Source organism: Ostrea edulis, chromosome 5 (assembly GCF_947568905.1).
Source record: "Ostrea edulis chromosome 5, xbOstEdul1.1, whole genome shotgun sequence".
In the NCBI taxonomy this organism is placed as follows: domain Eukaryota; kingdom Metazoa; phylum Mollusca; class Bivalvia; order Ostreida; family Ostreidae; genus Ostrea; species Ostrea edulis.
The window spans coordinates 82000440-82132939 of record NC_079168.1 but is presented as its reverse complement, the minus strand read 5'-3'; the positions used below and the strand labels follow the sequence as shown (position 1 = coordinate 82132939).

The 132500-nt window shown below is 35.8% G+C and overlaps 9 protein-coding genes and 1 long non-coding RNA gene across 17 annotated transcripts in view; 4 read left to right on the top strand and 6 right to left on the bottom strand.

The window, feature by feature from the left end:
* Nucleotides 1-8823, bottom strand: part of LOC125650085 (uncharacterized) — a 33264-nt gene extending 24441 nt beyond the window's left edge. For 2 of the 5 annotated variants that reach the window (XM_048878041.2, XM_048878042.2), the window contains exons 1-2: nucleotides 8628-8823; nucleotides 7899-8046 (exon numbers count right to left, since the gene is read on the bottom strand). The gene's annotated coding sequence lies outside the window, so the exon portion shown is untranslated. The remainder of the gene's footprint in view (nucleotides 1-7898; nucleotides 8047-8627) is intronic. The other 3 variants (XR_008803324.1, XM_056166471.1, XM_056166472.1) reach the window with 3 other exon arrangements.
* Nucleotides 8824-13043: 4220 nt separating this feature from the next.
* LOC125652008 (uncharacterized) lies at nucleotides 13044-16393 on the top strand. Its single transcript, XM_048880875.2, has 2 exons — nucleotides 13044-13272; nucleotides 13772-16393. The coding sequence occupies exons 1-2, from the start codon at nucleotides 13245-13247 to the stop codon at nucleotides 15976-15978; spliced, it is 2235 nt and encodes a 744-aa protein (XP_048736832.2). The 5' UTR covers nucleotides 13044-13244; the 3' UTR covers nucleotides 15979-16393.
* A 10663-nt stretch (nucleotides 16394-27056) lies between these two features.
* LOC125649846 (uncharacterized) lies at nucleotides 27057-62970 on the bottom strand. Its single transcript, XM_056166180.1, has 16 exons — nucleotides 62846-62970; nucleotides 58564-58664; nucleotides 57961-58068; nucleotides 50246-50288; nucleotides 49441-49516; nucleotides 49281-49325; nucleotides 46518-46697; nucleotides 46314-46401; nucleotides 44277-44429; nucleotides 44030-44127; nucleotides 42581-42777; nucleotides 37344-42456; nucleotides 33787-33793; nucleotides 33096-33437; nucleotides 31346-31492; nucleotides 27057-28137 (listed from the first exon to the last, which is right to left on the bottom strand). Exons 2-16 carry the CDS (start codon nucleotides 58660-58662, stop codon nucleotides 28078-28080), a joined length of 6756 nt encoding a protein of 2251 aa, XP_056022155.1. The 5' UTR covers nucleotides 58663-58664; nucleotides 62846-62970; the 3' UTR covers nucleotides 27057-28077.
* Nucleotides 62971-69642: 6672 nt separating this feature from the next.
* On the bottom strand, nucleotides 69643-75809 carry LOC125652474 (uncharacterized). Of its 3 annotated transcripts, XM_056166470.1 has the most exons (4): nucleotides 75604-75619; nucleotides 73979-74095; nucleotides 72103-72198; nucleotides 69643-71842 (listed from the first exon to the last, which is right to left on the bottom strand). In XM_056166470.1, the coding sequence occupies exon 4, from the start codon at nucleotides 71836-71838 to the stop codon at nucleotides 70777-70779; it is 1062 nt and encodes a 353-aa protein (XP_056022445.1). In that variant the 5' UTR covers nucleotides 71839-71842; nucleotides 72103-72198; nucleotides 73979-74095; nucleotides 75604-75619; the 3' UTR covers nucleotides 69643-70776. The 3 variants fall into 3 exon arrangements, with proteins under 3 accessions (XP_056022445.1, XP_048737651.2, XP_048737653.2); XM_048881694.2 differs by lacking the exons at nucleotides 73979-74095; nucleotides 75604-75619 and adding an exon at nucleotides 75752-75809; XM_048881696.2 differs by lacking the exon at nucleotides 73979-74095 and having other exon boundaries at nucleotides 75604-75759.
* A 194-nt stretch (nucleotides 75810-76003) lies between these two features.
* Nucleotides 76004-82682, top strand: LOC125651545 (ARL14 effector protein-like). Its single transcript, XM_048880195.2, has 3 exons — nucleotides 76004-76177; nucleotides 79914-80029; nucleotides 82013-82682. Exons 1-3 carry the CDS (start codon nucleotides 76043-76045, stop codon nucleotides 82242-82244), a joined length of 483 nt encoding a protein of 160 aa, XP_048736152.1. The 5' UTR covers nucleotides 76004-76042; the 3' UTR covers nucleotides 82245-82682.
* On the bottom strand, nucleotides 82594-89465 carry LOC125651546 (uncharacterized). The gene is made up of 3 exons (XR_007361278.2): nucleotides 89324-89465; nucleotides 88807-88995; nucleotides 82594-85096 (listed from the first exon to the last, which is right to left on the bottom strand). It is a non-coding gene; the product is annotated as an uncharacterized LOC125651546 (long non-coding RNA).
* Nucleotides 89466-89592: 127 nt separating this feature from the next.
* LOC125651544 (acanthoscurrin-2-like) lies at nucleotides 89593-93173 on the top strand. 2 transcript variants are annotated; one of them, XM_048880194.2, is made up of 5 exons: nucleotides 89669-89865; nucleotides 90445-90524; nucleotides 91654-91738; nucleotides 92272-92707; nucleotides 93077-93173. In XM_048880194.2, exons 3-5 carry the CDS (start codon nucleotides 91654-91656, stop codon nucleotides 93081-93083), a joined length of 528 nt encoding a protein of 175 aa, XP_048736151.2. In that variant the 5' UTR covers nucleotides 89669-89865; nucleotides 90445-90524; the 3' UTR covers nucleotides 93084-93173. The 2 variants fall into 2 exon arrangements, with proteins under 2 accessions (XP_048736150.2, XP_048736151.2); XM_048880193.2 differs by lacking the exon at nucleotides 90445-90524 and having other exon boundaries at nucleotides 89593-89865.
* Nucleotides 93174-104820: 11647 nt separating this feature from the next.
* On the top strand, nucleotides 104821-120549 carry LOC125651446 (solute carrier family 22 member 4-like). Its single transcript, XM_048880034.2, has 12 exons — nucleotides 104821-104974; nucleotides 105224-105318; nucleotides 108139-108288; nucleotides 109031-109186; nucleotides 109741-109971; nucleotides 111924-112120; nucleotides 112281-112547; nucleotides 113687-113821; nucleotides 114752-114837; nucleotides 114989-115109; nucleotides 116133-116205; nucleotides 116491-120549. The coding sequence occupies exons 3-12, from the start codon at nucleotides 108139-108141 to the stop codon at nucleotides 116665-116667; spliced, it is 1593 nt and encodes a 530-aa protein (XP_048735991.2). The 5' UTR covers nucleotides 104821-104974; nucleotides 105224-105318; the 3' UTR covers nucleotides 116668-120549.
* A 3834-nt stretch (nucleotides 120550-124383) lies between these two features.
* Nucleotides 124384-131649, bottom strand: LOC125651795 (uncharacterized). Its single transcript, XM_048880571.2, has 3 exons — nucleotides 130967-131649; nucleotides 126958-127104; nucleotides 124384-126329 (listed from the first exon to the last, which is right to left on the bottom strand). Exons 1-3 carry the CDS (start codon nucleotides 131184-131186, stop codon nucleotides 125830-125832), a joined length of 867 nt encoding a protein of 288 aa, XP_048736528.2. The 5' UTR covers nucleotides 131187-131649; the 3' UTR covers nucleotides 124384-125829.
* A 213-nt stretch (nucleotides 131650-131862) lies between these two features.
* LOC125651797 (uncharacterized) overlaps nucleotides 131863-132500 on the bottom strand; it is a 9844-nt gene continuing 9206 nt past the window's right edge. Inside the window, exon 3 of the mRNA XM_048880576.2 lies at nucleotides 131863-132451. Within this exon, the coding sequence (XP_048736533.2) occupies nucleotides 132036-132451 (416 nt within the window). The 3' untranslated portion in view covers nucleotides 131863-132035. The remainder of the gene's footprint in view (nucleotides 132452-132500) is intronic.

Here is a 132500-nt window from a genome sequence, read left to right as displayed (position 1 = left end):
ATATTATCAAAAAATAATATCCGCCCGCGTGTTCAAAAATATCCGTAAATATTTTTTTTTAGTTTTTACAACAAGCGCACAAATAACCTTGATGTATATGCTGACAAATGACAGAAGCGCGGGCTCTCGAGAAATTTCCTAACAGTGTAATACGGTTAAGTTATTCATGATGTCTATCTTAATATGTACGATACTTCATAACACTGGGTTGGAAGTTGTTCCTTATGCTGGAATCGAACTGGAAGCCGATGAAACTTTTGAAGCGCTATTCGATGCCACTATTTAGAGAACATTGCATTGATAGCGTATGATTGATTGTTTGATTAGCCTGAAGTCTCTCTTGAGAATATTTCACTCACATGAAGATGTTACCATTGCCGGTGAAGGGCTGCAAAATTTAGGCATATGCTCAGCGCTTATGGCACTGAGGGATCTTTATCGTGCCACACCTGCTGTGACAAGGATATCAGTTTTTGCAGTCCTATCTGAAGGACCGCCCCATTTATTCGCCTCTTACAACAAGCAAGGGGTACAGTGATAGATGACTATTTTAAACCGGACCGACAGTTAATGACAAATTCACAAAAGGTTTGGTGATGTCATATCAAAATTCAAGAAAATGCTCAAAGCGATGCAATGGATATTGCATTTGCAATGAATGTCAAAACTGGATGTTTCCCTAGCAATATGCATATCTCTGAATCGAAAGTTTGTAGAAATGAAACTTAAATAAAATTCTTCAAAAAGACCTTATCAGTTAATGTTGCAAAGTACATGTATTAGGTATAAAGAAAATAAGTCTTTGAAACCTGAAATACTTCTTATTTATTGTAAACTATATCAACAAAGTTGAAAAATATTAAGTTTATGTGGTAAACAAATGATATCTGATGATTTTAGATCTTTATTTTTAGGCGCCCACTTTTTAAAATCACACTTAATTCAATTAAAAATATTTATATTTCTTGTATTCGCTCGCCTCATAATTTTTATCTCCAAAATTAAAAATAATATTTGTAAAATAATTTCGCCCTCTCGCCTCACTTTTTTTGTATGAAAATCCGAAGAACTATTTTACAAATTGGTGTGGCCTCACTCTAAAGAATTTGTTATCTAATATTTTTAAAATACATGTTTTGTTATTTGTGCACACAAAATAATGTTAATGATTTATTAAAAATAAAACAACGATAAATATTAAAAATGTTTTTTTGGGTTTTTTTCTCCCTACCAACCCTAAATTTTATTTTTAAAATCCGTAAACCAATAAATTAAAAAAACTGTGGCCTAAATAACAATGCTTTAAATTTGTGTGGTTTTTTCCCCAATGTTACAATATAGTAGTGTTAAATCTAAAGCAAACTAGCATGGTGCCACGCCATACCCTTTTTGGCTGGCGCCATGCCCTTTTTAATACTTCTCATTACCAGCTCGTTAGAGTTATCGCGCTTTGATGACTCTTGTGCGTCACTGGTAAGAAAATGCACAAGTCTCGCGAGCAAGTGCGAGATTAATGGGACATAAACAAAACGTTCATAGCACCCACCCACCCTTTAAGACTTAAAATACATGTTGTATTTTAAAATAAAATGATTATTGGTCAAACTGCATTTTTCAGATATTCTAACACTATTTTATTAAAGATGTTACATGTTTTTTAAACTCCACCACACCTATTTTAAACATTCCAAATAACGATCGATGTTCTCTGTCCTAAGTCCATCAATATTTTGTAAATTTCAAAATAGCTTCGATGCAGTTTGGAAACGCATTAGTTGTGTTAATTAGTGTTATAAGCGTCTAAAAAAATGCAGTTTGGAATATATATAACTTGTTCTAAAATATGGGAATTGAGGGGAAGGGGGGGGGGGGTGTACATGTACGATTACAAAGTCCATGCCATATGAACCTGTCCTAATTGTATGATAAATTAGAATGTCTTCATAGTCTGAAAGAATAACTTTAAAATAATATTAATTACAAGAAAAGTTCTTGTGTTGTTAGTGCATATAGGTTTTTCCCTTCACAGTTCTTCTTGCGATTGATGCTTTAAAAAAATATCGGTCAGATTTGGCAAATTTAGTACCATCTCTCCCTCACATAGTTTAATAAGTTCGTCTGTTTTCTTGTAAGAATAATCAATTCCTAAATTTGACTTTACAATTTTAATCAGTGTTGTGGTTTGCAGTCGGTTATAATATGTATTCGATACCATAATTTATATTACGTATGCTTAAGTAATGTGTTTACATTATGTTGTCCCGGTAGCACGACTTTACGCGCCTTTAATTTGAAGAGTTCCACTAATGGAAATGATAAGTATTGCACCATGCCCTTTTTTCCCTATAAATTTTTAAAAAATATTTGTTAATATAAACAATTGTTCTTTATTTCACATGGTTGATTAAAAAGTTTAAAATCAAGGCAGCAGGTATTAACTTTTAAAGAGGTTAAATGATTATTCTATTACTATCATAGTATGATAGTAATATAAGTGCCCAGAAATTGTCTTGCCGCGACGAAGAGTGCCCTTTTGAACATGATATGTGTGCCCTCTCTAGATCCTAGATTTAACACTATGCCAATTCGATGAGGTCTATGTCATCTTGTTTTGGCATAGACCCATTGTCTATACCAAGTTTTAAACCAATTTCGAACACTGTGGCGACATACAGAAAGAAGTCGCAAGGGTGGGAATACATAATTTTCTAAGAAAAGGAGAGTCAGAAGTTGTTTACAAAGCAATCACACTCTGCAAACTGTGAAAGTTAAAGGATTGCGATAGCTCTGTAGTAGAGAGTTTTCTTTGTGACTGGGAGGTCGTGAATTCGAGCCCCACTCAAACCTGAGACATAAACATAGGTGTAATTGCTCCTTCGCCTGGCATTTAGTTGTGAGAGACACAGGACTTTTGGATATGAAACTGACGTCCCATGTTGCAGCAGGCGTTGGCATGTTAAAGAATTCTTAATGCTACGACCGTAAGCGCCATGCATATGTCTAGATTTGCAGTACCTCACCTACAGTTAGTTTATCATTAAAGGTTTGTGAGAGCTTATGTTACCTGTTGCATTGTACATAATGTTGACCTGAAATGAATATTACTTATTGATTGTTGTTTTGTTGAAGAAAGTGCATTAGAAATTGATGTTTGTATTTGTACTAAAAAAATAAATACTTCAGGGTCCACATTATTCTTGAAATCATTTAGCTGCAGAACTGAAGCTATCTGAAAAAATATTTTGACATAACAGAGAGCTACAGAGCCACCCCTTATAAAAACCTTCGATTTACGGCGCACAAAAAGCTGCGCACGGTTGAGGCCTTATATCGTTGTATTCTTGAGTTACTGTCTCATAAATTTGATATCAAAAAATTCTTAACATATTTTCCTACTATACTTGTGTCTAAACATACCTTCGAATATTCATTAAAGCCCCACACGACCTGAGAACTCCCAGCTTCAAATGATTTCGTTTGTTGATGTAGCCATGTTAGGTAGCCGGTCAATTCGAATCCTGGTTAATTTCCATACTTGCACAATAACGTCTAGATGTGAACTAATATCCCCACAAATACTTTAGCTAAATATTTTAAATAATATATCATCCCAGTGCCTTTAAATAATAATTATTCAAATAGCTAAACTCACGGCAATGCGGCTTTCATTAGTCTGGTGCGGTCTCCATCCCTGCCACACGAGTGTTAAGGACCTTTAGAAAAACTTTATTTTTTTTTAATTTCTATAAATTATTCTTATTGATAATAAATGAAGAGCGAATACATAACATGTAACGAATTTTATGAATATATACTAACAACAACAGGGTACGAACTGACCCGGCTACCTAACATGGCTACGTCAACAAACGAAATCATTTGAAGCTGTGAGTTTTTAGGTCGTGTGGGGCTTTAATGAATATTTGAAGGTATGTTTAGACACAAGTATAGTAGGAAAATATGTTAAGAATTTTTTGATATTAAATTTATGAGACAGTAACTCAAGAATACAACGATATAAGGCCTCAACCGTGCGCAGCTCTTTGTGCGCCGTAAATCGAAGGTTTTTATAAGGGGTGGCTCTGTAGCTCTCCGTTATGTCAAAATATTTTTTCAGAGAGCTACAGTTTTGCAGCTAGAAATCATTAAGTTATTTTGTTTATCACTCAAAATAAGTCCCATAGGAATCGGATCCGGATTAGAATAGGTCCTCAGTACCCCTTACTTGTCGTAAAAGGCGACTAAATGGGGCGGTCCTTCGTATGAGACCGCAAAAACCAAGGCCCTGTGTCGCAGCAGGTGTGGCACGAAAAAGATCCTTCAATCCCTCCCTGCTCAAAGGCAGTAAGAGCCGAGCATAAATTTTGCAGCCCTACACCAGTAATGGTTATGTCTCCATTTGAATGAAAAATTCTCGAGAGGGACGTTAAACAATATAAAATTAATCAATCAATCAAAATAAAACTGAACCCCCCCCCCCCCCAAAAAAAACCCAAAGTTTTGTTTCCAGATCCAAACCGAAAAATCTGAACCATGACAGCCCTATCAGTCAATATTACCACAAGAATTCTCTGCATTACACTGTGTAAATATGTAATTCCATAGGACAATGTCACAGGATGCTGAGAAATTGCTGAATCACTGATTCTACACACACACAGGGAGGCCACATGAGGCTACACTTAACCTCGTACTGATTCTATACACACACAGAGAGGCCACATGAGGCTACACTTAACCTCGTACTGATTCTACACACACACAGAGAGGCCACATGAGGCTACACTTAACCTCATACTGATTCTATACACACACAGAGAGGCCACATGAGGCTACACTTAACCTCATACTGATTCTATACACACACAGAGAGGCCACATGAGGCTACACTTAACCTCGTACTGATTCTACACACACACAGAGAGGCCACATGAGGCTACACTTAACCTCATACTGATTCTACACACACACAGAGAGGCCACATGAGGCTACACTTAACCTCATACTGATTCTATACACACACACAGAGAGGCCACATGAGGCTACACTTAACCTCGTACTGATTCTACACACACACAGAGAGGCCACATGAGGCTACACTTAACCTCGTACTGATTCTACACACACACAGAGAGGCCACATGAGGCTACACTTAACCTCATACTGATTCTACACACACACAGAGAGGCCACATGAGGCTACACTTAACCTCATACTGATTCTACACACACACAGAGAGGCCACAGATGCACTGAACTTTTCTGCTGTTCCCAACAACTTTGTGTCAACAGAGGAGTCAAGAAAATTCCATTATGATGGAGTAATATACACAGAACAATTAATACTTATTTGTTAGAACTAAGGATAATGTTTATATATGTACACTATATTAAAACATATCCATGTAATCTGTGCTCTTTCACTATACATAAATTATCTATAATTACATGATAGGTAAATAGAAACTTGAACTTTGTTTTATTTTATATTGCAACTTGCAACAAGTTAGTGATATAAAGATATGATATTATGAAGATGCTAGTAGCAATCTGAATTGGCCGGACACCCTCTCCTCTTTCAATGTATTCCTACCTCACCCCCATTCAAGTTTTTTTCTATCAATTTATATAATTTCATACAAAAATGGCATGCTTTGAATAATCGAGAGTTTTGGTTTTTTTTAACTATTTCATGAAAATAAACATTATAATATTCAAAATTTGAATTTTATTCTTAAAATGGAACAACAGTTTTGGCATTCAAAAATATTCAGGGATCGAAATTAACTTTTTTCTCTACTTGCAAATTTTAGCTAGTGGATTATTTTCCAACTAGCAAAATTGAGCTTTTGTTAGCATTTTTCAATCGGCTGCTTTTTTTACAGGAATTTAAGAAAACAAGCATGCCTCTATATCAAGATATATGAACATTGAGAGTTTTTTATTTACCATTTAATGAATTATCTAACAATATATCATTGGTGCATGGTGAGGGTCATAGGGTACATTTGTGCAGCGTTCTCGCTGTCCAGAGATCTATCTTGAAGAGCGTCATCATCAATTCAAAATATATATTCAAAACATTTGGGGATTTTATTCTTTAAAAAATCTAGCTGAAAAAAGTCTAAGTGTTTGATTAAAAGATCTATACAATACAGCAGGACAGCGTCCACAGTGATGATACTTACACTTTTGTGTTGAGCAAACGCGGATGAGATCAACATGATTGTTATTTAAATCAGATGTCTCTGAGGCGCCCGAAGAACGCTTTCAAGAAGTACTCTGTCATCACTGACTGAGATGACCAAGACCTTAGTTATTCATTCTATCCACATTTACTTTTTCAATACGTTTATATTCATTCTGTAAAGTGTTTCTATGCACAAGGTTATATTATTGTAAACTTCAAACTGACAAAGTACAACCAATAAACCAAGGAAATCCGGAAAAAGATCGGGTTTTTTTCACTCACAAAAATTTGCGACCACTTGTGATTTGGCACTCGCAATTTCAATTTTTATCTCACATTTAACGAGTCTTTCCCCTTAATACCATTGCCTGAATATTCATAATAATTGAAAGTCAGCGTAGTCAGCAGAATATTATACAGCATGACGTCTATTTGAATTGCTTAGGAAGTACATGTCAAATGAAATTTATGTTCATATGTACCACTCATAAAATACAAATAATTGGTGTACAAAGAAATTATTAAACTATTATAGGAAATTATACATAATGTGGTAATCTGGAAGTGATATAAATATACAAAATAATAAAATAAAAGTGACTCAATACTTTTTGAATGTATTTTCTGTATGGATTTCTAATTTGACAAAGTCTAGATTTTAAATGTATGGTCCTGTAACCTAGATTTGAAGAAACTTTATTATTATACCTCAGTATGAGAATTCTATGCAACGCGTAATCTGATTGGTCTAGACAGTCACGTGCCAGAAAAGACAAAACTTCATATCTCCCTCTCAAACATCATATCTCCCTATCATATTTCCCCTTGGGCAGCTTCGTGAATTTTCCATAAATTTAACGTCAAAGTAGACGAAGTATATTATGACGTCACAATAAGTCCGAGTCATTCTACTTTCATAGTTCGTAAGGCACAAAATATGCGGGTCTCTGATATCGACTGATTTTGGTTGATATAAAAACATGCAAGTAAATCAGCATTCAAGGAGAATGGAAATACAAAAACTGGTTATCATATCAGTGTTTCGCTGCATGTACCTTCTATATATACGTTGACGGCGCGATGTTACCGTTAGGGCAATCTCAGCTACATACATGTACGATGTATAGATGAGCGGACTCCAATATCAAACACAATTTTGTTGTCTTGCTTTGTTTCGGTATAATAAACAATTTATTGCATGAATGTTCGGGAGATATGAAGATTTATTCACCCAAGAAAAATCATATTCCCCGAGGGCGTTGCCCTCGGGGAATATGATTTTTCTTGGGTGAATAAATCTTCATGTCTCCCTCACTATCATGCAATAAATGTATAATATTCACCACACAAGAATGTTTATTGTCTTGGAAGCTTGCAGCCTTGTTGTTCTTGAGAAGAAAAAAAAATAGCACGAGTTTCTGATAAAAACATGCCGAATTTCGCAAATCATAGTCTCGGTTGAATAACGTATTGACAGCGATACATGCAGTAACACCACAGGGCCATTGAACTTGAACTAAATTGATGAATATTGGCCAAGTTGGGTTTGCAAAACTTTTGCGAACTTGTGAGTAAATTTGCACACCCATCAAGTGCCAATATTTTAAAAGATCTATCAATTCTTTATTATATAGATGAACTAATATAATTTACATTCTTCTGTTGATAATTTATTCACTTATAAAGCATTATTGGCTACCAGAGCTTACCAAGCTAGAACTGGTCCGTGGCGTTTGTGACAGTATTGTTTACAACAAACCACACAATAACATTAACCTGTCGTTGGAATGTTTTGGTGTGAGTCCTAGCATTGGATGGAGAGTTGGCATTCAATGATCGCACGCAAAAATTCGATCTCTGGAATAAAAATTTGGGAACAATCATTGTAATATTCAAAAATTCATTTAATTTTTGTGTTGCAAGTGTGTTGAAATTTGCTGCTACTTTTTATGTGACATCTACTTTTGTTTGTTAGTGTTTTATTCTCTTCTCAATCTTAAGCCTTCTAGATCTGTATATTCTTGCATGAAATGTTTTATTTTTTTTTTATTTTTTTTGGTTAATCTGCGATATGTATGTGTATATATCTATAAGCATGCTATATGTCTTAAATTGTCTTTGATATACGTGATAGTCGGTTAAAAAGCTCTACAATAGCTAGTGCTTACTTGTTCAATGTATAGTTCCAACTTTAAAATAAATTTAAGTACACTGTACTTAAATTTATTTACTAAGTTAAAAATTATGCCTTTCTATTACACTATACTGGCTATTGAAGTGATACGATAATATACATATACTATTCCATTCATATTTCACATATCTGTGACACGATATAACCTCCATTAAAACACAAAGTGACACTTACATCAAACTTGTTTTAAAATGATCACCATCTTGTCAACTTTTTCTACTAAGGGCGGAAGACAAGATCTCACCTTATTGACAATGGCTACCATCTCAGATGATCATGACAAATTCCGGAACGAAGTTCCACCCGTGATTCATCGACCTTTAGAGCTCAAATAAATAGATACCCTTCAACTTATGTTCCAAAATTCGATTGTGGAAAATTCCGCATTGAAGTCGAAAACGGAAGTGAACAGACAGACCAGAAGCAGCCTTGGGTAATTCTAGGAACTCGACGACCTGATATCGCAGGGGGGAAATAAGGGGGGGGGGGGGGGGCATCGTTCATTATCACGTTATCAAGCAATGTTTCGCAGCCAGGGATAGGGTAATTGATAAATGGGATTGTAATTAGCTGTATTTGAATACATATTTATAAAATAATTGGATGTAACTTTCAATTACAATTAAAAATACATTTCAAAAAAGTCAAGTATTTTCAATTACATTCTTAATTCAAATTACATGATGGGATGAAAGCCTCTGATATTAATGTTAGACTGTTTCACTGTTTGTGCAATAATGTGGTGTCTCATTATGTCTATATATACTTGATGCACAGCATGGCCACAGTGCCCAGGGCTATCGGCGACAGTCTAATTTTGTTAAGATGTGAACCCCTTTCATATCCGAGAACAAAGGCACAAGTAGAAAAAATACCTGAGTAAGAGTTCACTTCATTCAGATATTGAATGTTAAGCAAAATACTCAAAAGCTTAAGGATGTACTCTACATCGTCATAATGGCTGACTTCTTTTAAAACATGAATGAAAATATGAGTATCAGCAATATTTGTCTATTAATTTCAAGAATTCTCGCCTAGTTGAGTAGCTCAGTAGGTTAACATATCGACTGCTGAACTGTAGATCACTTGTTCGAGTCCAGCAGGGGTTTTAAATTTTTCTCAGATTGCTTTCTACTAAAAATGCATTTTTTGACTAAATAAAGTAAATTTTAAAGTTTTCAATTTCAAAATAATGTTGTACATATCGTCCACTTTTCATCGATATCAAATTTCTCTGGTGTAGCATACATCCTTAATTAAGGACGAATCAAAGCAGACTTCGCGCTCAAGTATTCCGGGACATTTTGAAATAAACTTTAATAATGACTTATTAACAAGTATGAAGCGCCAAATTAACATAAATTCTAATGATTGACTATTCGAAGATATCATTAATTCAGTTGTTGCATGCAATAACTGAATTAATTCGCGCATCAATATTCAATTTATGAGAGCTATAAATTGATTTGATCAACGCATCAATTAAATTGATGAGAACATTAATTCAATGATGCGCGCATCAATGTGATGGAATTATTGCTCACAAAATTTGACTTGGAGCTCGGTATAAATGATTTGATGATCTCTTTAGTTATTTAAAGAGCTTTTGGGAAAGGAATTGTGGATATGTTGAATTGGAGACATCTCTGATTATACAATTGTTCTCTCTAAAAGAATTTTTGCGCGGATCAATCAAATTGATTGTATCATTAATTCATTTAAAGAAAGTAACAATTCATTTAATGTGTAGCATTGATTGAATTGATGCGTTCACTGTTCTCTTCATTTGAATTGTAGCGCGCATTAATTCAATTGTTGATATCGTCAATTCATTTATTTCCGAGTTGTCCAATAGTTATTTCCCTTTGTTGAACTCTTTACGCATGGTGAGGCGCAAAATTGTTTTCTTATTCATGCGAAGGGTATACAAATACGTATCACTGCGTTTATATATTGCCTTAAGTAAAGGATGATTACCAAACATCATGCAACCACCCGAATTGAAGGGACACACACATTTTGTAGGTTTATGAGTATTTGATAATGAAATAGCTCAAACAAAAATTGATAATCACCATCTTTCTTTGATAAAAGTATCACTTTAGTAAAAGAGGAAATAAATAATAATTTTATATTTAATTTGATGCCTTAATTCAAACAAATTATTCTTGATAGGATCAGTTTAATGTATACCAACAGCTGATATAAACAAAATTTACGCTTTCAGTACTTTTTTTCTTAATTACATAGCTAGTCTATACTGTATATGTATTTACATTCTGTACCCACCAAAGCTATCAACAGAATACTGAACGTACCTCCATCACAAAAGAGCTGATATCTTGGAATTAGCATATTATAGTGCGCATCAATTTAACAGAATAAAAATAATTAAGATATCTTCAATTATTTGAGTTTATGTTAATTTGGCGCTCTATAAAAAAGATACTCAACAAGTCACTGTTTCCTTCTAGAGCTTGGTCAACAAATTGAAATGGTCTTATTGGTGCGCGTGCTAACCGATCTACAAATGGTAAGCATATATGATATTCCCTTCTCTATGTTACATGCAGTCACAATGTGATGAATGCAACGTGTTTTCCAGAGGAATTCAAGTGTAGCAGTATTGGGTTTACTGATTTATTTAATTAACAAATCATTTTCAAGTAAAAAGTATTTGAACTGCCATTATATTTCATATGTCAGCTCAACATATTCCTGTGAACTCGAAAATAAACGTCACAGAGTCGTCCACATCTGCTTCATATATCAATATTTTATTGCATATATAAACGTTAACGGCAAATTAACAACTCAATTTTATGACAACCGGATCGGATTACTTCAACTTCACTATCGTCAATCTCCCCTATCCATGCACAGATACAGCAATATCCCAACATCACCTGTATATGGTTGTCATGTCTCTCTGACAGTTCTGAAACCGGGGCAGACTACTGATAGATAGGTTGATGTTACAAAGGGTTTAACAGTCTCGTTTAAAGTCAGCATTCTGTTGTCGTTATATAATGACTTAAGGGGGTACTCTTCATCGTCATAATGGCTGACTTCTTTTTAAAACATGAATGAAAATAAAAATATCAGCAATATTTGCCTATATTCATTTGAAAAATCATCGCCTATAACTCGGAGAGTTAGCACGTCGACTGCTGGACTGTAGATTGTGGGTTCGAGTCCAGCAGGGGTTACAAATTTGAAAGTTTTTAATTTCAAAGTATCGTTGTGCATATCCTCCACTTTTCAGCCATATCAAATTTCTCTGGTGTTTGTAAATGCAACCTATCACTTGGTCGAATACTCTCTGTCGTATTGTTTGACCGTTCTTTATATCTGAATTTGATTTAAAATTACTCTATTTGCCTTATCAAGATATAGGTGGGTGTGACAAGTCAATAAGGATGCTTATTCCTCTTAGGAGCCTGACTCTGGTGTTTCCTGGGGTCCGTGTTTGCCCTACTCTCAATTTTGTAATCTTTATGGAATTTGAGCATTCAATGTCTGCTCTTCGCTATCTTCACTTATTCATAGAAATGCGGTTTATAGCCACCCAGGTAGAACAGACACAGCCCGCCACAATGGCCGCTCTGATCATTGATTACTGTCTTAGGTCATTAAACTTCCAAAGTTTCCATGGACTTTATGATTGATTGATTGTATATCTTGTTTAACGTCTCTCGAGAGAATTGTTCACTCATAATAATAGAGACGTCACCAAGACCGGTGAAAGGCTTCAAATTTAGGCATATCCTCGGGGCTTACAGCCATTAAGCAGCGAGGGTTCTTTAGCATGTCACACCTACTGTGGCACGGGACATCCGTTCCGAGGACCCGTGACATTCACACCTGATGCCGAGCGTTCGGTGATGGAACTGTCACTACCTGTTTGAACGACCTAGGTCTGTCGCGGTCGGGATTCGTACCACGACCTTCCGTATGCGGGGCGAACGCTCTACATCTAGACCACCGTGGCGGTTTCCATGGACTTTAGTATTACTAGCTTGTGTTTTATTGGTTAGTTACTTTCTCTGGATGGATTTTGACAATTAATGTCTAGTTTACCTCTAGAGAAGTTGTGTCAATAATTGACTGGCGGCTGTAACTGATCTCAGTGGATCGCGAATAACAAATTTCTTATCGAGGGATCATTATAGTGTATGTGCCATAATATCACTTAATCTAACAACGTCAATTAAAATCTGAAACAGGATTTCCTTATACAATAATTCAAGATAGAGCCCAGAGGATACTTTCTGGTCGGTGAGAGTGATCCTTCAAAAATTCGCTCCACACTGGAGGGGTAGGTGGGAGTGGAGGTGATGTTAGTACATGACCTTCCTACTAGCTATGGCTAGTGGGTTAATTCGGTCGTAAATCACTTAACTGTTGTGCTAGAGGTTTGACCCCAAGCAGATCCAACACAATCTCTGATTATACCGAGATACCTCACGCACCCAAGTAGAAACACATACGTCTAAATTTTGTCAAGTCTTGGTTTAAACCCGATTAAATTGTTTTACTCTTGTTATATGATAAAACCCACAATGTGAAATTCCAAATTGACGGTATTGGAAATGATTTAGAGGGTTATGAAGTGTGAACGTTGGCATTGCTCATCGATATAATTTACCCATTTTTACACCGTCCACGGGAACGATAACTCACCCAAAATAAAAATTTTAATTTAAAAGATAAAATATCTACACAGTAGCTAAAATTGTTTAAAGAGAATTTTTAAACGATTTTTTATGTACAAAATGAAATAGTGGGTAGTTGTAAAAAAGATGTGTATCTAATTGTACTTTCGGTTTGTTATTCAGTTGGGTATTTTGATGCGTATAAAATGGACGATTGGATAGGCCTACAAAATGGTATTAATTTTCTGTTCATAATTTTTGTTGCTGTATAGAACAATTAATTCTTTCACTTGATTTGCATTTTGTCTATAAACACTATTAACATTATCTTGATATTCCCCATCTTACCCCACAAATTTTCTACCCTCTATTTTTAAACTCGCGTCTGTTGTCATCGTATCGTCGTTTCCTTGATAGCATTGACGTGTATTTTTCATCTTTTTTTTTCTTCAATATTTAAAAATTGTTATAAATCCCATTATTTGTTTCATTGATAACGGTGTTATGTTGGACGTATGTGGTTTTCCCCACTAATTTTCTCGTATTTTCTATAATAACTAAGGCGCTCGCCGCCCACTATATATAACAAAACAAATTCAACTTCAAAACAAAACAAACAAAAAACCCACCACCATTCAGATTTAATAAATTTCCAGTGTCCATTTTTTTTGTCTACAATGACTGAAGCTAGATATTGCTCCTAAAATACAAGCAACATAATTGTTCTTTTTAGATTATCATATAAGAGAAAGACTTCTGGAAAGGGGCATTGATGAGCATGCCATGAAAAAATGGATTACATCCGAAACAACACATAATGGACGGTTTGATATATTCAGTGTGGTTAATGAAACAATTTGGAAAAAGTCGATTGATTACCATTTCCCAGTCTGCGAATGCGACAGTATACTTTTTGCACACACCCACAATTACGATACCGCAAAGAAAGTTCTAGAATATCTCGAAAAGGTTTTGTTCCCACTTCAACCAAAGATTGAAATTTATCGGAAAGACTCATGGAAATCATTAAACGAGCCAGTGTCTGAATTACTGTTCAAAAGAGATAAGCAAACAGTGTCATCAACACTTGCGTTTCTGTTAGTGACGTCAGAGTTTTGTGCTGACCCATTGGGATGGGCGGATCTAGCAGGGGAACCCTTCTTCCAGAGAGCGATGTACAACAAAGAAATCACCATTGTACCAATACTAGTGAACAACCCCCGGAAAGCGAAATTCAAAATTCCCATGGGAATCAGGAGCCTGAGATCTATAGAGTTTTACATCAAAGACGACATTATTTGCCATGATACCGTAAAGCACATACTCCAACCGGAAGTAAAGAAAAGACTGAAGAAAGAAAAGGCAGAACTGAAGAATCGCGCATATTGGCTGTACACAAATGTAATCAGCCGATTACCCCCTAATGGGAGTGCAAAGATGCGGGGCCCACAGCACCAGATGACTAGGTATAATAGCTTGTCCAACCAAGAAGTGCCCAATTCTGCATTATTCAGTGACGGGTACTCTGAGAATCAATTAAATCAATCAGAAAAGTATGAGAACCAATCAAAGTATCATAGATCGATAAGTCAGGGGCGGGCACCAGACTCGGCATACGCCAGTCATGAGAGCAGTGATTACTGTAACGAGTCTAGTCTCTCAAACGTTTATACGCCCCGTCACCACAATGAACAGTTACCAACAAGAGGCATCAAAGAGGACGTCCCTCACCCAACAACAAATCAAGGTCGGAGCTGTGGAAAGCAGAACGGTTTTGTTTTGAATGGGTCAAACTCGCGTCAGTCAAACAATACCTCGCCATCTATTGACATTGTAGAGGCCCCGGATTTAAATCTTTGCTCGATGGAACCTTCGCCGTCCGAAACATCGAAGCAGCTTCGAGAAATGACCCATTCACAACGATCTCAAAAAGACCCGTTTCAGAATAAAACATTGGATGAATCATTTACAAATGGCAAACATCAGGATGTCGTCAATGTGCCTTCTTCTCGAACAAACATTTGGGAAGTTTCAAGAAATAACATTAAATATGTGAGACCACCTCCAGATACAAACATATGGAAGGAACCCTATTCAGGGGAGACAAACACGTCAATCAATCAAACGCAGCGTACGTCGAATCGTCACTTGTCTAAAACCTCGCCAGTTCCGATAGAAGTTGAGTGCAGAGACTTCAAAACGATGTCCTTACAGTCATCAAATAGCATTTCGCACTCGCGTACTCAAAACATATCATCCGTTTCCTTAAACCACAATCTCTCATCATCCTCTAACCATCATTCTAGTGGAATGAGGTCTGTACAAATTTCATATGAAAATAATTTGCGTGAGGCATTACCCGATCCTCGACCTATAAGCGCCCAAAGTTTGCCATGGGACATTAGTTCGAGCCTACACTCGAGCCATGCTTCGAGGTCAGCGGGAGAGGAGAATGTTCATCCACTGGCGCGGGAAATTAAGATGGACAAATTCCCTTCTGGAGACCTAGGACACTCAATAAACTCGCACATGTTCACATCGTCGGGAGACGGCGACCAAACATGGTCATCAATGTGTTCATCTAACACTTCATCTGACACAAGTTCAATGATAAAAACATCGCTAAATATATCGCCAGTTCCGCAGAAAATTAGCATGAATACTCTTCCAACAGAAGATGCGATGAACAAAGACCCGCGATCAATGACCAACTCGGTGCCTGACGTCACTCAACTTCCGCTTGGCTGCTTGCGACCTTCGGATAATTTCCGCGATTGCTACCCGTCATTTTCCCGATCTGAATCAGATTCTGGGAGGCCTGTTGGAGTGGTAAAGCCATTTGCAATGCTAGATGACGATTATGAAGACAACGACTTCACAAATGATTTATCTATGCCCGCTGCAAGGCCAGAGGAAACTTATGTTAAGCAATGGCTTTGATTACCGGAACATAAAAGGGGCATTCATAGTAATATACCGGTATACTATACCTATTATAATGCACAAAGTTTCCAAGACGTGAGAAGATTACGTTGGATTTTCACGCATCGTCACATTCTCATATCAGAGGGAACGCGAAGTACATGCGATTTCAGCTATTTCTCATATTTTTAGTCTGCAGACCGCGGATCTGGGGTGTCCCTCGAGCACGGGCGGATCTCAAGTTAAATGTTGTGGTGTTTTATTGTTTGTGGTATGGTTCAAGAGAAAAAATGCATTCTAAAAACAGTTAAATAGGCAGTTCTGATGCGATGAAGTAACAAGAGAGAGGTCATGAGTATGTCCATTCATTCAGGTTGTATTCCAAAATATCAATAAAATAATGCTGTGCGTTAGTCTTCACATAATACTAGTATATAGACATCTGGGGTTTTTTATTTCACGGAAGGCAGGGAGGCTTTGTGCAGTCTAGACGATCTTTTGCCAGATCTACGAACATGCACTAGTAGTAGTAGTAGTATTTTTTTGTTTGTTAGCTACAGAGACTTGCACATAACTTGCCATTCATAATTAGTGTTGGGAGTATAATTCTCTAAATCCATAAACTTCATAAAATTAACCACTGAGTATCGCATACTCTCGGGAATGTCGTCCCGTGGGGATCCGGGTTAGAATAGGTCCTCAGTACCCCTTGTTTGTCGTAAGAGGCGACTAAATGGGGCGGTCCTTCGGATGAGACCGCAAAAAACAGAGGCCCCGTGTCACAACAGGTGTGGCACGATAAAGATCCCTCCTAGCTCAAAGGCCGTAAGCGCCGAGCATAGGCCTAAATTTTGCAGCCTTTCACCGGCAGTGGTGACGTCTCCATATGAATGAAAGATTCTCGAGAGGGACGTTAAACAATATTTAATCAATCAATCAATCTTAGGAATGTCACGCTAAATACAGACACAACATAATCACGGGGATTCAAGTAACCTGAAACACTTTGAAACTTCCTACGGTCTCATCCTGATAACATGATACTAAAAAAGATGTTTTGATAAATTGTAGTCTTATACTTGAATGATTTTCCCCTCTGTATTCTTACGGAGAGTCAAAGGAAGTGAACATGAAAATGTGACAAAGGGTTTAAATTTGTCATTTTGATGTATATAATGAATTCTGAAAATCATTAAGATGTAGCTTTCTTAGTAGGAAGATATTGCATAAAGATTAACTAATCTTTTCAATCCTTGGGAGCTGCCATATTGAAAAAATTATTACCTCCCTGCTGGGTTATCTCTTAGCATCCACTAGAGGGCAGCACTGATGCTGATGTCAGTAGGACACATTGTGCATCAACGTTAAAATGTCATCAGCAGAAAGTGAATTAAATATGGGATATCAGTTTAAACATGATTTTACAGAGGAAGAAATTGTTTTTCTCAGAATAATTTTTCATTACCAGCAATTGGTTTTAATGAGAGAGAATTATGTACATTCAAGGGGTGTCTTTGTTGTCATGAGTTTGAACATTTTGTGTCAGATTACATAGATATACACATAAAGTACGGTTCTCTACACCCATATTTTGACATGGTGTGTCTAAGTCCTGTTATAATTGATACAGCTTACGTTTATCCATGGATTTATGTATCCAGAGAGGAAGGGTCTCGGAGGACTTTGATAACAACTTGCGGTCAGCCTCTTGGGGGGGGGGGGGGGGGGGTGTCAGAGTAGTTTTAATTTACCCCCATTTGTTGTGACATAAATTAAGGGAGCATTTCCTAAAGAGGATTTCTTAAAACCTCAGACTTTGATACAGATTCTGAATAAGTAATTTTTATTTGTGTAAATAAATGCATGTAAATTGCATCTCCGAAATTTATCTGTGGTCCATGTACATCAATTATTATAAAATATATAATTTATATGCCTATATTACAGTACTTTTATGACACAGTCACCTTAATTATCTCCAAATATTTTAAAATCTAATAAAATTAATTGATTTGGAATGTTGAAATATAACAGTACTAGTGCTTCTGAGCAAGTTCAGAAGTTGGAGGAGCTGGAGATATTTTGTGGGAGTGTTTTCTTCTTTTCATGAGTTTATTATGCAACAAATATTTTTTTCATGTTCACTTCCTTTAAGGTATCTAGGTCAATTTAATTAAAATCATATCTTCTCTAACCGTTACACTTCTCCAGTGTAACGGTTCGAGAAGTTCCAGTATAACGGTTCGAGAGTTCCAGTGTAACGGTTCGAGAAGTTCCAGTATAACGGTTAGAGAGTTCCAGTGTAACGGTTCGAGAAGTTCCAGTATAACGGTTAGAGAGTTCCAGTATAACGGTTAGAGAGTTCCAGTATAACGGTTAGAGAGTTCCAGTGTAACGGTTAGAGAGTTCCAGTATAACGGTTAGAGAGTTCCAGTATAACGGTTAGAGAGTTCCAGTATAACGGTTAGAGAAGCTCCAGTATAACGGTTAGAGAGTTCCAGTGTAACGGTTAGAGAGTTCCAGTGTAACGGTTAGAGAGTTCCAGTGTAACAGTTCGAGAAGTTCCAGTGTAACGGTTAGAGAGTTCCAGTGTAACAGTTCGAGAAGTTCCAGTGTAACGGTTAGAGAGTTCCAGTGTAATGGTTCGAGAAGTTCCAGTATAACGGTTAGAGAGTTCCAGTATAACGGTTAGAGAGTTCCAGTGTAACGGTTAGAGAGTTCCAGTGTAACAGTTAGAGAGTTCCAGTGTAACGGTTCAAGAAGTTCCAGTATAACGGTTAGAGAGTTCCAGTATAACGGTTAGAGAGTTCCAGTATAACGGTTAGAGAAGCTCCAGTATAACGGTTAGAGAGTTCCAGTGTAACGGTTAGAGAGTTCCAGTGTAACGGTTAGAGAGTTCCAGTATAACGGTTAGAGAGTTCCAGTATAATGGTTAGAGAGTTCCAGTATAACGGTTAGAGAAGCTCCAGTATAACGGTTAGAGAGTTCCAGTGTAACGGTTAGAGAGTTCCAGTGTAACGGTTAGAGAGTTCCAGTGTAACAGTTCGAGAAGTTCCAGTGTAACGGTTAGAGAGTTCCAGTGTAACAGTTCGAGAAGTTCCAGTGTAACGGTTAGAGAGTTCCAGTGTAACGGTTCGAGAAGTTCCAGTATAACGGTTAGAGAGTTCCAGTATAACGGTTAGAGAGTTCCAGTGTAACGGTTAGAGAGTTCCAGTGTAACAGTTAGAGAGTTCCAGTGTAACGGTTCAAGAAGTTCCAGTATAACGGTTAGAGAGTTCCAGTGTAACGGTTCGAGAAGTTCCAGTATAACAGTTAGAGAGTTCCAGTATAACGGTTGGAGAGTTCCAGTGTAACGGTTAGAGAAGTTCCAGTATAACGGTTAGAGAGTTCCAGTGTAACGGTTCGAGAAGTTCCAGTATAACGGTTAGAGAGTTCCAGTGTAACGGTTAGAGAAGTTCTGATTTTAATTAGACCGCAATTTGAGCCAAACTTACTAGAGAATGCTTGCGCATTTCTTGGACAAACTGTTACACACAGCTGTTATTCTCAAATACTTTTAAAGAGTCCGACAGCCTGGTCACCATACCTTGAAATTGCGTCAATACAATGTTTTTTGGTGAATTCATATTGAAGACATGTTTGTAATGAAAAATCAAATTGATGCCGGTTTGGCACCGTTGAGCATTTAAAGTTACGGGGGGTTCTTTTTTATGACGTCACAATAGTCTAACATGGTTTCCTATAACTTTGATGGCAACTAGCTGTTGTTACAACATCTTTCTAGCACACAATTAGCTCCATTTGGTATTTTAAATATTTTTAAAAGAGGCTGAATGTTAGAATGTGCATGGATGACGTCATAGTATGACGTCATAAAGGACGTTTTTCTCAATATGTTAATATTTACAGCGGTACATCATTTGCATTTGCGATATTATTAGATTGGAATTACGTTTGGATTATATTTACATATATACAAAGCTACAGCTGTACATCGTTTGTGTATCAAGTTGAAATAACGTTTTGGTTATTCCGAGGCAACTGCTTTCGTAAGTTCATTTAGCCATTCATTTGTGCCATCACAGTTACAAAACAAAGTACAGGGTAATTTTGAACGGCTACACCTGCACCTCATGGTTCTGCACGGACCTTCACCACTGCAGTTACATTTAATCAATTTCATGACGCTCTCTTGGGCCAATGGAATGCCATCTGGGACTGTAGTGGGAAGAAGAGTCTTAGAGGATTCGTCTCGTATGTATCCATACTCTTGGGGATCGAGATTAGGTGGATCAAGTGATGTAGCTTGTTTCCAAATTGCTGTTTGCAGATGGGCCCGCTTGACGTTTTTAACGAACGCCTCTGTTGATGGTGGAAGCGTCTGGATCTTGGGAGCTGTAGCGGCACCATTCCCAAACTTGGTGGTCCAGAGTTTGTACCTGATAATAATAATAATAATTTATTTATTTTATATAGCATTTTTCCGTTAACAAAAAATTAACAGCCCAATAACTCTTAACAATAAAATAATTAGTTTGTATCTGATGCCGGAAATTGTCTTTTCTTTGACTTTCCTGCTGTAGCAGATACCAACAAACTTTGTTGACTGGTCAATGACGTCACAAAGCTGAGCATCAAGGTAACCCAGTGTTGTTAGAGAGTCAGGAAATGCAGTAAAAGTCTTCAGTACAGTTCCTTTACCAACTCCATAGTAGCTTGCAACAGTATCACAGCCAGATAGAGCATGAGCGGCGGGTAAATTAGGAATGGTTGGTTGGTGAGCTTTAACAGTGGCTTTAATGTCGATGACTGATTGTTGCTGAATTGGAGAAGTCATGAATAGTGGACATGTAAGGTTTTCCTGTAGATAGTGATAAAGGAGAAGGATAAAGACATCTGTGTCATCAGCAACAACCACGATGGTACCAGATTGACATTTTGTTGCACTATTATGTTGTCCGCTTCTTTGTGCGATGTTGAAATATCCCTTCTTTGTATGGCAACACCCTTGTAGATCTCAGTAGGGGTGTCACTGCTGCTAGTGATAACCAGCTTGTTTCTTGATGTATGGTTAAGGCAGAATGCTTCATCGTTGATTATATTATTGCAAATTATAGACATCAGCTGTTTATTTGCTGTTACTGTGAGAACAGCTTTCTGTGAAGGAAGTGGCACACTCTCTGTTAACTGATATGGTCTGCTGGCTTCGCATTCTCTAACCTGTCTGGTGACGCTCTTTGTACTGTATTCTTTATGTCGGTCAAAGACTAGGTAAACATCATTGTCCTGTAGCTTCCTCTCCAGGAACTTCTTAAAATCCTCCACATAATCAGCAACAACCCCTTTAGCTGGCCAGGGGACAACCCATAAAACCGCAGATCCATCTAGAACTGTTGCTGAAACTGACGAAAGTGCACATCTTGAAGACGATTCTTTAAAGAGACGATTCTTGAGGTCTGACTTTGACTTACAAATTCTCAATACACCGGAATCATCAAACATTGAAGTTGGAACGGGAGCTAACTCGTGGCTTAAAACATTCTCGATATCAATGTCTCTTGAGCTTGCTTGAATGCCTATAACTCGGCTGTAAATTACTGTAGTATCAAATATCTTTGTTCCGATTTTGATATGCTTCTTGCTATCTGAGATAGTTGTGACTCGCTTGGAAATAGTGTCGTTGAACTTTTTTGACCAACCACTCTCGAACTCTGCATCTGCTTGGTACCAATTACTACTGCGTTGTGGACATTTACGGTGTCATTTGCGATCTGACCACTCACAATGTTCAAAAGAGAAGGAGGGTGAGATGCAGGATCAAGGGGATCAACACACAACTCAATCTTTTTGGAAAGATTTTCTCTGTCAGCTCCGTCTGACTTAATCCTCGACTTTGTTTCTTCTTTGTGATTAAGTTGACATGTATCTTGCTCGTTAGATATAAGATTTGCAGTATCTTGTTCCAGTTTACAGCAAACATATAGACCAAGGGCCCATGTCTTCAGCGTTTCTGGCTTTAATGTTAAACCAATGATGCCACCAGGCCCTTTACCATAGCGCATGAAAGTCGTCTCAATATACATATCACTCCATATGCCGTTCCACAGTCCTGGAATGTGGTGCATAACATGTTGACCCTTCATGAAGCTTGATAGTACTTCTCCTTGTAAAGACTCCATTGATCGAAGGTAATAGAGGCCATATCTGGCATAATTGACGTGGCTTGAAGCAAAAAAGTATGGGAGCATTCCTCTCACTACAACAGGATGCAATGGCCAGTCGCCTTCCCGCTCAGCCCTTACGTAAAGCATCATTAAAAATACAGCCTTAATAAAACAGTCCACCCAGAGCTTGGATGTTTTGCTTTTTCTTGCTGCATTGTCAAGATGTGCTAGAAGATCTTCCATGCTCGTTACATCTTCACGATTGATGATGTTTCTCAATAACTCCTCAGCTACCAGCCTCATTGCTCTGACATTTTGTGGAAACATTTTGCCTATCAGCATTTTCGATACACCGGCAAACGTGCTTGATAAAATTTCAGACAGGCCAGAACTTCCCATGAGTGATCCGATTGCACCCACAAAACTCATGAGCATGTGCATTCCTCCAAGTCGTAAAATAACGTCGGTGAAATCGTTTGGATAAGCCCATTTTACGTCGACAGCTACCTTGTAAAGCTGCTGATCGCTGGTAAAGACCACTTTTGCCTGACCTCTTTCGTTGGTTAATCGTTTGGTTTCGTGAAGTGCTGTCATCATTGTGTAAGGGTCGGATGGTGGCATATCAATTAATGGCAAGTATACAGCTTGGGTTTTCGGTTTCAAAGCCTGTCCCTGATCTCTCACTAACGAGGTATTGAAACCATTGAATTCTGGACAATTGTCATCACTATTAATTGCGCTCAAAAACAAATAATCGAGTTCCTTTGCTCTCTCTTTTTTTTTTTTTTTTTTGAAATTATGCAGCTACAGAGAACTTTGAGTGGTGGCACGGATTTCTTTGCGCAATTATCTGGCATGGGTACTCTCTTTGGTCCTTGGTAACGCTGAATTGGAAGGTCAAACTCAATTTGTTGGGACATATCTGCCTTTGATATTCTGGGAATTGTTTCTGGGGTGTCTTGATTTTCAACTGGAGTACTTTGTACCTGCGTAATGAGCATCGCTAGGGAGTGTGTTGTCATCTTCCCATTCTGAGATGATATGTCTGCATCGAAATTATCTACAATAGACTGTATAAGTCCACCTTCACCTTCATGTATCCCACTGAGCTGTATATCGTTTGTTGCTGCCAAGGCTGCTGATTTCTTGAATCGAAGGACCTCGTCATATGAACAAGTGACTCCAAATTGATACATTTGGTTAATCAATGACTTAGAGTCTCTGATTAAATTCCCGAGAGCGATTTGAAGATTTGTGGGGTTATTGGAAAGGATACTAGTAACTATATTGCCTATCAAAAGCGCTGGTAGCGTGTACTTCATGTTTGGTGATAACTTCCCTAGAAGATCCATTAGAGTCGAACTTACAGAATTTGTTTGAAATGTTTTCCTTTGTAATTCTTATGCTGTATCGAGATTTATCTAAGCAGATCTCTTTAATTTCGCTCGTTATCGTCTTAGCAAGTTTATCAGTCAGAATACTTAGCTCGTCTTCATCTGAGTCGTTCACCAGATTAAGCAGGGCTGAGGCATTTTTTTCTGAAAACAATAAGACTAGCCAGACCCGATGATGAAAGAACAGCTATATTATCTCCAAAATTATCTCTAATCTTTTGAAGAAGCGACTTTCGAACTAGATCTTTCCCCCCATACTTCTCATATAGATGCCATATCTGTAACGAGTTCCAAATTTGTGAGTTATTTTTTGACATCTCATTTATGACATAATTCAAGGCTGAGTCACTATTTTTCTTTGCTTCTAGACCCGTATTTGCAGCGGCATTGATAGACCGCGCCGACATAAAGCTTGTCATACAATCCACATGGTATCTTCCATCTGCTGCATGCAAGTCACTTAGGGCACCCTCAACACGATGTCTAACTTGATGTGCTTGCTCATCATCTCGCTTTATACATGTGTCTAAAATTGACTCCTTGAAAGTTTTCTGCGCTGGTCTTGTTGCAGTTCTGCATAATACTGCCTTCCTCCAGCAATTAGGATTTTTTTTTCTCTTTGTAGCTGACAGACTTCTCCACAAAAAATACAATGTTCTTTAAATTGAAAACTGGAAGTACTTGAACGACGTCTTTTCTTGGGTATAGGAGCTGCTTCATTGACCAAACCGCTACGTTTCTTGTGTCGTTTTAGATGTTCTGCCGAAGTATAACTAGACACACAGTTTCTATGACATTTCAATTTTAAGCTACTATCATATTTAAGCTTTGCTTCAAGCTCTGTATGAGCCCCATCTTCATATTCTTTGCTGTACTTTATGATCGTCTCGATGCGAGTAGGGCCTACTTCTCTTAGATCTTCTGAGTTATCGCAGTTAAACTTCCATTTAAAGAAACACTCATGATCCATATTGTTTCTTTAAGGTTACTAATGTGGTTTAGTAAAGTGGGTCCAGCTAGATTGTCCTCACTTTAACTTACAAGACTGTGCTAAGACATCGAACTGCACTGAGCGGCAAAATTCATGTCAAAAAAGTTTAGAAAAAAAGCTGAAAGCAATAAAAAACTAACTCAAATAAATGTGCCTACTGCATTTTAGAGCATTTAATAATCTTATCTTTGATAGTACCAGCAATTTGAACTTATATTTTCGGTTTATAAAAGCACAAATACTTACAGTTCATTGAGAGAAGATTTCGAGCCGCCATCTTGGATTGGAAATGACGAGTGGGGCATAGGTACTAAACTAAAGCTAATAAAAACTAATGCAACAAAACCGCCACATTGATCGTATTTTTAGGTAATAAATACTTTTATTCTCTTTTTTATTAATTAAAAAAACCCCAATTTATTGAAGTAAATATAAAAACATTTAGGCTTTAAAGTACATTTTATGGAAAAACCACCACAGGAAACCCAACCGCTCGTTTCAAAATTTATTAAATGGTCAATATTTCAAAATGCTCAAAGGTGCCAAAGTGGCATCAAGCATATTATTAAAGCCCTCACCCCATAGGACAATAATACACCAAAATTCATTGTATGGACGCAATTTCCCGCTTAGCTGGAAAATCAGCGTTTGGTTGCCGGACTAATAATGGCGTATAACACAAGAAAAACTCCCCGCTTTAGGTTTGAAACAAAAACAATGCTTTTTTCAGGAATTTATTGTTTGACAATGAAAGGTGAAGATAACGAACAATGATCAATATCATAACTCTCATAGAGTTGGGCAAACACGGAACCCTGGCGGGATCAGGTGCCTAGGAGGAGTAAGCATCCCCTGTCGACAGGTCACACCCCCTTGAGCCCTATATCTTGATCAGGTAAACGGAGTTAACTCATCCGTAGTCAAAACCAGTGTGCCAAGAACGGTCTAACAATCGACATGAAACACATCAGACAGCATTTAACCCAATGATAGGTTGTATTGGCAAACTAGATCGTTATAACAACCATAGAATTTGCGAAATGCTGACTTTAAACGAGACTGTTGGAACCTCTGCACAATCAACTTGTTTGTCAGTAGCCTGCTTCGGTTTTTAAAAACTGACCATATGCAGAACAAGCTCTTGCATATCGAATCAGTTGAGATATATAAACACCATATGCAGGTGATAATGGAATATTGCTACATAAATATGGGAAGTTGACGACGGAGAAGTTGAAATCATCCCGTTTGTCATAAAGTTGAGTTGTTAGTTTGCCATTAATTCAATGATGCGTGCATCAATGTGGTGGAATTATTGCTCACAAAATTGCATTTGGAGCTCTGTATAAATTATTTGATAATCTCTTTAATACGCCAGTTTCGAGATACGAACTCTCCTGTGTAGGAGGTGTATTCAACTGAAGATATCTTTTAGTTATTTACAACGCCTTTCTACAAGGAATCAATACGCGCATAAATGCTTTTAAAGAGAGCAACAATTCAATTAAAAAGAGACCATTAATTTAATCGCGGATATGTTGAACCGAAGATGTCACAAATTATATAGTTGCCCTCTCTAAAACAAAATCATTAATTCAAACTGTAGAGAGCAATAATTCAATTACATAATGTAATTATTTGAGCAATAATTCCATCACATTGATGCACACATTAATTGAATTGACGAGAGCAATAATCGAATTGACGATATCTTCAAATAAATATATTTTCAATTATTTGAGTTTACGTTAATTTGGCGCTCCACACACATGATAGTCTCAAACAATGATTATGATTCATAATGTGAAAGAATTCGAGATTTAAAAAATTATACAGGGAAAACGCAGAGGTAAAAATGTGTCGAATGAATACGGAGATCTAGTGATCTAGATACAGCAGGACAGCTTCAATAACCGTGGAAGTAAGAAAGATGGTGGCACAAAACGGATACAAGTTTTACATTAGAATATAAATGTATAGGATTGTTTAAAAAGTTACCCAAGAACAATATATTGGGAGGGAGGGGGGTGTTCATCCTCAGGTCTAGGGTTTGTCCACCAATCTCATGAACAAGGGCACAATTTATCAATCGTTTGTTTAAGCATCTTCAAGAAGTATATAGATTCAAGTTTGTTAAAAACATGCTGCAGGAATCTTGTGCAGGATCATGATAGGAGTCTCATCTTTTACATTTGAACATAGAGGGATTTTAATGTTCCTCTCAGACTACTAGTAGTGTCCCCTTATAGTAATAATGATCCCGCGTGTGCTTCTTCTACTCCTTCAAATCTCATGAAAATATCCGGCAATCTGGCAGGGAATTTGATAGCTAGGCATTATTTGAATGCTGGTGTTGGTGGGGTTTTTTCAAAGTGAAGTGAAAAAACTCACTTTATAATGGTATTCTATCAAATTTACGTGGTTATGACAATAGCTTTCATCCAAAGTTTTATACGGTTACAACTGGTGATGTCTCAATATGAGTGAAAAATTCTCCACGGGTCGTAAAACAAACAACCAAACACACCCAAAACTCGGACTCACTCAAGCAGTTTTGTTTATAAATTTTATTTAATTATTCAAATCGTCCTGTGTAAAATTGTATAACAACATCCGTAGAATGACAACCTGTTATAAATACTATCTCTGATCCATTTTACACTCTGAGGAGTACAGTTACCTATACAATTAGGTCTAGTTTTCTGATGCATCTTATGGGGATATGTTCATACCTACATGTCTGAATAAGTCTCACAGTATATTTACACAGAAGACTTTGAATTGCTGAATAATTTATCTTTTTAAAAGAGAAAGTTTTGATATGTTTCACTGTATCAAACCATAACTTTGTCATGAGGAAGCCTGATGAAGACCACGTCTATAATTCCGTCTATAATTACCACAGGAGAGAACACTGTAACATCAATATATAAGACGCTACAAATCTACAATATGCTTTAGGGAATGTTTCTAAAAAATATAACTTTGTAAAACATTTGATTAGTAAACATTTGTTTTCATTAAAACAAAATTTATTACATATATAAAAGAAATTCCCAAAAGAAAATGATTATTCACAGATGAAAAAAAAGTTCTAACAAGGCAGAATAATGACACAACCATCCAATGATCAAATCCTCAATCATAAAAATCACTAATTGTTAAATATGTCACCTTTCTATACAAAAAGACAGCTATCAATGATACATTGTAAAATAGTTACATATTAACATATTGTAGATTTCATGGAATGTACAAAGACATAAAAAGAATTTGGTGTATAATGATTATTTGGACATATGACCATGCAATGAATAAAAATGACTATGTATACTGTTACAGTAATATAAAAACCATTTTGATTGGATGAATATGCTGAAGGACATTATGATTTCCATGATAATGCCTCTGTCAACCAATCAGAATTCTTGTTATGTTGAAGCTATGCTTCCCAATTATTGTAATTCAGTCGTGATTAGCACATTAAGCTGAACACTTCTACTAGTCCTATATTGCTCAACCACAGTCCTGCCCAGCAGCCATTTTCTGTCCGGTCTGTGGTTCAAACCTATAAATCAAACTCCTCTCCTACTCGGTCTGTGCTTCGATTCAAACTTTCATCCTTCACCTGAAAACAGTAGTACCAACAAAGACTTTAATCACAGTTTAAAAAAAAAAAGCATAACATCAGCATCTTGGTTTACTTGTACTTTTAATCATATTTTTCTAACCAGGAAGTTTATAGTAGCAAGTTAACATTCATCAGGGATCATAAAATATAAGATGTGTGAAATAGGGTATAGTAGCTAAAATGATTCGTGAATATAGAATATAGAAAATATGACTGTATGTGTACTTATTTTAGCGTATTTAGAATTAGGCACAGTCAGAACTGGTGCACTATTTGGTGTGATAATGATAAGTGCCATATATTCTTCTATGTAAAACTTATACGGTACCAATTTTGATGCACCAGATGTGCATTTCAACAAATAATGTCTCTTCAGTGATGCTCAAGCCGAAATACTGGAAATCCGAAATAACAATAAACTTGTAAGAACTTTTAAAAAAAACAGAGCGCCAAAGACTGGAGTCAAATTTGTCTATTGGATCAGAGCTATGCATGAGGGAGATAATCCTTAATTTTGAAAAGAACTTCTAAATTTTATCACAGCAATATCTATACATGTGTATATGATATGGATAAAGAGAGAATTGCATATTTTAGAATGCAACCTTAAATTGGCGCTCTTGTTTCACCGTTAAAGCCTATAAATTTTAATCCGGCTGAAATAAGTACACTAACAGTAGCTGAAAAGCGACCTACAGAAAAAACAGATTAATAAGGCATGATGTATACAATATATATGAAATAAGATTAACATACGAGCCTACGTCATTCAAATTCAACACAGATTGAAAAAAAAATAAAGAACAAGGATTCACACAGGACAACAGTGATATAAATAACTCGGGCTGCATTCACATAGCTCATCTCGACAACTGTCATCGATATATGGGGACAAGACTCGCCAAATGAAGACTCAGTAAGAAACACTGGATATATTGTGTGATAAAAAATATCTATTTCTTAAAGAAGATAATCCAACTAGGTATAGCTATGACATCATTACAACTGTAAACATATCACGACATTGCTGTGGTAGTTTGGTAGAGTGCTCTTTGTGCCGAAGACCTGGGCTTGATTCTAGGTAATGTGACAGACCCGGGTCATAGGCATAATAAATATAACAGTAAAACACACTTATAACATACACACTTAAAATGGATTCATGCTAATTGCATAGTGATATTTATTCTACGATGAAGGGAAAATAAAGAAAAATTTATTGGTTATGATGGAGTTTGGTCATAATTCCTGAATTCATCAAGATGAACGTCTCCATATGAGTGAAAAATCCTCGAGTGGGACGTTAAACAATATTCAATCAATCAATCATCGAGATGAGCTGATCAGTACCATGTAAGACTTCACATAATGGATAAAAAATGTTTATGTAAATGATTTAGGAAAAAATAAACATACAAGTTCTTGTAGATACATGTACTTATGAACAATGAATGAAAAACTAGCAAAAACATGGCCTATGAATGCACCAGGAAAATTACCGAGACACGTCTTACGTTAAAAGCCTCATTTTCATATTCGTAGGACTGAAATCAAACAAGGCTCTGGTCAATTGAAGTTCACATGTAAAACTTTTACACAGCATAAATCATTATTCCACTGCTTAATTTGTAAGCCTTTTAAAGCAATCTCTTTCAAGGCTTTTAAAACAAAATATCTCATATAAAAGGCTGTCCTAAATGGACTCATTTTCCAAATGACTTCTTGCAAAAACCAACTGGGCACTAACATTCCCAACAGAGCACATTCAAACTGCTCTGAATCTTGCCCAGAAGGATTTGAAATATTTCCCTCCACTGAATTTGATTTCAGTTTCTGACCTTGAAAACAATCCCCTTACCCGATGCATGCCCTGAGGGGAATCACTATGCTAAAGTGGGGGAAGAGGGAGACCATGCCATGATTTCCTCTGATATAGCACACCCACCCACAAAATTACAAGAGTTGTTAACTAGGTAATAATGCATGAAACATTTTACTCAATGGAGTGACTGGACAAAGGTGTATTGCTAGATTAGAAACATATTATATCTCTATCCATGTATAATCTGATGTTACACGAAGGAAGTGCATCAATCAAGCTCACTAGAACTACCAGGTGCTTGAACATGCAGAGTCAACAATATATTCCATCAATAATGCTCGATATCACTAGCAAACTAGCAAGCTCTTAGAAGTTTAACTCTCAAGATAATGATACTTAATACTGTAATTCACATGCTATTCCAAAGAACATTAATTACACATAAATTTTGTACGCGAAAATTTAGTTCTCCTGTAATTCACATGTTATTCCAAAGAACATTATTTACATATAAATTTTGTACGTGAAAATTTAGTTCTCCTGTAATTCACAGGCTATTCCAAAGAACATTACGGTATTTACACATAAATTTTGTACGCGAAAATTTAGTTCTCCTGTAATTCACATGTTATTCCAAAGAACATTATTTCCACATAAATTTTGTAAGCGAATATTTAGTTCTCCTTCTTTAACATAGAAGACTTTTAAAAGCAATAAAAGTTATGTCCCATGAATATAAAAAATACATCACTGTATCCTTAGGACGAAAATAAGGCCTCGCGAAATAAAGGTGATCTACAGTATCATAAAAAGCTTGCAGCTTTTGAGAATTCAAATTCTTACAATATTGCTGAAAAAGATAAGTATTTAATTCAAAACTCTTTTGAATCAATCTCTTTCTAACCCAAAAAATGTGGTACATTCTGTTTCAGGCAACTAAATTAAACCAAAGCTTAATCCTCTGGTAATACATGAACAACAAATACTGTATGTTGCAACTGTGAAATTCCAAATGATTGACTGCACACAAGTTGGTCATTTGCTATAGACTGAAGAAACGAGTGCTGAAAGATATCTAGCATCTACAGTTGGTAAAAGCAAGATGTTAAGTTTGACCAAAGGTTGTTTCTAAAGAACTAGACAACATCACTCAAGTCTGCAAAAGCAAGATGTTAGTTTGACCAAAGGTTATTTCTATAGAACTACAGATCATCACTCAAGTCTGCAAAAGCAAGATTAGAGAGGCATAACTATGTGTCTCCAGTGGTCATCCACAACTCCAGTTACTGGCCTTCTGCAACACTAAAGGAATTGACTAGTACATGTGTAAATAGGAAGCATGGAAGCGATTAGTGTGCGAAATCACACCATCAAATATGTAACCTCTTTGGTTGGTTCTTTATTTACAGGGGTGTCGTCTTTGTCAGACCCCGCCTCCGAGCCCTGGTCGGCCCGGTTACTCCCAGACTCTTCAGCAGCTTCAGCACCCTTCACCTCCTCTGGTTTACTGGTCACCTGAGGCTCAACAGGCTAATTACAGGAAAAGGGCATGCATTATTCTTGATTACAATTAATACATCTTCCTGTTAGAGGGTTAGTTTAACATCCAAGTACAAAATTCCTTTATTTCTAAATTGAAAATCTGTACCCATTTAAAACCTTCTAAAATCATGTAACATGGTGAACAATCTTAATACATTTAAACAGAGTGAAATATATGATACAGATATGATATAGTTGATACAGCACTACAAAAATGTAAATTAATTACTAATGTATGAAAATATCATTATATTTTATTGAAGTTCAGAAAAATCTCTGTGTACCCTGATGTCATTGTGGACTTATAGAAATGCTAAGGTGCCTGGTTATTGTTTTATAGTGTAAATTTACATGTATTAGGAACATTCATACATCAATCCACAACAAACAAATGTTCCAGGAAACACTCATCCCTTGACAACCACTTAAACAAAGAAACACTGGGGTTGGAAAATTTTACTCAGATGTGTAAATTCTTAAATTTAATGTCCAAATTCTCTAACTTTATGTCCAAATCATCTAACTTAAAAATGTGTAAATTATCTAACTTAATGTGCGAAGTCAAAAACAAAAAAGCTTTAATTCTCTGGGAGGGTACGTGCTTGAAGAAATGAAGTGTTACAGCATGTTCATAACATGAAATGATCCCAGTCAAATAGTGACACATCAGCATCATTGTCTAGGATGTTTTGGATAAAGAATCATCCCATGTAGTCATTTGTTGGAGCCCTGAGGACTCGGTTGAATTTAATACCATTGATTCCGATAATAAAAGATCTAATGGGCACCCTCCCACTCTTAGGTCTTGAATTTCTTATAGCAATGTTCTTCACATGAATTCTTCGGAGTATACTAGTATATTTGCCAACAACAAAAAATTCGAATTAAACTAAACAAGTGAACAGTATACTTTCACAATTTTGTGTTAATTTTCAAACAAAATTCAACACATTTTATTTTTCAAAAAGTATATTTGATGTATTAATTCATTGCTATTCTATCATTTATATCTTCTGATATGGCCATATTAGAGCTTTGCATGGACATTTTGATAAATTCCTGACAGATGACTCCTACAGCTCTTCCCTCTCCATGCAGTACCAATATATACAGTTCTGAGAGCAAATATGGAGGATATAATTTGACAAACTGTCATGCAACACTTAAATTAATCATGCATTCATAATGTTTAAGAAGAATTCGTAACATATCCGAAGACTTTGTAATGTCTATGAAGACTTTGTAATGTCTATGTAATGTCTATGAAGACTTTGTAATGTCTATGAAGACTTTGTAATGTCTATGAAGACTATGTAATGTCTAATGAAGACTTTGTAATGTCTAATGAAGACTATGTAATGTCTAATGAAGACTTTGTAATGTCTATGAAGACTTTGTAATGTCTAATGAAGACGTTGTAATGAAGACTTTGTAATGTCTAATGAAGACGTTGTAATGAAGACTTTGTAATGTCTAATGAAGACTATGTAATGTCTAATGAAGACTTTGTAATGTCTAATGAAGACTATGTAATGTCTAATGAAGACTGTAATGTCTATGAAGACTTTGTAATGTCTATGACACCACTCACCTGGTCCTCCTTCTGTTCCTCAAAGCTGCTCATTCTCCGTGGCGGTCGGTCATGCACTGCAATGGTTTCCGTGGTAGCCGACACAGCGACCGCCTCCTGCCACTTTTCTTCTACGGGTGGTTTCTTCTTTTTCTCTTTGGCTAGTCTCTTTTTCTCCTTCTCTTCTTCCTTTTTCTTCCTCTTCTGTTCTTCTTTCTCACGTTTCTTTCGCTCCTTCTCTTCTTTCTCCCGCTTTTTTCTCTCTTCTTTGCTGAGGAGTTCTGGGGGGTCTAGTGGAGGGGAGGGGAGATTGTGCACACTAGGGGGCTCTTGCTGGTTTGGAGGAGCATCTACTGACCTTTCCTACAAAGCAAAATTGGATTTCATCAGTTGAGGAAGCATTTAATCCAAATTCCAGAACAAAATACTCTGGGTTCTTCTTTTTAAATTTTTACATATTTTTTGATTGATTATAAAACTGATTATAAAATGTTTTGAACTGCTTTTCAGAAGGTATTACCAATTGTGTAAGTTGTATCAGATTATAAAAAGCAGTAGGAATAAGTCACTACTACTATATCCTCCTGTCAAGTTTGAGAAACAATTCACCTCTTTAATGAACGTATTGATTATGTGGTGTCCAGTTGTCAATGAAAATAACTTTTTCCGCATAAGAAAGGTTTTCAAATCAATTTTTAACCTACAGTGTTACACATATCCTGCAAAACGAACATGCATATAATTGCAGCTTTGTTATACAAATTAAGCAGTTAGCATAGGGTTATTTGTTCCTCTATTTGGTTAATAAGTGGTTAGTAATAACTGATGGGAAGATCAGTTTTGCCTCCTCCAAACCTTTTGCAGGTGCCCCATCAAATTTGTTGCAGGTGCCCTGGAGATCAGTGACAATCATATAGGCATGTTTCTTTTAAGTGGTACTGACAACAGTTAGTATATATAGAGTAATGAGTGACTGTGAGGTTAGTGTAGTTCATGAACTGCTGTGAAGATGTGCAGAATAAGGGTGTCATTCTCAAAACCAGACAGGAGATCGATGAGAAAAGTATGTAAACAGTTTGATTTAAGACACTTGATAGTAACTCTATTGCATCTTTTATTCTGCTCCAACAGGATTTTAGCACAATTAAAAACAAATATGAAGCACTTTTGCAAATAATTCACCAAGTAAAAACAATATTTTCACATAAATTTTTTAAGTAGCAAATAATTTATTTAAAGGGAAAGGCAACCCTAACCACATATTTGCTTTTATGAATAAAGTATTACTTACTGATATCGTAAATGACAGTCTTTAACAACAAAAATCCTTGCTTAACGATTAAATCAATACTAATCCATCATATATTTTAAATTACCCGCCGCTAAGAGAGCACCTTTGACGTTACACCATTGGTTCCGGTTTATGTCATCAGCAGCACTGTAAACATGAACAGTTAAGTTTGGAGCCGTATAAATTTGAGCCCGTTCTTTTGCAAGAAGAAATTAAGAAAAGAAGGACGATCAGTAGTCTCGAACTTGTCATTACGCAAATGATGGATTCAGTTTACATAGTTTTTTTCTTTTCAGATGACTTGGTTATTTCAGGAATTTCGTGAATTTTTTTTTTTCACATCTCCCCTTCCCATTAGTGTAATTGACTGCTTGACAGGAAGGCATCAACTTATTTAATTGTAAAATCTACCACATTCACATCTTTGATGATCTTAGAATCTCATCAAAATTGGAAAAGACGATGTGATGCCAAAATTATTGATTTTTGTGGCCTTCAATACAGAAGAGTTCCACATCATGGCAGCCTCTATAGATTGCTGGAATTTTAATTTTTAACATTTTCAAATTAGTACTGAAGCTTATCTAGGCCGTATATCAACAGAATAGTATGACAAATTTTTATCAAATAATTAATGCTATCATTTATCCTGTAAATTTTTTTGGGGTTGCCTTCCCCTTTGAATTGTTTAATTAAGTACATCCTCCACTATAACAAGAAAATTTAACAACATATAAGCTCTGTTAAGTACCACAAGCAAAGTATCCTTCAAAATCCATTACCAGTCATTTCATAGCCATTTACCTTATGTTACCTAACTACATGTATAACATACAATTTAATACAGGTCACCTTTACCATTTCTATGTTCTTTTAGTCAAATTTACAATGTATATTCACATTAACGTGGAATTTTTTTTTATTTTCATGACCAAAAAATCTGATCAAAAATTTTAAAGAAACATTCAAAATATCATATATTATAAATAAAAGTATACATGTAGAGAAAATCTCGTAGAGTAACACATAAGCCAACTAGATCTATGATAGTACAGTGAAACCTGCCTATTCTGACACACACTGGGAGACAATTTTCTTGTCAGAATGCAGTGTCGGAATGAAATGAAAAAAAAAAACAAGGAAAATTTGAAATTAAGAATGAAAATTAAGGGTTGAAATGCCCAGTGACATGGATTAAACATGTGTCGGATTAGACAGTTTTCACTGTAATTTCATGTACATGATGAAGGAATGAATCTTAAACTACAATACTTTTACGTTAAATCAGAGGGGAATGCCAGCATTCTTCTGAAACTAACTCACAATGCCAGCATTAATCTTAAACTATTCACATTATATGACGTTAACGGAAGAGATCAAACTAATCTTCTCAATGATTAATACCAAACACCTGAATATAAGTACAGTGAAACCTGAATATAAGTACAGTGAAACCTGTCAAATCTGACATGCAATGGGAGGCAAATATTGTATCAGAGTACACAGGATGTCAGATAACTGAACAGTGAAAATACATGAAAATAATTCATTGGAATGAAAATTAAGTTGATTAGGAAATCACAGAACATATATATATGTTGGATTAGATAGGTTTCACTGTATATATATTAAGATTGAATTTCGTTAACTTCATCATTTTTGTATATGTTTCAACTTCTTCAACTGGCTAATCACAATGAAAAACATATGTACATAATACTAGTAAAAAGGTAAATTCATATATTTCAATGAACATTCAAATGACATATTCTGGAAAATGAACAATAAAGAGGTGAAAATCACGAGAGAAAAAAATTCAAAGAATTTCACACCCAACAAATGTATACATGCCTCTCTTTTTTTAGTACCAGGATTTCATAAATATGGCACAAACATTTAAGAAAACTGTCAAAGGATAACATTAAGCTATTCATACTAAAAAATTTACCAAAAACATGGGACTATTAATTTCATGCTTTGCTAAACATGGGGCTGATCTATATTTTGGGACTGGACAAGGACTAGAAAGCACTTGACAGAAACATTGAACTGTAAACAGTTGACAAAAACAGGGAACTGAAAAAACATTGAACTGAAAGCACTTCACAAAACATTGAACTGAAGTCACTTTACAAAACATTGAACTGAAGTCACTTTACAAAAACATGAACTGAAGACACTTGACAAAACATGGAACTGATCCATAATTTGGGACTAGACCAGAATTAGAAAAACTTTCAAAAAACATGGAATTGAAAGTACATGGCAAAATAGGGAACTGAACTTACTTGACAAAACAGGGAGCTGACTGATAATTTGAGGACAAAGCCTGATTTAAAAGATTTCACAAAATATGGGACATTGTTTAAAGACTGGGTCAGAATTTAAAAAAATCACTCTACAAAACGTAGAATTAATCCATATCATGGGACTAGGCTATGATTACAAAAAACTTCATAAATCATGGGACTGATTGATAATTTGGTTTTAAGTTGAACACTTTACAAAACAATGTACTGATTGTTTAATTTGGGACTATTCATATTGTATCACAGGAATTCATTAACAGACATTAGTATAACAGAGACAAATGTAAACCCTAAAATAAACAACTGTCACCTAACTCCTACTCTTGGGACTAAACAAAGCAACAATAAATAAATACTCCCTTAATTACAAGAAAATGGTGTGAGACAAATGTCTAAATATAACCATTTTATGAAAATACTCGCACAATCTATCAAAAAATAAATAAATTTTGAAGATATTGAATGTGTAAAAAAATAATCTAAAACTATAATATAACCCAACAAATTTCACGTTCAGTTTGGTCTAAATTTGTCACTCGGAGGCCTATCCTGGGCCTTAGATTCACAAGTCACATAGACAATGATATAGAAATAATACAGACTCTCGTGAAATCCAAAAATTGCCGGAGAGTTGTATGCGTTATCTGCTCATGGCTGACTCAGTAGAACAAGAACAACATAGATACCAGAAATATCAGAATTGCCAAGAAGATCTCTGACAGAATGTGTACAGCTTCCGGACTCTCGGGGCGAGCAATCATAGAACTTAACCTCTTTGCACTCAATGTCCTGGGCAGCATGGAAGGCACCTCCTTCCTCTTGGGATAACGCAATGACTGACTGTCTTCCCGTCTCGCACCAGACTTAAACTTCATCACATCATTCTCTGGCTGATTAGCAGACTTTTCTTCCGTCAAGTTCTCTCCAAGGTCAGAGTTTTTGGAATCGCACAGAGGAGGAAGTTCCCCATAAGTTTCTACATCAGCTGTGTTGAGTTTTTCTTTTTTTCTTCTAATGCAAGCCATGTTATTGTCAGTATTTTTTATATCTCTTGCTACTATGGTATCTACAATTCCACCCATTTTCGAGTCTTTATCATGCAGTTCTTCCACAACCTTTTGTTCTACAGTGTCTTCTGTTGCATTAAACACCTCCGTTGATATAACCGTTTCACCATGGTTACCAATGAATGGTGTGCCAGCATTCTCTTTTTTCCTTCCATTGTCAAAATTTGCTGCTGGATCCATGCTCTGTACAGCAACTTTTCCTGAATCCTGTTCATCTGTTTCTGCTTCTGACACCCTTGACCTCTGAAGTGATCCATCAATGTACACTTTCTTTTTCTTAGGACTTTCCCTGTATTGCCTTACAGAAATGAATTCACTTGGATGTTTCCATAAAGGCCTATTAACATCCCTGAAATATCCATAAGGTTCCCTCGTACCTCCAGAGGATGTGTTTGAGTTACTTTCAATGCCTTCTATACAAACTGCAGCATTGTCCATAGGCCTCTGATAGTCTAAGAAACTTTTAATTGGTACACCAGATGTATGACTTTCACTGATTTCATCAAAATCTGACTTCACCGATTTGTCCTGTTCATTTTCCTGAAGTTGAGGTACACAAGATTTTGCTTCCTGTTTTTCTGTGTCAATGTCACTTTCCTTGGATTCTACAGTCTTTAAATTTTCATTTTGTTTTTCATCCAATTTTACATTTATTTTTCCATCAAATGCATCTCCTTTTCTTCTTTCTTCCATTTTCAGTTGTTTCTTTGGAAATTCACACTTGTCTTTTCTATTGGTGGGACTGGAGAGCCTGGCCTGTTTTCCATCATCCATAATCCGATGTTTTCCCTGCATGTCATCTCCAATGCTTCGACTGTCTCCACTCATCTCAGTATATATCCTGCTAGAAATCTCACTTTCCTTTTTATTTACAGCATTTGTCAAACTTTTCATATTTTCATCTTCGTTGGATTGCTTTTCTAATTCACCAGACCTGAACACAAATCTTTTGGAGTGCGACAACACCCACTCTGCCGTGCTGTTGTAACTGTCCTTTGGTGCCGTCTGCTTCCCATCTTGTCTTTCAGAACAGGACTCCTTGGAACCGGTCAGGAGATTTTTTTTAAGATGAGACAATTCACCCTCTGATGTCTGAGAGGTAGACGTTTTACCTTCAACCAATAGTGGGGATGTGTTGGTTAAGGACTTTTTCGTTTTGGGAGGTATGAAGGTCAAAGGTTTCACAGGTGTGGGCTTTCTGTTCCAATCAGAGAAAGCACTCTGAGAAAAACTACCAGTGCCTGGAGATGAGTTGATGACGCTGGATGATGATGATACAACTGATGTATGGAGAATAGATGAAGTGGTGATGAGCGTTGTATGCCCCGAGTTACTACAGTGTTTGGTAGAAATAGCTATACCCTGGGTTGAAATCTCTGCAGAGGTAGTCTTATCATGAACACAGGGTTTTGTAGCAATGTATGGCTTATCAACAGGTGTACTATGGAAAGCAATAAAAGTTGGAGCTCTCTGAGTTTCTGCTGATTTGCTAATGGTTACATCTTCCGATGAACTGTGAAATGATGAATTTCCTGGACTCTGAACACTAGTGGAAATAACAGAGGATGTGACAACTGCTGAAACAACTGGAACTGGAACACATGTTGGTATATCATTCATATAGAAATCATTAGACTGAACAGATATTCCTGATGGAGTTTGTGTTGTAACAGCAACAGAAGTGGTAACAAGAAGGACCTCTTCTGATGCAGAATTATCATGGCTCTGAATCGTGGAACTGACAAATAAAGTGGATGAACTCGATGGAACAGCACTGGGGACCATTTGGGATTGAGTATCAATGTAAGATATGTGAGCAGAGGATTGAAGAGGGGACGTGAGAGGAACAAATGAGACATACTGGTCTCCTTCTTCCTTAGTGTCAACTCTCAAATTTTGTTCCTTGGAACAGTCCAGTTTGGAACCTGCTTTTCCTTTTTCATTATCAGTGTCTGTAAATGCAGTCACTAATACTGGCCCCCAGGGACTGGGCCCTTCAGAATTGTTTTCACACCACATTTTGATGGAAGTAGTCTCTGAGGTGTTGTGTGACTCTGTGCTCAGGTTTCCACTGTCCTTGAACAAACTTCTGCAAACACTGCTTCCCACCCACATGTCACCTTTTTTCCATGGCTGAAGTGGAGTCAGTTCACCACTGTCCACCTTTCTCTTTTCATCATGTTCAATCTTGCTTTCTCCATCAAGAACCATTTCCCTGTCTCTGTTAGTTCTACTTAAGGGAGGTGTTTGATTCTCATTTGACACATCACTGCTTCCTTGGGACTGGGGTGATATGTGGACCTCTAAGCTAAAGTTTTCTTCATGTTCATGGTCCACCTCTGAGAAATCTTTCTCTCTCTTTGTATCATCAACACCAGTGTCTTTCATGTCCTTCCTTTGCTCTTTCAAGGTCACATCATTTAGAGCTGACCAGTCCTCCATCATAACATTATCAAGTCCTGAAGTCTGTTTTTGGTCTGTGATGGTATCTTTCTCTGTAGGCATTTGAAGACTTTTCCGTAGCAGTGTTCTATGGGATGTGGATTGCTCTGCAGGGTCCATACACTGAAGAAGCCGAGGGGAAGAGTCAGGAGTACAAGAACTAGAAGATCCATCAGAGTCGTGGAAATAACGGGGAAGAGATGGTGTGTTTGGTGAAACTGCAGAATCAGACAATTGTTCATCAGACTGGATGTCATCTACAAAGCTCAAATCAAGTTTCTCAGGTGATTCGCTGGGCTTGTCCTCATCTGAAAATCCATATCTCAATTCATACACCAGGTTATCCTCACTGCAAAAACGGACCTTCTTGCTTTCAAGTGAGGAAATGCCAGCTGAGATTCTGTCTTCGTGGCCTAAAGTCATTGACCTTGCCCTTCGCACACAAGGTTCATGGTCATAGTCCTGTAGAAAATCATTCACCATCACACTTCCCTCCTCTGACGACAGGGACAAGATGGATGCCATGCTCATTGTCAAAGCATCATTTGTGTTTCCTCCTTTATTTACAAGCCTTTCAGCATTTTCTCCAGGTTTTTCTTTAAGAGGTTCAGCATCAACTGAAACTGCTTTTTCAGAGTAAGTATTTAAGATTTTCTTCATGGGTTTTGAAGTTTGTAGTGTAATATCAAATGATACAGCTTTTTCAGGGAAAGTGTTAGAGATTTCTTTGATGGATATTTCTGGATTTCTGGGAGAAGCGTGTTGTTCATGCATGGATTCTCTCTCATTCAGAATGTTGTCTGTGGAGGATGTGGACTTTGGTCCTGCTGCAAAGCCGTAATACTCGAAACTGTCGTGTAGCGCTAGCTCGTCTGGGTTGCCTCCCAGATTGGAGTGGATGATGCTGTCATCTAGCATCTCATTATCTACAACACTGCTGGAGGATTCAGATTTTGGCTTTCTGATGATGTACTTCTCCAACAAAATGGCTTCGTTATTTATGTAGTTACTGGAGTGACTGTGATTTGAGAAGCTCTCATCAGAAAAGGCCGTTTTTTCCCAAGTTTCCTCTCTGGGAGCTACTCTGTAGTTCTTGCTGAGATTTCTCGGACTAGGTGTAAACTGTCTTTGGGATCTACCTCCTGGTTCCAATTCTAATTCCTGGATTACAAATTCTGAATTGTCTTTTCCTGCAGGGACTGGTTTTGTGTCGTGGACAACCTGTGCCTTCTTCCTGCCTCTTCTACCTACTTGCCGGGTAAAGGTTGACCTTGGGTTGACCTTTTTATCCCCCGATTTTGTGGGACTACTACAGTCCTCAGAATCTGACGAGCTGTAGTGATATAAACTTCTATCAAGGGAAGATGTTTTCAGATGGAAAGGATTTCTAGGAGCTGTATCTGACTCTTCAGCTTTATAAATGGAACCATCAAATGAATCAGATTTAGAAGAATGTGTATAGCTTGTGCTTCTTCCATTATTTCTCTTGGCAACATTTGTTTCGAAAGTGTCAGAAAAACCTTCATCTAAGCTGAAATTCAAATCCTTGGCAATCAGATGTCTTTTAATTTCCTGTTTTACTTGGTAAGGTTTCCAGGGAGATGTAGTCACGTAAGACCTAACAGCCACTGGACTGTCTACGCTTGTCTGACTGCTGGTTCTCTTTTTCTGGTACCTCCTCCCATGGGGCAAAGACAGCTTTTGGGGCCAAAGTTCACCGTCACTCCTGCTGTAGTGAGAACTTGTGCTTCTGAGGCTCTCCTCATCAAAAGAAACCTTCTTAGAACTCTCATTTCCTATATGCCAGCATCCTCTTTGTTGCTTTAAATTAGTCTTTGTTAATAATGAGTGGGGACTAAGTGAATCGTTTGACTGATTCTCATTAGTATCCTCTGTTGCCCTGGTTTTCCCTGGGTTAGTATAAGCGTTTGTATATTCTAGGCTATGATAAAGTCTGTGTGTACATACCATGCTGTCATCCAGAGGAGGTTGCTCTTCAGCTTCTTCTTCGAACGATCTTCTCCGACGGTGGTGTTCTAAGTTGTTGTTTTCAATTGGATCCTTCTTCATAACTGCTGCCAGTGGGGTTGGGACCGCATGCATCCTCTCCATCCGGCTCTTCCTGTTGATTGGTTCCTCCTCTTCTTCCTCCTCCTCATCATCAAAAACATCCTCCCTGTCATTTATCTCAGGCTCTGGTACCCTCCTCGTCATTTTCTCCTCGCGGTTGTACTCAGGGATGTGCCTTGGCTCTGGACGTGGTTTGTACATTTCTAGTAAAGAAAAAAAAAACATGGTAATTACTCTACAATCAGAAGAGATCTTCACCATGATCAGAAAATTCACAAACTAAGAGTGTGATTAGGAATTCGAGGAGTATTCTCAAAAAAATCTTACCATCAGCAAGCTCCTTGTTTTTAGTCCTGCCATGGTATGTGGCACGTTTGCTGTGAACACGATCAAAAAATGGAGAGGGACGCTCTACTCCCATCATGGCCTGTTTGGTCTGGAAATGAGTCCTGCCAGAGTAGCGGAACTTGGATCCGAGTTTTAAAAGTCCTCTCTGTGTCCCTGGGGAGTCTGGCTCTCTGTTCCTGTAAATGAATCACAGTCAAACACTTATCTTTTCTGATTAGCTATTTGTAAAAGAGAATTCTTTACAAGATAAGCAGTATGGAATTTGACATACCATTAATTCAATTTCAATTTATTTATTGACATCACCATGTTGGCATACAGTCAAAATAACAAAACAAATGATAGATAACAAATAGAAAAGAAGAGAAGAGAGAAAAAAATTATGACACAATGATTATAGCATGTAAGACATATTCATATTCCTCGGCATAAAGCATCTATCTAAATAGTTACACAAACGTTTGGTAATATCATAATAACATGGGTTAACAATAACATTAAATCCCTGTGTCCTTTCGGCCATTTTGAAAGCAAAACTAAAGCTGTCCCAACTGGACCAATACTCCCCAACCCCACCATAAAAAATTGCTTCATCATATTTGAAATACCACAAAAATCAACCGAATGTCAAATTCTATAATCAAGTCTACAGTCATAGCAATGTTTTTACACCCCATTTAAGAATTTTTCACTTGAGTAGAGATATCACTACCTCCATGTGAAGAGCCAGAAACTTTGACCTACGCATGGCACTTTAGCTTGTAGTGGTGAGGATTCTTTATCATTTCCTATTCTGACCCAGGACCTCTGTTTTCCTAATCATATCTGAAAGACGGCCCCTATGTCAAGTGAAGTACCTGTCACTATCTTAAACAAATTAAGATTGACACAGCACCAGGTTAAAGAATTGAACCTGAGACCTCCCGGTTGTGAAGTGCCTGCCTGCTACTGTGACTGTATAGTCTCAAGTGTGACCATGTTATTGTATAGAAAATATGATCTGGAAATTTTTTACTTTGAGTGACCTTTCATCAACCTTGTCTTGGTTTAAAACACATCCTAAGGTCACCAGTAAACTTAGAGTGTTCATGTTACTTTGCTAAAAGTTGTGGCCTGGATTTGATTTGCATCATCTGAGAGACAAACAGACTGACAGAGAGATAGAGAGGCAAACAGACAGAGAGACAAACAGACTGACAGATAGAGAGACAAACACTGACAGATAGACAGATTGAGACAAACAGACAGAGAGACAAACAGACAGATAGACAGGGTGATTCCTGTGCAAACTTTGTTGGAGAGAAGAATAATAGTACATTTTAGGCAACTCCATTCTATGTACTGTATTATCAAAGTTGTTGACGATTTGGGAGGAGGGGGGGGTTGGGGGGGGGGGGGGGGGAGGTGGGGTGGATGTAAGTTACTTACCGAAAGAATGCATGGTTCTCCACACAAATTTTCCACATGCGTTTAGCATGTTTACTGGACATGAATTTAAAACCTATCAAGCTTTGGAACTCCTCAAACTGCAAAGAGAATTAAATGACTCTAATTCATGATATACACCTCGGTAGTGTTGACAAGTTCTGAACAAGTGATCTTCCGGAGACTTAGGTAATATCTTTACACGAAACATGATATGATACTAATTCTTCTGAGTATGAGACCCACTTACCTCCCCTGTCCTTAGCTTGATGTAGAACTTCTTTCTTCTGTAGGACATTTTTAGAATCTTTGGCCAAACAAATTTGTTGATTTGAAGTTTTTCCCTAAACACAAGGATACCGCTCCAGCACACCCCGAGCTGAATGTCCACACCCTCACCATCCTATAATAGGTCAAAAGAAATACTACAGTACACTCCAAGTATAATGACCCCGATGATAATGAAGAGTCCACTCCAGCACACCCTGAGCTGAATGTCCACACCCTCACCATCCTATAATAGGTCAAAAGAAATACTACAGTACACTCCAAGTATAATGACCCCCATAATAATGAAGAGTCCACTTCAGCACACCCCGAACTGAATGTCCACACCCTCACCATCCTATAACAGGTTAAAAGAAATACTACAGTACACTCCAAGTATAATGACCCCCATGATAATGAAGAGTCCACTTCAGCACACCCTGAGCTGAATGTCCACACCCTCACCATCCTATAACAGGTTAAAAGAAATACTACAGTACACTCCAAGTATAATGACCCTCATGATAATGAAGAGTCCACTCCAGCAATGAACATATCTATAAGTGAATGTAAATGCCCTCACCATCCCAATCAGCACATCATACAGTTCATTCCTCTATATTATGACAAAGTCTTTATTACATACCAAAACAATGAACTACATTGACTAACAGTCTAAATTGCCTTAAATCTGACAGACATTGGTTGATTTCATTCTTTGTCTTTGAAAATCAAATGTTTTGCTAAAGTTAGAAATGATCTGTTTTAGCTGTAGGTATAGCTGTTCAGCAAAGATCAATGTAACATTACCTGCAAACTGAGTATAAAATATGCCACATTTTGTGTGGGTTTTCATATTTGTTGTAAAATAACATGTAGAAAAACGTGGGTTTTATTTACATATTTTTGATCTAATATGGTCCATATAAATTTACCATCACAGCTTGAAGTAAAATATGTGAAATGGCAGAAATATATTAAACATTAGTTATTTTAGGGAAAAAATGGGCATTTTGGTATCCAATTGTAAAAATCTCAAATTCTCATTTTTCAAAAAACAAATGAAGAATCAGGTACAGAAACAATTTTTACTTTACTGGTCAAAAAGATGTGAGGAGGGTCAGAAATCAGGAAAACTCACATTAAACATATTTTTCATATAAAGAAAACTTTAATATGGAAAATTATATATTTTTAGAATCCCTAGAATTAAGAAAAACTCTTATGCAGATTTCGAATTAGTGCACATGACCTTCAAATTGAAAGAGGAAGATATGAATTTACAAAACGCAATACTGGCCAGAAGATTCCTTTAGAAAGAAACAAAAGAATATGTGAATTATGTAACCTAAGTTGTGTAGATGATGAATTTCATTTCCTCACTGATTGTCCATTCTATGTAGAAGAGAGAAATATGTTTTTTCATGATATATACAAGTTCAACAAAATTTTTATTTATTTAACAAATAAGGACAAATTTAGTTGGTTGATGATTAATGATGACAAACCAGTAATTGTCAAATTGAGTGAATATTTAGAGCAAACTTTCAGAAAAAGAAGTGATGCTTTAAAACTGCAAAAATCATTATAGTTTATTATTCATATGTTGGTATAATACTGATACTGTCCATTTACTTGTGTATACACCTGATTCGCAATTCATATATGCATGTACTCCCCCACATGCTACATCCACATTTAGTTTGTAGTTCATGTAATCTGTAGTTAATGTTGTAAACTTTTTTTTTTGAAATTTCCTTCTTTATAAGCTGTCTTGTTATGCCTTCTGGGCCCAAAATTGAAATAAATTTATCTATATAGAGTGCATATATGAAAATAGTTTTGCCCATGATTTCTATTTTAATTCATGAGGAAGGTATAAAACATCTATACAAAGGCAGAACATCATTTTTCATTCCCAATATTTCATTAAACAAATTACTGACTTTCATAGAAATCATTATTATACAGTTTATAGGGTCAAAATGACATTCCAGTTTTTAACATAAAAAAACTGTACCTTTGCATCACTGAGATCAACTCCATACATTGCAAGTTTCTTGGAATTATCTAGGAAATGTAACTCAGCCTCCTCTGGTGTTTGACCTCTGGAAATAAATGGAAAATAAAATTGCTGATTGAAACATACACATATGCTGCATCCTCATGTATATCTTTATAAATGTAGTAATGCCCTGTTCACTGTTTAGGATATTCGTGGTACCTGTGAGTTTTGTGAAGCTCGACAATTTTTCTCAGCAGCTCCCTGTCTTGATGAGGAGCAAACCTCATTTTTCTGATGTATTCTGTACCAGGACCAAACTCATCAATGTCAAAATCTCCAAGCTCTGATTGGACGGTGTATGACCCCAGTAGTGCATAGGTGACAGCTGAGCAGGGGAGCCTTAAACACAAAATTAAGACATCAAATACATTTAAAATTCCTTCTACCCTTCCCTCTAATTTACATACACCTTCCTCTAATTTACATACATCTCCCTCTAATTTACATACTCCTCCCTCTAATTTACATACTCCTCCCTCTAATTTACATACAATGTAAAATTTGTCTTAAATGAAATATAAGTGCAACTTTAGAAATTCAGTTGGTTATAACACATGCTATAGCACACAAAAGGCACTTATTAATATCACAATGTATGTTATTATACCTCAGTATGAGAATTCTATGCAACGAGTAATCTGATTGGTCTAGACGGTCACATGCCAGGGAAGACAAAACTTCATATCTCCCTCTCAAACATCATATCTCCCTATCATATTTACCGCTTGGGCAGCCTCGTGCATTTTCCATAAAGAACAAGGTACGGTTGTATACATAAAAAGGCCCAAAAAATTTCTCTGTATAAAATGTGTCTGGAATTAACCTTAATCAGCGTTTTAAGAAAGGAAAATAAATGCCAGGTATACTATGTCAACAAAAATCAGAATGATAGTCCTAAATGGATAGCATTATGACATCATGAATAAGACATTTCCCGCCTTTTTCTCAAAATAAGCCTGAAAACTGTCAAATGTCATACAAATTATTGCTCAGGAAAAGATGTGCGCATTTGTCGAGCAAAATGAAAATGATAGATATTGTGTATTATTTTGAGATGAAAAACATGCTTCAATGTGAATTTGCTCGACGCATGCGCTGTGTGTTTTCTAAAAGGAAAACCACCTGAATTTGTGGATATTTTCATTGAAAATGGTATTTTTGCAATTTTATGCCAACTTCAAGCTTTCGTCATATGACACAAACCATTTTGCTGATCAAACTGAGTGAATTTGGGGTTTGCTAAACTATTCCTTAATTGAATGCCAGGATTTGAGCTCCAAGTGAAATCATCAATATTTTGGGCCAGATGAGGGTAGAAACTGTACCTACTTCTTTAACGTCAAAGACGACGAAATGTACTGTGACGTCACAATAAGTCCGAGTCATTCTACTTCCATAATTCGTAAGGCACAAAATATGCGGGTCTCTGATACACAGTTAAATCGCCTGGTTTGGGTTGATACAAAAACAAGCAAGTAAATCAGCATTCAAGGAGAATGGTAAAACAAAAACTGGTTATCATATCACTGTATTTCGCTGTTTGTACCTTCTAATTCGTTGAGGCGCGGTGTTACCGTTAGGGCAATCTCAGCTACATACATGTACAATGTATAGATGAGCGGACTCCAATCTCAAATGCAATTTTGTGGTCTTGCTTTGTTTCAGTATAATAAACAATTTATTGCATGAATGTTCGGGAGATATGAAGATTTATTCACCCAAGGAAAATCATATATATGATTTTTCTTGGGTGAATATAAATCTTCATATCTCCCTCACTATCATGCAATAAATGTATATTCCCTCTACAATATGTATAAACACACATTCCTCGTTTATTGGTTTGGTAAAAATCTGTTCTTAAATTTAAGCATATCTTTTTTTTTTCTTTTTTGATAAGTTTATAATTTTTCCTACTTTGTCCAATTTGGGCTCTGAATTAGAAATGAAACATATACAGTGCTCCCTCGATATATCGCCAACTTAATTATGTTCAAGACGAATTTGGGCAATAAAGCTTCACATTATTGATGTTTTGCTAGCATTGTTTTGATATCATAATCTATGTCTTAATGCTATTGTAATTTCCTTTTACTATTTTTATAACATGCTGTATCATTTTTATTGTGTACTGCAGCACTTTAGAGTGGTTATCTATACTCATATAAGGTGCTATATAAATAAATATTATTATTATTAAAGGGACTGGTTCACGATTTTTGAGAAAAATATTTTTCATTTTTTATGTTAAACATTAAAAATATAACTCATTTAATGTTGACAGTCAAAATTTTGACTTTCTGAATGCAAGAATAAAAGCAATATTTTAGCCTTAAATCTGTGTTATGTAAACAAAGACTCGAGTCTTTTAATGTATACAAACAAACCAGTGAAACAATAATTTTGTAATATAAAGCATCTTAATTATGCAGAGTCACAGATTTTAACTTTTAGATTACACATTTTACCCAAAGAATGGTTGAAATGTGAAAGATATGATAAACTTTGATCAATATCCATTTCTTTTGAAAATTTCGTAAACAATAATACCACAATCTTTGTTTACAAAACAAATAATAAACTCCCTAAAATGAGCTTCTGTGATAATGTATAACCTTAATTTTTATGTGAAATCTTTTAAACATATTAAACAGTAGATTTTGACCATTTAAAGTGAAAAACAAAATTTTGGGGAAAATCGTGAACCCAGTCCCTTTAAAGTGGGGGTGGCAATATAATGAATTCACCATTACGGACAATTTACTGAGCAGTCGAAAGAAATTCAATACCATAAAGTTAGTTGGACTCCATTCTGAATAAACAAGATTGCATATAGATTACATGTAAAGATTTCGAATTTTGACTCCTACATCTACATAACAGAATTTATAGAATCATCAGGACCTGGAAATTGTCTCTTACTTTTCATTGACAATATCATTTCTTATCTGCAAACAGAGCTGGTATCTACAAAGTAAAGAAACCATCATGAATTAAAAAAGAATTGAAATAAAACTCTAAAACATTTCATACACCACCCATACCAAGTATTAATAGTATGCAATTAATCACATGTTCATACCTTGTCAGATCCTCATGCAGGGTCTGGGGATCTGGGGGGTAAAACTTCAGCTCAAACTTAAATTCCCAAGCCAGGCCTAAAAATGTATGCATATTATATAAACTTTAATTCCCAAGCCAGGCCTACAAATATATGTACATTATATAAACTTAAACTCACAACTCAATGAATATATTCATATTATATATCAGGCCAAGAAAATATATGTTGGTTTCCACTTTCACCTCAAAATTTTTAAGGGTCGGTAGGTAGGTAGTATTTTTGTTTTGGTTGATTTTATAGGTTGGATTATTTTGTTCTTGGCGTGTAAGATAATGGTTACTATTTTTATATAACGTTTGAAATTTTGGTGTGAGAATGGGAAAAAATGTGTTAGGGTTGACAGAAATTTTAGGTTCGGTCGGAAAAGTGGAAACCAACATACTTTTTTTGGTCTAAAATCTGCATGATACCGGTACTTATACAAAATGTTGTTAAGACAGTGGAACAATCAAACACAGTCAGTCTGAGAAAAGCCAGTCCCTGTTATTTCACCGTGTTAGCTACTAATGCAGTGAAATAGTGGTGTCTGGCTGTATAGTCACAGTGAGTACAGGATCTGAATACACACCTTGATAAAGTGCTGTTTCTTATATGAAAAAAATCCATGCTTTGATAATCCTTTACAATGCATGCATATCTGTTAATTCCCCCTTTTTTTTGGTCTAGTCTAGATAATCAAACCAATGGTAAACTTAAAGGCAGAGATTGAGTCAAATCAGGGGCAGTAACTGTCTAACTGAAGGATATATAATTATATATATACCTTTCATCTGCTTGGATATCTTCTTCTCCACATTTAACCATTCCTACAAAAAACACAGATAAAAAGAATCCTTGTATTCAAGCATGTTAGAGAGAAACACGTCTACAAGTGAAGCTTTCTTTGAATTTCTATCAAAACATAGTAACTTGGACATTAAAAAATAAGAATTTTCAATCGAAGAAATAACAAAGAATTGAGTAGATTGCAGACCTATAAAAATCTTATTAAATACCATTAACTCCATATTACCAATACATGCCTACTTTTGCCTCTGAATAATTCATAAAGACAGGCTAACAGAAAGTAAGTTTTGCCTTCAGAATATGACTTCTGAAAACCTCCTTAGTCATGTTCTAGTATGTGTCTAAGGACCTTAGTCATGTTCTAGTATGTGTCTGAGGACCTCAAGTTTCCTCTTCCATGTCAGTGATCTTGGTGTGTGACATATTTACAATGTTAATAGGCTTAGCAGACTTATCATTTGGAATTACGCCACCCCATTGATAGAGAAAACCCGATTACTGGGGTCTCTTCTCCAATGTATCAATAATGTTTATTCAAGGGACCTTACTCTACATCCTTGCCTATGTGCTTGGTGTCTAAACTCTTTATGTTGATATTGTGTCAGTATCAACATTTCAAAATCATACACCATTGCGGGGAAAACGTTATTTATTCAGATGAATTATTCTCTTTTTTTCAATAGGACTAATAAGGAGCACCTTTCATTCATCTGTCAATGCCCAATGTAAACAAATTTTCAAATAAACTTAAACATCTTACGTTATAATATACGCAGCTTTTAGATTAATTATATTGTTTGATTCTGATATATGTGTGATACTTGAAATCTGCAGTATTTTATCTGCTAAATTCTTATTTCATAATGCTAGTCATCCTGTAGTGTGTTATACAGGTGACTTTCACTAGCTCAAATTTAAATCTCTCAAAGTTCTCCATCTCTTGAAGGAATATCCTGGCATCAAGACCATAAACTGAGAATAAACCCCAAGTCTTAATTTCAAATCCAACTAACTTTTGAAAGTATTTTCACAAACATATAAAATTTTCAGCATATGTTTGTATTGGAATTTTTTTAAAACATCTGTACTACATAAATATGAAAGTATAAGGTATAAATTTGTTTTAATGAAGTCTATACTCAGTTTATGGTCTTGAGACCTGGTCCTGATTTCCTCCCTATGTAAATAAGGAAATTTATTATTGCTTACTTGAACTCTCAATCTTTAAAAAAAACTTGAGTCTTAGACGTAAAATTTTAGTCTCGTTATATATATACTCCTTTACAATTTACTCTCGATACTTTGAAGGACATAATTAGCACCATGTCATGGACCTTACCTGCAAGAGGACCACTGTTTACAGTTTATTAAGAAAACTTTGGTAATTTGTGTCAACATTTTACCAGAAAGTCCAACTGCAGAAGTAAATTGTTGAATGATTGGCCTATACAAATTTTGAAAGTTGAACAATGATTATGAGACACAAAACTATATTTATTTTGGCTGCAACCAAAGAAAAAAAGAAAATAAACACAAATAAAAATAATTTATTTATTCAGATTCTGATGAAACAAATTTTTTTTTAAAATTATTTTAAATACATTCCTGGGAAAATGAAATTACAAATTCCAAATTTTAGCATCCCCAGACTTGTTTAGCAAACATTGGTCAATTGAAGTGCCATTTTCTGGACGCTCGAATGCTTGAAGTCTCAATGTCTCTCAAGGTTTTAAGGACGTACTCTCATGGTCATAATGCCCGACTTCCTTTTAAAACATGGATGAAAATATGAATATCAGCAATATTTGTCTATTCATTAAAAAACTTCTCGCCTAGCTGAGTAGCTCAGCACATCGACTGCTGAACTGTAGATCGCATGTTCGAGTCCAGCAGGGATTTTAAAGTTTTCTCTGATTGCTTTCTACTAAAACTGCATTTTCTGACTAAATAAAGTAAATTTGAAAGTTTTCAATTTCAAAATATTGTTGTACACATCCTCCACTTTTCATCCATATAAAATTTCTCTGGTGTAGTATACCATCGTACATCTTTGTCATCCTGCAGTGCTTTATAAGGTAATTTTGTATTTGTAATTGTTAGTCACCCTGTCATGTTTTATAAGCTAATTTTACAAACTTTTTATGATGAAATCGATATTATAATCAATACCTGAATTGCATGCATAGACAGATCCTAATCAGTCAAGATTTACAGGTATTGCACAGGTATGTCACCCAGATCAATAGGTATTACCTGGTCGTGGAGAAAACGGGGAGACCAGATAAGACCCAGTACAATTTTCAAGATTATCAAATCTGAACAATTTCCCTTTTCAATCAGCCCTGCAGTGTCACAGTTCTATCTATTCCTTTTGTATTTATCTTCCATTATGTATCTTACTGCTAAACTCATTTGTTTATTTAATTAATCACACAGATTTTACATACTATACACTCACCACAAAATAAATATACTAGTACACAGCACTTAAATCCATGATTAAATCTGTATCATTTATATTTGCTTGGCTTAGATTCACTAGAACTCTTAAACATAGTCTTAATGATATATGGACCCCATCCCTTCCCCTTCTCATTTCATTTTTTTTTTTTTTTTTTTGCTGACTTGCACTAAGTGTTACAGTCTAAATAATTGAATATGCAGTATGCATTCTTCATGACATTATACACTATGTCTGTAGATTCTCACGATATTTGCAATGGGTGCTTAACAATAGAATCATGAGAAACCAGTGGTAAATTTCACAGTTCAATCAATTTAAATGGCCACCTTCTCTCCTATCACAGAAATAATGATTACACTGTGCACAGGATTACCCCCCAAATTATCTCTAAGCTACACCACACACACCCGGGTACCTGTTTTACTCTGTCGTGTGGGAACATGTCCCTACGGACACTGTAAAAGAACATCTAGATATCTGTCAGTGACTGACAATTATATCTCTCATGCACATACATCATACAAACAGATCAAAGAGAAAACAAGCGAAAGGACTGTATAAAATCATTGTGTTACCTCTCACACAAACGGATCACACAAAATTTGTATTAAATCAATTGTAAAAATGCCTCAATGAATGAATGCAATTCTTTTTAAAGAAGTTCAAGATTTATGAATTGCTAGGCAATCAGTCAAGTTTTATCGGGGTATATTTGATATTACGCTAATGTAAAGCATCTCGCTGTTCTGATCAATCAATGTTAAAAAAACAAAGTTTACCCAGGCATGTCAAGAGAAAAATAACACTGCCATTATAAGCTTGTCTGCATAGAGTACAGCATCTCCTAACAGGAAAGGAGGACTAAATTCAAGCTCTTTTCATGGACAACTTTATCAAATGAAATTAAAAATCTAAGTAACATCCATAACAACTTTATTTCAGTACCATACTGCACAACATTAAGAAGTTGTTAATTTTCCCTGACAAGTTTTGATTAACTCAGGTCTCTGTTTACCTGTATACCCTCCTGTGACGTCATAAGACTTCGCAAAGTCAGTGATTTATTAAGATTTACAGGAACATAAATTTTGTTCGAGTCTTTTTTCAATAATTGTAAAAAATCTTGTTAACCATACAATATTTCAGAAGTCTAAGTTATACATGAATATTCAATTATATGTTTGAAAATATTGAATCCAAGGGCAATAACTCTGTTTTCATTGAATCCTTTATCAAGTCCATCATGCGATAGATTTCCTTTATTTTCCACAAACATTTTTTATATATTTTTAGAGAAACAGTTTCATGAAATTGTCATGAATACTATTATATCATTTTAACCAGTTTTTGTGACATTTTGATAATATTGTTTAAGGAAAATTGCAATTTTCTGACGTTGATAACAGGTATATGTGTGCCAATTGATAAAAAAATATATTGATACCGCAACATACTTTTTTTTATCATTTTTATTTGTTACCAAGATGTATTATTTGAAAAACCAATAATCAAATATAAGATTGAACCTATAATTCTAGAAGGGTGGAATTACCTTAATGTCAGACAGGCCCACATAAAAAATAACTTGCAGTTGGTGACAAATATTTTTGCATTTTCATATTTAATTTTTCTTTGTTGTCCAATGCTAGTCACAGGGTTTTGATACAAACTGAGCAAACTCGTTATATAGTATATAGAACACACTATATACTATATATCATATACCAGTTTGCTCAAATTTTGTCAAAACCCTGTGAAGCTATTTTCATGATTTTTTTTTCAATTAAAGGGGAAGGCAGCCCAATTTTTTTTTACATGATAAATGATGGGATTAATTATATGATAACAAGATGTGATCTACCGATTATAAAGTCTCCCAAACGAAGTATTGGCTGTATAAAAGAGGCTTATTTTGAGTAGTATTATTTTCCACCCTTGACAAAATCCATATCAATGTTTACTTCATTTAAAAAATCTTGATCTAACACGAAGGCTTTGATTTGAAATTTTTCAAAAAATCCCAGTTTTTTCTTTGGTAAAACTAGTGTCACTTGACCTTCATTATAGTTTGTAGGTCCCAACATCCTCTTATCATTTTTGATGATCCCATGTCTCTATCAGTTCTGGTTCTAAAGTTATACAAGTTTTTATAATCACAGTCAAAGGTCAAGGTCAATGGGGATACTAGTTTGTAGGTCACTACACCCTTTTATCATTTCTGAAGATTCCATGTCTCTATCAGTCCCAATTCTAAAGTTATACCATACTTATGTTTAGGATCAGAAGTCAAGGTCACTTGACCTTGATACTAATTTGTAGATCCCATCATCCTTTTAGTATTTCTGATTGATTGATGTTTTCCGCCACACTCAAATTTTTTTTTCAGTTATCTGGTGGCGCCGTTTTTATTGGTGAAAGAGAGAACCCAGATACAATGTACCTAGGAAGAGACCAAAGACCTTCCGAAAGTAAACTGGGAAGCTTTCTCACTTACCGGCACTTAGTAATTCTGAAGATTTTTCATCTCTTTATCAGACCTAGTTCTAAAAGTAATACCAAATTTATGATCTAAGGTCAAAGGTCAATGTTACTGGGGTCACTTGACCTTGATACTGATTTGAAGATTTCATCATTTCTGAAGATCCAATGTCTCTATCACAGGGCTTTCAACAAATTTAAAAGTAGGAGGCTGAAATGAAAAAGTAGAAGGCGATCCAATGCTCGGTGCCCTTACGGCCGGGGGTCTGGGGTAAATGACGCAAAATCCTGCATTCTGGTGGTTTCCTGGCACTTAAATGCAGCTTTGAAATTGTCATTTTTTTGCCTGAAATTTTTACTTTTGCCATGAATTCATTGTTTCATATGTGAAATTTTCTGTTCATGCAAAAACTTAAAAAATTCAACATTGCAAAGTACTAATTTTGATGCAAAATGAAAATAAAGTGCATGAAGATAACTACATGTAATTATTTTTTTGCAATGCTGTATCAATTAATTTTTAAGTGTCTTTGCTTGAACAGAAACTTTCACTTTTATTTCTACATTTGTACTGAAAGTGTATAAGACTGAATTGTTTTGTAAGAAAGTTTCTACATGCAGAAAGTATTGTTGCAATGAACTAAACTGCATGTTTTGCTCACCCCAATATTTTTAAAAATAAAACCCAAACAATCTTTATTACAAATTAATAAGTAACATTTAAATTACCTATAATTTAATTTTTCCACAAATTCAAGTTAACAGCTACAGATTTGTTGATAACATAGCGAATTTGTGCTGAAAAATTCTACTTTCGTTTTTATTTAATACCACGTACATGGGCATTTGCAAATTAAAAAGAATAGCAAGTCTGAAATCTTTCCTGATTAAATTCTGTTTTCGCTTTAAAATTGTTGATTGATATTATACTTGTGTCACTTTCGTTTCTGGCCTTTTTAAAGTCGAAACTGAACAGGGTATTTGTTCTCTTCATTCCGTCAACATCACTGATTTTTACGTTCAGGCCTTGTTGTTATCTTTCGGAACTTCTCGTCTGTGTTGTCACGAATTGGGTAAATCCGAGGCTTTCCGACTATTGCAATTGACGTGTTATTTTCTACACCAACAGACGACCAATCAGGTGCCGGTATTTACCTGAACTAAATTTAGCGCAAGTAAACGCGTTTTTACATCCTGGTTGATACAGCCGCGATTTCTGAGTCTACTACAGTTTGGAAGATGTTTAAAGTTTTATAAAAGTTTTTTTCATTGGACATACATTTTTGTCACTAAAGTAGTCGGCACCTAATGTTAATATAGGCGGCGGAAATCCGCCGGCTACCGGCTACTTTTGAAAGCCCTGCTATCAATTCCAGTTCTAAAATTATATGAGTTTGTATATTCAAGGTCAGAGGTCAAGGTCACTGGAGTCACAAGACCTTGACACAAATTTGTAGATCTCATCATCATTTCTGAAGATCCCATTTCTACCATACCTGGTTCTTAAGTAATACCAAGTTTATGTTTTAAGATCATAGGTCAAGGTCACTGGAGTCACTTGACCTTGACACTAGCTTTAGATTTTATCACCTTCTTATCATTTCTGAAGGTCCCATGTCTCTATCAATTCCAATTCTAAAATTATACCAGTTTGGATGTTCAAGGTCAGAGGTCAAGGTCATTCGAGTCACTTGATATGGATCTCATCATTTCTGAAGACTCTATGTCTCTATAAGACCAGGGGCCCATTTTACAAAACAACTTACGACAAAGTCGCAAGTCTTAAATTGTATTACACAGTTATAAGTTTTTAAAATGAATGAATTAAAATGTCTCTGAGACTTAATTTTCAGCATTGTTTTACTATTTTACATGGGAGTGAAGGATCTTTACAATATACAAGAAAATTCCAGTATGTAAAGTTGGTCGTAAGTCGTAAGTTCTTTTGTAAAACGCACCCCTCCAGGTTCTTAAGTAATACTAGTTTTATGTTCTAAGGTCAAGGTCACTTGACCTTGATGCTAGTTTGTAGGTCTTGTCATCCTATTGCTATTTCTGAAGATTCCATGTCACTATTAGTCCTGGTTTCAAAGTTATATCAATTTTTAGGCCCTGTTATTCTCTATTCATTTCTGAAGACCCCAGGACTCTATCATATTTCTCAAGTTATATCTGTTGAATTTTGGAATTAATTTTCCCCCCATAGAGTTCTATGTTAAACCCAACCCCATTTGATCCCCCCAAAATGTACCCTAATTCCCTTCAATCTGAAAACAAAAACATTTCTGCACATCTAGATACATTGGCCTATCATATCCTTGAATATCTATTTCTTTCATCCACTGGTTATGGAGAACAGTGTCGGATAGTTTTAGGCGCGAGAAAGAAGCGCAAGAATAATAATAAGAACCAAGCAAAAATAATAAATCTCCAAACTTCGTTTGGGAGACTTAAAAATTTGTCATATTATTCTGTTGATATACAGTCTAGATAAGCTTCAGTGCTAATTTGAAAATGTTAAAAATTGAAATTCCCGCCATCTATATAGAGCCTGCCATGATGTGGAACTCTTTTGTATTCAAGACCACAAAAATCAATAATTTTGAAGTCACACCGTTTGTTCCAGTTTTGATGAGATTCAAATTACCCATGTAAGTTTGACCTTGAAAAACAATAGGTTTCTATCTCTTATCATTGGGAACATGTGTGCCAAGTTTGATGATCCTAGCCTTGTAATCATGGAAACTTACCCTGAGTCCTGTGTGAAGTGCCACAAATGACAGTCCGAAATAATCCTTCTCTAATAGATCCAAGTGCTCACATACTTTGTCATAGAGAATCTGACCAACCGCACGCTTCTAAAAACCACAAAAATTATTTTATTACTAATTTTGACAGGAATTTTTTTCCCTCCGTTTTACAGATCCTCAAATTTGATATTATCGGATTTCTACTTAAAATCAGAAATGAAATGATTCACAATTTCATATATTCATTCAAAACTATATATATTCATTTAAAATATAGGAAATGAAGAACATACAGTAAAACTCACTTATAGTGAATGATGCTTATAATGAATTCACTCTTATTGTGAAGTGATATATATTCCCCAATGAGAGGAATATAATGAAAATTGTATTGGATTTCATAAGGTTTGTTTATAAAGAACTATTTTTCACTGTCCCTGCAAGTTTGCTATAACTGTGTTTTACTGTGTTAGTAGTTTCAATATCTACAGTGTATCTGGAAATCAACAAGGTAAAAACTCATCAAGATATATTTGTTATATTGCACTTATAAACAAATGTTAATCCTCTGTTAGGACACATTCTAATGACTACAATACTTACATCTACATCTATTTCAAACAGTTTTCCGTCAAGCAGAAGAATTCTACAGATGACGGACCGAGCAGTGCGGACTTGAGCAATTCTTCTGTTGTCACCCATTTCTGAAAAGTCAACATACAAAATAAATAATAAATGAATTGCAGTATAACTTCAGTACTTCAGGAAGAGTCTAAAATGTCAACAAAATAAATATTGTGGGGTACACAAGTTACAAGGTAGAGAATATACACACATTTGTGAATCCGATGCCTGTTGTCAACAACTTAAGTACTCTTTTCTTGAAATATTTTGGAAGCAATTGTAAATCCTCTGAAACCAATAACCAAACCCAGAAGACCAATTACTCCTGACTATTTGATTATAAAATACCACAAATAGTCTGATGGTTATAGAGTGTTATAGTTGAATATATTTTGGGCATCATAGAAAGTGTGAAAATCATGTGGAAAATGTCTGACATGCATTCCCAGAACTCTTGATTTTTATTCCTATATATGGGAGTGGCAGGTTCTCAGAAATCCCCTGGAGGATCTGCTGCACTCTGCCCCGTTCATTTCTGGAAAGACTTGTAATTTAGACAGTTCACATGTCCTGTGGACCATTGCCTCCAAAATGTTAGTGAACCCCGAGTAAAAAGAATCCACCCGTCCTCCCAATGTGAACTGTTAGCGAGAAGCCAATGCTCTAACGAACAGTATAAACTGCTGGGGGCAACTGACACATAGGGTTTAAAGTTTTTGATGAAGTGTTTGGTAAGTAGAGGACTTTATTTTTGGCATGAAAGTGCTAATTCCATGATTCCTGGGTCTTTTCTTCATTTCTCAATTTTCAAACTTTTAGGGAGATACACACATTTAACAATTTTTGAATTTGTAGAGCAAAGACACATTGATATCAAATTGATGACATTAGCTGCCTCTACATACTCATCACAACAAATTCCATGTGTGTTCAGTATTGGTGGAAGTGATTTTTATCTAGCACAATCAATTTCCTCAAGCTGATTTATTTCAATGGAAATTGAATTATCCAATCACCATAATGAAGAATAAACAAGAGGCTCATGGGCCACATCGCTCACCTGAGTCACCTTGGCTCACATCTGAAGACTTTCCATATATATTTGCATGTGAAACCTTAGTCCCTATTATGGCCCCAACTACCCCTGGAGGCCACGATTTTTGAAAACTTGAATCTACACTATGTCAGAGAGCTTTCATGTAAATGTCAACTTCTTTGGCCCAATGGTTCTTGAGAAGAAGATTTTTTAAGATTTTCCCTATATTTGTATGTAAAACTTTGACCCCCCCCCCCCCCCCCCACATGTCGCCCCATCCTACCCCCTGGGGGCCATGATTTGAACAAACTTGAATCTGCACTATGTCAGAAAGTTTTCTTGTAGATATCATTCATTCATTCATTCATTGGTTATTGAGAAGAAGATTTTAACTATATATTTGTATGTAAAACTTTGATCCCCCTTGTGGCCCCATCCTACCCCCGGGGGCCCTGATTTGAACAAACTTGAATCTGCACTATGTCAGAAAGTTTTCATGTAAAAATCAGCTTTTCTGGCTCAGTTGTTCTTGAGAAGAAGATTTTTAAAGATTTTTCCCTATATATTTGTATGTAAAACTTTGATCCCCTATTGTGGCCCCATCCAACCCCCGGGGCCCATGATTTGAACAAACTTGAATCTGCATTATGTCAGGAAGCTTTCATGTAAATCTCAGCTTTTCTGGCTTAGTGGTTCTTGAGAAGAAGATTTTTAAAGTTTTCCCCTATATATTTGTATGTAAAACTTTGATCCCCCCTTGTGGCCCCATCCTACCTCCGGGGGCCATGATTTGAACAAACTTGAATCTGCACTATGTCAGGAAGCTTTCAGGTAAATTTCAGCTCTTCTGGCCCAGTGGTTCTTGAGAAGAAGATTTTTAAATGACCCCACCCTATTTTTGCATTTTTGTGATTATCTCCCCTTTGAAAGGGACATGGCTCTTCATTTGAACAAACTTGAAAGCCCTTCACCTAAGGATGCTTTTGGCCAAGTTTGGTTGAAATTGGCCCAGTGGTTCTGGAGAAGAAGTCGAAAATGTGAAAAGTTTACAGACAGACGGACAGCAGACAAAATGTGATCAGAAAAGCTCACTTGAACCTTTGGTTCAGGTGAGCTAAAAAAGAGATGTCTTTGGAATTGTGAAAATACAGTTTTGCTTCGATGGATCCAGAATCCTAGCCAAAATATTGCAAGCCCCCCCCCCCCCCCCCCCCCCCCCCCCCTCCCTGTATCTCGAGTGCTCACTTCCATTAAGGTCATAGGATAACCCAAGATTTTGGATATTAAATGAAGTAGAATTCTGTCATGTTTATGTGGGATTTTCTACTATTTGATCAAACAACAATGTAAATTGGTTACTATTACATGTACATGAAATAGACCAATAAAAGTATGTTTTTTGAAGGATTTCAATTTTGGGGTAATGTTTTAACGTTGAATATTCAAGTAAAGATTTGTAAAGAATGCAAAAATAAAGGTGGTTTCATAGGAGAATTTTTTTTTGGTTGTAAATATTGGTTTTCAGCAATTTCCAAACCTTTCAAAATAGTTTTACAAAATTCTATCAGAAGTTTTTTGTGTATCCTGTGTCCTTAAATCAGCATTAATGGTTGCAAATTACAAATGAAAAGATAGTCACTCCCTAAGCATAATATGCCACGAAATACACTGCAAAATACACTGCGAGATTTGCTGTAAAATACACTGTGATCAACAAATCATGAACTATACTGTACAATAGATTATACACCATAATATATACTGTACAACATGATATATACTGTACAATACACCATGATATATATACTGCACAACACGCCATGGTATATACTGTACAATACATGATATATACTGTACACCATGATATATACTGTACACCATGATATATACTGTACAACACACCATGGTATATACTGTACAATACATGATATATACTGTACACCATGAAATATACAATACATGATATACACTGTACAGTACACCATGATATATACTGTACAATACACCATGGTATATACTGTACAACATGTCATGGTATATACTGTACAATACATAATATATATTGTACACCATGAAATATACAATACATGATATACACTGTACAGTACACCATGATATATACTGTACAATACATGATATATACACTGTACAATACATGATATATACTGTACACCATGATATATACTGTACAATACATGATATATATACTGTACAATACATGATATATACTGTACACCATGATATATACTGTACAATACATGATATATATACTGTACAATACATGATATACAATACATGATATACACTGTTCACCATGATATATACTATACAATACAATGATACACATGCTTTACTATACACCAGGTAACCCCTCTCTGGAAATCCTTGAATAGGTTGGGAAGACTTCCCCTACAGTGAGACATTCTCAAGAAAACACGATTATCCCTCTTTAGTAAGAGTAAATATATCATGTACATCTCTTCATGTTTGATGTGAAAATAGGAAAAAGTGCTAAAATGCCTGATACTTCTGCAAATATATAAATCAAAACAAATTTTTAACAAAAACACTCAATGCATTAGATTTCTGCCTCCTTCCCTCGTATGCAGAAATGTTGATATGATATTTCTTGACTGTGTTGTCAATATAATAGAGACAATTTCAAATGTTCACTTTTTTGCGTTTTAGCAAGATTTCGCTGTAGAGGAAGTGTTCCCAACCTGAGTGATGAATGCAATTTCTGTATTTTGTGTTCCGACTTTCTAAACACTAGAAGTGCTTGCAAAGCTGAATCCTTTCTTTCACAAATTCATCAGGTCATGCACGTGATGGCAAGTGAATCAACCAAAACAAGATCGACAGATTCAGTTGCTGATTCATGAATATCAAGAGTATTCTCCCTTGATAGAGAGCCTCCCAAAACGATCGCTCCCGTTAAAGTCCCTCACGTGTATAAGTATATATAAATTTGATTGAAGAGTAATCAAAGGTTAACTGTCTTTTCATGCCACATCCTAAGATACTCTGGTGCAATTTTGCAAACAGCGACTGTTTTTATTGGGATCCGACTACAAACACTGACAAATGCGGAAATCGACTTCCAGGTGTATCAACGTGTGCACAGGTATTTTCTACAGGTACATACCCAGGTGTACATAATTTCTCTGGATGGTAGATAAAAATTTGGCTTTCTGAAAAGAGCACCAGTTTATTTTTCAAACTTACCATTTGTGTTCTTTCTTGGTCCGTGTAAACAAGTTTTAGTTTATATCATGTCGGTTATCAAAATATCCAAACGCTTAAATATTGCAGCGCCACCTAGCTGTCCGTGACGTCACTTTACAGATATTTTTTTCCCCTACCTGTGACAGGTAAATGAAGTTAGGCATCGCTGTGGAATGTACGCGCGACAGACGATCAGTGACAAATTGAAAAAAAAATAATAAAAGTACCATCAAATGTGTGGTCCGAGTAAGCTAATCAAAATAAATTTGATGGTAGTTTGTTTCTGGACATACTACATTGTGAATCTTGCAAATTTGTATAGCATCTGAATTTGTGCCTAGGAAATATTAGATCCATTGTCTACGTCTTATCAGAGACATGTACATGTATAATATGTTATACATGTTTATGTCTCTTCTGTTATGGATAGGTTGAAAAAATTTTATTTTTCATGTCAGAGTTTTGAAAATTATCATTTTATAGCAAAATTATTCATTCAACTGATCACAACTCATTAAGACAGATAAATACTTCAAACCAATAGGTCTTGGGGAAAGCGCCAGTTTAAAAGTCCGAAATCACATGAACAATTAATTTACCCTATGAGAGATATTGTTCATCCAACAAATATATCGATTATCAAGGGGGGGGGGGGGGGGGGCCGCTGGAGAAGATAACTTCATAATTATCTTAAATCATTGGGATGCTATTATTTTGCTCAAACTTCAACTTCTGGATTTCATTCATCATTCTTACCATTCAATACTATACCGTCACAAAACACACAAGAGTCAGCCATTGTTAACTGCACTTTTACATTAATGATGACACAACGATATACACTGTATATAGATAGAATGGGGTGATCAGAATATTACCACAACATTGAGAGAGAGAGAGAGAGAGAGAGAGAGAGAGAGAGAGAGAAAGCATAAAATGGAGTCTTAGAAATATGGAAAACAGCTTGTTGGGTATTGTTTTCTAGTTGGGTTGTTTTTTTGTTTTTTTTTTTGTTGTTGTTGTTTTTTATTTAACACGGATTTCTTTAATATAGTAACACTTTCCCCGAGGTAAGAATATTTTAAAATAGTCTTTATTTTGACGAAAGAGGGATATTGTGTGCTAGAATACACATAGATAAACGTAAACACCTTTCTTTTAGTTCACATGGGTTGTTTTTTTAAACCAAATAGAATTAGATGTACAGTGGAGAAACATAGCGATTCCACAGTCTACATAAATATTCAGTGGCGGATCCGAGAATTTTCAAAAGGGGGTGCATGCATCTTGTCCGCCCTGAAAAGATTTTCCATGTCACATTCCTGACATCGTCTCAAGTCACGGTCCGGAGTTCCCATGTACAGCTCTCTCCAGATGGTAGAGGACGGTCGACCGTACATGCGACGATGCATTCCTGATTGCAGGCTGATATGAAATATTTGTAGATGACATAAAATATCATTGAAATCATAGCCCATTTTCTGTGTTCAAATGAAAGGTTTGTTAATTTTTGCTTCAGGGAGTCTTTTTAATGCAATAAAATAACCATCATTCACTTGAGGAGTATGTACAGATTTTGAATTTCTATCTTGCATATTTTTCCAGTCCCTACAGATCTGTAGTTCAGCGAATAGACAGTCTGATTAAAACCAGCCCCTACTAACGCAGTAACTACTATAGTTGTAGGAAATGGCTGAAGTCAAACTTGCGACTAGCCCGCCATTCAAATGACACACATGTGACAGACAGTTGTGATGTGCGAACGAATACACTCTTCTTTACGAATAAAAGTTGTCTTTCTTGGACCATGCATTGAAAGAGGCGATGCATTACATGGCTTGATAAGCAACATGCCATTCACAGAATTTTTTCTTTATTTGTTAAACTATAATTTTATTATTGCTTTTAACAATATTGAATCAGTGAATGAATCTCATCTTCCACACAATTCATGTCATGTTAAAAAAAATGTTTTTCGTATATAAGCATTAAAAATATAACTGATTTAATGTCAAAAGCCAAAATTTTGACCTTCTGAATGCAAGAATAAAAGCAATATTTTAGCCTTAAATCTGTGTTATGTAAACAAAGACTCGAGTCTTTTTATGTGTACAAACAAACAAGCGAAATATTGATTACGTAACATAGAGCATCTTAATTTTGCATAGTCAAAAATTCAAAAAATTTTATGACACATTTTACTTGAAATATGAAAGATATGATAAACTTACATTGATATCCATTTCTTTTGAAAATTCCGTAAACAATAACATACCGCAATCTTTGTTTACAAAACAAATAATAAACTCTCTAAAATGAGCTTCTGTGATAAAGTATAACCGTAATTTTTATGTGAAATCTGTTAAACACATTAGACAGTAGATTTCAATCATTAAAAGTGGAAAAGTTTTTTGGGGGAAGTCGTGAATCAGTCCCTTTTAAAAAAAAAATTACACAAACAGTGAGAACAGAACTCTATACTTCATTAATGAGGGGAAAGTGTTTCCAAATATGATTCCGACTGTGCGAAAATACATCCAGGGGAGAATAAACAAAATTCAAATGCGGAATTTTTTAAGGGAGGGGTTGTGACCTAGGTTTGTACCTTTTCCAGGCAAAAAGAGAGATAGAGAGCGAAAGAGGGAGGGGTGGACGGGTAGTCGAGGACCTCAAAAGAGGGGTAAAAATTTTGGGGGTGAACATTTTTAACCAAAGAGGGGTTGCATCCCCGAGAATTGTCGGTGATATCCAATGCCCATAAACAAAATATTAATGAATTTGAGCAACGGCGAAGCTAGGAGGGGATTAAGAGAATACATGCTACATCCTTTCAAAACATGTACTTATGCTGCCGCTCTCCAATTATAAGTGATTTTACAAATGAAAGTACTGGGTATATTAATAATTTAAATGATCATGCAAACATCAATATTCGGAGGGGGGGGGGTGCTATCTCTAGGATTTTCTGTCTATTTAGTACCCGGGTTTCTCGGACCACCCGCCATATCATGGGAGACTATCACAGAACACAAATGTCAGGACAGAAGCAAGTTTTTATTCAGTGTTTCAGAACTGTCATAATGTACAAGTTTCAAGAAATTATACAGGAATAGAGGAACGCTGCACACCATTCCTACAACAGGTCTATATGCACAATGTACACTGCACATCATTCCTACAAGAGGTCTATGTACAGTGTACACTGTACATCATTCTTACAACAGGTCTATGTACAGTGTACACTGCACACCATTCCTACAACAGGTCTATGTACAATGTACAGTGTATGTTGCACACCATTCCTACAACAGGTCTATGTACAGTGTACAGTACACCATTCCTACAACAGGTCTATATGTACAGTGTACACGGCACACCATTCCTACAACAGGTCTATGTACAGTGTACAGTGTCTGTTGCACACCATTCCTACAACAGGTTTATGTACAGTGTACACTGCACACCATTCCTACAACAGGTCTATATGTACAGTGTATGTTGTACACCATTCCTACAACAGGTCTATGTACAGTGTACAGTAAACCATTCCTATAACAGGTCTATATGTACAGTGTACACTACACACCATTCTTACAACAGGTCTATGTACAGTGTATGTTGCACACCATTCTTACAACAGGTCTATATGTACAGTGTACACAGTACACCATTCCTACAACAGGTCTATATGTACAGTGTACACAGTACACCATTCTTACAACACGTCTATATGTACAGTGTACAGTGTACACTGCACACCATTCCTACAACAGGTCTATGTACAGTGTACAGTGTATGTTGCACACCATTCCTACAACAGGTTTATGTACAGTGTACACTGCACACCATTCCTACAACAGGTCTATATGTACAGTGTATGTTGCACACCATTCCTACAACAGGTCTATATGTACAGTATACACTGCACACCATTCCTACAACAGGTCTATGTACAGTGTACACTGCACACCATTCCTACAAGATGCCTATGTATAGTATACAGTGTATGTTGCACACCATTCATACAACAGGTCTATATGTACAGTGTATGTTGCACACCATTCCTACAAGAGGTCTATGTACAGTGTACAGTGTATGTTGCACACCATTCCTACAACAGGTCTATGTACAGTGTGCACAGTACACCATTCCTACAACAGGTCTATATGTACAGTATACACTGTACACCATTCCTACAACAGGTATATGTACAGTGTACATTGTACACCATTCCTACCACAGGTCTATATGTACACTGTACACCATTCCTACAACAGGTCTATATGTACAGTGTACACTGTACACCATTCCTACAACAGGTCTATATGTACAGTGTACACTGTACACCATTCTTACAACAGGTCTATATGTACAGTGTACACCATTCTTACAACAGGTCTATATGTACAGTGTACACTGTACACCATTCTTACAACAGGTCTATATGTACAGTGTACACTGTACACCATTCTTACAACAGGTCTATATGTACAGTGTACACTGTACACCATTCTTACAACAGGTCTATATGTACAGTGTATACTGTACACCATTCTTACAACAGGTCTATATGTACAGTGTACACTGTACACCATTCTTACAACAGGTCTACATGTACAGTGTACACGGCACACCATTCCTACAACAGGTCTATGTACAGTGTACACTGCACACCATTCCTACAACAGGTCTATACGTACAGTGTACACCATTCCTACAATAGCTCTATGTACAGTGTTCCCTCCAGGGTATAGCACAGAGGAATCTACAACCAAAGATCTTACACTATTTTAATTTACATTTAATTACTGCATCGTAAACATCTCAGTCTTAGATTTATGCTAAATCATCCCTCCCCCTCTTCATTTTTTTGTGCAATTCATTTTTATGCCCTCCTTCAAAGAAGATGGGCATATTGCTTTGCACCTGTCGGTCGGTGGGCATATTGTCCGCTCAATATTTTGATTGATTGTATATTGTTTTATGTCCCTCTCGAGAATATTTCACTCATATGGAGACGTCACCAATGCCGGTGAAGGGCTGCAAAATTTAGGCCAATGCTCGGCGCTTACAGCCTTTGAGCAGGGATTCAGGATCTTTATCATGCCACACCTGCTGCACTGACACGGGACCTCGGTTTTTGCGGTCTCATCCAAAGGACCGCCCCATTTAGTCGCCTCTTATGACAAGCAAGGGGTACTGAGGACCTATTCTAATCTGGATCACCCACAGGCACCTGAAGTGTGGCTAGCTTGTATAGATCTTATGTACATTACCCCCCCCCCCCCCACCCCCACCTCTAGAATGAAATTATTTTATACAGAACCAAAAATTCATCCCAAACTTGTTATTTCCTCACCGATCACCCTCATAAGTCCTTCGGAATAGTCAGTTTCTACTCTCTGTAAGCTTTTGAGATGACTACTTGTGAAATTAATACTAATATACGTACATATGTATGATATGGTGACGGTAGGTGGAAAGGATAATGCTTTAGTGCCCGGAATCCATATTGCTACTTCGATGTCCAGTGCGCTTGACCTTTTGACCCCAAAATCGATAGGGAATATCTTCATCCCATGGGTAGTCCATATATATGATATGGTGACGGTAGGTGGAAAGGATAATGCTTTAGTGCCCGGAAACCATTGCGTCTACAGACGGACGGACGGACAGACAACCCGATTCCAGTATACCCCCCCACAACTTGTTGCGGGGGGGGGGGGGGGGGGGGGGTATAATAATTTCATTCTAGAGGGGTGGGGTAATGTACATAAGATCTATACAAGCTAGCCACACTTTAGGTGCCTGTGGGATTCCCATGGGAATCTCAATATTTTGAGAATTATTGACTTGATCATAATGATATTTCATATGTGAGTTGGTTATCAGTAGAAGAGGACCCCTATTGATTTTCAGGTCAATAGGTCAAAGGTCAATCTACCCTGGACATAGGAAGATACTTGGTACATCTTGAGGAATAGATAATCCCTATTGATTTTGAGGTCAAATGTCATGCTGGACATAGAAATATACTGGACTCTCTATATCTTGAGAATCCTTTGCTTGACAGATATCAAACTTGGTACACTGGTGCATCTTCAGAAGTAGATGATTTTGAGGTCACATGGTCGAAGGTCAATCCATTTTTGACATAGAAATATTGTCCACTCAATATCTTGAGAACCTTTTGCTTGACAGACATCAAACTTGGTACACTGGTACATCATAAGGACTAGATGGTCCCTATCAATTTAGGGTTCACGTGATCAAAGGTCAAACTGGACATAGTAATATATTGTCTCCTACATTTTAAGAATCATTTGCTTGATTGACACCAAACTACATTATGTATTGATATATCCTAATAAATGTATTTTAAGTAGATGACTCCTATTGATTTTTAGGTCACACTGTCAAACATTAATCCACTCTGGACATTGGTAGACATTTGTCTGCTAAATATCTTGAATTGTTTTGGCACTATTATCATTTAAATGATGTATGTGTAAAACCCTTTCCAAATTTGCACCATGGGTGCATAAATGTTTTACAAACATTTCTTGTTTTTTTTTTGGTTTTTGGATTTTCATGAATAATACCATTGCACTTTCAGTTCAGCTGTACTTTTCTGCTAGTAGTTAGTCTGTCATCCGTCTGTGTGAAAACTTTTCACTTCTGATTGTTTTTCTCAAGAATGTGTTGTAATCGTTAAATCAACATCAACTTCCTCAAACCTGAAGACTCAATGTCGAAGTACATTTAAAGTATTAAAGTTACGGAGAAAACAATCTCAATACAATGAAGTCATATATATTACACCACTTTTATACTGACACAAAAAAAATTCATAGGTATAATTGATATATAAATATATATGAATAACATATCAATTCCCTTAGTTAACATACCTAAGCAACATTCAAACACATTCCATGTTCATATAAAATTTGTCATTATCAAAACATCAACCAGACCTCTGAAAACAATATACCACATAGCGGGTAATGTTGGCATTGGGAATATACATGTATTATAGCAGATTTTCCTTTACAAAGCAGTTTGAAATCTTTATAGCACTTTGTTGTTTTTGTTTGTTTGGTTTTTTTTTTGTGCACAATTTCATACAATAAGTGTATTATTTATATCAATAGAAATTTTGCCGCATTCATTTTTGGCGAATATTCCTCATCTGGCAAAAAAAACGCCCAACATTTCCAGTGGATCAAAATTACCTAATATACAGTAAATTTCAGTTAGTCAGGTTTTCTTCACTGAAAACAAAATCACACAAAACAGTAACATAATTAAAACATTCCCAGCTGTATATGCCTGAGATGGTTTATAAGAATACAAACAAATGAGCATCAACATAAGGTGTTTCACTGAGAAAGACAAACTGTTCAACCAAGTACATAAAAGAATACGTCTGGTAAATAAAATACATATTAAAGCCCAGTGTGAAGCAAAGGACACTGATTATTCAAAAGGAACAGGGGAGGGGGGATATCAAGCTCAGCCCAGGGGGGGAGGGGGAATATCAAGCTCAGCCCAGGGGGGGGGGGGGGGTATCAAGCTCAGCCCATCTTTACAAATTTCTGACTCATCAGTGGCACCTGAATTTGAAGACAAATATAATATAGTACATGTACTCTATCTGGAGCATGCTTTGACTTTTAAGCAATTGAATATTAAAATTTTCAACGAAAAGGATACAATATATAAAAGTTTTAAACTAGCACCTTTGAAATGAAGGCATTGCTATTACTGATCCACATCAAATTCAAGATTACTGTTTTCCCTTTCCCATACAATTATGACACCAAATACATCTTCAAGTTCTGTAAATTTCAGTAATGATCATTTAATTTTGTTAATTCTTCTGTTAAAATTTGTGACACTGCTTAAAACATTTTGTGTACATGACTAGATTAAAAGGCGACCTCATTCAGATTTACGGCTCCTGAGTTACAGAGTTCATCCATGTCTTGGATCAGGATATAATGCTTCAGAGATTCAGGAATGGCATAGGGAAATCCGTCAATGGCTACAGGAACTGGAGTGGCAACATGACGTCGGAACGAAGCACGAGAGAGGTGTGCCAGAGAGGGCGGGGTCTTCATCTGTTGGATCAACCACTTGGCAAGGTGTGGGCAGGACCTCGAGATGTGGTATACATTGGACTTCCGCCACACCCAGCCTGCAGCTATCGTGTACACAATCAGTTTGTAAAACGTATTGAATTTATTCCTGCGAGACTGCCAGTAGGATTCCATGTAGTAAAACATGGAGTTGATGATGAATTCTAGCTCTGAAGGAGGAGCAATCTTTAATAGTTTAATGCTGAAATCAGACATGTCCATAAGAATGGGGTCAATCGAGTCCACATAGATTGGTTGGTGGCGGTGTAATTTCTGAAGAAGAAGTTCGTGAAACATAACAGAATTGGAACACTCCAGAGCCACTGCAATCAGCTTATGCAGAAACTGATCATCTTGGTACTTGAATGCTGTACGCACTATGTACATCATCGCATCTTTACACATCGGTTCCGCATTCGCTTTCATCAGCAGCTTGATAATTTCCCAACAAATTGAATGCCTTGGTTCCAAACGATTGTCAAAAGCAGTGATGAGTGCCATATCAAATGCTGAACAATTGTTAATGTTGAGGCAGTTCTTCAAACATGACTCACAATAGACTATCACTTTGACACATTCTTTGTGACTGAGTTTGACAGCGAGAGTCAGTGCTGTTTCTTTTTTCTCATTCAATTCTACATTCACATCCACTTTTGTACCTCTGATAAACTTCTCTAACTCTTCATGGTCATTATTTATAATTAAATTGTCCAGTTGCAGGGCAACAGAAGATTGGACAGAGTTGTCCTCTCCTGGATCTTCCACCAGATGGGGCTCTGTTAAATTTGGCATGCAGTGAGTTGGCCAAAGACTGTGACCTTTGACATTATGATTACCCATACTCCAACCCATCCATCTGCAACAAGGATTTGACATCAAAAGTAAGACTTTCTTTAAAATTCTGAAGACAAATAACTTAAAACAACACATGGACATTTCAAAAATACATCTAGTAGATATATTTAACAATGCGTGTCTTCTGAAACTTGCATCTAGACAAAGACTTTATAACTAATTTAATTAACACTTAAAATCACAAACCTGGGAGTGCATTAACACAGTAAAACATGGGAAAAGACATGGATTTAAGAAATCCATGACTTTAATCTCACTTACATCAATTGATTTACAACTAATTTCTAAAATCTTCTGACATCTAGAAATGATGATTTTTAGCGATGGTAGTTCTACCGTTAACTGGATGTATTTGATCTGCAATGAAAGAAGATAAAACAAGAATGATGTGTTTGTTAAACACAAATGTTCCTAATCTCTGCAAAGTTCTAATGCAGACTTTTTACTTATCTTTGCACTAAGGTAAAGTCATACATTTAAAAGAAAGTCTATTACACGTATCAGTATATATTACATGCATCAAAATTGTTTGTATGCATGTATATTAATATTTATTATATGTAACAACATCAGCGCTTGAGGCTAACTTTTTATGTCACCAGTCCAGCCAGACTGATGGGGTATAATTTCAACCAGTCCACAAAAAAATTTACCAGTCCAACAGAGTTTTCCAGAAATAATTAAACATATTTCGCTAATGTTATTGAAATGAAATTCAACTCAATATGCCTCAGACAATATTGTAACACTTGAATGTGGGATTCATATTTACGAATCAGATTCGTCTGACATCTACAGATCGAAGCATGTCAAATGTGTGTATAAAATTTCACAAGTATATTTTCCGAAATGATGCTTTCGAAAATTAACCAGTCTCATCGGATTGACTAAAACAAATGCCAGTCAGTCCGCCAGACTTTTAACCAGTCACAGACTGACGGGCATATGTTAATTTCGAGCCCTGAATATCCATTACATATATACATCAATATCTATCATCTAGATCAAAATCAATAAAATAAATCAGTATATATCTATTACATGTAACAATATATACAAGGGTTGTTCCCAAATTCCATGGACTGGGCTTATACTCGTATTTAGATTTAGACTATGCCCTTTGACTCTTTAAGGTAGTACTCTACATCGTCATAATGGCTGACTTCCTTTTAAAAAATGGATGACAAAATCGAAATCAGCAATATTTGACTTTTCCTTTTCCATTTAAATACCTAGCCGAGTAGCTCAGTAGGTTAGAATACCGACTGCTGAACTGTAGGTTGCAGGTTCGAGTCCAGCAGGGGTTTTAAATTTTTTTCAGATTACCTTCTACTAAAACTGTATTTTTTGACAAAATAAAGTAAATTTGAAAATTTTCAAATTCAAAATATTTTTGTACATATCCTACACTTTTCATCTACATCAAATTTCTCTGGTGTAGCATACCTCCTTAAGTATCCTATGACTATAATTATCAAGGTCAGTGTTCGAAATTAACCACAGATTGATAGACTGAGTCTATGTCAAATGACACAGGTCTATGCGAATTGTAATTGAGATAGACCAAATTGTCTATGCTGATTTTCCAGATTTAAAGTATTAAAGTTATCACAAAGGACCTTACAGTCGACATGAGGAAAGGAGGATATTGTTATGGAAATGGAAAGAAAATATGCTTTCTAAGTACATTAGAAGTAAATGAAAATGTTTTTTGTGATATTTCTTTTCAATATTGCAGTCTATGCCAATTCCATGAGGTCTAGGTCATCTTGTTTTGGCATAAACTTGTGGTCTATACCAAGTTTAAAACCAATTTCAAACACTGCAAGATTATTAATTCTATAGTCAAGAGGATATGCTTTTTATACACACTTGTCATATCTGTGCAAATAATCAAGAATATATTTTATCTATGCATGAAATCTACTTCAGCAAAATATATTTAAAAAAATATTTACAGAGATCCAGGAATTCATATACTGATTCTTTCTAAGTTTCTATACATTTTAGTTAGAAACTCTACATTTTTCTATTCTTAGTACATAGATAAAAGTATCTTATTGTGAGCCCAATTATATTTTGAATTAATTTTGTCCTATAGCACTGTCTCTTGCTACCAATATATTGTGTTACATACGTGTGTTTCCATTTCACCTGAGTCTGTAATCAGCACATGACAACCCCCATATCCATGGTGAGTTTGAGTATATCTATTGCATACGTGAACATTATATTCGATTACTGGAACTCAGTCCTGTATTGTATTTATGAATTGAATCAAATGTATATGTTCTGTATATGCCCGTTTGGACATTAATCATATCTTATTGACATCAATTTAATCTATACAGTGACAGAGTTAGCTGCAAAAATGTAGCCCTCTCTGATTTTTTTTTTTTTTTTTTTTTTTTTTTTAGGGAGAGGGCTACAACTCCTTAGGATCTCCGTAATGGTGCAAATGCGGGAGTGATTCACTCCCGCAACATTTGCGCTCATTCTAAACATTTCCTGACTTTCTTTACGTAAATAAAATGATATTCTATGTTTCTTAGTCAATATATAAATTTACAACCTACAACTTTAGATTTGTGAGGCTCTATTCTACCGTTTTCAACAATTTCGATAAATCCCAGTTTCTCGATTCATATTTGTGCGCCATGTTTGATGTACTGAAGTTTCAACTTCCGGTTGTCAAGTCATTTGCATATGCCATATAAGGTGGTATTTACATCAATGGACAAGTATGGAGGCGAAAGCTATTTCGTCGGTATTGAGAAGGTTTGAATTTAATATCAAGTTAAAAACCGAACAGCAGAGTGTAAATTCTTTCTGCAACAATATGATTTTCCTTCCTTTGTCGAAGTGGCTCGAATAACTACATTTTCGCGCTGATTGTCAATGTTTAGGCTTTTCATTAGATCCACCTACGAGATCTCGCGATAACAAGCATGGCGGAGCAGACGAAGAATTTTGCATGCTGTACATTATATTTAATGAAAAACACCTTTATTAGACATGCCCGAGCACAAAGTTGGTACTCCTTTTGGTGTAAACAACATTTGGGACTAATACACAGAGTTTATTATCGGTTATTCATAAAAGTATTTTGCACCATTACGGAGATCCTATGGAATTGTAGCCCTATCCCGAAAACGTCAGAATAAAAAAAAATTGGATTGGGCTACATTATTGCAGCTATGACAGAGTCCTCTGTAGTGCCTCAGTATTGAGAACAGTCATCTTCTATTCTACAGGTTGGGAACACTTCCCCTATAGCGAGATATTCTCACTAAAATGCGATTGTCCCTCTTTAGCGAGAAATAAACATTACCATAAATAGGTGTTTTGGCGTCTTTATTGAAAATAATGGCAAATCCCGTGCAATGCTGAATAAGTGCGACACACACTCAACATGATGCGAATTGATTCTATGAAATTGACAACATAGTCAAGAAATTTCATATCAAAGTTGCTGCGTAAGAGGGAAGCAGTCTAAAATCCAATACACATCGTGAGTGTTTTTGTTTTGATTAATATATTTGCAGAAGTATCAGACATTTCAGCACTTTTTCTTCTTTTCACATGAAACACGAAGAGATGTACTCCACGGGTGTTTTTCTCGGTTGTACGGGATATATTTACTCTCGCTAGAGAGGGATAATAGCGTTTTAGCGAGAATATCTCGCTATAGGGGAAGTGTTCCCAACCTGTTCTACGATATATATCATTGCAGATCAATCAACAATCACAACACAGACTCACATCAACAGATCAAGTCTGCGGTATGGCAATCGGTCATGCATCTTGATTTCACCATTTTTTTTCAACTTAAATGAAGCATAATATGCAAATGTATAATTGTTACAATGCTCATTGCATAACACATAAAGGATGTAAACAAGGATTTTACCTAACTGTTTGACAGCTGTGACTGGGGAAGTTGTTTGGTTCTTCTTGGTGGGAGAACCAGTTTAGTTTACCCCCCCCCCCCCTTTCTGACGTGTAACTTTCCTCAGAATCGGATTCCATTCAAAATGTGTTTGTTTATGACAAAGACATATATATATGATATGCCTCTATTTATGATATCTCAACGATATTATGAGAAATCGATTTTACGAGAATGTAAAAATTCCGACCTATTTGAGGAGCGAACTGTCAATGTCAACATTGTGGTACTTCCGGAAAAATCAAAACAACAATGGAAGATAATAATGAAGAATACCATGATGATCATGATCATGATGTGAGAAGGTTAAGATCAAGTGTTTTATCAAGAAAATCTACAGATGATGAAAATTCAAACTCAAATGACGGGAAACATGAGGAATCATCGGTACATATACACACCTCAGCTCTTTTTTTGTTATAATACATGTAGTGTTAGTGTTAGTACACAGACCAGAGAGCTACAGATCCACCCCTTATAAAAACCAAAGTACAGTCAAAGAGTTAAGTTTTGTCCATATCCTGTCCTACTATCACCACAGGAGTCGGCAATTTTATCAATAAAGTAGAAATATATGAGAAATGAGCATATACTACCACTGAGCTCAGTGGTAGTATTTATGCCCATTTCTCATATATTTCTACTTTATTGATAAAATTGCCGACTCCTGTGCTATCACCAGGCATGGAAAATTTATGTGGGCCCAGCCCGCCGCCCAGGTCAACAAAGTGGGCTCTAATCTCTACACATGCTGTTCCACTGTCCTCTATCAGCTTCACTCTTCACTGAAGATAATCCGAGATTCCTTTGACTTTTACCTCCGCTTTTATATTGTGACATGTGCGGGGGAGAGTTAGAGCGGACTCCATATTGAAAAGTGGAAATTCAGTGACACCAGCTGGTGTCGCTGCTTTACCTACCTCTTACGTGTCAACTTTATTTCGCGGATCTATCTTCCAAGACATGAGGATTCAGTTATCAGAAGATTATTCTACAAATAGATCATGATTAATACGATGCTATCGCTGTTTAAACAATGGAATTTTTTTGTGTTTTTATGTGCTGATGTCATGCGCAAAGAAATCGAATGGCGAGTCGGTGACCTAGTTCAGTCTATGCGAAAGTTTTTTTTACCATTCTGTCCTGTGTAATCAATGAACACACAGGACCGAACCAAATTTTGTCAGACCAAAACACCTAATGTAAAAATGTGAAAACGCAGACCAAAGGAAATCTTATTTATTATGCTATAGTAGTACTATTGATATTTTATCTTTTTAGTAAGCCTAACAGCTTTTCTTTTACCGGGGATCGCTCCTGCATAATACTTTAGACGGTCCATGCGGTTTTAATCACATTCATTTACATATTTGGATTTGTGCGATATTTTTTACTTATAACAAACATTTAAATGACTCCACGTCAAAATAGTAAAGCTCAAAACCGAACACTGAGACATCGGACATTCCGGTCCGGTGTAAAAAATGACGCATCGGACCTGAGGCACTGCACGTCGGTCAGGTCCGATGGTCCGATGTCTTTCGCATAGACTGCTAATTCAAGTGATGCTTCATTTGTCGGCGTTAGGGCTGTTTATTTGTCATGATGATGGTTGACCTATTCTGATAAAAGTTGTCAGACTTAGTTTCATGGTTGAATACACTTCTTTGATTTGAACTTGTACTCTGTTCATCTAATTCTGTGTATTTAGGGCCCCACATTGAAAATGGTGGGGTGGGAATCTTATCTATCCATCCTCAATTTTGTTGTGACACAATATTTTGAAAAGTCAATTTTGGTCTTGTGGTCTGATATCAAGGTCACAAGTCAGACCTTCAATCTTTGTTTTCTGTATTGTTTTCAACGTAGACATTTCATATTTTACACAAAAATAATCGATGATTGAAGATGAACATGGCCATTTTTGAGTCAGTTTTAATCTTTCTCAAATCGGCTTTGACTTTTGTCATGACCCATGGGCTTGAGGCCAGTAGGGGACATGTACATTGTTTCTTGTCTGTTTTTATGTAATGACTGTTGGATGTATATTATATAATCGATGGTATGACACCAAGAAGGTATCTACCCGTTACCCCTATGAAGCTCGTTATAATAATAAAGTTCAAAGGTACCTGTCTATATCAATGAATAAAAAAAAAAGTTTAACAGTTAATGCAATAATTTATTCATAGTATCAGAAACACAAGTATAGTCACAGTTTGTTGCTCAACTAAAATACCTTATTAATAAAACTCTGATGGGAATCCGACGTCGATCAGTGTCCGGTACTACTAGGTGTATTCAATCATATGCATGCCATGCAAATCTACCGCTACCAAGTATACATTCATACAGAAGATATAATTCATCAATTCTAAATTCAACGCACCTGAACTTTGCGTGAAACTATAGAATTACAGTGAAGATAGCAAAATCAAACTGCAGTAAAAATAAGCCTGAAAATGATTTAGAAACAAAACTTAATGATTTAAGCACAATAGTTTCTACATAAAGACTAGTACTTGTAATTTAAGAAGATATGTTCATATAAATATGTTGACAGTGCTACCATTTGATGAGCGAGCGCAGCTACATGTATGTTGTCTATATATTTTGTAATGTTCATGCTTTGATCAGGTTCAATTTAAGCAATATCTATTTAAATAAATCGATAAATTCAACACTATTGCTAATACATGCGTGTACCCCCCCCCCCCCCCCCCCACACACACACACACACACCCCCCCCCCCACACACACACACACACACACCTTATGTGCACCTATTTAATTTTTAAAATTCATATAACAATCTCCTTGTAGCAATGGCATGTTTTAGAAGAGAAATTAAATTAGAACAATATTTATGATATTGTACATATTCCTAGTTGTAACACAATGATGAAATTGGGAGAGGGCCTACATATGCTATACCTGTTGCCCAATCCTGTTGAGTTTCTCAATAAAATTTGTTTAAATTAAGTTAATGATGAAATATTTCAGCATTTGTATATAATTATTTAATAAATTGCAACATATTTGATCCCCTCTCCACTGTTTTTGTAAGCATACATAAGATTTATTCACAAAAGTAGATTTGATTAATGATTTTTTAATCGTTAATAGCAAGTGGCTTGGTTGGTTATCATGGGGGGGAGGGGGGGGGGGGGGTCATAGTGGTTTGCATTACCGGACATGCCAAGGAAATAGATTTTAGTAGTTCTTATTTTTAGACGTGGAAATATCAACTTTTTAAAAATATAATGCTTTCTGATTGAATTCCATTGATTTTTTGTATTTTTTTTCATAGCTTAAATTCAGTACCTGTGCTCCCTCACATTCTTAACAAGTTAGTCTCTTTTTTTTCTTGATAGAATAATCAATTCCATTTGAGACTTTAGTATTTTAATGAGTTTTGTTGTTTGCAGTCGATTATACACAATTTGTATTCGATGCTATTATTGCTATATATTACATAAGGCTAATGTTTACGTACATATTATCTTGGTAGCATGACTTTTACAAATGGAAATAACATCTAGATCCGCCACTGTCAGTCTTATTATGACATACGTCAAAACGTAAAGATGACGTCACACATTACCTTGTCCTGCCTTTCATAAACATTGCACTTTGTTAAACATTACGCCTAAATGGTGCACTGAATTTTTGAGCTAGGAGACCACAAGATTAGAATGATAATCCACGTAATTTCACAATCATAGTCCAAGGTGTGACTTTACGAGATCTCGGCCATTTTGACAAGGGACTTCTTGGATTGGTGTCAAAATTGTATTCTTGTTAAAGGTTTACATTTAGCTCGGATTATTTCGGGCGCTTTAGTCATTAGAGCTCGCAGTACAAGCCAGTGCTTTGCGCTGGCTTGCTTTGCTCGCTATATAAATCAGAAATGGTGGACATTTTTGCAATAATCTTGAATGGTGTTCATTTCATTGATTTTGAACTTTCCATTAGACATTTTGAGAAGAAAAAAATAATGGCTGTGTATAATGAACTGAGAGAAAATTGAGATTGATGAATTTTATCCAATCTGTTGTCAAAGTTTTTTGTTTTTTTATCATACTTAATTTACAAACATAAAGATGACATTTAATTTTGACAGAGTAAACACTTAAGGATGTTGCAGTTTAAGAATCCAGGCAAGTTTATGGAGGACTTTGATCCAGAAAGAAGTGCACGAGAGATGAGGAAAATGAACAGACGAATTTATAGAGAAAAGTAAGATACTGTTATACATTTACATTTCCAATGTTTTTACCTTCCATATCTTTACTAATTGAAATAAATGTGAACAATATGCGAATGAATCTTGATAAATATAGTGTGACTATTTTAACGGCTTGGAATATTCTTACAGAAATGAGAGTAAACTCAGGTGACCTATTGCAATTGGTTGTCGATTGTCGTCGCGTGTTAACAAGTGAACATTTTTAACTTCTTCTTCCTAACTACCATTCTAATTCTTTTTAAATTTAGTATGAAGCATCTATGGTACAAGGGGGACATAAATTGTAAATTTCAGGACTCCTGCACCCCAGGGGCCCTAGGGGCGGGGCAAGAACTGCCCAAAATTGACCAATTTTCAAAAATCTTCTTCTGTAGAATCGCACATGTGTAAGAAAAACTAAATGCATAATAATATAGAACAGGAGGGCCTCTACCAAAATTGTAAATTTCATGATCCTCGGGGTAGGGGTTCTGACCCCTGAGTGGGGCCAAACTTAGTATATAGTGCTTATGTGTAAGTTTGCTGATACTGTATAAAATCTAAATGCATACTTTGGAATAGCAGAAAAGGATGTACAAAAAATGGTGAATTTCACAACCCAGGGTCTTAATTAGTCATATCTTTTAATGTTTTAATTTTAATACACCTATTATATTATGTAAAGCCTTTTATCAGTGTATGCACTTTCGAGGGCATTGAAGTTTAAGAACACATCTTGTTCTATACTGTTGCTGAACATTAGAATTTAGCTTAGATATTCAGAACAGGAAATTTTTTTTAGATTTCATAGCCCTTGGGAGTAGTGATACTTTTTCACTAGTAGTCAGGTGACCAATAAGGTCTGTGGGAGTAGTGATACTTTTTCACTAGTACCCAGGTGACCGACAAGGCCTGTGGGAGTAGTGATACTTTTTCACTAGTACCCAGGTGACCGATAAGGCCTGTGGGAGTAGTGATACTTTTTCACTAGTACTCATGTGACCGATAAGGCCTGTGGGAGTAGTGATACTTTTTCACTAGTACCCAGGTGACCGACAAGGCCTGTGGGAGTAGTGATACTTTTTCACTAGTACCCAGGTGACCGATAAGGCCTTTGGGAGTAGTGATACTTTTTCACTAGTACCCAGGTGACCGATAAGGCCTGTGGGAGTAGTGATACTTTTTCACTAGTACCCAGGTGACCGACAAGGCCTGTGGGAGTAGTGATACTTTTTCACTAGTACCCAGGTGACCGATAAGGCCTTTGGGAGTAGTGATACTTTTTCACTAGTACCCAGGTGACCGATAAGGCCTGTGGGAGTAGTGATACTTTTTCACTAGTACTCAGGTGACCGATAAGGCCTGTGGGAGTAGTGATACTTTTTCACTAGTACTCAGGTGACCGATAAGGCCTGTGGGAGTAGTGATACTTTTTCACTAGTACTCAGGTGACCGATAAGGCCTGTGGGCCTCTTGTTAAAATACTTGAACATGAACTGCAGCTTACTTTATGAAGTATGTTAGTTTATGGTTTATGGTTTAATGTACCTGAGACATTATATGCTGTGTGTGCGTGTGTGTATTTCATTATTATTTTAATATGCCCTGAAACTGATGTTTATTCTTATCTAGCATATTTATGGTATCTTGTGTTTTCATGTTTTATATGTACAATGAGGATAGGTACAGCTTTTAATGTTTTATTTATTTTCTATGTATTATGTGTATAACATTCTCTTGTAAAGCACCTTTGAGCGTACATAGTGTATGAAAAGGGTGCTATATAAATATGGTATTATTATTATTATTATGAAAAATATGCTAACGTAAAGTGTTGCTGTTCATACCCTCTTGGGTAAAACTGCTGACCTGTCAACAATAGACCACACATGTGAGAGTTGGTTTAACAGTTAAAATGTTGGTTCGAAATATTATTAGTTCTATAATGGAAAATATCAAGGTGTATAACAATGACTCTCACCGTCTTCTTGCAGCATTAAGAAGAACCAGGTATATGATGAGAATGGGATCCTGCTGGAGAACAGCCAGGACTTGTGTGACTGTCTGGACATCATCTGTAAGGGCTGCCACTTCCCCTGCCCAAAATGTGGCTCCATGAAATGTGGTACAGAGTGTCGGTGTGGAAGAAAGTGGATCTATGAGCATGTGGAGGTAGAGGGAACGAACCTCTTGTTGAAATGGCCAGCTTTAGAAAACAAGTGGTGATTCTGGTCGCGGTTCATTTGTTGGCAACATGGTCGATGGTAGCATTGATAACATGGTCGATGGTAGCATTGATAACATGGTCGATGGTAGCATTGATAACATGGTCAATGGTAGCATTGATAACATGGTCGATGGTAGCATTGATAACATGGTTGGTGGCAGGCATTAGTTTAACTGGTGGGAAGAAGTGGTAGGCAGCATGAACCAGTATCACACATGAGAGAAGAAGAAATGAACGTAGTTCAAATATGGGCCTTTTCCTGAACACTAATTCTCTTTGTGAGAGATTGGTTCAAATTCCTTCAATCAAGATATTGGAATTATTATGAATCACAGACAAAGACAATTGTTTTTCTCAATAGAATGTTATTTTTATTCATTAGATTAACATTTACAGACAGTACAATTCACAAATAAATGAATGTATAACATTGTAAAGTGTTTCAACTTTTTGAGTTTAATCTGACAATGTATTTTTATTTTAGTAGCAGGTGTCTGACAATTCTTCTAAGGTTGATCATCTTTTTACAAACTGAATTGATTTTTTTATGACAAGTTAATAACTAGACAACATTGATCCCCCATTGCAGACTTGAATGAAGCTTAGGGAAGATGATAGATTTAGTAAACCTGTGACATTAAAGTAACACTGATGTTCCCACAATGTGGGATACCCTGTCTTGTTGCTTTCTCAGACTGATAGTTTTCAACATTACAAGGAGTTTTAAAAATGTGATTGTAACTAATGCAAAAAAACCCAACTTTTGTGGTAAAATGAGTTCTAAACATGAATGCAGCCAATGGTTCAGAAATACCCTTGTCGTCAGAGGAAAGCATCCACACTTTTTAAATCAAGTTCAAAATGAAAAAAGGAAAGAAAATCAAATCTACACTGTATTACAACATATATACTCATCTTCAATAAAACACTTATAAGGTCCTAGCTTGTAAACTGGAGGAGTTTGACTGGCGAACCATGTACTCTCTGTGTGAAAATTAAGTTTACAAAGAAAAGGAATAGTTCTTGCAAATATATGCTCTGGAGTTTCCACAAGCAAGTTTTAATTCATTCTGTGAAAGCATATTAATCGATATCAGTAAAGAAACCCCAGACAGACGGATGGACAGACATTACTGGGCCATAAAGCATCGTGATATACAAATATGGTCATGTAGAACAGAAAAATTTCAACATCCCGTCATTCATTAAAAATGGTAGCTGCAGAAATGTAGCTCTCTGAGAAAATATTGGGACAGATCTATCCCAATATTTTCTCTGAGAACTAACAGTTCTGCAGCTAAAAAAAGGATGAGGTCAAACAATATCCATTTCTTGCCCTGAAATGAGATATTATTTGATTTCTCCGAAATTAGAATATGGCATCACAGTGTAGAATATTTTTTGTTGTTTTTCTTTGAAAATCCTTCTGTTCAGTCAGTCACTTGAATAGGAATAATGGACCATGAGCATCAATGAAAACTAGATCTGTGTATCATGTGTCAAACTTATTGTGATTAATGAATGTAGCACAAACTTTGAACCAAGAGGGTGTTAGAAATATAGATTTTTAGTCATTTCAAAGACAAATGCAGGGAAAGCATGTGTTACTCTGAACCATGTGCTCCGTGTAGGATGGGCTGACGGAGGAGTTACTCATCCTTGCAAACCACTGGGTATTGTTTCTCAACTCATCCTCTCAAACCACAGGGAATTGTCTCCATTCAATTCCACAAATCTGGGTTTGTGGAATGGAAACAATAACCTGTGGTTATCAACATGGGAGTTACGGTGAACCATGTACCACATGTGGGATGGACAGAAGGAGGAGTTACTGTGAACCATGCACCAGTGTGGGATGGACAGAAGGAGGAGTTAATTTGAACCATATGGGATGGGCATACATGAGTTAATTTGAACTCTGTAGGATGGGTAGAAGGAAGAGTTAATTTGAACTATGTATCTATATGGGATGGGCAGAATTTGAACTAATAGTATGTATTCTATGTGGAATGGGCAGACAGATGGACGTGGGTAATTTTTTTTTAAAACAATATGTAAAATGGTGGAAAGGAAACAAAAATTGCAATGTTTCAGCTTCCTATATAAATATTGTTTGAACTGGAAAACAAAATTCATCACAGAGAGCAAGAACAACTCCACTAAGTACATAAAGTGAATAAGGAGATGCGGCTTCTTACAAATATCAGGAGGTTGTGATATTAGGATACAAATCTGTTAAATTACATTTCATCTCGTGAATCATGGGAAGCTCTGCAGAATACATGAGGTACTTGTTAAAATGTACTTTAGCTACAGCATAATTATGATAATGAACATTCTTATCTTGATTTTGTTGATAATTTGAACATTGTACATTGTATATCCAGATATGCACAGTATTTTTTAAGTGCAAGCAGTATTTTAATATTTTACAGAAACAATTAAAACTTATAAAATATGCATCAGTATAAATTGAACCAAGAGTTTAAAATGACATTTTTCCGCCAGAAACACCTATGAATGGGTTGTTTATGTAATTGATCAATATGAAATGACACACAAGTTGCACAATTAAAACTCTGAAATGGTTTTGAGCCTGGGTCAATATATGACTTTCACAAGAATATGTCTGTTCTACAATTTATACACATAAAGATAGACAAAAGTTATATGACTTTGAATTTATATACATTTGAAGCTATTGTACAGCAAAACTGTACATCTATAGGACCTCCCAAGTCTCATTAGAATATTTTATTCAAAATGGCTGCACATAGAAGTGTTGTCAAGGAAACGGCGACGGTCCATGATGCCTCGTTGTGAGGATTAGATCCATGGTCATCCGGCACTACTGAAAGAAATCAAATACCGAATGATACAGTTTTATAATTGGTCAATTTACAACAGACTGAAGGCTCCTGTTTTATTGGTTATCACGGTGAAGGCCCCTTGTTTTAATGGTTATCACGGTGAAGGCCCCTTGTTTTAATGGTTATCACGGTGAAGGCCCCTTGTTTTAATAGTTATCATGGTGAAGGCCCCTTGTTTTAATGGTTATCACGGTGAAGGCCCCTTGTTTTAATGGTTATCGCGGTGAAGGCCCCTTGTTTTAATGGTTATCACGGTGAAGGCCCCTTGTTTTAATGGTTATCACGGTGAAGGCCCCTTGTTTTAAAGGTTATCGTAGTGAAGGCCCCTTGTTTTAATGGTTTTCACAGTGAAGGCCCCTTGTTTTAATGGTTATTGCGGTGAAGGCCCCTTGTTTTAATGGTTATCACGGTGAAGGCCCCTTGTTTTAATGGTTATCACGGTGAAGGCCCCTTGTTTTAATGGTTATCACAGTGAAGGCCCCTTGTTTTAATGGTTATCGTGGTGAAGGCCCCTTGTTTTAATGGTTATCACAGTGAAGGCCCCTTGTTTTAATGGTTATCACAGTGAAGGCCCCTTGTTTTAATGGTTATCACGGTGAAGGCCCCTTGTTTTAATGGTTATCATGGTGAAGGCCCCTTGTTTTAATGGTTATCACGGTGAAGGCCCCTTGTTTTAATGGTTATGAAGGTCCCTTGTTTTAATGGTTATCACAGTGAAGGCCCCTTGTTTTAATGGTTATCGCGGTGAAGGCCCCTTGTTTTAATGGTTATCACGGTGAAGGCCCCTTGTTTTAATGGTTATGAAGGTCCCTTGTTTTAATGGTTATCACAGTGAAGGCCCCTTGTTTTAATGGTTATCGCGGTGAAGGCCCCTTGTTTTAATGGTTATCACGGTGAAGGCCCCTTGTTTTAATGGTTATCACGGTGAAGGCCCCTTGTTTTAATGGTTATCACAGTGAAGGCCCCTTGTTTTAATGGTTATCACAGTGAAGGCCCCTTGTTTTAATGGTTATCACAGTGAAGGCCCCTTGTTCTAATGGTTATCACAGTGAAGGCCCCTTGTTTTAATGGTTATCACGGTGAAGGCCCCTTGTTTTAATGGTTATCACGGTGAAGGCCCCTTGTTTTAATGGTTATGAAGGCCCCTTGTTTTAATGGTTATCACGGCGAAGTGCTTTGTTATGTTCCCATGTTTCTCACCCCCCACCCCCCAGTTAATTTTCAGTCTTACAAAACGTAAATTTAATTCACAAACCACGAGGCCTATTAAAATTATGATATATACATTGTAATGCTATAAATTCCATGGCATGTATATGGTGTTAATACACCATAAAATGCTGGATATGTAATCTTTAAGGGAAACCGTTAGGCCGAGGAAACACGGGTTGTGTAAACGCGTCATTTTTAAAGCAAACAATATTGATAATATTTTAATCAGATCTTTTCTAAGTACACTATGCATAGATTTAAAGTACTTTATTTTGCTACAAATATTCCCATTGTCCACTTTGAGATCGTCAGCTAAGAGGGAGGGAGTCAACTATGTTACGTGGATGTTAATTAAGAGAAATCAAAAAGTGTGTTTTTCTCATTTAGTTCATTTATTTCTCATAATTAAAAAAAAATTTTTTTTTGTTTTTTATAATCGCTTGGTTTGAAAAGAGAAGGAAAAAACCGTCGCCGGTAATACGACGTCACATTGCACAGTTTACATCGGCTGTTGTATTTCCCGCGTTTTAACATACACTTATAAACAGAGCATGAATGCACAAGTAATTTCAAACAGAAAGTAATAAAAATATCTCCAAAGCAACAGTACTATCATTTTATGTGAAATTAATTCAAAAGTAAACATCAAAACATAGTTTTAACATGAGTTAAATTAAATACATGTAAGATGCATATTCATCGTATTGTCACCTACAGCATTTATTTAGGAGCGGAAGGGGTAGCTATACTGCTCATAGCGCCATAGTAAACCTGAAAACCAATATTGATACTTTCAGGAAAAATTTCTACTAACATATGTTAAAACATATGTAAAAATAAAAAGAATTCATTGGTCATTTATTTTTCAGGGGGTGAAAATATGTCTGTTTTGGTGAATAATTGACTTCTAAAAATTGCACAATTTCTCATAAGGAGCCGTGCTACTACTTCATATGAAAATAAATGGACATCTTAATACAAATTATATATTGATTAAGGCTTTAACTTCAATTTGATATAAAATTTGTATAACTTACTCTTTTTGCATCATTTTTAAATACCACCTGAAGCACCTGTACCATTTATTATAGAAAGTCGACAAGAGGGGTTACTATGACAACCGTAGCGTCACAATTTCCGTGAAAACCATACATGATACTTTCATAATGAGTTACCGATACTGTCAACTACAAAATATGTAAAATAAAAAAAATAATCATAGATTCATTAATTTTCAATGACCCATACAATCACTACCTTAAATCTTAGTTGTTTTGTGTTGTTTGGTAGTTTTAGTAATTGTTAGTCTATTTGTTTTGTGTTGTTTGGTTGTTTTAGTAATTGTTGGTCTAGTTTTTTGTGTTGTTTGGTTGTTTTAGTAATTGTTGGTCTAGTTTTGTGTTGTTTGGTTGTTTTAGTAATTGTTGGTTTAGTTTTGTGTTGTTTGGTTGTTTTAGTAATTGTTGGTTTAGTTTTGTGTTGTTTGGTAGTTTTAGTAATTGTTGGTCTAGTTTTGTGTTGTTTGGTTGTTTTAGTAATTGTTGGTTTAGTTTTGTTATGTTTGGTAGTTTTAGTAATTGTTGGTTTAGTTTTGTGTTGTTTGGTAGTTTTAGTAATTGTTGGTCTAGTTTTGTGTTGTTTGGTAGTTTTAGTAATTGTTGGTTTAGTTTTGTGTTGTTTGGTTGTTTTAGTAATTGTTGGTCTAGTTTTGTGTTGTTTGGTTGTTTTAGTAATTGTTGGTCTAGTTTTGTGTTGTTTGGTTGTTTTAGTAATTGTTGGTTTAGTTTTGTTATGTTTGGTAGTTTTAGTAATTGTTGGTTTAGTTTTGTGTTGTTTGGTTGTTTTAGTAATTGTTGGTCTAGTTTTGTTATGTTTGGTAGTTTTAGTAATTGTTGGTTTAGTTTTGTGTTGTTTGGTTGTTTTAGTAATTGTTGGTTTAGTTTTGTTATGTTTGGTAGTTTTAGTAATTGTTGGTTTAGTTTTGTTATGTTTGGTAGTTTTAGTAATTCTTGGTGTACTTTTTTGTGTTGTTTGGTAGTTTTAGTAATTGTTGGTCTAGTTTAGTTTTTTGTGTTGTTTGGTTGTTTTACAAACTATTTAAATGTTTGATGTGACATTTACTTACTGGTTGTTTCGTTGGAGGTGCCGTTGTTGATGTTTGATGTGACATTTACTTACTGGTTGTTTCGTTGGAGGTGCCGTTGTTGATGTTTGATGTGACATTTACTTACTGGTTGTTTCGTTGGAGGTGCTGTTGTTGGCCAGTGTGCGGCAGATTGATGTGACATTTACTTACTGGTTGTTTCGTTGGAGGTGCCGTTGTTGATGTTTGATGTGACATTTACTTACTGGTTGTTTCGTTGGAGGTGCCGTTGTTGGCCAGTGTTCGGCAGATTGATGTGACATTTACTTACTGGTTGTTTAGTTGGAGGTGCCGTTGTTGGCCAGTGTGCGGCAGATTGATGTGACATTTACTTACTGGTTGTTTCGTTGGAGGTGCCGTTGTTGGCCAGTGTGCGGCAGGTAAGCACGAACACAACAACCAACATAAACGCTCGTTTTGTAAACTCCATTGATATCAGCTGCAGTGCCCTCCACAGCCAGCCCACGAAACTCCAGACAGTCAGTCCACAAAATTCTAGACAGTCCCAAATTCGAGACAGTCAGCCTGCAAAATTTGAGACAGTCAGTTTACAAAATCTGTACTGTCTGATTGAAAATCAAATCTGTGAAAAACACTGAACTGTAGTGAATACCAAATTTACATGTCCAGAGGACAGTTTAAGGAAGGAATAAGAGCACTTTCACAATATCTAATAATAGAACAAACTAGTCATAGGTCGTGCCATATTTTAATACTTGTATTTACACCCACCCATTAATTTTTTTTTAAAATTACAAAATGACACACGCATGCCTTTAAAATAAAGGTATGTCAATGTTAACTTATTTTTAAAATGGTAAACGAATGAAATTATAAAAACACACAGACATACCGTTTTCAGAGGAAAGATCTCCCTGTGTGTATCGTTCTAGGATATCAGGTAAAGATAATGTCGAAAATTGTGATAATGAAGAGCTAAATAGGAAACCGCTGAACGAGTGTAAATTTGTGAAGAAAACGTCATTATCTTTAGATTAGTGCATGGTTTATCAACCAATCCCCTAAATTATTGCAAAAAATAATAATCTAAGATAATTTTATTTGAATATAACTACGTGTATATAGTATATAGATCCGCGTGACATTTAATATCCGCGTCTTCTCTTTGTTATTTGGTTTGATAAACATAAAGATATGAAACATGAAATGCTGTATCATCTTTGATTATGAAATTGTAAGGCCATCAATGAATGAATTTGTCCATTAACATTATTTCATAACACGTGCTGTTACGTGTCTTGGCCCCCAGTGCCTTGTATGACAGTCCTACGCGTCCCGCCCCCCAGCTCTGAACAGTACCTATCGTAGAGCGGCAGAGGACGGGCCCAGAACACGAGAACTTCCTGTTAGGACCCGGTCAGTAAAAATCAAAAGGTAATCTGAATATTACAGTAACGTAAACTGTGTTAAAAGACGAATGTACATTTTGTATTGATGATAATTGTTCTCTTTTTGCAACCATCTATGATTGGAACACCTCCAATACAGTTATAAATGTCATTTCCTTTATATAACTAAGTAATCTGAAAGCAGGTTCTAAAAAATAAATAGATAAATAAAATTTAACAAATTGGTCACATGGTTGATGTAGAGTAAACGGGTCTATCAAAACGAGTTGTAAAAACAGGTCTTCTATACAATACATATGTTGTTGTTTTTCGTCCCATTTGAGAATTTTCCTCTCAAATTTAAGAACGTTAGGTACCTATGCTTAGCGCTTAGGTTCTCATCCAAAATATCCGTGATATTTCTCCTCTTATGTCGGGCGCATGGCGAAGGAACAGGGACTACCTATGTTAGTATCTTGGGTTTGTCGCGAATGCCGGGATCAGGAATCAAACTAGGGACCCCCCAGTTGCTAGCGAGCTCCCTAATTAATTGATGTGTTGCGCCAATAAAGAATTTGAATTCATCGCTAATCTACCGTTATAATGCAGTTTACATTTGAAATAGAGGAGACGGTATTTATATGAAGACGGATCATATATTGAATACAGAATATCCTGTCTCTCAAACACTACAGTGATAATAAGGTATGAACATTCCACCATTTTATCATTACCAAACAGCTGCATGTTTCCGGTTTCCCCTGTTCGGTTTAGTCAGTGGATTACATAAGGCAGCGAATGATGTACCGTAAGACGCCAATCTATTATCACCCCGTTATATCCGTTAAAGCGCGCTTGGACCAATCAGGGGGACCGTATAAAATATGATGGGTATAATCAACTATTAAATCAGTAACGTGTTAAGGACTATAACTGTTATTCACAGGTAAAGTAACCAGTAAATACAATTAGGCCTGGTGACGTCAGTTGGATAGGTACCAAAGTGCTTGGGAAAATGTTGTAGTTCTTTTGATAACTCAAAATGACATCAAAATACCAACTTATGGAGGAATGCTACACCAGAGTTTGATGTGGATGAAAAGTGGAGGATATGTACAACACTATTTTGAAATTGAAAACTTTCAAATTCACTTCATTTAATCTAAAAAATGCAGTTTTAGTTGAAACTGATCTATTAAAAAAGGGAATAAAATCCCTGCTGGACACGATCCCACGATCTCCAGACCAGCTATCGACATGCTAACTTACTGAGCTAATCAGCTAGGCAAAGAGTATTGAAATGAATAGACAAATATTGCTAGTATTTATGTTTTCATCCATGTTTTAAATGGAAGTCGACCATTATGATGGTGTAGAGTACCTCCTTAAAAAATAAAGTTGCCATCGGAATGCCGTGGCTGAATCGATTTAGTGGCCGACAAGGACAGACAGATTTACTAAATGGAATATCAAAATGTTACTTTTTAAAAAAAAAAATCTAATTAAATATAAAATAAAACAGTAAAACGTTAACATTTTTACCTGCATTGTGATGATAACACGACACGGTATGCAGAAAACTCCCATCATAACTCGCTGACGCACGTTATTTAAGATAGCCCCACCCTCATGTGACTTATCAATATTGATGGTTAAAAGTTGAAAAACTGTAATAATTTCCACACATTATAGTTTAATTCAATTAATGACCAAAGAAAATGTGTATGTTGCCAGCTTTTTGAAGTTGTCAGATATACAAAAAACAGAAGTGTAGTTCAACATATACAAAAATCACACATTTTCGTAAAACGGAATAATATTTCATTTCTTTCAGATGAAGGTTGATCAATTGATATTAGCGGTGTGTGTAATCTTCACCATAATCCCAGTCCCAATATCAGCGGCGCTGCCATTATTAGGTAAGTCCCCCACCCCAACCCACCCACGTGCAAATCACATAAAAAAAATTTCGATGCGATTAAAAATGAAACTCGTTAAGCTTAGAATAAAAATAAACAACCCCTCTTCCATCTTTGCAAGCCAAATTTCCCCTCCACTACCCTCATCATTTGGAGCCTTATGCGCCAGCGGGCACGGGAAGGATAGGTGAGGTGAGGTGAAGGAATGGACGGATCGGAACCCATGGCTAGCAAAGATGCGTTCAATGTTTCGAAAACCGCTGAGTTGTTCCTCAATTGGTAAAAGGCAACAAACTTTTTAATCTATATAATATATATGGAAGAGGGGAGACATATATTTAACACGTATAAGAACCTTGACTTCCTATATCAACGGGTACCTTGTAATCTTAATGACGTATTCTAGAGAGTTTTATACTTTAGTGTTTCAGTTCATAATCCCTCACATTATGTAAAAATAATTAAAGTTAAAACAAAAACAAACAAAAAACCAAACACTCGCAACCTCATCGTAAACATTTCTCCTTTTGTAGCGTATGCAGCGCCCGCCATTTTTGGACTAGGAATGTTAGGGGGATTTGGCGACAAGCTTGGGCTAGGAGGACTTTTTGGGAAAAAGAAGAAAGAACCTTCATATAGTCCCATGTTTGGCGGATCCTTCGGGGGCATGAACGCCCCAGATATGTCGATGATGTTCATGTCAGGCTTTCCTCCAAGGGGCCCTGGAGGAATGCAGGGAGGATTCGGCGGAGGAATACCGGGTGCTCCTGGTATGGGAATGGGTGGGGCTGGACTTGGAATGGGTGGAGCAGGACTTGGTGGGATGGACATGGGCTTAGGGGGCGGCATGGGAATGGCTGGTCCCGGTTTGACAGGCGGGTTTGGGCAGCAGACAGCGAGATTCGGACAGCAATCGAGGAGTCAGGGACTATCGGGATTCGGGAGGAGGCGTCGACGACGCTCTTTTAGGTATGAATGTAAACTCTGTCTTATATCAAAACAGAACATCTAGGCCACACATTACAAAGTTAGCCTTTCCTTCAAAATGATTTACATGTGCTAGCTTGAAATGGTCTTTCATAAAATGTGATATCTCGATCTGCCTATCAATCGATCGATCCATCCATCCATCCCCAAATGATAATTTCCCAATAGTCATATGTATAAAAATAATAAGTCGCAAAGGGGTGATAAACAATAAGTCTGTCTTACTTAGAGGTTCGCACCTGAGATTTGGAATAATATCATTTTTTTTGGGAAGTGTATTTTTATTCTACATTAAAACACCCTTGTAAGAAAAAGATATTATTGAATTGAATTTCCAAATTGATTTTGCAGGCTGTGATGGCGTTGATTCTGAATTCTGTGATACCTGTCTTAGGATCCATGTGCGATTCATTGTTATACATGTGAATAAAATCTGTTGGAACATGGATTGTGTGTCAAGCGTCTTGTTAACGTCGTCATACATGGTCCTGGCGTATCCTCAACCTTATTGGTTAAGATCTTATCAATTTTGTTTAAAATAATGATCGCGTTTTCGTGTATGTGGCAGGATAACCTCCGAGGTCGAGAAATGTTGTTTTGAAATATAAAAGCCGGGGCTTTTATATTTCAAAACAACATTCCGAGACGAATGAGGTTATTCTACTACGGCTCAGAGATTTTCCTATATCGCTACGAATTTGATCACTGTGATGTCGACACGTCATGGCAGTTTCCGAAACGGCCTACATTTTTCTATTGCTGGCGAAAAGGGTGAGATGGTAGGGGTATTTTGAATCTATTTTGAAAAAATAAATTATTTCAAATATGTAGTTTGATGTTAACAGATTATATCAGTTGCTTTGAATACACAATTCAAGAAAAACTTCTTTGTGCATCTCCATGGTTACTTGTGTATCGTTCTCGGAGACGATCGGTTTGTACGGAATGACAAGTGTTCTTCATGCAATCATTTATGAATTTGTTTTACAACATATATTGATTGCTTCTTTTTTTTAGATTATAAAATTGAAATTTCAGTTATCGAATTTATTGTTGCATTAGCAAAATACAAAGTGCAGTCGAGAAGAGTATCAATTTTCTCATAATCAGTTAAATTGCGTATATAAAGGTATATATCCCAGAATAATGACCGCGGTATTCCTTTGATCTTTGCAATAACCACGGTAGAATTGTTTGACGTCCCTTCTAGAAATTGTCACTCGTTTTGGGACCTGTCACCAGGCCCGGAGGTTATAAAACTTTTTAAAGCACTTTTTCATACTCGAACTCTGTGCTCTTAATCGTGCTCATGCTCAAAAGTGAAGGTTATAAAACTTATAAAATCATTATCATACTCAAATGGAGTATATGCTCAACATTTTTCGAGTATGTTTCGAAGCTTGATCAGAGTTGTACTCAAAACAAACATGACTGAGTTTGAGTATGAGTACAGTAAAAGTTTTATAACCTCTATGCCAGTTGTAGGTGAAGTTCCACAAATTTACACCAAAAATCTCATTCGTATTGTCTTTTTAAGCAAATTGGTTAGACTTCTTAAAGAAACAAAAGAAGAGTCCACAGCATTCGCTAGATGATTAAGTGATTAAAAAATACCTTCTAGATATACACAAGAAAACAACTTGACACAAGCGCCAAAGATATCAGGACCGAGTTTTACTAAAGCGTCAAAGATATCAGGACCGAGTTTTACTAAAGCGTCAAAGATATCAGGACCGAGTTTTACTAAAGCGTCAAAGATATCAGGACCGAGTTTTACTAAAGCGTCAAAGATATCAGGGCCGAGTTTTACTAAAGCATCAAAGATATCAGGACCGAGTTTTACTAAAGCATCAAAGATATCAGGACCGAGTTTTACTAAAGCGTCAAAGATATCAGGGCCGAGTTTTACTAAAGCATCAAAGATATCAGGACCGAGTTTTACTAAAGCATCAAAGATATCAGGACCGAGTTTTACTAAAGCGTCAAAGATATCAGGACCGAGTTTTACTAAAGCGTCAAAGATATCAGGGCCGAGTTTTACTAAAGCATCAAAGATATCAGGACCGAGTTTTACTAAAGCATCAAAGATATCAGGACCGAGTTTTACTAAAGCGTCAAAGATATCAGGGTCGAGTTTTACTAAAGCGTCAAAGATATCAGGACCGAGTTTTACTAAAGCGTCAAAGATATCAGGGCCTAGTTTTACTAAAGCGTCAAAGATATCAGGACCGAGTTTTACTAAAGCGTCAAAGATATCAGGGCCGAGTATTACTAAAGATCGTAATTCCGTCATAAACACGGGCTTTATGACTGATTTTACGGGTGCGGAAACTAGAGCATCAAAGATATCAGGGCCGAGTTTTACCAACGTAGACGTAACTGCAGTCTTTATGACTGATTTTACGGGTGCGAAAACTCCGGTTTACAAAAGGGCGTGCTATGAAACTGAACGAACATCTAGACTAGCCCTACGTAGGGATAACAAACGTTAATTCATATAGTGGGTTTAATAGACCTAGCTCCGCCTAGCAGCTAAGAGTTCAATAGACCTAGATATCCAGCCTAGCAGCTAAGCTAGCTGCTACGATCCTCTAACCTCTATGATAGATCACCTGAAGTCACTTGTTTCTGTAAATATATACTAATACTAACACGTGTTTTTATTAGTATACATACGTCGTAACTTATTTACAGACCCAAGTGCCCGTGTGGCAGATACTGAAAGAAACCCAACTGCGATCCATCTATTAAAAACAGAAGACTTTTCTGGAGACTGTCGCTTTGGAAAATATAATGAGACTTTTTTTTAACGTGAAGAGATGACGTTAAAGTACATAAAGGGCAGTACAGACAACACTGGTATTAAACTGATGATAGCAACGATCGTTACTATCATCCCAAGATGGCGGAAGGAAATTCGGGTAAAACCATGTTTATACTTATTATATCTATTTGTATTGTTTATTTGCGAATGATATGTAGGTAAAAAATATCATACACTAGCAACAATTACGATCAGGTGTTATTTTATCTTTTACTGATACGGCTCATATGAACAGAAAATTCGTCGTTGAAAAAACAGCGAGGATGATAGTAACGAAAGTAAAAGTAAAAATAAAGATGATAGTAACGGAAATAAAAGATGATAGTAACGTGAACTTTTGAGTCGCATTAACGTTCTTATTTGTACACAAACTGTCATTTTAATTTTTCCCTATCTTTTCTATAAGTGGAGGGACGGGAGGACCTTTTTTCGGGACTCCGAGATTGGCTGATTTTTTTTCAGCGGGAATTCGGGATTAACCTTATTAGGATTCGGGATTTGCCCTTTTTTCGGGATGCTGGATTATTAATTTTTTCTCTCGAAATTCAGTATTTTATAAATATTTCCCGGGAATCCGAGTTCAGACCCCCTCCTATCCAGCCATATATAAGATTACGGAGCAAATTTGATTATCTCTTATATTTACTTTATTCACAAGAAGTATGGTGAGTTATTTCCATGGCATTTTGTTCTAACTGATGCACGTTCAAGCTTCATCATAATTTAATATTGATATTACAACTTAGAGAATATATAAATTTTCACTATTAGAAATCTACTTGTGGGGAAAAAAAGTAAAAAATTGTGAAAATGTATCTGTGTCAATTCATTACACATTATACAACAACCTGTCTTAAATTTTAAGAGATTTTTTTGAACAGATTGCAGCAAGAAACGAAATGCATATAAAAAAAATTCCTGTTCAAACAAAACGCAACACCCTCTTATCTGACCAAAGTTTAAAAGTCGGCCAAATATTTACTGTTTCAACATTTATTAAATTTTCAGAAATGGATAACGTGAATATTAATATGGAACAGTCTTTGAATCAGACATTGGTTGTTATAAGTACTTTTTATGGTCACATAATTGGTGTTACATGTATATCATCTGACAGTATCTTGTCCATCTATCAATTGTTGTGGGTATCTTTGGGTTTTTTTAAGTCATGTAAGTTTAATATATGAAAGCTTTGAAATTCACGAAATTTCAGAAATCATTAAATGCTTTTACTTTTACTATGGTCTTAGACATACATCTCTATTAGTGTTTTTTATAACTTATATAAAAATAGTATATTAATTACAATGCATGCACATTTAATGATTTAGAAAGGGTACAAAAGTGGTCTGTAGACTGTAGACTTTTTAGCTTCGTTTTAATAACACTGAATCTTTCCATACTGGTGGATAATATGTTTAATATTTGTTTAATGTTTGAGAACTGAATGAATCTTTTAAGATATGAAGACTAGATAAAACAACACCAAAATTGTCCGATTTGTATCTGTCCTGTTTTGCTCTATTTTAGGATGTTTCTTTACAGTCGGTAGATGGTATTATTTTTTGTTCTACACTGTTCGAAAATTTTTGAATTGTTCTTAATCACAGGATTATCATCTGTATACAAGTTCCTCTTTATGTTTGTTTGCTTTGTTTTAATTTTGATTTTGCATGTCATGTTCATTCTTTTTATATGTTAATTTTCAACATATTTATGCAATTTCATGTTTCAAAATCTTTCGAATAATGTAACATTCAAATAACACTTTCATATACGTGTATATAATTATGGTTGATTGTCTACATATACATCCTTTTATCGTTACTATCATCTTTTTATCGTTACTATCATCCTTTTATCGTTATACTATCATCTTTTTATCGTTACTATCATCTTTTTATCGTTACTATCATCTTTTAGTCGTTACTATCATCATTGATACATATAAGTTCTTACGTTACTATCATCATTCATTTCCGTTACTATCATCCTCGCTGTTGCTAGTGTATGATATTTCTTACCTACATATCATTCGCAAATAAACAATACAAATAGATATAATAAGTAAACATGGTTTTACCCGAATTTCCTTCCGCCATCTTGGGATGATAGCAACGATCGTAACAATCGTTACTATCATCAGTTTAATACCAGTGAGACAAGTCGGTCCCCGGTAGTTCTTGTAACATGGTAAACAGTTCGCCTAGCTTGTAATATCCCATACAAAAATGTTCCATTCAGTGCATTAACATTTTACACAAACTGAATATTACAAATATACATTATTATTTTACTAATTTATTTCCATGTAACCTTCACCTCAATTCCTGTCTAAATACGTGTACATTTGGACATATCGTGATGAAGAATGACCTGACTTTGTCATAATTTCACAGCCTAGTTCATTTCAGTTTAAAAAGAGTCGATGTTTATTTCCCAACGTTAAGAAATGAACCGGGTCATTTTTCAAATCCTATGTTGCACCAGCACGACTTTAAAAGGTGTGGATTCACAATTTTCTCCAAAATTTTGTTTTCCACTTTTAAGTATCAAAATCTATCTAATATGTTTAAAAGATTTCAAATAAAACTTAGGTTATACATTATCACATAAGCTCATTTTAGAGAGTTTATAATTTGTTTTGTAAACAAAGATTGCGGTATGATATTGTTTACGAAATTTTCAAAAGAAATGGATATCGATCTAAGTTTATCATACCTTTCACATTTCAAGCATTCTTCGGGTAAAATCTATCATCTAAAAGTTAAAATTTGTGACTATGCAAAATTAAAACGCTTTATATTACAAAATTAATATTTCACTGGTTTATTTATATACATAAAAAGACTCGAGTCTTTGTTTACATAACACAACTTTAAGGCTAAAATATTGCTTTTATTCTTGCATTCAGAAGGTCAGCATTTTGGCTGTCAACATTAAATGAGTGATATTTTTTAACATTAATTCTTTTCTGAAACTCTAGATTGGTCCTTAGGTGGTTATCCTTTCCGACTATTCCATCCTCAAGTGGTGAGGTTGATTAAATCTCGATAAAATTAAGAATTTCAGGTTGTGGAATCTGAGTAAGAATGCAATAAGATGAGGTGGAATTAAGGATTTCATATAGGCTATATTAGTCAAAGAAGCAAGACGAAAGCAAATGGAAAATTGAAATATAAAAATGTGACACGGAATAAGGATGCCATGCAGCAAAATAAAATTTAGAATTAAGAATGGAAATCGAAAAGTTATATCATAAGGTAATAATGGAATTAAAAATGTCATACAGTAAAATCAAAGTTAGAACTGAGAATACAAGAAGGATTATAGCGGTAATTTCCTTCAATCGGCCAATTCTAAGGATAACATACCCATGAAATCGAAATAAAAGACACCACAGAATCGTCCACTTCTGCTTCATACTTAGATATTTTATTGACAGTAGATACTAACGACAAACTAACAACTCAATTTTATGACAAACGGGATGATTTCAGCTTCTCCATCGCCAACTTCCCATATTCATGTAACAATATTCCATTATCACCTGCATATGGTGTTTATATCTCTCAACTGATTCGATACGCAAGAGCTTGTTCTGCATATGGTCAGTTTTTAAATCAAGGGAGGCTACTGACAAACAAGTTGATGGTATATGGGTTTCAACAGTCTCGTTTAAAGTCAGCATTTCGCAAATTCTTCGGTCGTTACAACCTATCATTGGATCAAATGCTGTCTGACGTGTTTCACACCGATTGTTAGGCCGCTCGTGACACACTGATTTTGACTACGGATAACACCGTTTACCTGATCAAGATATAAGGCTCACAGCGGGTGTGACCGGTCAACAGGGGATGTTTACTCCTCCTAGACACCTGATTCCACCTCTGGTGTGTCCAGGGTCCGAGTTTGTCCAACTCTTTATTTTGTATTGCTTATAGGAGTTATGAGATTGATCACTGTTCGTTATCAGAATATCTTCACCTTTCATGAAATTCTTATCTCCGTACTTATACTTACAAGAGCCGGTTACTATCAAGGGAAATTCAAGACCTCGAAATTATGAGAAAAGTTCTCGAAATTACAAGCTGGTTATCTCGAAATTCTCAAGATAGCGAAATTTTTTATGGGCCTAGGGTGTTTTAGTGTAAAAATCAATATTCGGAAACAATCGATTAGGCGTGAATATGATTGCTTACCATCCCCTTTCCGGTCCGTCGTCTCTATCTCCGGTTATCTGCGGCTTATCTTTTTTTATCAGTTACATTCAAAATGAGTATTAAAATCTATTCCACACGGTAAAGATGAAAACCCCCTCCCTTTGATCCATACACCGAGGAATTCTATAATAAAATTTGTCTCCCTTTCCATGTTTTGGAAATCAAAATTCATGATAGTTCTAATACCATCAAAGACGAGAACATATACGGACCCGTGTCGCCAGGGAAGGGGTGTGATACATTTTGTACATACTGGTTTGAAACTGAAATTGTTGAATATGAATATTTGCAGTTATTTTCATAACATTATCAAGGATATGTACAGGAATTCCAAAAGCATGTGTTAGAATTGGAGATAATCTTACTGGTCCATTTTTGATTAACCTTGGTGTAAGACAGGGGAAAAATATAATCCCCCCTCTGTTCAAATTTGCCATTGTACCTCGAAAAATGAAAAGATAGCGTATCACTTCAAAATGAAAAATTGAATTATTTAATGTATGCAGACGATATAGTAATGTCAACATCAGCAGAGGGTTTACAACGGAGAATAGATATCTTAGAAACATATTGCGATGATTGGTGTTTGAAAGTTAATGTTAAGAAAACAAAAGTTATTGTCTTTTTAACAAGTTGGGAAAATAATGCAACTACTTGTTAATTTCAGAACAATCTCATATTGAATATTCACCTTCTTAATATAAGTACTTGGGTACCTTTTTTCTACATCTGGCAGGTTTAGAACTGCTAAATCTGAACTATATAACATAGCCCTGAAGGGATTTTATAAATTCAAAATTATATTTTCTAGTTTTAGCACCAGGAATTAAAACAAGTATTCATCTCTTTGACCAGAAAATAAAACAATTTCTAATATATTATCCTGAAATATATGAGATGGATACATGGGTTCAAGGAATGAATTAAAGTCATCATCATTTGATTCAGACAAACTTTTAAAATCACTCCACCGTGAGAAGCTTCACAAAACATATTCTAAATGTATTCTTGGTTTGCATAAGAAAAGTCCAAATTTTGCTACACTATCAGAATTAGGGAGATTCCCTCTACATTTAAATATGATATTTTGAAATCAATCATTTGTTATTGGTACAGACTTGAAAACCCAAACGAATTTAAACTACTTCGAGATACTTACTGTATATCGATATGTTGTAAACTATTCTGTGATAAATACATTGAAATATGGTACAATAATCGGAGTAAATTGATCGATGGGAAACAATGCATCTATTTTAAAAGGAAGTTACCTCCTGAACTTTTGAACACAACTGCACAGGATGCTACAACTAAGTATTTACTGGTTCAATACTGATTCCAATGGTGCAAACGTATTACACATCTATTACTGAACCCTATTCAGTTGTTTGTGTCCATTCAAATTTTAAAAGGGTTTGGCAGGGACTATATTTTGTGGCAAAGGATTGATAAATAAAAAAAGTCCTAAATCTGCATGACTTTACAGATTCTTTTTCATCCAATATATAATCTTCTATATCTATCCAATACGTGTATTTCAGTTTTATAATTTATAAACTTGTTTGTAAGGCTCATTATTACAACTGTATTTTAAACGAACTTGGCATTAACTCCACTTTTGGTAATCGTATTTATACTCCAACTGCCCTTTCAAAAGATGAAATTCTTCAAAACCATGCTTCAGTTTTAGGCACAGTTGGTATCCCAGTCGATGGGTCGAATGAATATGAGTTACCGTACCTATACTGGATTCCTAAACTACATTAAAAAAAAACTTACAAACAAAGATACATCGCTGGATCCAGTAAGTGCTCTACCAAGCCCCTATCTTTGATCCTCACGAAAACATTAACAGCTGTGAAGGAGAAACTTCAAACTTACTGTGCGACTACATATGCCAAAAGTGGTGTAAATCAAATGTGGGTTCTAAAAAATTCTAAAGAACCTTTAGTTAACTTGAAATCGCAAAAGTTTTCTCAGATCAACAACATCAAGACCTATTACTTTCCAACACTTTACACGACCATTCCTCGTGACAAATTAAAGATTAGACTTTTTGACATCAAAGACAGTTGCTTTTTCAACAAAAATGGAAAACAGAAATATTCATATCTAGTGACCAGTCATCCAAAAAATTCCTTTGTTAAACACCACTCTGATTCCACGCACAAGTATTCTGAAGTTGAAATAAAAAATATGCCAGAGTTCCTCATTGACAATATCTTCGTGATCTTTGGTGATCGGGTCTTCCAACAGTTGGAATTCCCATGGGCACGAATTGTGTTCCTTTGTTAGCTGACCTGTTTTTATATTCATATGAAGCAGAATTTATTCAGAAACTTCTACGTAAGAAGAAAAAATCTCTTGCTGTGGCCTTCAGTTTAGATATATCGACGACGTTTTATCTATTAACAATAATAACTTTCATTCATATGTCGATTCGATATTCCTGCAAGCTCGAAATAAGACACCACAGAGTCGTCCACTTCTGCTTCATACTTAAAGACCCAATTTTAAGTTAACACCCCCAAATTGTAACCTGCCTGTCAATCAAACATTTAACAATAGATCTCAGGTGGAGTGACATCTGCAGACACTGTGGTCTGGGGCTACCCCAGAGGGATGTTTTGATAACAATAACAGCCAGTATCTACAGGAATTCTTTAGATCTTGAGGAAGACCAGTATACCCGAGTTTTGATAGCAATGACCTGTCCACAACTGCCATTTTCTTGTAATTCAATTGTTTTTAAAAAGGCCCCTGAACAATGCAATTTCAATATAATTGTAATTTCCCCCCTCCATATACCTGTACATGTATTATAGATTACACAATGAGAAATCAAACAATGATTTGCACAATAATTTTTAAAACTTGTAACCTATTGAAATAATTTATGTCATCAATTTATGATACCTCTATATTTATAACAGAAATTATTCATTAAGTCAATGAGAGAGAGAGAGAGAGAGAGAGAGAGAGAGTGGGTGGGGGTGTAGAATGTGTCAGCTACCCTTAGGAATACAACCATTATTCAAACACTATGGCCACAGAAACTCTGCAGAGGTCACTGAGACAGGTCCTGTGTATATCAAAACTATATATATAAAAAAAAGCAGGACAGGTAGATTTCTACCACCTTTTGTCTCTGTGTATTTATTTGAGTGCCATGGGGTATAGCAGTTAACACCTTGGTAGACCCTGGCCACTCCAGGTAAATAACATCTGTTTAGATTAGGCTCCGCCTACATTTTTACTGACCATACGGTCATGAGATGGGTCTTTAAGATATTTCATTGACAGTATATATTAACGGCAAACAAACATCTCAGCTTTATGACAAACGGGATGATTTCAGCTTCTCCACCGTCAGCTTCCCATATTTAAGAAGTAATTATTCCATTATCACCTGCATATGGTGTTTCTATCTCTCAAATGATCCGATACGCAAGAGCTTGTTCTGCGTCAGTTTTTGAATCAAGGCAAGCTACTGACAAACAAGTTGATGTTACAGGGGTTTCAACCGTCTCGATTGAAGCCAGCTTTTCGCAAATTCTATGGTAGTTGTAACGATAGTTTGCCAATACAACCTATCATTGGGTCAAATGTTGTCTGGAGTGTTTCATACCATTTGTCAGGCTGTTCTTGGCACACTGATTTTGACTACGGATAACTCCGTTTACCTGATCAAGATATGGGACTTACGGTGGGTGTGACCGGTCGACAGGGGATGCTTACTCCTCCTAGGCACTTGATCCCACCTCTGGTATGTCCAGGGGTCCGTGTTAGGTCAACTCTCTATGTTGTATAACTTATAGGATTATGAGATTGATGAATGTTCGTTATCTTCACCTTTCATGATACAAGTAGTGGAGACTTGGAACTAGTTCAGATGTTGCAATTTATTGATTTGGTTGATATATTTTTTCCAAACAGAACACCGATTCTTTAAAATATCTAAATTGATTTACTCAAAAATTTTGTATAAAAATTCAATATTTTCCCCAATAATTAAAAAATTTTATCCCCCCACCCACACTTTTAAAATTTCCATTTTAAATTTTAAAACAAGACCTTGAAAATTATGTGGAATTTTAGAAATATACATTACTCCTAATATGTTCCTTTTAAAGGGACTGATTCACGATTTTCTCCGAAATTTTGTTTTTCATTTTTGATAATCAAAATCTACTGTCTAATGTGTTTAAAAGATTTCACACGAAAAGTAAGGTTATACATTATCACAGAAGCTCATTTTAGAGAATTCATTTTTTGTTTTGTAAACAAAGATTGCGGTATGTTTTTGTTTACGAAATTTTCAAAAGAAATGGTTATCGATCTAAGTTTATTATATCTTTCACATTTCAAGCATTCTTCAGGTAAAATGTGTCATCTAAAAGTTAAAATTTGTGACTATGCAAAATTTAGATGCTTTATATTACAAAATTAACAAAACACATATTTAAGGCTAAAATATGGCTTTTATTTTTCTTTGTTATGTAAACAAGACTCGTGCCATCTTTTTGTTTACATATATTAGATATACCAGTAAAAGTTCGTTTAAAGCAGATTTTTCAATTTACAAGTTAATTCTGAACACAATCAGTTTCTAGTAGTTAACACAGATCATTTTGTTTTACACATTAAGCAATCCTATATATGAGCAATCCATATGTAAACAAAAACATGGCATTTATGAGCCTTGTTTACATAACAAAGAATTGTGAGTGCTGTATCGCACTTGTAACTCGGAAATTGATATTTAAATTTTGGTTGACCATTAGAAATACTATAGTTAAGCATTGTGAACAATAAAAATGGAAAAATAAATTTTTCAGCTCAATCGTGTCCATGCCCCTTTAAAGGAATTTTGATAGCTTGAAATCGACAGTTTTTTGTTATAGAGATAAAAATCTTTTATGAATAAAAAAAATATTACCCAAAGATACACCTTGAATTTAATTAAAATTTGCCCCCAAATCGTGTTTTGCACGCGTGCGCTTGTGTAATTCGCTTCATTCCGGCTTTTAGCCATGTCAATCAAAAGTGAAACTAAGGAAATCGTAATCTACACATGTCATGTCAAATCTGAAATCAAAACCAGTGAAATGTTAGAGCCTACTTTTGTAACACTATAGCAAAATTGACATTGAGGATATAATTTTATTCAGTACAAATAGGGTATTTGCACGGCTTTTGCTGGTAGGTATACTTATCTAAAGATATTTTTATTCCCCGAACCAATCTGAATCACCTTGAAGAATTATTGCATTATACGACCAGAAACAAACAACCTTAAATTACATCAGTGCGTTTTGTTGTAATTTTCCATGATGCAAGATTTGATAATATAGAGTTACTAAAAAGGCCGGGGTTGTGCAGGGTCTGCTCACGCTGTGCAATGTTGCGTACGAGAAAATGAGCTGGTAAATGTGATATTGTGATTTTTAGGCCAAACTGGTTTGCAGAGCAACAGCGTCATTGCCTCTTGACAGAACTAAGCAGAGTAAATTGTGCAACAGCGGGATAATCCTATCGAGGTGAATGTAAGTGTTTGTTTAGGATAACTGAACTGACCACATACATAGATGAAATTTAAACAGGATGTTACAGGATGTTTTATGTTAGATACTGTGTGGATAAAGCGACTAGAGGGTTTACTTCACTTACAAATAGCAAGAGTGTGGGTCAGGCAGTGATGTGTTTGTGTATACTTGATAGAATGTAAAATGAAAGCGAAAAGAAAATCCACCTTGTCTAGAGGAATATGATTTTTTAAGTGGGGTGGGTGGGGTGTTATTTTAACTGATTCCTAGCAAGGAGGCAATACCCACAACATTTCCCGTGAATTGTGAAAGGGATCAAAGTCATAAAAGTAAAACATGGGTGTTTTCAATGTGTAGGAAGTTTTTATTATGGATTTTTTTTTTATAATTTAGACATGTGATATGTATATAATATATATATTCTGAGAGTGAGAGTTAAAAAAATATTCTATTTTCATTGTGATGAAATACAGCTGGGTTTTATAAACATGATGCATTTTATCTTGTGCTACTTGTGCACTTTGACTATCGCATTTCTGTGTCCCATTCGATCTCTGATGCAATGGGATATAATTAAGAAAATTAACTTACGACATCAGACAAAGGACAGCTACTTGTTAACCTACTGGTATACATAATCTCGTAAATTATGATGTGTGTGATGAAATGTGCATGTACAATTTCCATGCAATCATATTCACTCAGGCAGTTTGAAGATCATGTAGGGGGTGGGGTTGTTTATATGAAATTGAAGTTTTTTTTAGCTTTGCAAGAAAGAGAGAAGTGGGAATTTTATTGGAGATCACATGAGATTATTGACTTAGCTGTGTTAGTGTAAAATATCTAGATATTAATTTTGGTATGTCAGCCCAAGGTCATTGTGGATATCGGTCTAAGGCTATCAGGTCACTAGCTAACAAATCTCAGCCTGTTATAAATGAATGAGGTCTGAACTTCATAATGTCATGGTTCAGGAATGTGGTATTTAACATACTATAAATATCTTCTACAGTTTTGAAAATGGGTCATAAATAAAAAACATGGAGATAAGAGTTTACCTGTACAGACTTTTTGACACAGTTAAGTAGAGCATGCACACAGTTGCTGACACAGGATCATAGCAATGTCAAGGTGTTTTGTTTTCTGGAATATCTTTTGATTAGCAGTACTTGTTTATTCCTAGGACCTTCTTAACTACACTGAGTGTTTGTGTGTTGTACTGAGTGTTTGTGTGTTATACTGAGTGTTTGTGTGTTGTACTGAGTGTTTGTGTGTTGTTGATGTTGTACTGAGTGTTTGTGTGTTGTACTGAGTGTTTGTGTGTTGTAGATGTTGTACTGAGTGTTTTTGTGTTGTACTGAGTGTTTGTGTGTTGTACTGAGTGTTTGTGTGTTGTACTGAGTGTCTGTGTGTTATAGATGTTGTATTGAGTGTTTGTGTGTTGTACTGAGTGTTTGTGTGTTGTACTGAGTGTCTGTGTGTTGTACTGAGTGTTTGTGTGTTGTAGATGTTGTACTGAGTGTTTGTGTGTTGTAGATGTTGTACTGAGTGTCTGTGTGTTGTATATGTTGTACTGAGTGTCTGTGTGTTATAGATGTTGTACTGAGTGTTTGTGTGTTGTACTGAGTGTTTGTGTGTTGTACTGAGTGTTTGTGTGTTGTACTGAGTGTTTGTGTGTTGTACTGAGTGTTTGTGTGTTGTACTGAGTGTTTGTGTGTTGTACTGAGTGTTTGTGTGTTATACTGAGTGTTTGTGTGTTGTACTGAGTGTTTGTGTGTTGTTGATGTTGTACTGAGTGTTTGTGTGTTGTTGATGTTGTACTGAGTGTTTGTGTGTTGTACTGAGTGTTTGTGTGTTGTACTGAGTGTTTGTGTGTTGTACTGAGTGTGTGTGTGTGTTGTACTGAGTGTTTGTGTGTTGTACTGAGTGTTTGTGTGTTGTAGATGTTGTACTGAGTGTTTGTGTGTTGTAGATGTTGTACTGAGTGTCTGTGTGTTGTACTGAGTGTTTGTGTGTTGTACTGAATGTTTGTGTGTTGTACTGAGTGTTTGTGTGTTGTACTGAATGTTTGTGTGTTGTACTGAGTGTTTGTGTGTTGTACTGAGTGTTTGTGTGTTGTACTGAGTGTTTGTGTGTTGTTGATGTTGTACTGAGTGTTTGTGTGTTGTACTGAGTGTTTGTGTGTTGTACTGAGTGTCTGTGTGTTGTAGATGTTGTACTGAGTGTTTGTGTGTTATACTGAGTGTTTGTGTGTTGTACTGAGTGTTTGTGTGTTGTACTGAGTGTTTGTGTGTTGTAGATGTTGTACTGAGTGTTTGTGTGTTGTACTGAGTGTTTGTGTGTTGTACTGAGTGTTTGTGTGTTGTACTGAGTGTTTGTGTGTTGTTGATGTTGTATTGAGTGTTTGTGTGTTATACTGAGTGTTTGTGTGTTGTAGATGTTGTACTGAGTGTTTGTGTGTTGTACTGAGTGTTTGTGTGTTGTACTGAGTGTTTGTGTGTTGTACTGAGTGTTTGTGTGTTGTTGATGTTGTATTGAGTGTTTGTGTGTTATACTGAGTGTTTGTGTGTTGTAGATGTTGTACTGAGTGTTTGTGTGTTGTAGATGTTGTACTGAGTGTTTGTGTGTTGTACTGAGTGTTTGTGTGTTGTACTGAGTGTTTGTGTGTTGTTGATGTTGTACTGAGTGTTTGTGTGTTACAGATGTTGTACTGAGTGTTTGTGTGTTGTACTGAGTGTTTGTGTGTTGTACTGAGTGTTTGTGTGTTGTACTGACTGTTTGTGTGGTGTAGATGCTGTACTGAGTGTTTGTGTGTTACAGATGGATGCTGATCGAATTTTGGAGAGCCTTGGAAGGTTTGGACTGTTCCAGATCCTGTTTTTCCTTTGTGTTTCGTTTATTTACATGAGAGGCGCATGGCCTGTGATGGTTATTCTATTTCTGGGAGGAGACCCCGGTCATCATTGTAAGGTAATATCTCATATGTAAATTGTGTTATACCACATTATGAGAATTCTCTGCAACGCATAATCTGATTGGTCTACACAGTCACATGCCAGGGATGATAAAACTTATATCTCCCTCTCAAGCATCATATTTCCCCATCATATTTACCCCTTAGGCAGCCTCGTGCATTTTCCATACATTTAACATCAAAGTATACGAAGTGTATTGTGATGTCATATTAAGTCTGAATCATTCTACTTTCATAGTTCGTAAGGCACAAAATATGCGGGCCTCTGATATATAGTAAAATCGCATGGTTTTGGTTGATACAAAAACAAGCACGTAAATCAGTGTTTCAAGGGGAATGGAAATGCAAAAACTGGTTATCATATCACTGTATTTCATTGTTTGTACTTTCTACATAATACGTTGACGGCGCGGTGTTACCGTTAGGATGATCTCAGCCAATACATACAATGTATAGATGAGCGGACTCCAATATCAAATGCACTTTTGTAGTCTTGCTTTGTTTCAGTATAATAAACAATTTATTGCATGAATGATTTTTCTTGGGTGAATAAATCTTCATATCTCCCTCACTATCATGCAATAAATGTATAATATCTCACTACTTATCATTGTAATGTAATGTCTCAGTACTCATAATTGTAATGTAATGGTAGTTGTCTACTCAGACAGAATTACATTTCTTGTATTCTCTATAGATTTGAATTACAAGTTAATGCTTTTCACATTTCCTCAACAGGTGCCTGCAAATGAGACAGTTGATGCCATTATTCCTTTGGACTCAACTGGAGGCTATGAAAAGTGTTTGATGAAATCTCCAACAACCAATCACAGCGTGTCATGTGACCAAGGCTGGACATACGGAAGTGAATTTGAGTCAACCGTCTTATCAGAGGTAAAAATCTGTAAGGAAAAAGTTTTACACCCCCCCCCACCCACTCCCCTCCCCCCATCCCCCCCCCCACCCCCCAAACACACACACAAACACATGTGCTTTCTTATTTAGATTTCTTAAGACAATTGGGTGTATTGATATGGATTAATTGGATTATTTTTATCAATCTATTTGAGATTTAAGAGCAATTCTCTGTAATGACCAAAAACTTAAAACCAAAAACTAAAAAATTTCTTTGAACAATAAATCTTCGAATAGATTAAGTTTATTATCAGTGACCCTGTTCTTGTTCTTCCTTGTCTCCGATCATGCATAGATTTCTGAACAATTGGAGAATCGGGAAAGATCAGAAAAATCTGTGTTTGGAATTCCCGAAACAAAGCATTGTCCTTTGTTTGCTGACTCTGACATTCTTTTGACAGTGGGACTTGTCCTTTGTTTGCTGACTCTGACATTCTTTTGACAGTGGGACTTGTCCTTTGTTTGCTGACTCTGACATTCTTTTGACAGTGGGACTTGTCCTTTGTTTGCTGACTCTGACATTCTTTTGACAGTGGGACTTGGTCTGTGATGACAATTTCCTGGTGGACCTATCGTCCACTATTTACATGGTGGGAAATACACTGGGAGCGCTGTGTCTGACTCCGCTATCAGATAAATTCGGCAGGAAGTGGGTCATTCTAGTGATGCTCTGGATACAGGGGGCCATTGGGATAGGAGCTGCCTTTTCCAGCAGTTATGTCATGTTCACCGTGCTGAGATTTTTCATTGCTGTATTGAACATGGTATGTATGTTTTCATGACCAGGTAATTGATATATCATAGAATCATTTGTTTTTGCATTCCACAGATATATAGAAGTACCAATAAGCATAAATCAGATGACAGACCAGACAGTAGCGGGAGCCGCTGACCGGCAATAACCACTCGCATGGTACAACAATATTTATATGTCCATCCGTTCTGGGTTTTCTTTTTGTATTTAATTGTTCAGTCATATATCAAGCTGAAACTTGCGGTGTAGCTTCTTTGTCGATCACCCTAGATCATATTGCAATTTTTATCCATTTCGACCTCTCTTGCAGGAGTTTTGCCCCTTTATTTGAAATTTAATGTTATATGAAAGGGTTCATAATTTGTCCATCTTAATTCCTCCCACTGTTTTCAAGTGAGGACCTCCTATTTTAAAGACGGTTTGTATTAGTATTGAAGACGTGCTTTGGTAAGGATTTTTTTATTTTTGAGAAAATTACAGGTTGTTGGACTCTGTCAGTTAAATATTTTTTATTTTATGAAACATACATGTAATGTAGAGGCATGCATGTCGAATATGCATTTCATGGATTTTTAGGTTGTTGAATTACAGTCTTTTAAATTATGCCTCCCTCCCCCATTGAAGAAGAGGGGGCATGGTGTTTTGCACCTGTCGGTTGGTCAATAGACAAAGTTTTGTGAATGTCCACTCAATATCTAAAGAACCCTTTGCTTGACGGTTACCAAACTTGGTACATTAGTTGCTCATAGAGAGTAGATGACCCCTATTGATTTTCAGGTCAAAGGTAAATCTGGACATAGAAAGATACTGTCTGCTTAATATCTTGAAAATGCTTTGCTTGACAGATATCAAACTTGGTACACTGGTTCTACCTAGGGAGTAAATGATGCATACCAATTTTGAGATCACAAGATCATAGTTCAAGAGTCAAACTGGACATATCATGATGTTGTCCACTCGATAACTTGAGAGCCATTTCCTTGACAGACATCAAACTTGGTACGCAGGGTCCCCCTAAAGAGTAGATGGCCCCCATCGGTTTTCAGATCACTAGGTCAAAGGTCATGATTCGAATTGCTGGTTATTTGGAAATGTCTGCTCAGTATCTAGAAAGATCAAACTTATTATTATACCCCCCACAACAAGTTGCGGGGGGGGGGGGGTATACTGGAATCGGGTTGTCCATCTGTCTGTCCGTCCGTCTGTAGACGCAATGGTTTCCGGGCTCTAAAGCATTATCCTTTCCACCTACCGTCACCATATCATACATATGGACTACCCATGGGATGAAGATATTCCCTATTGATTTTGGGGTCAAAAGGTCAAAGGTCACATGCACTGGACATCGAAGTAGCAATATGGTTTCCGGGCTCTAAAGCGTTATCCTTTCCACCTACCGTCACCATATCATACATATGGACTACCCATGGGATGAAGATGTTCCCTATCAATTTTGGGGTCAAAAGGTCAAAGGTCACGCGCACTGGACATCGAAGTAGCAATATGGTTCGGTTTGTCATTCCATTTGTTTTTTACACTCAGAAAAGAGGTAGTTTATACCTATTACCAACACCCTTTGGGAGATTGGGGTAAGCGGGGGGTATTCTTAGTGAGCATTGCTCACAGTACCTCTTGTTATGGTTGTCCCATAATTTTCACTATCACTACAGGCATTCTTAATGAAAAGTTAATATTTTCAATATTTCCACAGGGGGGGGGGGGGGGGGGGGGGGAGGTGCATAATTGTTTCTAAAAAAAATTACTTGATTTCGGGGGGAAATTCTTAAAGTAGGATTATACAATATGTCTTGGTATGAAAGTAATTTGTTGTGCAGGTTTTGTGTATATGTACTGGGTAATCTGAAATTATTTAATGTCTAAGGTACAGTATTATTTCGAAACCATTTTAGAGTGTATTGATGTTTTCTGTGAAAGATGTATGAATGTAATTGTTTATTGTAGCCTATTGCCTTGACAACCTACGTCATGGTGACAGAAATGTTTCCAGCTTCCAGTCGCTCCTTCCCGTCAGTGGGCATCAACTGTTCCTGGGGGGTGGGGCTGGTCGTCCTAGCTTTACTGGGTTACTACATACGCGACTGGAGGACGCTTGAGCTGGTCATTTCCATTCCAAACTTTCTCACTATTGTTTATGCCTGGTATGTCCAAATCATTCAGTTTATATCAGTATCCTGGTCAAATTTACGATTTACGGAATATCCTTTTCCCTCATAGGTGATTTCAGAAAGTTCTTTTGTAGTATGCAGAAGTCCATGACATATTTTATACTTCTGTAAAAAATAACTAGCTCTGTTTTAGGTTTTTGCCAGAGTCCATTCAGTGGCTGATAGCAAACAAGAAGTATAACAAGGCAAAATCAGTCGCCAAGTTTGCTGCCAAAGTGAACAACAAGACCATTTCTTCCGATCTTTTGGAGGTCCCGGCACCTGAGCCTGAGGAGACCCCGGGCGTGGGTCAGAGTCAGGAGGGTCTTCTCAGAGTCAAGGAAAGAAAGAAGTTCACTGTCCTTGACCTCTTCAAGACACCGAATCTGAGACGATACACCCTAATTATGTTTTATTTGTGGTAAATATTTCTTCTAGACATGTCGATTTAGACGCCTAAATCTTGATGTTACAAACCCAAATCTGATGTTACAAACCAAATTTTTCATGGCAATACAATGAATAATATCAGCTGACTGGTGATTGAATAATATCAGAAGATATTTCAGTTACATTACATGTAGCATGTTCTTTTCATTTTACCATCTGTTCTCTGTCAGATTTAAATGGTTTTCAAGTTTGTTCAAATGAAGGGCCATGCCCCCTTCAAAGGGGAGATAATCAGAAAAATGCAAAATTAGGGTAGGGTCATTTAAAAATCTTCTTCTCAAGAACCAATGGGCCACAAGAGCTTACATTTAATTGAAAGCTTCCTGACATAGTGCAGATTCAAGTTTGTTCAAATCATGGCCTCCGAGAGTAGGTTGGGGCCACAATAGGGGATCAAAGTTTTACATACAAATATATAGGAACAATCTTTAAAAATCTTCTTCTCAAGAACCAATGAGCCAGAAGAGCTGATATTTACATGAAAACTTCCTGACATAGTGCAGATTCAAGTTTGGTCAAATCATGGCCCCCTGGGGGTAGGTTGGGGCCACAATAGGGGATCAAAGTTTTACATAGAAATATGATGGGGAAATCTTTAAAAATCTTCTTCTCAAGAACCATTGTGCCAAAGAAGTTGACATTTACATGAAAGCTTCCTGACATAGTGTAGATTTAAGTTTGTAAAAATCATGGCCCCAAGGGAGTAGGTTGGGGCCACAATAGGGACTAAGGTTTTACATGCAAATATTAATGGAAAATCTTCAGAGTTGGGCTAAGGTGACTCGGGTGAGCGATGAGGCCCATGGGCCTCTTGCAACTTTTACTACCTGATCCAGTTTTTAGTGCACACTGAAAAAAAGGCAATATAACTTTATTTGAACCATAGTTTCTTTATGGTTCAATCTTGTATGGATGATTATCATTCCAACTTCATAAACTTGTTGTTTCTATTATGAAATCAAAATAAATGTTTCTATTTCGATTTTCATGAACCTTATGGATTAAGTTCATTCTGGGGGATTCCTTGCATTAACCCGACGTGCATTCTACTGATCTACCTCATGAAGTGACATCCCTTTTATTCAGACGTGTCTCGTTTTATTTTTGTAGGACTGCTGACAGTGTGTGCTACTTTGGAATTCTTTTTGCCACACCCCAGCTCCATGGTAACCAGTTCCTGAACCTCGGCATTAGCGGGATCGTAGAAATACCAGCTCTCATCATTTGCATGTTTATCATCAACAAGTACAGATATTTTTTTTTTGTCTGCCACTTTTACAATCTTTCTTTTGTAAATTAAATGAATTCTTTTGAAACATTATTATGTTATTTTACCCTATATACTTTCCTTTAAGTCGGATTTTTTAAAGTTATATTTTGGTCCTAAACTCTATGTCCGACTTATAGGAGTGTCCTAAGAAGATTAGTATTTTTCTGGATGGCATAATGTATAGCCTTAGGCTGCCTAGTATTTTTTAAACAACAAAAACATGGACGAAAAAAAAAACAAAGCAGTAACTGTTTAATTTGTTGAGAATAAAAAGTAATGAAATATTATATGAACACAGATAAATACATAAGAATATTGATATGAAATTGATTTGTCAAGAAAAAAAATATCAAATATTGTTACATTTCTCAAAATATTATTTGAAACACAGGTAAAAACATTGGAGTATTGATTTGAAATTATCAACCGATTTTTGAAAAACATTAGACCGACTTATAAATGGGTCAATGGCAATTCCCTCCAAAATTACCTAAAAACTATACAACCGACTTATAGGCGAACCGACTTATAGGCGAGTATATACGGTAATAGGTTTTAGGATTTTTGAGTTATAATAAGCAAGACATGCATACTTATAGCTCATAGTGTATAGAATGATGTATCTGAAAATTGAGAATTCTGTGTACGCCAGCAGTGATTTTTCTACTAACTTATTTTTACTTTACCTTTTACTTGTGTTTACATATTTCTGAAACATTTCTTGTTTCAAAATTAACACTGAATATTAAAGCCACATTTTAAAGTATGAACAAATAAACAAATGTTGTGATGATTAAATTGATTTACAGGGTTGGTCTCTGAATTGTTTTGATTCAGATGATTTGATTGGTTTACAGGGTTGGTCTCTGAATTGTTTTGATTCAGATGATTTGATTGGTTTACAGGGTTGGGAGGCGAAGACCTGTCATCTTTTTCCTATTGCTGTCAGGAATTTCAAACATCATCACTATTTTCATTCCCAAGGAAACAGGTAATTAAAGTCCTGACAAATGTTCATAAAATGAATATACATTACAGCCAGAAACAGACTAATAAAGAGACTCCAAAAATGAAAGTAAAATTTAACAAAACAAAAACTTGAAGGTTTTGAAAGTCTCTCATTTGATTGTTAAATGTTGCAGGTTCTGGAACGGACTTGGTATGGCTGCAGATAACAATGGCCATGATTGGGAAGTTTGGAATTACAGGAGCTTATTCTTTGTCCTATCTCTACTCCACAGAAATCTTCCCCACAGTTGTCAGGTAAAAATTCAGGTGATCGGACAGGTGTGGAACACTGGACTTAATGGTCTAAATGGTCTAAACTTTCAACCAGATTAATGTTATTCAAATCCCAGGGTGACCACTTGTTGGGTACTAGTGCTTTGAATTCAGACACATTCAGACACATCACTTTTTATTAATGTACATAAAATATATAGTCACCTTGACCAGAATGATCAGAACAGGGGATCAAAGTTTACAAAAGAAATATTCCTTTCTTGAACAATAATCAATTAGGCAATATTTGCAAGCGTCATTGTGTACTATAATTTCAAGTTTATTCAAATCATAACCCTGATAACTTAGTGTGGGGCCTTAATGACAGGCTTCAATTTATGTTACTGTAGATTCCTAAATATATGTGAGGAATTTATTTTCATGTAATTTTGCTAAAGGCATCATTTATGAAATAAAATTACTCGCTTTTAATTTTGTTTCTAAAATACATACAAGAACTGTTGATTATCAGAGGACACGGGAATTCATGTTTACGGGATTAACAGACCACACGGGAATTCATGTTCACGGGATTATCAGAGGACACGGGAATTCATGTTTACGGGATTAACAGACCACACGGGAATTCATGTTCACGGGATTATCAGAGGACACGGGAATTCATGTTTACGGGATTTGACATCTAATAGTCATTTCGCCATATTAAGTACTCGCATAAAATAAGGAATCTACAGTACTTGATGATGAAAGCAAAGTGACTTGTGTGAGCAATATGGCCTGTATGCCTAATTTTTGACTAAGATATACTGTAATCAAGATGTTTAGAGAGGGTAGGGCTGTCAGCTTTGATTGGGTGTTGCATGTAGTCTAAGATGACCTCGTTTTACATACAGGGGAAGTTCATATTGTATTCCATCAGTTACACTCCAAACACCAGATGTATTTTTTAAAAGAGACTTACAATATCAAATGAAAGAGACATCATGTCATGAGTATAGTATTCCATTGTGTTTTCAAGCTTTCAAAATTCAAATTTATTTTTAGAAACCATGCACTGGGGCTGTCATCTTTCTTTGAAAACTTGGGAGGAATAGCTGCACCCCTAATAGTATATGCAGTAAGTGCTTCACCACTTGTAATGTATACAGTGATTACATCATTACTAATAGTATACACAGTAATTAGTACTTACCACTAATAGTTGATAAAATATTAAAAAGAATATTTAGTTTTTCTTTGATGCTTTAAAATTTTGAGTTTCATGGAGGTCAAGAAAGGCTGTTATCATATACAGTCCATTAGCCGAAAATCTACCATTCAAATTTTTCAGGAGTAACATGCTTGAATAAACAAGTATTTATTCCGTAAATTCTCAGTAACGATCTGTCATCTCTGATTTCAGACGAGCACCTCAGATAACTACATTCCTCTCGTTGTGTTTGGGGTGATCATGGTGGTGGGTGCTATTCTGGCCTACTTTCTTCCAGAGACGCACAAAAAACCTCTCCCGGAAACGATCGACGACATCGAAAATGTCACCAGAGGGGCAGCCACTCAGACTGAGGACACGTATCTCTAATCCGGTCAAGGACATGTAGAGAAATGATTGAAGGTCACAAACAATGTACCTAATGTTATTTACCGGGATATTTCCAGTGTGGATTATATTCTGTTTTGTTCATATGTTGAAATCTCAGGCACATTTCTTGCATTTTTGGGGGGAAATCAAATGACAACATATTTGGTTTTTTCTATGGAAAAATTCAAAGTTTTGACCTTTTAAAAATTTTTTTTTTCATAATTACAGAAAACAACACTAGATGAGGATATGGAAAAAACATACATGTATATATATTGGGTTTCCACTTTGTTTTGGGAAAAATTGTTTCCATATACATGATCTCAGTTCTCGAATTATCTCTGTTCAAAAAAGGGAAATATACCTAATACTGTATGATTTCATATTCTTGTGTTATATAACATTTACTTCATAGACTTCATAGTGTATAGGTTTTTTCTTTTCATATACTAGAAATTCTTGGCGATTCTACTTATTCTAAATAGATCAAGTGTAGCAGTAACTGAGATATAAAAAAATACATATCAAAACTGGTCTACTCACAGTGTCTGTGGTACACACATACACACTCTCACAATAGGCACATATCAATAATTGTCTCCCCTTCCCAGAAGGGGGACATATATTGTCTTAGTGTAAATTCTTTTTCTCATACAAAGTTTGTCCGGGCCATAACTTTTTTGTCTTTGATATTTGGTATACCACGTTTTTAGCGCTAGCTTTTTAGTGTCACGTACCATTTCTATGACCCTTGACCTTTTATGTAAAGATCAGATACATGTAATTGAATTTTTGGGGCATTTTTGTTTGTCCAGACTATAACTTTTTTTGTCTTTTGACATAGACCTTTGATATTTGGTATACCATGGTAAGACAGTGTATCCCATATTTGATGACCTTTGACATTGATCTCTTATGTAAACTATGGGAAATGGAAGGAGATACATTACTTTTAGTGTGCTAAAACATTCTTCCTAGTTCAAGTTTGTATTGCAACTCTTCATTTGAGGAGGTAGAAAAATATTCAGAATCCAAGTCTTCACAGCTTACCCCTGTTATTTTCACTCCAAGAGCATAGTGTATTTTATTGTATGGACACTTGCCAGTCTGTGTGACATATCATGCAGGGTTTCTCATGTTATTTTGTAGGGTTATTTATTCATATATAATATGTTAACGGTATGACCGTTGAGATGAGTGAAGACCCATAACATCTTACAACACGACTTGGGGAAATATTCTTTTAACGCAGGGAAAATATAACGCGGTTGATGTAAACAGTTCATTGTGACGTCATCATTAGCTGCGATTGTTTTTCTTTCAAATCAAGCAATTATCCACAACAAAACGTACTAAGGTATGGGAAAGCTTGTCTGGAATTTAAAATCATTTGTGGTAACTTCCAAACTATTTATTTGTTTTATCTACGGGGTTGTCAATGAAGTATTCCGCAGTGACGGCAACATTTTTCCGGAAGCATTATGGGTAGTCCCCATCATTTTTCAGCTGATGAAGAGCAAATCATGTGACTCAATATTGCGTAATCATTGGAGCGAGCTCGTTGCGTTGCTTGCTATAAATATATTTTTCTGTGCTTAAACATTTTTAGTGCTAGCTTTTTTGTATATGTTTTATTTATGTAAAACTTTTTGTTTGTCCAGAGGAAGAGACAACTTGTCCCTAAAATTTGACAATCTAAATGTTAATTGTGTTGGTTATTTTAGTGCATTATATAATGTTTGCCTTTGACCTTGCATCCACTTTATGGATTGGACACTTTTTAGGTATCAATTGTTGTTGGAATTTAGTGCTTTATATATATATATATATATAAATGTGCTATTACAAGTACAGAAATCTCCTTGCTTTTTTTCTCTGAGCACTTATTATATATAAGACAGCATATTTATCAGGCATTATCAATGAATAATTATTTACTATTTTTCATATATACATTTGTGTGAATTTTTGATGAATTGTTTTGTGTCCTTTCTGACACTTTAGCTTCCTTGATGAATGGCTTGATCGTGACCTGTACAAATTGAGTTTGGAAGAACTAAACATATCTGTCTGACCAATATTAAAAATTTTACTGGACCAAATATGATTATATGAAGTTCAGCATTGAACAGTTTTTAAAATGTTTCCTTTGAAATTTCAGGGTGGTTTAGGAAAATGTTTAGGTCACAAATTGAAATGGAATGCGAGGAATACTTTGTGTAAGAATGCCATTAATAAAGATCATGTAAAACTATAAATGGATGAGGTCCAGCCATTGATCACTCTTAGGGCCTCCGTGGCCGAGTGGTTAGAGCATCGTGCTCAAAATCACACAGCCTCTCACCTCTGTCGGCGCGAGTTCGAATCCCGCTCACGCCGGTAAGTGAGAAAGTTTCCCAGTTTACTTTCGGAAGGTCGGTGGTCTCTCCCCAGGTACATTGTATGTGGGTTCTCTCTTCCACCAATAAAAAACTGGGCGCCACCAGATAACTGAGAAATTGTTGAGTGTGGCGAAAAACATCAATCAATCAATCATTATCTTCTCTTGTCACTTGTTTATACATGATCAACATTTGATAGCTGCATCCCTGTTGACTAAATTACTTTTTATTTGAAATGTGCCCTGTCTCTTAAATACATGTATATTTTTCTGTATTTCTTTTTTTTTTTTTCAGATCTGAAATATATTTTTGTGTTATTTCTCAAAAGTGGGTTTTCAGATGATTACTTGTAGCTGCCAATAAAAATTTGGAACAAGTTGTTTATTACATTTTTAAAAATTAACAAATTTTTCACCCTCCGTAGTGAATTAGTCTAATCCCTGAAGTACAGAACATTAATGGTTATTTTTAAACAAGGGAAAAAAGATTTAAAATTTTTTAAATGAGAAAATTTTTGTTCGTCTCATGTTTTCACTGTTTATTGTTTCGATTGACAATTATCATTTGGAGTGTCCAGTTTGGAATGTCCGGTTTGGCGTGTCTGGTTTGGAATGTTAGGTTTAGAGTGTGTCCAGTTTGGAGTGTCCGGTTTTGTTAGTGAGAATTAGATCTTATACTTTTATTTAGTGTATGACCTTAAACTTAGTGTGTTGAATTTTGTTAAAGTAACTTCTATTTGTTGGGTGCCATATTTGTAGAATTTTATAGATCTATTCCAGTTAGATTGTTTGGTGTCTTCATTATATATAAATGTATTTTAAGGGAATACCTTTATGTTTTATGTTCACTACTTTTGATCGGTGCATACATTGAGTGTTCAAATTAATTATGGGAAATTTCTGTGCATCACATTTTATGTTGATGAAATTTGCTATTTAAATTATGAACTTACTTGTTTAATAATCTGCCATATAGATTATAAACTTTACTTGTTTAATAATCTGTCATATAGATTATAAACTTTACTTGTTTAATAATCTGCCATATAGATTATAAACTTTACTTGTTTAATAATCTGCTTTATAAATTATAAACTTTACTTGTTTAATAATCTGCTATATAAATTATAAACTTTACTTGTTTAATAATCTGCTATATAAATTATAAACTTTACTTGTTTAATAATCTGCTATATAAATTATAAACTTTACTTGTTTGATAAACCTCGATATTTTTGGTTTGTCATGAAGTTTCAATTTTAAATACCCCCCCCCCCCCCCCCCCCAGACAGTGTTCATATAAAGGACTCTTCAGTTTTACTGATATGGCTCATATAATATAAGAATTTTTAGATTTTCCCATAACTGTTAATATTTTCACATATAAGGATTCTGTTCTTTTGAAAAAAAGTGTGTTGTTACGTTGTATTGTTATGCGGTGTGGCTGTAATTTAACGAGTTTGTCAGGGCTTTGAACAATGGAATAAAACTGATATAAACAATGCTTGTTTATTTTATAATTGGCCTAGCTAATGGTACATTTTTTGTCAGGTTAACATTTTTAAGAAGCTCACAAACAGGAATGTCTGAACATGTTCACACTCAAAATTGTGAACTCTGAACAATTCATATTTTCACAAGTTTGTTTATATGGACATCTTGCACAAAACTTCCATGAAAAGTTGATGTAGAACATTGAATTTAAAGCTTTATAAAGAAATATTTTCAATGTGTTTTGTTGGTAATGATTATGTGGTGATAATGACATTTGACATAAAAACTTAACTAGTCATTCAGAAGTTGGAGTCCTGGATCTTTCGGATATAACCTTAACAACAGCGGTCCCAGGAGTGTCAAATCATACAGTGACATACTGAAGAACTCTCACTGCTACAGCTCTGAGTGCTTGGCATAGGTCGAAATTTATGGTGAAGTCTCAATGTGAATGTAATTTTTTTTCAGAGGGATATAAACAAGAACAAATCAGTCCATGACAGGTTAATTCTCTGTGAGACACCAGTGCATGACAGGTTAATTCTCTGTGAGACACCAGTCCATGACAGGTTAATTCTCTGTGAGACACCAGTGCATGATAAGTTAATTCTCTGTGAGACATCAGTCCATGACAGGTTAATTCTCTGTGAGACACCAGTGCATGATAAGTTAATTCTCTGTGAGACACCAGTGCATGACAGGTTAATTCTCTGTGAGACACCAGTGCATGATAAGTTAATTCTCTGTGAGACATCAGTCCATGACAGGTTAATTCTCTGTGAGACACCAGTGCATGATAAGTTAATTCTCTGTGAGACACCAGTGCATGATAAGTTAATTCTCTGTGAGACACCAGTGCATGATAAGTTAATTCTCTGTGAGACACCAGTGCATGATAAGTTAATTCTCTGTGAGACACCAGTGCATGATAAGTTAATTCTCTGTGAGACACCAGTGCATGATAAGTTAATTCTCTGTGAGACACCAGTGCATGATAAGTTAATTCTCTGTGAGACACCAGTCCATGATAAGTTAATTCTCTGTGAGACACCAGTGCATGATAAGTTAATTCTCTGTGAGACACCAGTCCATCACAGATTAAGGTAGCTCACTACACTAAAGCTTATACTCTGTATGAAACCACGTCACAAGATGGCGATTTAAGGTAGCTCACTACACTAAAGCTTATACTCTGTATGACACCACATCACAAGATGGCGATTTAAGGTAGCTCACTACACTAAAGCTTATACTCTGTATGACACCACATCACAAGATGGCGATTTAAATGTTTTGTGAAATTATTTGTATCGATCGATTTGTTTGTCTGTCATCGTAGCTCAGTGGTTAAAGCATTGGGCTGGTGAACCGCAGATCTCGAGTTCATATCTGCCAGAGTCTTTTGTTCATATGTGTTAAAATGATTTTTTTGAAAATCATGTTTTTATTCAAATTTGTATATTTTTTGCCTTTTTGGCATATATACTTATTGTATATCATCACGGATCATATCTTTTATAATGTACTGATTTGAGAAACTATTTCTGGTCGTAGTGAGCCCCCTTAATTCTGTGTGGACACCAATCCATTACATGTTAACTGTGTGTGGAACATCAGTACATAACCAGGCAAACAGACAGACTGAATACAGCAAAATATAGATTTAAAAATACAATTACAAAGATCTTGAAAAATAATTATGCATTGATCATGCATCATTAAAAAAACATCACACATGACTATCAGCTACTATTGCTGGGTGTAGTATCAGATAGAGGTACTATTGCTGGGTGTAGTATCAGCTAGAGGTACTATTGCTGGGTGTAGTATCAGATAGAGGTACTATTGCTGGGTGTAGTATCAGATAGAGGTACTATTGCTGGGTGTAGTATCAGATGTACTATTGCTGGGTGTAGTATCAGATAGAGGTACTATTGCTGGGTGTAGTATCAGATGTACTATTGCTGGGTGTAGTATCAGAGGTACTATTGCTGGGTGTAGTATCAGCTAGAGTTACTATTGCTGGATGTAGTATCAGATAGAGGTACTATTGCTGGGTGTAGTATCAGAGGTACTATTGCTGGGTGTAGTATCAGCTAGAGGTACTATTGCTGGGTGTAGTATCAGCTAGAGGTACTATTGCTGAGTGTAGTATCAGAGGTACTATTGCTGGGTGTAGTATCAGATAGAGGTACTATTGCTGGGTGTAGTATCAGATAGATGTACTATTGCTGGGTGTAGTATCAGCTAGAGGTACTATTGCTGAGTGTAGTATCAGAGGTACTATTGCTGGGTGTAGTATCAGATAGAGGTACTATTGCTGGGTGTAGTATCAGATAGATGTACTATTGCTGGGTGTAGTATCAGCTAGAGGTACTATTGCTGGGTGTAGAGGGTGAGTGTGTGCTCTGCTGCCATGTGAAAGTTATTAAATACCAGTATTTCAAACATGGCATAAATATTCAGATGGGAGTTGCGACTTTGAAGACGAAATGTACAACATAAAATGGAGCCTTTCACAGATAAATGAACATCTCTTCCAACTAATCAGGACAAAATGTCAACATTTTCCCAAATTGATTTTTTGGGAGGTGCTAATTATGCCTGTTTTAGCTGATTTTGTCATATACTGTTTTTCAAACCACCCTCCTGTGATATCATCAGATTTTGCAAAATCAATGATTTATTTAGATTTATGATTACAGATGAATAATCAATGATACGTATCAAAATATTGAAGCCAAGGGCAATAACTCTGTTTCTATTGATTTCTTTATCAAGTCTATTATGCGATAGATTTCCTTTATTTTCTGCAGACATTTTGTATATTTTTGTGAAGATACAGTTTCATGAAATTGTTATGAATGCTAAAATATCGTCATAACTAGTTTGTATGGAATTTTAATAACGCTGTTTAAGGAAAATTGCAATTTTCTGACGGTGATATATGATTCTGTTTATATACGTCTCACATCTTTAAAATGACCTATGTATTTTATGTGATCATTTGTTAATTTTAACTCTAATAAATGGAAATAAATACACATTTTAAACTTGTATCCGATAAAACTGCGAGTATGGAGTTACCTAAATTCAAAGGTATTTAGCAAAGTTTTTGCAAAATAAATTGTGAATCTGAGAGTATTTTCATGTAAATACAACATTTTGAGATTTTGATGGTTACCATAGCAACAATCTATATTTGCCATCCATAAATATTAATTCACTATGAACCTTTGAAGACGATATTGTTGATTTGAACACATTTCTTGATGTCCAGCGGTAGTAGTATCGAAAATGTATTGACATTTTCAACATATAATGTACATGACCAATGTAGCCCAATGCCCATTATAATCATGCAAACAATTTGTTTCCTTGATGTCCAGAAGTAATGAAGATTTTCTAAGATTTTTGATATATATGTACCAACTTAGCCCCACACTAGGGCCTGAACCCAGGGGTCTTGAATTTCACACTTTTGGCATAGGACTCAATGCCCACGAGTAAAGAAGACGATTTTCTAAGATACAATGCATTTTGATATACTACCAACTTAGCTTCCCCCTGGGGCATGAACCCAGGAGTCATGAATTTCATGGTTTTTGGTAAAGTGCTCATTGCCTATTATAATCATGTCAATAGTTTGAATAAATGATTACCAGGGGTAAAAAAGATTTTCGAAGATATAATGCATTTTCAATATAATTATATGACCATGCAACTTCGTCCCATGCACCCTGAACCAAGGGGTCACGAATTTCAGTTTTTGGTAAAGGGCTCATTGCTTATACATGTAATCATTAATAGTTTGACTGCATGATGTCCAGAAATAAAGAAGATTTGTGAAGGTTATTTAATTTTAATGGTTTGGCCACTCCCTGAAAATGTTAAAAAAGTTTACGTTCAAGGACTCAAGATGGACGACGAACGAAAAATGACAAACGATGCACAAAAACATACATAGCAATGGGTGACATAAATATATGAGATACGTGATCTTAAACCTTATGGGTTCTTCTACAGAACATACAACAGTGCCCTGGGGATAGTTTTATGAAAAATCATAACGAATTGTTGGTAAAGAAAATATTAACATATGTGTGCATATAAATATTTTAGCAATTTCAATATGGTATATTGTTGCAAATGCTTGCATGGAAAATATAACAAACTTTGTAATATGAAATAAATATTGATACTTTGGAATTATTCAGACCTGTTGGACACATTGATAAAACCGTAAACTGCTGGGAAAAATACCGGTAAAGCATTTACTATGCGCGGATTCAGAAATATTTCCTAGGAGGGAGTTTCCATCCCATGTGGGTTTTTTTTTCAAGAGGGAGGGTCCAACTTTTTCCAGGGACTAACATTTGGTATTTAATAACTGAAACTGCATAAATATTGCCAATTACGTATACATTTTTGGTTTGGTAATCTAAAAACGGGGGTGGGGTCTCTCTGATCCTCAGTTTCACCCTCTTTATACTTGCCTGATTCGGTACCGTAAAGTAACCCAAATCGGAAATGTTCTCGATATTCAAGTCTTGAAATCTGAAAGATTGTTTTCAGCATTGATATATTCTTTTATCATTTTTTTTAAAGAAAAGATAAGCATTTTTTCTAGCTTGCCACAATCGGGGGGAGACAATTAATATTACGTGTGTCTCAGTTGTACTTTTGTTGGGGTACTTGTATCAGTATGGAGATGAGGCAAACCGCAGAGGAATCTGGGGAGGCAATATTATGTCTGTAGAGCCATCTAGGGAGGCAATATTATGTCTGTAGAGCCGTCTGGGGAGGCAATATTATGTCTGTAGAGCCGTCTGGGGAGGCAATATTATGTCTGTAGAGCAGTCTGGGGAGGCAATAGTATGTCTGTAGAGGAATCTGGGGTGGCAATATCATGTCTGTAGAGGAATCTGGGGTGGCAATATCATGTCTGTAGAGGAATCTGGGAAGGCAATATTATGTCTTTAGGGGAATCTGGGAAGACAATATCACGTTTACGAATATTGCAATTTAAAAGTAAGCGGTAATGTTTTTTTTAGTGTGGGTTACACTTTCACGCTTGCCAAATGAAAAAAAATATTGGGGGAGATTTTGAATATTTTTCGGGTAAAATGACCATAGCTGTTCTTTCATCTTTCATTTTAGGCTGGTTCTAAACCGAAGAGACAGTCGGACATTTATACTTCCAGACTTCTATATGACTGCCATAATTCATTTAAAATCATTCACCATATACATATATGCAACAATCTCTCCCGTAATACACAGAACGCTCAAAATTTTCTTTGCATAAAATCGTATCTTGGTGGGGCAGACGGGGTGATGACTTCCAGTTCAAATCTGTCATATCCATTGTTGTTGAAAGGATCCTTTGTGGACCTTGGTCCGTAGGGGTAAGTATTGAAGTCGCGGGTATTTGCACTCTCGCGCCTGCTTCGCCGTCCATACTCTCTGCCGAGATCACCGGTCTTCTTGTAGTCACGTGAGTCGTCTCCATGTGATGTCATCTTGACGTCAGATGGCCGTCTTGTCATACCCCCGTCGATGCTCTGGAAGCTCTCGGATTTCTCCAAGCGGTTGTATTTGTTGGTGTGATCAGGATGCACCGTCGATTTAGGTTCGTAATTGTTCTCTTTGATGTCAGGAATTAAACACATCGAGGTAATTAAGACGAGGGCGGAGGCGAGAGCAGCGAGGCCCATGGACCAAGCCGGGTAGTAAGGAGACGGTACTTGTAGAATCCACAACACAATACCAGCGATGGCGAGACCAGCTGCAAATATGACAAAGTGGTTCTTACAAACGCATTACCGAATGAGAACTACCATAAAAGAGTCTGGATCTCCAAAACGTCTCACGACTAAGACATATACTTTTTTGGTTAAAAATCCTTCAAGTTTTTGAAAATGTAGTGCATCTACCTATTTTTGTTTTTTGTCATGAATTGCAAAAGTGTTGCATTAAATGAATAACAAAAAGTATTCGTGGTCTTGTATAGCCGTACGACCAACAGCTACTGTGAACTGATTATTCTTAAGAGAACCACATGAGGTTTTCTAGAATGTTTTCTCTGAAAATACAGCAATGCATTTTATTTAACAGGGTTCTTGTAACCTCCACCCCACCCGATGATGTAAATAACACTATGAAGATGGTATTTAGCTATTTATTTATATCTCTCTCTCTGTGGTCATATATCTTCTATCTAAAACCCCTTCTTATCCTAGTGTTTCTTCTAACACATCCAGCGGTTGAGGATTTCAAAGTACCAATATCACAATTGATGAAACTTACCTATCGGCATAAAGGTATCGTGTGTGTGTGTGTGTGTGTGTGTGTGTGTGCATGCGCGCGCGCACGCGCGCGTGTGTGTGTGTATGTGTGTGCGTGTGTGAACCTACCTGCTAGCAGTGTCAGAATCAGTAATGCCACGGCCACAGCCCTGGTTCGGCACCTCTCAGTGGCCACGTAAAATCCACCGACGACGAGGCATATAAACATCAGACCCCCCGCCGCTCCCTCAAACGACCTCACTAGGGTGACATCAACTGCAACGACAAGGGAGATCAACCATAGGATCTGGATGTTGGCAGTTTTTGGGTTGTTTTTTTTTTTTGGTTTATCCAGAATTAATCTCAAGATTGAACATAAATTGTAAGCATATGAGATCTGGCCTCAAGATCATAAACCGAAAAAAGATTTAATTAAGTTATCCAGTTAACTATTGAAATGAATTTCAGTAACAAATAAAATTTTCAGTACATTGTCTATGTTTGAATTTGATTTTTAAAAAAAAAATAAACAAGCAGTTTTTTTTTTCTTTCTTCAAACATCTATGCTAGATAACTCGCAGGAGACAAGTAATCAATATTTTGACTTAAGTCTATTCATGTTATTTTAGAATGTTTTCTATAGAATTATAATAAATGGGGATATTCATGTTATTTTAGAATATTTTCTATAGAATTATAATAAATGGGGATATTCATGTTATTTTAGAATGTTTTCTATAGAATTATAATAAATGGGGATATTCTTGTTATTAATGTTTTCTATAGACTTAATAATAAATAAATAATAAAAGAGGATATCCATATTATCAATGTTTCCTATAGACTTGTAATAAATGTTATGGTAAGACAAGTAATCAACATTTTGACTTAAGTCTATTTTCAGTTTATGCTGTATTTTTTCCTTTTATTACCTGATTAATGTTTTCTATAGAATTATAATAAATGTGGATATTCATGTTATTTTAGAATGTTTTCTATAGAATTATAATAAATGTGGATATTCATGTTATTTTAGAATGTTTTCTATAGAATTATAATAAATGTGGATATTCATGTTATTTTAGAATGTTTTCTATGGAATTATAATAAATGGGGATATTCATGTTATTTTAGAATGATTTCTATAGAATTATAATAAATGGGGATATTCATGTTATTTTAGAATGTTTTCTATAGAATTATAATAAATGGGGATATTCATGTTATTTTAGAATGTTTTCTATAGAATTATAATAAATGGGGATATTCATGTTATTTTAGAATGTTTTCTATATAATTATAATAAATGGGGATATTCATGTTATTTTAGAATGTTTTCTATATAATTATAATAAATGGGGATATTCATGTTACCAATAATTTCTTACAACTTGTTATAAACGGGTATATTCATATAATCAATATTTTCTATAAACTTGTTATAAATGAGGATATTCATGTAATTCATGTTTTCTATAAGCCTGTAATAAATGGGGATATTCATGATATCAATATTTTCTATAAACTTGTTATAAATGGGTATATTCATGTAATTAATGTTTTCTATAAACTTGTTATAAATGAGGATATTCATGTAGCCTAATTAATGTTTTCTATAAACTTGTTATAAATGAGGATATTCATGTAATTAATGTTTTCTATAAACTTGTTATAAATGAGGATATTCATGTAATTAATGTTTTCTATAAACTTGTTATAAATGGGAATATTCATGTAATTGATGTTTTCTATAAACTTGTTATAAATGGGGATATTCATGTTATCAATATTTTCTATAAACTTGTTATAAATGGGAATATTCAAATAATAGATGTTTTCTATAAACTTGTTATAAATGGGTATATTCAAGTAATTAATGTTTTCTATAAACTTGTTATAAATGGGACATTCATGTTATCAATATTTTCTATAAACTCGTTATAAATGGGAATATTCAAATAATAGATGTTTTCTATAAACTCGTTATAAATGGGGATATTCATATAATTAATGTTTTCTACAAACTCGTTATAAATGGGGATTTTCATGTTATCAATGTCTTCTATAAACTCGTTATAAATGGGGATTTTCATGTTATCAATATTTTCTATAAACCTGTTATAAATGGGAATATTCAAATAATTGATGTTTTCTATAAACTTGTTATAAATGGGAATATTCAAATAATAGATGTTTTCTATAAACTTGTTATAAATGGGTATATTCATGTAATTAATATTTTCTATAAACTCGTTATAAATGGGACATTCATGTTATCTATATTTTCTATAAATTTGTTATAAATGGGGATATTCATGTAATTAATGTTTTCTATAAACTTGTTATGAATGGGGATTTTCATGTTATCAATGTTTTCTATAAACTCGTTATAAATGGGGATATTCATGTAATTAATGTTTTCTATAGATGTGTAATAAGTGGGGATATTTATGTTATTATATGGTTTATCATTACACGTGTTTCATTTTCCATCTCTACACCACAAGCTTGTGTAGTTGCCCATCACTTTATTTGACAAAATGTCGGATGGGTTCCATTTTGAATACCCCTATACATGTATTTCAAAATGCTTTTAAATCATTTTCTCGTAGGAAGTGTTTATTCAATTTCATTTACTGGTTGCATTATCGATATAATAAATCTCTAAATGAATGTATTTCTAAACTGTCTGAATTAACCATAAACAAAATTTATGGCTTTGCACATAGTGAGATGGTTTGAATAAGCTTGATTATGCAATGGCCATTTCAAGAACGTCAACAGACACGTATTTCTGTTTTATTCGGACTTATAAATCCTTTCCTTTGTAAAAAGTATACAATAAATACAAAGGCGACTATTCAGTGGAATGAAAACGACTCTACAGAAAGAGTTCTGCTTAATTAAACACGTCAACTTGATGTCGGCGATCGACTGAATTTGATTTAAACATCTGACAATGTCGGCAATACACTGACATCCTTATAAAGTTGAAAGTCTTTCATGAGCGTGTAACATAAGAATTTGTAAGATTGACGAGTCTTAAATGTAACACACCCCAAATACTATATCATGATACACTGTGTCCAGAAATCAGGCCAGCCAAAATGATATTCACGAGAGAGAGAGAGAGAGAGAGAGAGAGAGAGAGAGAGGATACTTTCACTCAGGATTCATTGAACTGAACCAAGTCTAGCAGTGTGTGACCAGCGCGCTTGACCATCTACACAAGTAAAAAAAAAAAAACACCTTGCTTTCGATGAAATCCTCGCCACTCCGTCACACACTACAATCATTGACAACATCTTTATTCTCTTAAACTGGATTACAGTATAGAAAAATAAGCAGAATGAACATGATATAGATTTAAGTGGTGGGTAAAGGTACAATTGAAGAAAAAAACCCCAAAAAACTATAATATAATGTTGTCCATAGATGGATCGACTAACCTGACTGAGAATGGAAGAGGTAAACAATCATTTGACATAAATCTTTGGAGATATACAAGATATTGACGTAATATTTGAAATCTAATCTAAACTTAAATTCCATTCAACCCAAAAATATAAATCACAATATTATATAGATTTGTTCATTTTAAAGATTACTTCTCAAATTATAGTCACGGCGCCAGAAGTATTTGTAATGTTTATTTAGAATTTAAGCTTACCTTCAAGAAAAGTTTACATTTTAAACATTAAACGAACATATTGGGTTATATACCATTGGTAACCCTTCCTGTTCTATGTCCGCGTGTGGGTATTTGGGGTGGGTGGGTGGGGTTAGTTTTTTATTTTTTTTTAACCCTATTGGACGGCCACACGAATATATTTTGTCAGATTTTCCGAAAGTCCTGGTATTTTGCTTATCGTGGTATAACTTTTTCCACTATGATTAATTTAACACTGGTACCTTGACTTGAACTACGTTTTGGAGATAATAATTTACTCAAAATACATAAACTATTGTGACAATTTTTTTTAAATTTTGTGCTGGCGGGCAAGTTGTATAATTTTGACCTGACGAACATTGTGATTTATCCAATAAATGAAGTTGATTTGAACAGGGGGATATTAGCCTAAATGATACAATTCAATACCAGTTTCTTGTGAATTAATTTTCAGCACCCCATACTTACACGATAGGTACTGGGAGGGCGTGTTCTCGGTGTGACAGGAAGCCCCACCGGAGCAGTTTGTGAACCACCAAAGTCCCACGCGGAGGTCATATGTGTCCTTGACTGTGTTGTACGTCATCCAGTTGTTGGTCAGATATCCTGCCAATTGAAGACCAGTGGCGCACAGCAACAGAAGAACACCGATTTTGGCCCATCCAGAAGCGTCCCCGCAACATCCCATTGTTTACAATATTGAAGCTGTTTTCATTGCTTCCTTGATACTTAGAGGGCAGAACATTACAATGCCAGATAACAAACTGAAAATGAAACGTGATCCCGGGCAACACTGCTACACGTCATTTCTCCCAGTGTTCTAAAAACCTGACAAGCGTTTGATTAGCTTTCTTTTCTTTAAACAATTAGATGTTTGAAATGTGATCTTATCTTCAGGAGTCCAAATCTCTCATTTGAAAAGCTGCCGAGTTTCGCTAGTCACTAAACTATCGGCGTACTATTGGAGCACTGAGTCGAATTGTACATTTGATAATTATTCCAGAAACAACATTTCACTAATCATTATTACAACCATTATCAAATTCCGATTTCTTTTCCTTGCAAGATGCAATACTAACATCTAATTTACTGTAAAGTTCACCATACATCATACAGGACTTTCAAAACTTCAGGTTTGCAATTTGTATTTAAAATTATATTTGTTAAAACTTCGGAGATATATATATATATATATATATATATATATATATATATATATATATATCCGAAGTTTTAACAAATATAATTTTATATATATATATATATATATATATATATATATATACACACAAGCACTGGAAAGGTCACGACACTGTGGGTGGGTTATAACCGACACTTTAAAAAAGCAGGACATGTGTAATAAAAATATAAATCTGAACAAGCTTTAATCTACATCACATCAATATAAATACTGATATGACAAATGGCGTCTAGACTTTGGCACCGGCAAGCTAAAAATGGTATCAGTAAAGGGACTAGCCAAAACAAAATTAAAAAAAACAACAACCCAAAACAAAACAAATAGACAGGGTTGTTGTTAGAAGCCCACACGATCTCTCTGTAGCGTTGTAGCCGATATGTTGTTAAATGTAGCAGGTCTGTAGGACTTTCCACCATTTCCAGCATTTTCCACCGGTGTCATCATTGGTCGTGGCGTCTGGTTGTATTCGGACTGGGCTGTTACAGCTGCGGACCGGTCGTTTCGGTACCTGAATCTGTCGCTATGGAAGTCTGGTGACACTGACCGACTTTTCGATCTGCCATCTGAGTGGTGATGGAAACAGTCTGTACAAAATCTGTAGGAATGTTCTTCGTCAACGTCTGGTATGAGAAGTAGTCCGGCGATGATCATTAAAACAAGGGCGATGACGCTAAACCCGAGTGAGTAGGACACGTCCCAGGGACTTGTGACGTACACGAACCACGTGACCATTCCCATCAACAGAAACAGGGCTGCAATAGGCCTAATTCTGTCATAGATTGTCCATGAAAAACAACATTA

Coding starts and splice junctions, on each gene's coding strand:
- LOC125652008 (XM_048880875.2), top strand. CDS start 13,245: ATGGACGATTGGATAGGCCTACAAAATG. Junction 13,273..13,771: donor TTGGATAGGCCTACAAAATG/GTATTAATTTTC, acceptor TGTTCTTTTTAG/ATTATCATATAAGAGAAAGA.
- LOC125649846 (XM_056166180.1), bottom strand. CDS start 58,662: ATGGGTGACAACAGAAGAATTGCTCAAGTCCGCACTGCTCGGTCCGTC. Junction 46,402..46,517: donor GAGCTTCACAAAACTCACAG/GTACCACGAATA, acceptor ATTTATTTCCAG/AGGTCAAACACCAGAGGAGG. Junction 42,778..44,029: donor GAGAACCATGCATTCTTTCG/GTAAGTAACTTA, acceptor ATTCATTTACAG/GAACAGAGAGCCAGACTCCC.
- LOC125652474 (XM_048881694.2), bottom strand. CDS start 71,838: ATGGGTTGGAGTATGGGTAATCATAATGTCAAAGGTCACAGTCTTTGG.
- LOC125651545 (XM_048880195.2), top strand. CDS start 76,043: ATGGAAGATAATAATGAAGAATACCATGATGATCATGATCATGATGTG. Junction 76,178..79,913: donor GGAAACATGAGGAATCATCG/GTACATATACAC, acceptor TAATTTTGACAG/AGTAAACACTTAAGGATGTT. Junction 80,030..82,012: donor AGACGAATTTATAGAGAAAA/GTAAGATACTGT, acceptor GTCTTCTTGCAG/CATTAAGAAGAACCAGGTAT.
- LOC125651544 (XM_048880193.2), top strand. CDS start 91,654: ATGAAGGTTGATCAATTGATATTAGCGGTGTGTGTAATCTTCACCATA. Junction 91,739..92,271: donor AGCGGCGCTGCCATTATTAG/GTAAGTCCCCCA, acceptor CTCCTTTTGTAG/CGTATGCAGCGCCCGCCATT.
- LOC125651446 (XM_048880034.2), top strand. CDS start 108,139: ATGGATGCTGATCGAATTTTGGAGAGCCTTGGAAGGTTTGGACTGTTC. Junction 109,187..109,740: donor AGTCAACCGTCTTATCAGAG/GTAAAAATCTGT, acceptor TTCTTTTGACAG/TGGGACTTGGTCTGTGATGA. Junction 115,110..116,132: donor ATCTTCCCCACAGTTGTCAG/GTAAAAATTCAG, acceptor ATTTATTTTTAG/AAACCATGCACTGGGGCTGT.
- LOC125651795 (XM_048880571.2), bottom strand. CDS start 131,186: ATGGGATGTTGCGGGGACGCTTCTGGATGGGCCAAAATCGGTGTTCTT. Junction 127,105..130,966: donor GCCCTCCCAGTACCTATCGT/GTAAGTATGGGG, acceptor TTGTCGTTGCAG/TTGATGTCACCCTAGTGAGG. Junction 126,330..126,957: donor GATTCTGACACTGCTAGCAG/GTAGGTTCACAC, acceptor TCATATTTGCAG/CTGGTCTCGCCATCGCTGGT.